The 105,967-nt window shown below is 43.9% G+C and overlaps 1 protein-coding gene across 2 annotated transcripts; it reads left to right on the top strand.

The window, feature by feature from the left end:
* Positions 1-9,595: 9,595 nt before the first annotated feature.
* TBC1D9 (TBC1 domain family member 9) lies at positions 9,596-103,267 on the top strand. Of its 2 annotated transcripts, XM_080676933.1 has the most exons (21): positions 9,596-9,989; positions 51,057-51,167; positions 62,235-62,353; positions 67,590-67,818; positions 68,254-68,515; positions 70,203-70,410; positions 75,839-76,045; positions 76,950-77,120; positions 78,014-78,164; positions 80,872-81,086; positions 83,160-83,277; positions 83,540-83,825; positions 84,124-84,253; positions 85,834-85,932; positions 86,103-86,171; positions 92,950-93,190; positions 95,599-95,664; positions 96,203-96,289; positions 100,049-100,123; positions 100,215-100,318; positions 101,185-103,267. In XM_080676933.1, exons 1-21 carry the CDS (start codon positions 9,860-9,862, stop codon positions 101,893-101,895), a joined length of 3,789 nt encoding a protein of 1,262 aa, XP_080533059.1. In that variant the 5' UTR covers positions 9,596-9,859; the 3' UTR covers positions 101,896-103,267. The 2 variants fall into 2 exon arrangements, with proteins under 2 accessions (XP_080533059.1, XP_080533060.1); XM_080676934.1 differs by lacking the exon at positions 76,950-77,120.
* The last annotated feature ends 2,700 nt before the right edge of the window (positions 103,268-105,967 follow it).

The following is a 105,967-nucleotide window of genomic DNA, read 5'->3' as shown; positions in this document are numbered from 1 at the left end:
AAGTCAAACTAGGGAAACGCTTCTTCACAATGTGAGAAGTCAGAGAGCAGTTGCAAAGCCAAGTGCTCTTTACCCTGGAAGATGGGTAAACACTGGCACATTCATTCATTTATTGCAGCCTTATTTCAAGGCAGGCCCAGTACTACAGCCTCCCTCTGCTCTCCTGGAATTCACAATCTTGTTTGGATAACAGATGTGTAAACAGACCAACATATCCTTCTTCTCAAGCTTTTAAAATGTACTGTTTTGACCTGAAGGCACATGGTAAATGGTGATTTGTCTTTCTGCTGAGATCACAGTGTCAGAGAAAACTCTTAGCTAGTGAGCAAGCAGAACCAACATCCCAACACCTAAGTCTAAATTGGCTGTACTCTTATCATTCTCTCCTCAAAACTGAGATTGCCGTAGCTTGATATGTTCCTGAGGGGGGTAAATTAAAATGGTCATTATGTTGCATTTTATAAGGAAAATAAGTTCCATCACACTTTTTGAGCATTTGGGCGTGCAGAGCAAATTTGGAACATCTCCTGTAATTACTATGCACTGTGAAAAGTACATGTTTAGTATCTTACGGCTGTTTCCCTAGGAAAGGGATAGACCAATAGTAGAGGTTTTTGTGAGAAAAATAAAGCAAAGATCCCATTTTCAGCATGAAAAGCATATCCTCTGTTTTCTCCCGAAGCCCAGACTCTGAACAAGACCCAGTAATGCAAATATTAGTTCTAGAGAGGAGCTAATTTCCTCCTGGGAGGACGCAGCTGCTGCCAGTAAGTTTCTTCTGTGAATATATCTGAGGTTTGATTTGCAATCAAGATGGCCAGAGGCACCTCCTCGTGAGAAAATCAGAGGACAAAGTCAGGTGATTGTCTTCCATAATGTGTAGACTATGAGATTTCTAAAGGAGAAAAAACCCAGAAGTGCACCATTTAATTATTAAACACAGATCAGGTGACTGCCAACTTCCTTCAGAATTGAAACTTGAATGCTCATGCTTAAGGCAGACGCTGTCCTTGCACAATTCAATGATGAAAGTGCCCAGCACAGAACTGTGAGTGTGTGAGTAACCCAGGCATCCTCTTTAGCATGGGTCGCATGACATAGCATGACGAAGGAGGGATGCATCCCATCCTGCTGGTCTTCATACAGTGGGGCCAGATGATAGTGGGGAAGGAAGAGGATGCCAAATCCACGATATGTTTTTAAAAATTGTGTCTTCTGTTTCACAGCTTACCAGGGGTCCTCAAACTACGGCCCACGGGCCACATGCGGCCCGCCAAGGACATTTATCCGGCCCGCCGGGTGCCACTGCCTGTCCTGCTTAGCAGCTGACTCATCCCGGGCCCGCAGTGCGCATAGGAATTTGTTCATAGTTTTTTTTGTTTGTTTTTTTTAAAATATATTTTTATTGATTTTTTACAGAGAGGAAGAGAGAGGGATAGAGAGCCAGAAACATCGATCAGCCGCCTCCTGCACACCCCCCACCAGGGATGTGCCCACAACCAAGGTACGTGCCCTTGACCGGAATCGAACCTGGGACCCTTCAGTCCGCAGGCCGACGCTCTATCCACTGAGCCAAACCGGTTTCGGCCATAGTTTTTTTTTTAAACTATAGTCCGGCCCTCCAACGGTCTGAGGGACAGTGAACTGGCCCCCTGTTTAAAAAGTTTGAGGACCCCTGGCTTAGACAATCAAGCCTTCTCCCCCAGACACTTTATAAATTGGCACATGGGACAAGATCACTCCTAGTGCATTATGGTTCACAGGCTAGAATGCTTTGATAAAACCAAGGACAATCACATGGAAAATGCGCATCCAAACTTAGTGCTTAACAATGGATTTAATCCCACTAAGACCCAAGGTGGATAAGATGTTCATTCAAAACGTAACTATCATGTACAGCCATCCCCATGAAAGTACCATAGTTGAGGGGAAAAACTGTTAACACGTGGTTTTAAAAATTAAATATCTATCTCATGAACTTAAAAAAAAAAGTTCCATGAGACATCAGTTTTCAAAACATGTTAGATTCATGAAAACTCTGAAGCAGCTGTGCCTGTAGGGGACCCTCTGCTTCGTGAACCTGGGCCTGCCCTGTTTAGGAAACATTGTCTCGGCCTTGGCAGGAGCCCAGGGAAGTTTACCACGAGCTTTACATAGGAACCCTGCATGTCTCTTAAAGGGGAAATTAGCCCTCACTGGTTTGGCTCAGTGGATAGAGCGTCGGCCTTCGGACTGAGAGGTCCCGGGTTCGATTCCGGTCAAAGGCATGTACCTTGGTTGCAGGCATATCCCCAGTAGGGGGTGTGCAGGAGGCAGCTGGTCGATGTTTCTCTCTCATCAATGTTTCTAACTCTCTATCCCTCTCCCTTCCTTTCTGTAAAAAATCAATAAAATATATTTAAAAATAAAAATAAAAAAATAAAGGGGAAATTAGAGTCCTTGGCATTGCCCCATTTGTTTCCCTTTCACCTGTGAGCAAGATGCTGGGTAATCACTGACCTGTTTAAACACAGTGGTGATTCTTTTCAGTGCCTAGTCTACACATCTGGAAGAAAGGGGAACATAATCAGATTTCCCTGCACCCGGACCCGCCCTTGTACCCGGTGAGAGGAGGAGGCCAGAGCTGCAGCCTGCTCTGCAGGGTAACTCCACGTGGGGAGGAAGCATCAAAGAAATCTTGGATCCAGAGGCAGAGTCACATTATCTCAAAATAGCACTTAGCCACAGGAATAAAGGAGGGGTCTTTGTCCACATATGTTTATATGCACAGGCCGATATTTGCAAAGATGTTCACCAAAAAGCCAGTCGTAATCTGTAAATGGTGAGAACTCCAATAATCTTGCTAACAATCTCTAATGGGCCCTAGCCCGTTTGGCTCAATGGATAGAGGTTGGCCTGGGGACTGTAAGGTCCTGGGTTCCATTCCAGTCAAGGGCACATGCTTGGGTTGTGGGCTCGATCCCCAGTGGGGAGCATGCAGGAGGCAGCTGATCAGTGATTCTCATCATTGATATTTCAATCTCTCTCTCCCTCTTCCTTCCTCTCTGAAATCAATAAAAAGATATTTTAAAAATATTAAAAAAAAAATCTCTAATGGTTACCTCTAAATGGCATTTTGGGGAAATTTTACTTTCTCTCTTATACTTTTCTATCAGGATCACTTTTATAATAAACATCTATTCTTTTTATAACCTGAAAAAGGGAACTATTTTCATATTGGAAAGAAAAGCATTATTGTGTCGGTTGAAAGCCCTAAAATGTAATGGAAATTGCAGTAAAATGCAGTCACATAACTATGTTCCACCCCAAATAAAAACCAGTGCAAGACACTTTCCTACAAACATGTTAGATGAGGTTGTGGAGAAATAGGCATTGCTCCATGCAGCTGCTGGAAAGGACCGGAAGGATTTCTAAAGAGTCATGGAAGCACTTCCTTGTTGGGCATGCTCAGAGGCCCTGTGCTAAGCCTGTAGATTTAACACCATCCTCTCACAGTCTTGTCTTCTGGGAATTCACAGTAGAGAACTTTGAAATAGGCAAGTGTCTCACAACCTTCCCGTGTGTTCTAAGCTCTTTACCTTATCACTCCTTCCTACCCATTAATACTTGCCATGATAAAGAGTTAAGCAGCAAACGAATACCTGCTAATACCTTACTACATTTTTTTTTTTCCTTCTGAAGAGGTTGCTGTCTTCTTTCCTTTCTTCATTCTAGGAACTCAGATGCATTTGACACAGGTCACCTGGCCATAGTATCTCCAACATTCTCCAACATGGATAGAAATAAAGTTTCATTTCTTTTCAGTTTCCAGAGCATCTCAGGATTCAAAAGGTAGAGCGATCCACTGAATGAAGGCAAGGTAATACTATTACAGATCACTGCTATGTTGAAGGATCCTTTCCCTCCAATCACACTGTATGTGAGGATGGTCCTGCCTGCAGACCGGTGCAGCCACTTAAAATTGAAAGAACCAAACTATGGCTTCTGTATCATCAATTAGCTCTATTACTTGCAGAGCAGACATTTTAATGACTGGTTGACCTAGTTTTTCCTGCTGGATTAGCAAGCAATCCAGGTGCACAGTATAGGTCACTATATCAGATATCAAAGCTACTGCAAAGTCTTGGATCTTGGAAACAATATTACTCTTGCCTGCCTGGACAGGCCACTCTTCTCCTTCTACCTCACTGGACACTAGACATTCCAAATGCCCTACTGGAGCTACTGCCCTTCCAGGCTAGTCAGGGAAGATCTGGGCTTTTGCTTTTTTTTTTTTTTTTTTTTTTAATGGTCCATGTTAACATGTTACCTTTAGCTAGAAGGCAAGGGGAGGTGTTGCCTTCTCCCAGGGAAGCATTAGCGTTTTATTATTCTGCTGGGTGAATTCTCACTGTGGGAACTCTAACTGAATTTTCTACTGGCCTGACCACACCTGGGAGTACTGGGCAATGGAATGCTTGGTACGACTAAAATTTTGCAGCTTTTAGCCCTACTTCTGGGCCATGAAGGAGGGCACAGCAGTGGGAGGTAAGGGTGTGGGCAGAAATCAAGTACCCTGAACTCCATGGTATTTCCAGGGGTGGGCAAGTCCCTAGGGGGCAAAGTAGAGGACTTACTGGGAGAAGAGTGAAGATAGAGAGGAAAATACATCACTGTGAAGGTGAAAAAGCAGAAAAGGTGGAAAAATGATACACATGCGGGTGAAAAGTGTCAAAGGCAAATTTACTACCGACATAGTATTGCTTTAGGTCAGTGGAAGGCAAACTCTGTGCTTTGCCGCTCTGTTGACTAATGAGTTTGCCAACCACTGACCTAGACTCTCGATTCCAATAATTACAGGCTGTTGTTGTTCCTTGTGATTAAGCCCTAAAGTTTAGGTAGATCTTGCCTATTAGGTAGAAAACCTATTGATTGCTACAGGGTGGGGCCATCAGACCTCTATCAATGTTGACACTGGGGTAGGGGAGAAGAAGAGATCTCAGCAAGACACAAAGACTATATCATTCACCCCTATCTTATCAAGGCATCTGTTCAGTGCTTTTCCTCTTGAATGGTTTGAGATAATTCGTGGACTTAATAACAATAAGAATAAATTGGAAGCTAAAAATACTCATTTCACTGAGAAACTGGTTGGATTAGTTAAGTTCTCTTTGCATTATTTCTAGTTCAGATATATTTGATGAAAAAAAACCACAAAGCCACATTTTAATAAAGGAGCAGTTAGCAGTATGGATCAGCAAGCTGCCATAACCTTTGTAATTTCTTTTTTTTTTTAAATATTTTTTTATTGATTTCAGAAAGGAAGGAAGAGGAAGAGAGAGAAACATCAATGAGGAGAATCATTGACCAGTTGCCTCCTGCATGACCCATATTGGAGATTGAGCCCGAAACCCTGGCATGTGTCCTGACTGAGAATCGAACCGTGACCTCCTGATTTATAGGTTGACGCTCAACCACTGAGCCATGCCATCTGGACACCTCCTTGTAATTTCTATGATTCTTTGCAACATCCTTCTACTACAGGTTATCACAATTCATTATTACAATGGAAGCCCTGATTTTCTGGAGAAAATGCTCTCTAATTCTTTCAAGAAAGTAGAAAGCAGCTAACAATTAAAAAAATTTTTTTTTCTCTTTCCTCTTTTTTTTTTTTTAAAATGTATTTTATTGATATTTTACAGAGAGGAAGGGAGAGGGACAGAGAGTTAGAAACATCGATGAGAGAGAAACATCGATCAGCTGCCTCCTGCACACCTCCCACTGGGGATGTGCCCGCAACCAAGGTACATGCCCTTGACCGGAATCGAACCCGGGACCCTTCAGTCCGTAGGCTGACGCTCTACCCACTGAGCCAAACCGGTTTCGGCTCTCTTTCCTCTTGGTGTCCAATCTTGTTTTCAAAGCAGGTCTTTGTAAAATTGATTTGGATTTGATTATTAATTTTACATATAAATCTTCATGAAGGCAGAGATTTTGTAGGTTTTGTTCACTTGTTATTCCCAGGATCTAGTGTATAGCAGACATTCAACAATTACATGTTGAATGAATGCATCAAAGCATTATATAACTAAGCAACATTTTGGCACCAATAGATAAAAATGTTAATCTAGCCCTGACCGGTTTGGCTCAGTGGATAGAGCGCCTATGGACTGAAGGGTCCCAGGTTTGATTCTGGTCAAGGGCATGTAACTTGGTTGTGGGCACATCCCCAGTAGGAGGTGTGCAGGAGGCAGCTGATCAATGTTTCTCTTTCATCGATGTTTCTAACTCTCTATCCTTCTCCCTTTCTCTCTGTAAAAAAATCAATAAAATATATTTTAAAAAAATGTTAATCTAATTTCACACTTTAGGGCTAGAGTAGAAATGTCAAGTCACAACACTGAGCAGAATAATAAGGACACTCCAAAAGATAGTAGGGAGGCACTCAGTAGAGTTTATAAAAACATCAGTTACGCCCTAACCAGTTTGGCTCAATGGATAGAGCATCGGCCTGTGGACTGAAGAGTCCCAGGTTCGATTCTGGTCAAGGGCATGTACCTTGGTTGCAGGCATATCCCCAGTAGGGGGTGTGCAGGAGGCAGCTGATCGATGTTTCTCTCTCATCGATGTTTCTAACTCTCTATCCCTCTCCCTTCCTCTCTGTAAAAAAATCAATAAAATATATATATTTTTAAAAAGCTAAAAACATTAGTTACATAAAATGAAAGAACATCTATGGAAGCACTTCAAAAATATTAAAAGTTATAAATCCTATCTAATAAAAGAGTAATATGCAAATTGACCATCAATCCAAGTCACAAGATGGCTGCCCCCATGTGGTCAAAGATGGCTGCCACAAGATGGCCTGCAGGGGAGGGTAGTTGTGGGCAGTTAGGGGTGACCAGGCCAGCAGAGGAGGGCAGTTGGGGCAGACCAGGCCAGCAAGGGAGGGCAGTTGGGGGTGACCGGGCCAGCAGAGGAGGGCAGTTGGGGGAGACCAGGCCAGCAGGGAGAGCAGTTGAGAGGACCAGGCCTGCAGAGGAGAGCAGTTGAGAGGACCAGGCCTGCAGGCGAGGACAGTTGCGGGGGACCAGGACAGCAGGGGAGGACAGTTGGGGGGACCCAGGCCTGCAGGGGAGGACAATTGAGGGAGACCTAGGCCTACAGGGAAGGGTAGTTGGGGGGGGACCAGGCCAGCAGGGGAGGGCAGTTGGGGGGGGACCAGGCCAGCAGGGGAGGGCAGTTGGGGGGGACCAGGCCTGCAGGTTAGGGCAGTTGGGGGGGACCAGTTGGGCAGTTGGAGAGGGTGCAGGCTGGGCTGAGAAACAAGCCCGCCCTTGTGCACGGATTTTGTGCACCGGGTCTCTAGTATATTATTAATATAGTGCGAGTATCCCATGTCTCTCATGGTTCAGGGTTCAGGTTCCGGCTCTGGAGGAGGCCACACACAAATGAAAGAGACAAGGCAAGAAATAATAATTTGGAAATTGGGGGCCAGATGGAAGCCCAAGGAAGGACTCTGCTTTGCTCTGGCCTTGCCATCCTTTTTATTCAGGTTTGGGATACATCCATAGCCCTTAGGCAGGCAATTTCAGTAACAGGCAGACTATCTTATCAGTAAGGATTTACATGACTGTTTGGTAGGGAAGTTGCTTCAGCTACCATTGTCTCGACTAAACAGTGGGTGCAGCCCTAACTGGTTTTGCTCAGTGGATAGAGCATACGCCTGCAGACTCAAGGGTCCCAGGTTTGATTCCAGTCAAGGGCATGTACCTTGGTTGCGGGCACATCCCCAGTAGGGGGATGTGCAGGAGGCAGCTGATCGATGTTTCTCTCTCATGGATGTTTCTAACTCTCCCTCTCCCTTCCTCTCTGTAAAAAATCAATAAAATATATTTAAAAAAAATAAAAGTAAACAGTGGTGCATAGCTCTGACCTTTGCTAGAGCTCAAGGTCTCCAGCCTTCCGGGTTCCTTGTCCACACCTCTCTGCTAGTGAAGACAATGGACAGTTTCCAAAATACAGTTTTTACATATGTGTGTTTTGCAATTGTATTGTGTATTGTTTTTTATGTGACTGTGTGACAGAAGCACTGTACTGTGAATGAAGGTGCCAAATGGCATTTTTGAGTCTGTGTTATGTATGTGAAATTCCCATAAATGTCTGGAGGTCTGAAATGTTTTGTAAAGAGGCAGAAGAACTGTCAATGTGGTAATGAAAAGGGAAACTTTCATTCCTTGAGAGCCCACTGGGTAGGACCCCCACAGATGCAGAGGCAGTCTCATGGAAATGGCTGGGTGCGCTCACCGGCCATTTGAAGGAGTTCAGCAATCCAACTGTGACAGCTGCCTAAATAAAAAATGTAAGTCCACCCAAGAAAGTGTCATTGAATGCTCTGCTCATTGGGAAAGGGAGAAGCTCTCATTCCTTGAGAGCCCCTAGGAAGAAGGTGTCCAACTTCCATGCCAAAGCAGAGCTTGGTGAATTCTCATCACCTGGGAAGAGGCGCCCCTTTGTGCTGAGCTATCTGCGGCTCTCCTGGGTGTAAAAAGAGCTGAAAGGGTCATCAGATACTTAGGCAGATGAGCTGTGATCACAAGAGAATGGAAGTATAGGGGAGAAAGCAAAACCGTCTAGGGATCAAGCTGGCCTGGTTTGTGTGTCTCTTATTTCAATTATTTAGAAAAAATTTAATTCACTTATTAAATGTGGATAAATCCCAGAATTCTGCCATGCCTAGCCCCCAAAGCTCCAAATGCCTGAGATAGGAAGCTGTGGTGTGAGTTAGTTGGTCTAAGCTTTTGGGCTGCTTCCAACTTCGCTAATGCTCGTGCCCTGCAGGTCAAGGAAAGAAGTGATGTAATGCACTTAGCTGGGCCACTTTACAATGGAATGGAGAGGAGGAGGGCTTACAGGCGGTGACAAGTTTAGCGCATGACTTGCCCCAGGGATGCAGGAAACAAAAACATCGACAGCCATTGGCTGCGTCCCCTTCCGACCGGGTATCCAGCTCCCAGTCTGGAACCTTGAAACACTGATTTCCTGGGAAGAGGGGTGGCGCTAGCTTACGGAGCGTCAACCATAAACACACACCACCCTACGGAGACTGGCAGCGTCCTCTCCGCTGGGATGGGCGTGGGGCCGAGGGTTTGCCACACGGTCCCCAGAAGGTTCCTCCAAAGCCAGCCGCAGAGGCAAGTCGCGGCGCCCAGAGCCCACGGAGGACCCGCGCGCGAGGAAACTGGGGCCACCTGGGCTCGCTCCGAGTGAACCGCGCTGCCGTCATTCATTCGCTGCGTCCGGAGCGTCCTTCCCGCGGGGAGCTGGGCTTGGCCGCGGGTGCGAGTGGTTCCGACGCGGAGTGTTAGCGCGCGGTGGCCTCCAGGGCTCTGAGCTGCTCGAGACCGAGGCGGCCCGGAGTTTTGGACGGCGCCGCGGGAGCAGCCGCACCCCACTCCAGCTCGGCCCACACCGCGGGGCCGAAGCAGCTTGTGTAGCTCGCAGCCTTGCCCACCGCCGAGCCGGATCCCGAGACTTAGCGACACCACTTCCTCCTCCTCCCGCTCCTCCCGCCGCCCTGGGCCGCGGCCGGGCTGCGGGCGGCAGGCCTGGGCGTCTGCGGCCGCGGGCTCGCGGGAGGCGGCGGCGGCGGCGCGCGGGGAGGATGCTGCTCACTGTGCCCGCGTCCTCGCCGTCCTCCCCGGCCGCCCGCGGGGGCTTTGTTGTGGCCGGGGCGCCGCGGGCCGCCGGCTGCTGAAGTCGTTCCGCCTGGGTGCGGACGGGCGGGCGAGCGTGTCCGGGAGTGCGCGCCCGTGCGCGCCGGTGTGTGCAGCAGCCGCCCCGCCGCCCCATTGTGCGTGCGCCCGCGGCGCCCGGGAATATGTGGGTGAACCCAGAGGAGGTGCTGCTGGCCAACGCGCTGTGGATCACCGAGAGGGCCAACCCCTACTTCATCCTGCAGCGGAGGAAGGGGCATGCGGGTGATGGAGGCGGCGGCGGCGGGCTGGCTGGTAAGAATCCGCGGCCGGTCCTTGCGGGAGGGTGGGGGGCCCCTAGCGCTGCGGCGCGGGCTGCGGCCCTGGGCTGCGGGCACCCGAAACACCGCCCGGTGCCCTGGGGCTGAGCCACCGTCCCATTCTGATGGTGGGAACGCCTCGGGAGTCGTGATTTTCAAACTGTTGAAAGAGATGCTTCTTTTCTGATCCTGTCAGGCTTTGGGCGCTTCGTGTACTGGGCGCCCCATAAGTGGGTGATGGTGATGGGAATGGAGACCAGCTAGTCTGGAGTGGGGGTAGTATCAGCTGTTAGGAACTGATTGCGGTACTGCTTTCCTCCCCCCACCCTTTAAAAAAGCAATCGCTTTTCATGGGGGCACGAGAGGTGGAGGACGATTCATCTCTACTTCATCCTCTTTCGTGGTAATGGCAGGATCAGGTATAAAATGCTCTTTTGTTTGCAGGGAAGCAATCAGTAAGGAGCTGGTGCGGTCATTTCCTATAGTAGTTACGACCGAAGGGAATGAATAAGGAAAAAGGAATTTTTTGTTGTTGCACCGAATTAGACATAGCAAAACAAGTTATGTGGTTGTAAAAGGAATTAGCAGTCTAACTGCATTGTAACTGTTTTAACTCAATCACTTCTCCCCGAGCCCTCTCACAAGGTATTATTAATATATAACTATTACAAAAACCATGCCATATCACTCAGGATTATAAAATCAGATCCATATCCCAAGTCGTGCCATATCAGAAAGGTCTTCCTTTATCAGCTAGCAAGCTTGCTTGGTGGCAGGTTTTAAGTTAATCTTGAATTGCATACTAGAGAAAGTGGACCTTTGCTCTCCATGTTCGGTTAGAATGAACAGAATTGAATACTTTTTACAATGAAAATGTCACCAGAAGAAACAGGCAAGGTTCAACCAGGAGAGAGACTGCAGCAAAGAGAGGACCCTTGACCAACCACTTGAGAAGGTTACCCTCCAGGAGCTTGCGTGCTAGGTAAATTTTTGCTTTTTAAAAGCCCTTAGAAGAAAACATTCTTGATAAAATATATATTCAGTTGTGATTGTAATTTATAAGCTAATTTTCTCAAGATTAAAATTCTAGAGTCATATTGTATGGCATTTACTGGTTTGAAAGATCTTGGCTAGGTGCATCAGATTGCCCCTAAGTAATCTGATTTTTCTGCACTTTTCTACCACAGAAGAGAAGGGAATCTGCAGAACCCCACTCTGTAAACTCTGACCAGTGTACTAGAATCAGAATTTTCCAGTTCATTTTGTAGAAGTTGTTTAACTACATACATGAATATGTAACTTGCATGTCTAATATTGGGATCATCCCAGATTGTCCTTTAAGTCTAAGACAACAATGTGGAGTTGATAGTTTATTGTATTAACAAAGAACATTTCCTGCCTGCGGTTAACCCTCCAACACCATGTTAACTACTAAGTATTTATTTTCTAGAGTCATTTGCAATAGGTTATGAAATCTTCAGAGATGCAGACCTTCTTTTTCTAGTTAACGTTTTTATTGTATGCCTACTGACTCTTAGAGCTATAACTGACTGCAGCCCACTTGGAATCTCATCATTGATGGCATTTCAGATAAAGTTGAATCTTTTTAATTGAGAAATCATAGCTTTTACACATATTGCTGGAATAATTGAAATTATTGTCATTCCTGCCAACAAAGACTATTTTCAGCCCACAGAAAAAACTGTTTGCTCTGCTAGGTTGGCGCCACATCAAACATGGCAGGAACATTTAAAAAGTCCTCATTATGTACAGTATATTCTTTTTTTTAATATATATTTTTATTGATTTCAGAGAGGAAGGGGGAGAGAGAGATAGAAACATCAGTGATGAGAAAGAATCACTGATCGGCTGCCTCCTGCATGCCCCTTAATGGGGACCAAGCCCGCAACCCGGGCATGTGCCCTTGACCAGAATCGAACCTGGGACCCTTCAGTCCCCAGGCTGATGCTCTATCCACTGAGCCAAACCAGCCAAGGCAGTACAGTATATTCTGATTCTAATGTGAATTCATTCATGCATTCATTAACTCACTAAATCACCTAACAGATATTTGTTGGCAACTTCTGAAGGGCCAGTGTCAGGAAGCTCACAGCCTAGTAGGAGTAAAGAAACGTTGATAAAATAGTCATACAGATAAATTGATATGAAATTGCCACGCCACAGGGTCACAGCCTTGTTCAGAAACCAGAATCTAGCCTAGTTGAAGTGAAGGGATTTCTGTGGAAGAACAGCTCAGATAGGGTTACCAGAGCCAGTGAACAGCACAGCCGTGGGGCACGGTCACCACCCTAGGTGGCAGGAATGATGATGCTGGAGAGTGTGAGCTGGAGCCAAGCAGGAGCGGCTTGGACCTCTGAAAAGCAGCCACCCCTAGAAACTCAGACCACAGCAAAAAGGGAATGGGGAAAACATACCACTGCCTCTCATCAGTGGAACCCAAAAGACCAGCTGGGCAGGGTGTCCTGGCGATCTAGTCCCTAAGGATCAGCCTCCAAGGAGAGATGTGGGGGTGGGGCCTCATTGAGAATGACCAGCACTAAATCAGGAGAAGAACATGACGTTGCTCACCCCAGTCAGGAGTCAGGGTAGGAGTGGGGGCAAGGAAAGATTCCCTGAAGAAGTGACACTTGAGTTGACAGTTGAAGAAAGAAGAGATTAACCTGTGAGGAGTAAAGGGAAGAGCAAGTTTTGGGTATCAGTTGTTGGAGATTTTCTGGAAGAGCTCAGGAGCTTTCTATAATGTGCATGCATCTGGACCAGTACACATGGTCTACTCATCAAATGAATGACACATGGGTAGGAAACCTGCTCGGGGTGAATTGGCCAGGAGTGCTCAGTGGTCCGTGATACTTGGTAACGTGAGTGCAAAAGGTGTAAAAAATAGTGGGCCACAGTTTTAATTCAGTTATTCTCTTCGTGATTCCAGGCAATATATGAATATATGTAGGTATTGACACAATGATGTGTTTAAAAAAAACAAACAAAAATTAAAACCTCTGCTCATCTTGACCAGCAGGCCTGCACCTTATCCACTGAGCCAAAACAGCTAGGGCCTTTAAGAGTTTCCTGGCATTCTTTGTCTTTTACATTTACACAACATTTTCAAGTCCATTTATTAAATTCCACCAAAACAAAACAACAGCAGCAATAAAGACTTTCGCACTGTTGGGATTTTGATTGAGAGTAAAGTCTAGTACAAATAAATTTGGGCAAAATTGATATCTTTATAATATTGAGACTAATGGTCCATGAACATGGTATGTTCCTCGATTTATATAGATCTTTTAAATTTTCTCTCAGTGATGTTTCGTAGTTTGCTGTTCTAGGGACACTGCATATACTTTCTGCTTTGCTGTCCTCGAGCACAGAGGGGACCCACTTTATGAAGAGATCAGGTTCGAATGGAGGGTTGGTTCCTAGGCCTGCACACAAAAGCCTGTTGTGTGGTTGTGTACAAATCAAGAATTTGTCATTGAGACTAGGCAGTTTGTAATACTAACAGCTGTGGCAGATACCACCTTGAGGTCTGGGGCCCCCATGTGTGCTTCATGGCCGGTGGATACAGGCAGTGCCACAGGGGAATTAGAAAGCCACCAGGGCTGCTCTTCACAGAGCTGTGTTCCCTACTCCTCAAGGGCTCTGGTCTTTTCCGTCCTTCCCTTAGTAAGCAGACAGCTGGAGTCAAGCCCCAGCCCGCCTGTTAACAAGAGATGTGATTTGGGAAGTTTCTTCCTTTCTGAGCTTGATTTTTTTATATATGTATAAGATGATTTAATAACCTCTCAGCAATCGATGTGAGGATTATGGGAGATACGTGATGTCAAATACAGGAACTATAAAGAGCCATTCATAGTTGACATCCCATCATTTTTCTCCCCTTGCTGATGATCTCATGTAGGTGTTAGGAGGCAGCTGCTCTAAGCAATTCACACCCAAGTGTGAGCAATTCAAGAGTTCTGCAGTTTACAGAGACATGGCATTTTTAAAAGGGTGCTGTTAAAACAAATAGTATCTATCTGATATTTAGGTAACTTAAAAAGTTAAGTCAAATATTCAGGCTTTTTGTAAAGGGTAATTTTTCATCAGCAACTTTAAATTGTGTCTACATACCTTCTTTCCTCCCCGCCTCCCCTCCTTCCCTACCTGGACATGCGCATTTTGAAAGCTCTGCCAGTAAACACAGTACAGATGCTCCTTGACTTACCGTGGGTTACACCCTGATAAAACCATCATAGTTGAAAATACCCTACCTTGAAAATGCATTTAATACACTTAATCTACTGAACATTGTAGTGTAGCCAACATTAAATGAGCACTTACCATTAACCTGCAGTTGAGTAAAATCATCTCACACAAAGCCTTTTTAATTAAAGTGTTGAATATCTCATGTAATATCTTATGCATATCACTTTCTCAGCATTGTATAGTTAAAAAATCATAAGTTGAACCATCATAAGTCAGGGATCCTCTGTACTCTCTCTCCTTCCCTCCCTTCCTCTATTCTTTCTCCTCTCTCTTCTCCCTCGCTCTCCTTGCACAAATGGCTCTCTAATAGTGGCAGATGGGACTACCAGAGAGAGGACTGGGGTAGAAGACAGGGAGGGGCCACCTTCTCTCTGTATATATAGATACAGATGTAGATTTTGATAGAGATATGCAGCTATAGATAGGTTATGCAGCTATAATTAGTTAATTGGGAATTTGTAACTTAGAAATATTGGTTCTAGTACAGTAGTCACCCCTTATTTGCAGTTTTGCTTTCCACGGTTTTAGTTACCCCTTGTCAATCGCAGTAAAAAGTATTAAAGGACAATTTCAGAAATAAACAGTTCATAAGTTTTAAATTGTGCACCATTCTGAGTAGGGTGATGAAATCTTGAGTTATCTCCTGCTTGGGGTGTGAATCATCCCTTTGTCCAGCAAATCCACGCTGTATATGCTACCCTTTTGAAAGTCACTTAGTAGCTGTCTGTCTGATATCACAGTGTTTGTGTTCAGGTAGCCCTTGTTTTACTTAATGGCCCTAAAGACAGTCATGTAACTTTTATCACAGTATATTGTTGTAATTGTTCTTTTTTAATTGTTCTGTTTTTTATTGTTAGTTATGGTTGTTAATCTACTGTGCCTAATATATAAATTTAACTTTATCAGAGGTATGTGTGTATAGGAAAAACCAGATATAGGGTTTGGTACTACCCATCATTTTAGGTATTCCCTGGGTGGGAGTGTCTTGAACTATTCCCCATGGATAAGGGGGGACCACTGTAGTTAAACCAGAGAGCCATGAAGAAGTCATTACCCATTTCCCCCATTTCTTTGTGTGTTGTTGTTGCTTTCCTATTAGATGTGTGTTCTAGAAAGCTCAAAGGATAGGCCAGTTATTTTTTAAGGTGCTCTGAAATTGTCAAATGGCTTCTGGTTTGCTTCAAAGGGCATCTCACAGTTTTGATTTCCACATCCTAGGGAGCTAGGTTTCCTATCGGTGGGATCTATTAAGGTTCTAACTCTCCAGTTGGTCCAAGTTGTACAAAGCTTGGTGAATAAATATCCAGTTCATGAGATGAGGTCTGTGATATGCACCCCTAACCTTTCAGCTCAGGTATTCTAAGACTTGCTGGGCAAGTATTTGCTGGAGGGAAGGTCAAGTAGAACATTGAGAACTTGAGCTCTGTTTACACTCTAAACAAAAAAAAGTGAACCCTGTTTATCCATTTAGTTTTTTTTTTAGATTGTGTTTAATACTTCCTAATAAGGAAAATTATTTACATTTCAGTAGTACAAATGAATTTTTAGAATCTTCTTAGCCTAGGAACCAAGGTAGTCTAATAAAAATAAGCAGGACTTAAGAAATTTACATTTGGACTCTTAAATTCATTTACTCTTTTTCACTCCATTGGCATTTTATATTATTTACATATCTATTACTCTAATGAATAATCTAAAATAAATTATTTCTAAAAGCATCTTCATAATAAATTTTCAAATCTATGGGGTCTAAAGCTAAATTTCAAAAAGTCATTGTTAGTATGACCATATTTTATTAATGCTTGATTATATCTTTTTCATTAACTTTACAATTAGCATAGACAGCATATGCTGGCAAAGGAGCTAACATTTGCTGAAATCTTTCTGTGATTTAGGCATGTGCTGAGAACTTTGCAACATCAGTAACTTGATTTTTTTTTAAAATATATTTTATTGATTTTTTACAGAGAGGAAGGAAGAGGGATAGATAGTCAGAAACATCGATGAGAGAGAAACATCGATCAGTTGCCTCTTGCACACCTCCTACTGGGGATGTGCCCGCAACCAAGTTACATGCCCTTGACCGGAATCGAACCTGGGACCCTTCAGTCCGCAGGCTGACGCTCTATCCACTGAGCCAAACCGGTTTTGGCAGTAACTTGATTTTTATAACAACCATAGGTTAGACACCTCTGTTATACATGAGAAAACTGAGTGCTGGAGAAGTTGAGTCTTAACTTGAGACCATGCTGGTGTTAACAGGCAGAGCTTGGATTTGTACTTAATTTTGTCTGAATATAGAAAGATAAAAAGATAAAAAGAAGAGAGGAAGATTAAATTGGCATGCATCCTTTGGGAAGCTAAAGGAAATTGACCCCAGTCTTAGAAATACAGCCTTGAGTGTGGAAATGAAGGGAACAAGCCTGGTGGCTCAGTGGTTGAGTGTCTACCTATGAACCAGGAGGTCACGGTTCGATTCCTGGGTTGGGGCACATGCCTGGTGGTGGGCGTGCAAGAGGTAGCCAATCGGTGATTTTCTCTTATCATTGATGTTTCTATCTCCCTCTCTCTCTGAAGTCAATGTAAATATATTAAAAAAAAAAAAAAAAAAAAGGAAATGAAGGGAACAGGCAGAGCAAGGCTGCACCTTCTCCCGTGTTGTGATGTCATGGTCTAGTGCTTTATGGGTTCAGTAACATGACTCTGCATACCAGAGAGGAAGTCTGGAAACTAACTCTAGATTTTTCTTAAAAAGATTCCCAAACTTTCCCCATTTGCAGCCTTCTAGTTGAACTGTCGTTGGGACCAAATATGGAGCCATTCCAAGTTATACAATTAAGAGGCACTGAACCTTTGGATTTAGGACCAGACAAGGGAAAGGCTTGTTTGTATGGGCTTTCCACAAAGAAAACAAATATCTATGTTTATAGTGAGGGAGGTCACTCTCAAAAAGTTATGGCTACCAAAGGAGGAAAATGCAAATTTGACATACAGTATTGATTTTTATTAATGTAATTTGTGTCAAATGCCATAAGGATTTTCTTTATTTAGTATCTGCTTTTTTTCTCTTTGTGGATATAAAAATATTATTGTGCTTTTCCTAGGATCATTGCAATAGTTTGGCTCCCCCAAACTACTTTTTCTTTTAAAGATATTAAATGGGTGAGAATTTCAGGAGGTCCTTGGATGACATGAAATCCTATACAAGACTTATGGAATTAATTAGGAATGTAAATTTTTTGGAACTGAGGCCCCACCACTTTTCATCGGTTCCTTTACGTAGATTGTGAATCAAACTCAGAATTTTCCACCAAAGTGATTTTTAGGAATTTCTAGGTGCTTGCAGCAGGATTACTATAAATTATAAGAAGTCTTGGACTATTTCCAGGTAATTTGATTATCCTTCCAACTAGTAAAAAATGTTGTTTGCGCTATAGTATTTAAACAATAGGAATATATCACTGTCTTTTAATAAAATTATAAAGTGTTAGTGCTTCTTTTCTACTTTTATCCTGATACCCAGATGTGGGCCTTTAACTACAGTTCCTGTAAGATCCTAGAGGTGTGAGTGCATATGCACAGCGCATGTGTGTGCTGCGAGGTACATGCGTTGAGTATATATGTGTGTGTTGGGAAATGCAGCAGAGTGAGGGAACAGAGGGCATGGAGTGAACCGGTGGGGGGGTCTGTCCTCAGTCTCAGGCCCGATGTTGTCCTGGCTGCTCCCTTCTGGGCAAATGCCCCTCTCAGGGAGCCCTGGGGACCCCAATGCTCTGTAGAGTACCCAGCTCTGACAGGCAACGGAGAGAAAATTGGGTTCTGAATACAGAACAGTGAGTTGGCATTTCCCTTTTGCAGTCTAACATCCAGCTCTCAGCCTGGTCACTGTGCAGTTCTGATTGGATGGCTTTGACTAAGCAGTATAGATGTGCCCTGTGTTTCACCTAAGCTCCTCCCAGGATGCTAATCCTGAGGATATGAACCGCAACCCCCCCCCCCCCCCCGTCTTCCTGTTCTCTGTTTCACAATTGGATCACTTCTTCTTTTTTTTTTTTTTTTTAAATATATATATTTTATTGATTTTTTACAGAGAGGAAGGGAGAGGGATAGAGAGTTAGAAACATCGATGAGAGAGAAACATTGATCAGCTGCCTCCTGCACACTCCCTACTAGGGATGTGCCCGCAACCAAGGTACATGCCCTTGACCGGAATCGAACCTGGGACCCTTGAGTCCGCAGGCTGACGCTCTATCCACTGAGCCAAACCGGTTAGGGCTGGATCACTTCTAATCTCTCAAATATGGCCCTGCCTGAGTGTAACCTGTGATCTTTAGGAAGAGGGTGCCATATGCCCTCTGACTAACCATTTATCTGCTGTCACCTGTTTACCTGAGCCCACTGTCCCTGTCCCCTCCACCCCACTCCCCACCCCCATCCGCACCCCTGTCTTTCCTCATAAAAACTCGTTTCCCCTCTTCTGAAACCCCCCATCTTCATGGCAAATCCCATGGAGTCTTCATAAAGGCATCACGTAGTTTTGTTTTTTAAAAAGATTCATAAATTTATGGGCTTTTTTTCAGGGCTCTGTTCACCATGGCTTTATACTAGAAATGAGGGTGTGTTTGACCAAGCAAGCTCTCTATGACTTTTTCACAACTTAAATAACTTAAGTTGTACCCTTGATAGAAATATCTATGAGGATACTAATAACTTCAGCTAGCAGAGGACACATCCTCCTCTTTTTTCGTGTGTGTGTATGTGTGTGTGTGTGTGTATGTGTGTGTGTGGCCATTTCAGTTTGTCTCAGGAACTGCCTATAATGGGATGGTATAGTTGTACTAAACTCTAGCATGTGTACTTTTAAAGGCCACTTAACAGATTTTTGCTGTGCCTATAACCCACTTTTTTAAGGTTTAGATGAGCACAAAGATTTTATAAAGTCCTCAATACCTTTTCCCCCCTTGTTGTAATTCATCAGCTAGGTCTTTGTCTTAAAGGATCCATATGCTTACCAGTACACAGAATAGGAGAGAGCATTTTTAAAAAGCTTAGTAAAAAGGGATAATCATTTTTGAAAGGGCCTTGGAAATGTCCTTCCAATAAAGTGTAAATGTCAAAGAGAATATCTGTGTGTTTTAAGATTGTTTATGGCAAGTATGTTTATCTTTAATTGTAAATTGTATTTGCTGTGAAGGAGTTTAAACCTCTTTGGCGGTTGCTAGCTAAAGGACTTTCTGGAATGGAAGGAGACGCAGCAATATCCTCTTCTAAATGTGTGACCATGGTGCTTAACTTCTTTGAGAGTGTTTTTCATCTGAAAATGAGGATGGTTCTCCCTCCCCATCTCACATGTTTTCTGTGGGGGTCTAGTGAGATACTGAAAGTCCTTTGACAGCCAAAAGCATGTCAGGTATATTATAGTATGAGGATGCCGTGTTTCCAAATGAAGTCCTCTCTTAACAAAGTCTCATCCATCTACTCAGCAAAATCTGGTTGACTGCAACGGCAGTATCAAAAATCTACTGAGCAGCCCTCAGTCCGGTGATCTGAGAGAACTAAGTCAAAATAATCTGTAATAATAAAAGCGTAATATGCTAATTAGACCGGACGTCCTTCTGGATGTCCTTCCGAACAACCTTCCTGACGAAACTGCGGCTGTGGGGTCCGTGGGGGCTGAGCCCCTTGTACTTTCACGCATCGGGCCTCTGGTGTGTACATAAAACAGCCTCGCCCAGAAGGAGCTGATAATCATTAAAAAGAAGGAAGGACAGAGGGGTGGGGGAAGGAAGGAGGAGGAAAAGGGAAAAGAAGAGAAGAGAAAGGAAAAGAAAGGAAAGATGTTTGATATAATAACTGGGATGGTAAATTGTCAGGCTACTTGTTTCTTAAATCCAGGTGAAATTATTGCTTATTTCTTTAAAAGTGGAATAATGCATTATTTTAATATCACACACACAGTTAAACAGTCTCATGTACCGTGAGACCTTATGCACCTTTAGATTCTGTGTACTTTGTTTCTGGCACAAAGTAGGAAGCAGAGAGAAAGCCTGCTTAATTGTTATGGAATGGGGGCTGGGAGTGGGGGCAGGGCAGCAGCTTTTGTCCAGGTTGCCTAGGTATAATCCGGAAGAATCTGGGTTTATAGAACTGAGTGTGTAAATGCATGTAATAAGCATTTAAATGTTGTTTAGTGTAAAGGTGCAGGATGGTTTGCTGGAATTAATAGGGAGAATGAAGATCCAGGCATTAAGAAGTATCAAACTTAGTCCCCCCAAAACCCTGAAGGATCTAGAAAAACATCTCTCAGAAAGAGAAATTTCTCTGGAAGGACTCTTGTGTTCCTGGACAAGTCTGGTCCTGATACCAACTAAATAAAGGAGGCATTAGTACTTAGATATTTAATAACCCCTGGCATTTTAAACCCAAATAATTATTTTTTAAAACTTATCTTTATTGTGGAAAGTATTGCAGATGTCCCCCTTTTTCCCATACACCCCCTCCACCATGGACCTGTTCTCCCCTCACCCCTCAGGCCTTCACCACACCGTTGTCTGTGTCCATGGGTTATGCATATATGCATAAAATAAAGTTTTTTGGCTAATCTCTCCCCACCCACCCCCACCTTCCCTCAGATTTGTCAGTCTGTTCCATGTTTCTAGGTCTCTTGATCTGTTTTTTTAAAAAAATATTTTTTTATTGATTTCAGAGAAAAAGGGAGAGGGAGGGAGAGATAGAAACATCAGCGATGAGAGAGAATCACTGATTAGCCAACCTCCTGCACGCCCCCTACTGGGTATTGAGCCCGCAACCTGGGCTTGTGCCCTGACTGGGAATTGAACTGTGACCTCCTGGTTCATAGGTCTACGCTCAACCACTGAGCTACACTGGCCAGGTTGGATCTATTTTGTTCATGAGTTTATTTTGTTCGTTAGATTACACATATGAGTGAGATCATGTGATACTTGTCTTTCTCTGACTGGCTTATTTCGCTTAACATGATACTCTCCAAATCCCTCCATGCTGTGTCAAAGGGTAAGAGATCCTTCTTTTTTACTGCTGCATAGTATTCCATGGTGTAAATGTACCACAGCTTTTTTACCCACACATCTACTGATGGGCACTTGGGCTGTTTCCAGATCTTTGCTATTGTAAATTACGCTGCTATGAACATAGGGGTGCATACATTCTTTCTTATTGGTGGTTCATTTTTCTGCCTGTTCTTTGAAAGTAGAGTCTTCACCTCCCTACGTGCCTCCATTGGGTTCTTTGCTGTTGTGATGGACAAGTTGAACTTAGGGAATGTGGTTGAATGCAATTCCATTTTCACATCACAGAATCTCCTAGCATTAGTAGAGTTCATTAAAACTATGGGGATTTGTTCAAATTATGCATATCTCGAACATCTTAAAAGAAACAAAATAACTGATGTACACCTTGACCGTCATGACTTTTATGAGAGCTTCACATTCTCAAACCCGATGAGGTGTTTTCAGTGTGTTGGCCTGTGATACCTGAAATGGGGAGTGGTGGTGGTGGGGGTGGGGGGGACGAGCGCGGGGGAGAGAGAGCAACCAGAAACCAGTTAATGTCAATTCCATAGTTGGTGAATGAGGACTGTGTGATATAGGAAAAATCCAAAAAGGAGAAAGAGTAAGAATTAAGGATACTAAAAGGAACAAACAATACCAGCAGGATCTGGCATGGACCTCAGAATGGCACTAAATGCTTCCATTTATTTGCATTGCATATGCGTTCATTTCATCAAAGGAAATAGATTTTCACCTTCTCTAAAATGGCTAACAAATTAAAAGCTCTGACAGAACTGTGACTTTCCTACCATTTAAAGTATACGTATATATACACCCTCGTGTAACTCAGAAGCTGCTTGAACTTGAGAAAATTGTTTCCTTTCCCCTTATATTGGAGAGAGGCCAACATTCCTGACTGTTATTGAACATGGTATCAAAAGAATGTGCCTGAAGTCTGTAGCCAGTGACCTTTATAATCACTGTACACTTTTTTTTTTAAACTGCTTTTTTTTTTTTATATTTTATTGATATTTTACAGAGAGGAAGGGAGAGCGATAGAGAGCTAGAAACATCGATGAGAGAGAAACATCGATCAGCTGCCTCCTGCACACCTCCCGCTGGGGATGTGCCCGCAACCAAGGTACATGCCCTTGACCGGAATCGAACCCGGGACCCCTCAGTCCGCAGGCCGACGCTCTATCCACTGAGCCAAACCAGTCTCGGCATCACTGTACACTTTTGAGGGGGAAGTATTTACCACAATACTTTCTTTAACGTAAGTGCAGTAGAATCTGCTTGTTTTTAGCTTTAGCCTTGGCGACAGGCCAAATAGCACAATGACGTCCTGTACTGCCCCTACAAATATTTTAAGAATAAATACACATGAGAATCCCCGTGTGTGTGTGTGTGTGTGTGTGTGTGTGTGTACGTGCATACACACACTAGAGTCCCAATGCATGAAATTCGTGCACTGGGGTGTGGTGGTGGGGGAGGGGTCCCCCAGCCCGGCCTATGCCCTCTCATAGTCTGGGAGCCCTCGGTGTTTGTCTGACTGACAGCTTAGGGAACGGGCCTAAGTGGCAGTCGGACATCCTTAGCACTGCCATGGAGGCAGGAGAGGCTCCCACCACCACCGCTGCACTTGCCAGCCTTGAGCCCCGCTCCCCCTGTGGGAGCGCAATGACCACCAGGGGGCAGCTCCTGCGCTGAGCGTCTGCCCCCTGGTGGTCAGTGTGCGTCATACCGTTCCTCCGTTCAATCGATTTGCATATTACCCTTTTATTATATAGGATTTGATAGACTCTGGTTTTTTAAAGAACATTATATGTGGAGAAAGAGTTTCATTAGAAAAGGGTAATACTGCTTCTGCAGGGCCATTGGGTAATGGAAGAGAGGTGTTGGAGGTGTAAAGAGAGGCCAGCTGATGTCTCAGGTGGAGTCTACAGCATGCAGTGGTTGGATGAGCTCTTTTTTATTTTACCTTATCTCTATTTTTATTCTCTGGCTAATTCATCACTCACTAATTCATTTATTTATTCATCCATTCACTCATTCATCCATGAAACAGATATTAGGTGTTTGCTACATTTTTTTTAAACTAAAAATGCAGAAATATATGACATCATCCCTATGTTTGAGAAACTGGATTCAGGAAGAATCTGCACAGATGTTTAAGACTGAAATTAGTTTCTTGGTTTTTGTTGGGACTTAATGAGAGAGGCTGTGAAATGCAGATGGGATTGTGTGTGCCCTCTATGGAGAATTGTTACTTGTGCGGTATGGGGATATGTCGTCATGGATTGTCCACCCTCTCATCCTAGGTCATAGGTGGTTTGAGACTCTGCCCCAGGCTGGGGTTTGAGAGCCTGGCAGTGAGCACAGGAATGGGGCCAGGCTGCTCACAGGGGGAGACCAAGGTGAAGCAAGACTCAGGGGTCAAAGAGTCTGACCCCCTCAGAGATTGGAAAATCAGGGTCAAGGCAGTCTTCATCTGGGGCAGTGAATAGAGGCAGCTCCTCTCAAAGATATTAACTAGTTCCAGCTGCGTTCTGTGTACTAGGGTGTCTACCTGCTGGGGGTCTGTGTACATCCTCAGGCTGAGTTCTTCATAATTTTTAAATTTGATATTTCATTTTTATGTTAATAATAATATGAAAATAAAATACTCTTTTAAAAATGTTTTTTATTGATTTCAGAGAGGGAGAGAGAGTGAGAAGATAGAAACATCAATGATGAGAGAGAATCATTGATCAGCTGCTTCCTACACAACCCCTACTGGGGATTGAACCTGAAATCTGGGCATGTGACCTGACTGGGAATTGAACCATGACCTCCTGGCTCATAGGTCAGCACTCAACCACTGAGCCACAACGGCCAGACATAAAGTAATCTTAATACAAGTTATTTTGGGTTATTGGAATGACTACTGTAGGGCTAACACCTCGTGCTAGTGCTCAGGTTAGCACTTGCATTTATGACTGAGAGCAGCTTGAATACAAAAAGGATGCATTTGGCCAAAGGAAGGGCCGTTAATTGCACAACACACTACACAATGTTTTCTGAATTTGAATAGAGGAAAAGGAGAGTCACCGCATTGCATAGCAAAAGGTAATGCATAAGCTGAATTCCAGGAACCTGTGCAGTGTTCCCTACGCAAGTGACAGTTTACCGTCAACAAAACAACCTCATTGTTCACTATAATTAATGAGGTCTTTTCAGACTTTTGTTAGTTTTATAATTTTGCTGCATTTAATTTGAAAATATATTTTGGTTTTCTAATTATAAATGAGCTTTGTGCGTAAGAAGTTTTTACTTGGATTTATGTTTGTATGTATTTAAATAACACCATTTGAAGGGGAAAAAAAAGGTAGTATGAGGTGAGGTTGTGAGACTGTTTCTATCTTTAAGGTTTGTAGTTCACATTTGGGAAACTGAAAGAGAGAAGAGACTGGGAAAGATGATTCTTAGCTCCCCTGAAGCCTCCCTAAATTCTTGAAGTTGATGCTTTCCAGCAAACAATGTCTTTGACACAGTCACGAAGACACTTTGGAAAATGCAAATGTTTTTAATAACAATACATTTATTTATATGGTTCAAAGATCCAATGATATTAAAGGGTAGACCGTGGAAAACTTCTCAGTCCTGTTACCCACTCACAGTGACCACGGTATTCACACTTTGTGTATCTTCCCCAGATCCTTTTTGCACGTACAAGCGAATACCAGGTGTGGCTTTATCCCAGCCTTCCCCCAGCCTCTTGTACAGAAAGGTTTTTCTGCACTTTTCCGTGAGCAGTATGTCTTCTTATATCAGGACATAGATGTCGTCATTCTTTTCTTTTTTTTTATAGCTGCTATTATCCCGTTATATGGCAATGCCATATATTTAACCACTTCCCTATTAATAGACACTTAGGTTATGTTCGTACATTTACTATAAAATTGATGCTACAATAAATAACCTTGTGCATGTCCTTCAGTCAAGTGACACATGGCTAAAGGATAAACACCAAGAAGTGGAATTGCAGGGCCATTGGGTACATGCATTTGGAATTTTGATAGATTTTATTGCCAAAACACCATCCCTCGGGGTTTTAGCAAGTTACAGTCTCACAGCGGTGTGTGCAGAGGGCCAGTTTCCCCAGTGCTGTTAAAGAGAATGCGTTATCAAACTTGGGGTTCTTGTCATTCTGATACGAGAAAAGGGCATCTTAGTTTATTTTTAATGTACATTTCTTTTATAAGTGATGTTGGACATTTTTCATATGTTTACGTCATTTCTGCTTCTTCTGTAGACTGTCTGATATTGTTCTTTGCCCACTTTTTAATGGGTGGCTGCTCTTTTTCTTTCCAACATTTAGGAACTATTTATATATTAGGGACATGAGCCCTTGCCTGGGATTTGAACTGCGTCTTTTTTTCCTATTTTGTCTTTTTTGTTGTTGTTGTTAATCCTCAACCGAGAATATTTTTCCGTTGATTTTTAGAGAGAGTGGAAGGGAAGGGGAGAGACACAGAGAGAGAGAGAAACATTGATGTGAGAGAGATACATTGACTGGTTGCCTCCCACATGCACCTCGACCAGGACCGGGGATCAAGCCTGCAACCAAGGTACATGCCCTTGACCGGAATCAAACTTGGGATCCTTCAGTCCACAGACTGATGCTCTATCCCCTGAGCCAAACTGATGCTCTATCCATTGAGCCAAACCAGCTAGGGCCTTTGTTTGTCTATAGCGTTTTTGTCCTGTAGAAATATGGGGGTTTTGTGTAGAAGAATATACCCTTTTCTTGATTGTGAATCATAGTTACAAAGCCTTTCCACTCTCAGATTCAAAGGGAATTTTGAAAAAGCCTTGCAAAAACAAGGCTGAATAGGTTGCTGTCCTGGGCTGTATCACAGCCACGTGGCATTGAACTTGCTGTGGCTCATCCTACATCATTCTTGTCTAGCATAGCTTCAGGGAGCTGGACGAGGATATTTTCAGTTGCCTATTGAGCCAATAACAGACCCGCTCTGTTCTTAATCTGCATCTTGTTTCCTTTTCTCGGCATATCTTGAGAGGGTGGAAAGAGAAAGGTAGAGCAGAAGTGACCAGCTGACCTTGGAAACTGTGCAGTGAATTTACATTAATCAGGCCATTCATTACACAGTATCTTACCACTTGTGATTTTTATCACTTTTATTATCTTAAACTTATTCAAAAAGGAGTGCTACCTGTATAGTTGAAAGGTACCACTTTGATCATCAAACTTGATGCTGTTATGGAGCCTATATTTTTTTGTTTGTTTTATTTTATTGTTTAAAGTATTACAAATAATAGTACATATGTCTCCTTTTTTTCCCCATTGACCTTCCCCCGGCCTCTCCTAGCCTCCTGCACATGCCCTCATTCCACCCCCCGAGTGTCTTGCATCCATTGGTTATGCTTATATGCATACATACAAGTCCTTTGGTTGATCTCTTACCTCCCCCTTCCAACCCTCCCCAGCCTTCCCGCTGTAATTTGACAGTCTGTTCGATGCTTCTTTGCCTCTGTATCTATCTTTTTTATTTTATTTTATTATTTTTATACATATGTGTCCTTATTCCCCCATTACCCCCCACCCCCAACTCATGCCGCACCCATCTGTTGTCTGTGTCCATTGATTAGGCTCATATGCATGCACACAAGTCCCTTGGTTGATCTCTCCCCCTTACTCCCACCGACCCCCTCCTTCCCTGAGGTTTGATATTCTGATTGACGTTTCTCAGTCTCTGGTTCTGTTCTTGTTCATCAGTCTATGCCAGGGGTGGGCAAACTTTTTGACTCGAGGGCCACATGGGTTCTAAAACTGGACCGGAGGGCCGGAACAAAAGCATGGATGGAGTGTTTGTGTGAACTAATATAAATTCAAAGTAAAGGAGCGGAGGGGAGAGCAAGAGAACCCTCCGCTCTTTTGGCTCCGCGGGCCGGATAGAACAGCCGAACGGGCCGGATCCGGCCCGCGGGCGTAGTTTGCCCACGGCTGGTCTATGCCATTCATTATATTCCACAAATGAGTGAGATCATGTGATATTTATCTTTCTCTGCCTGGCTTATTTCACTTAACATAATACTCTCCATCTCCATCCATGTTGTTGCAAATGGTAGGAACTCCTTTTTTACCTCAGCGTAGTATTCCATTGTGTAGATATACCACAGTTTTTTGTATCTATCTTTTTGTTCATCAGGTTATAATGTTCTTTATTATCCATAAATGAGTGATATCGTGTGGTATTTTTCGTTCACTGACTGGCTTATTTCACTTAGCATAATGCTCTCCAGTTTCATCCATGCTGCTGCAAATATAAGAATTTCTTCTTTTTTATAGCAGTGTAGTATTCCACTGTGTAGATGTACCATAGTTTTCTAATCCACTCATCTGCTGATGGGCACTTAGGCTGTTTCCAAATCTTAGCTATTGTAAATTGTGCTGCTGTGAACAGAGGGGTGCATATATCCTTTCTGATTGTTGTTTCTGTTTTCTTGGGATATATTCCTAGAAGTAGAATTACTGGGTCAAATGGCAGTTACATTTTTAAATTTTTGAGGAAACTCCATACTGTTCTCCACAGTGGCTGCACCAGTCTGCATTCCCACCAGCAGTGCATGAGGGTTCCTTTTTCTCCGCATCCTCGCCAGCACTTGTCATTTGTTGATTTGTTGATGATAGCCATTCTGACAGGTGTGAGGTGGTACCTCATTGTCGTTTTGATTTGCATCTCTTGGATGATTAGTGACTTTGAGCATGTTTTCATATGTCTCTTGGTTTCTGAATGGCCTCTTTTGAAAAGTGTCTATTTAGGTCCTTTGCTCATTTCTTGATTGAATTGTTTATCTTCCTTTTGTTAAGTTGTAAGAGTTCCCTGTAAATGTTGGAGATTAAACCCTTATCGGAGATAACATTGGTAAATATGGTCTCCCATGCAGTGGGCTTTCTTGTTGTTTTGTTGATGGTTTCTTTTGCTGTGCAGAAGCTTTTTATTTTGATACAGTCCTATTTGTTTATTTTCTCTTTAGTCTCTCTTGCCCTAGGATCTGTGTCTGTAAAGATATTGCTATGACATATGTCTGCAATTTTGCTGCCTATGGAGTCTTGTAGGATTTTTATGGTTCCCCATCTTACATTCAAGTCCCATAGCCATTTTGAGTTTGTTTTTGTGCATGGTGTAAGTTGGTGATCTAGTTTCATTTTTTTGCATGTATATGACCAAATTTCCCAGCACCATTTATTAAAGAGACTGTTTTACTCCATTGTATGCTCTTGCCTTCTTTGTCAAATATTAATTGAGTATAATGGCTTGGGTCAATTTCTGGGTTCTCTATTCTGTTCCATTGGTCTATAGGTCTGTTCTTGTGCCAGTACCAGGCAGTTTTGAGAATCTTGGCATGGTAATATAGCTTGATGTCTGGTATTGTGATCCCTCCAACTTTGCTCTTCTTTCTCAAGATAGCTGTGGCTATGTGGGGTCTTTTTTTATTCCAGATGAATTTTTGGAGAGTTCTTTCTAGGTCTGTGAAATATGCCGTTGGTATTTTAATGGGGAGTGCATTGAATTGATAGATTGCTTTAGGTAGTATGTACATTTTAATGATGTTGATTCTACCAATCCATGAACATGGTATGTTCTTCCATTTGTTTATGTCTTCCTCTATCTCTTTTTTTCAACATCCTATAGTTTTCCGAGTACAGGTCTTTTACGTCCTTAGTTAAGTTTATCCCTAGGTATCTTAATTTTTTTGGTGCAATGGTAAATGAGATTGTTTTTTTCATTTCTCTTTCTGTGAGTTCATTATTGGTGTGTAAAAAGGCCATAGATTTCTAGGCGTTAATTTTGTATCCTGCTACATTGCAAAATTCATTTATTAGATCTATTAGTTTTTCGATGGAGTCTTTCAGGTTTTCTATGTATAGTATCATGTCATCTGCAAATAAGGACAGTTTTACTTCTTCTTTTCCAATTTGGATGCAAATAAGGACAGTTTTACTTCTTTTCCAATTTTATTTCTTCTTCTTGTCTGATTGCTATGGCTAGTACTTCTAGTACTGTGTCGAACAGGAGTGGTGAAAGTGGGCATCCTTGTCTTGTTCCTGTTCTTAGGCGAAATGGGTTTAGTTTTTGCCCATTGAGTATGATGTTGGCTGTAGGTTTGTCACATAGGGCTTTTATTATGTTGAGGTATGATCCCTCTATTCCCACTTCGCTGAGAGTTTTTATCAAGAAAAGGGTGTTGGGTTTTTTCAAATGCTTTTTCTGCATCAGTTGATATGATTATGTGATTTTTGTCTCTCAGTTTGTTTATGTGATGTATCACATTTATTGATTTGTGGATATTGTACCATCCTTGCAAACCCGGAATAAATTCCACTTGGTCATGATGTATGATCTTTCTAATGTGTTGCTGAATATGATTTGCTAGAATTTTGTTGAGGATTTTAGCATCTATATTCATCAAGGATTTGGCCTGTAGTTCTCTTTTTTTTGTGGTGTCTTTATCTGGTTTTGGGATTAGGGTAATGCTGGCTTCATAGAAAGAACTTGGAAGTGTGCCTTCCTCTTGAATTTTTTTGGAATAGTCTAAGGAGGATAGGTTTTAATTCTTTGAATGCTTGGTAGAACTCCCCTGTAAAGCTGTCCGGACCAGGGCTTTTGTTTGCTGGAAGATTTTTTTATTGCTGTTTCAATTTCTTCAGTAGTTATCAGCCTATTCAGGCTTTTTGATTCTTCTTGGTTGAGTTTTAGGAGCTTATATTTTTCTAAGAATATGTCCATTTTATCTAGGTTGTCCATTTTGTTAGATTAGAGTTGTTCATAGTATTTTTTCATAATTGTTTGTAGGATCGGTTGTTACTTCACCTCTTTCATTTCTGATTTTGTTTATTTGGGTCCTCTCTCTTTGCTTCTTGGTGAGCCTGGCTAAAGGCTCATCAATCTTGTTTATCCTTTCAAAGAACCAGCTCTTGGTTTTGTTGATCTTTTGTATTGTTTTTTTTTGGTCTCTATGTCGTTTATCTCTGCTCTGATCTTTATTATTTCCTTCCTTCTACTTAAGCTGGGCTTTTCTTGTTGCTCTCTTTCTAAGTCTTTGAGTTGTAGGGTTAGGTAATTTATTACCATTGCTTCTTGTTTTTTGAAGTAGCCTGTAGAGCTATGAATTTCCCTCTCAAGACTGCTTTCACTGTGTTCCATAGATTTTGGATTGTTGAATTTTCATTGTCGTTTGTTGCCATGATGCTTTTTATTTCTTCTTTGATCCCTCTGGTAACCCAGTCATTGTTTAATAGCATACTATTTAGCCTCCAGGTGTTTGATTTTTTTTATTGTTTTTTATTGTAGTTGATTTCTAGTTTTATGCTATTGTGATGTGAGAAGATGCTTGATATGATTTCTGTTTTCTTGAATTTGAAGAGACGTTGCCTGTGTCCTGATATATGGTCTGTCTTTGAAAATGACCCATGTGCACTTGAGAAGAATGTATATTCTGTGGCTTTGGGGTGAAATGTTCTGAAGATGTCAATTAATTCCATCTGATCTAGTGAGTCGTTTAGGATTGATGTTTCTTTGCTGATTTTTTGTTTATAGGATTTGTCCAGTGGTGTTAGTGGGGTATTAAAGTCCCCTACTATGACTGTATTGCTGTCAATCTATCCCTTGATATCTTCTAGAAGTATTTTTATGTATTTGGGTGCTCCTATATTGGGTGCGTATATGTTTACCAGCGTTATATCTTCTTGTTGGGTTGCTTATGGAGCCTATATTAATATTTTCTCACTTCAGTAATTCTAAGAGCTTGTCCAGATTGGAAGGAAGCTGTCCTAGACTGGGAAGTAATGATGTAAATCAGTTCGTTTGAAGCCAGGTCTGTTAGTGATGCCTCTCACATTAAACCCTTCAAGGAAGGCCTTAATGATGAAGTTGTGGTCTATGGACATCCTTCTTATTTAGTTACTCAGGGTCTTGAGAAGAGAAGCTACGAGTGTATAGCATATGAGGGGTAATTACTAGGAGTTATTAGAGTTTGTAACTCAAGATGCCATAATCACTCAGACACAGTACGGCCTTTCTCATTTGAAAGGACTCTAATGAGTAGGTACTATGATTTCCATCATACAGTGTAATTTGATAGTCTAAGAAAAAATGAAAGCTCACCCACCTCTGAAAGGAGGTTGAAAGAAATTAAGAAGAGGGAGGAAAAGGGGGCAAAGGGTAAGAGAGGGAATGAGAGATGCTGAGAGAGAGCCCTCAAGCGTAATTAGCCATAATTCAGTGACCAGGGAGGAGAGTTACAGGCAGAATCCAATGTTCTGAGAAGGAAGGAAGAGAGGAGGATGGGAGGCACACCCAGGAAGGGGCAAGTGACATTTCAGACAAGTGGTGCTGAGAGTCTTTTCAAACTAAAATGTAAATGAATAGCAGCAGGGAGCAGAAAATAATGGTTTGTTTTAATAATAGTTAAAGAATGAAAGGTTTAGAATGATATCATATTTTAAGAATTGTCATTAGGCCTGAATCATACTGTTATCTCTCATATGTTATTTCCCAGACTAGTGATTCCCCACGAAACCAAAGGTTTCTTAAGATCAACATAACATTTCACTGCTGGACACCAGATATATGGGAAGTCACTGTGCAAATGTTTGCTGGATGGATGGGTGAATGAATGATCTGTTTGGGGCATATTTAGACCTCTGGCATAAGTTCAAACTGAATAAAGATACTTAGGGTCTTGGCTGTATTATAATAGTGACTCACCTATCTGTTTGTAGAACCAGATGGAAAGGATAATGAAGAGGATTTCAACAACCACTCTTGGGCTCAGTATACACTGCCACTGTTCCTTCCATATTTCTGAGCCTTCTTTTTTCTGTTGATGGGGAATGAATGAATGAATTGAAAAATGATCAGTGGTCCATGGAACTTCTCAAATGACCAAACACTTTTTAGTCATGGCATCTATGGTAGTCACTCTAATAGAACAATAACTGGTTCATATGCCCAGATGATTCTGTTCCTCTCCTTGCCTTCTGGCTACTGGAACTATGCTGATTGTTGAAGGCTGGCCTGAGTAAATCTCTCATCCACCACAGGTCCCCTGCTGCAATGGATTGGACATCAGTTATTACTTCCATTGATTGAAAAGCAGGCGTCAGGCCTGTGGGAATCCAGGATAGGAGAGGGTGTCAGTGCTGGGTTGATGATGGACAGGCCAGACCTGGGAGAGTGGAGTTAGAAACTTGGACCCACTGAGGTTAGGCATGGTGTCTGAGGAAGTGTAGGCAGAAGACAGTCAGGTAAGGCCTAGGCAGAGATGAGCGAGCAGGTGTTAGCCAGAAGGGAGATTGTGTGCTAAGGGAATTGGGATGTTGGGGAACATACCAAGACAGTCAGCCAGCCACTGGAGAATGTTTCCAGACATGGGGTCAAAATGATCCATTATTAACAAGACCAACAAGCAAGTTGGAGGTTCCTCAGATACTCTTTGACACAAAACAGAGCCTGTAGCCATGTGCCAGTATTTCGTGTTCCCCCCACTCTGGGACTTAGGAAGGTGAAGAAAGAGAGAGGATGAAGGAGTTCATCGGGACCACCACTGCAGGCTCACAGGCTGGGCGGCTGCATCAGGCTCAGGAGCAGGCGAACCGGACTTCCAAGGCAATGCCTGTTGTGCGTAATTCATTTTAAGGGGGAAGCATCTTTGTTTATGAGAATTCCTTAGCAGTTACACAAGTAAGGGTTAAAGAGAATATTGCCATCTTTATAGGTTGTTGGTGAAATACAAGAAAGGAAATGGAAGGAGGCTGTATGCTCTGGGATCTCAAGTAGATCAGGACGGAAATAAGGTTGTATTTTCTAGAAGCTAAAGAAAGTCTTGATTGTTACTCTTTTTATCTGTACTATTTCGCTCTGAGCATCCTCAACACCCTGAAAGACGTTATTCTAGCCTGGCTGGCCTGGCTCAGTGGTTGAGCGTCAATCTATGAGCCAGGAGGTCAGGGTTCGATTCCCAGTCAGGGCAGATGCCTGCGTTGTGGGCTTGATCCCCAGTATGGGGCATGCAGGAGGCAGCTGATCAGTGATTCTCCCTCATTATTGATGTTTCTATCTCTCCCTCTTCCTTCCTCTCTGAAATCAATAAAAAATACATATCTTTTAAAAAGGCATTGTTCTGGAAGCCATTGTAATCCAAGTACCACAGCATCGGTGTCCTGCTGCCCTAGTCCAATGCTGATACTTACGTAACCATGTGCCCGCTGGGCCAGTTACTTCTCTTCTCTGAGCCCCAGTGTCCTCATCCATGCAACAGGGGGAATAGTGAGATTGGTGGTGGTTTTAAGTGTCAATTGGAATAGTTATATGTATGGCTGGCATATATGGTGCATTTCTTTTCATTTCTGTAACCCCAATGTGAACAAGGCTTCCAGTGGAACAAGTGGAAATGTGAGTTCTGTACCTGAGTTGGGTGTCTAAAGTCACACAGTTTCTAAGTGAGGAAGTGGGGACTTGAACCAACCGCCTCCGACGACTTTGCACAACCCTGAGTGGGCCCTGCCATGTCAGAAACGTTCCTATTTTCCTCCAGACGTTCCTAGACCAGTGCAAACATCTAAATGGTTGCCTTGCCTTGCTGGGTACTCGCCCTAATTTAAGTTAAAGGTTAGTTTTTCTAGGGGTTTCCCTGATGACTTTTTTGGGAAATGATTTGAAATATGCATGTTGTTAATCCCCTAATCATTGGGCTTGCTCATTGTGAAAGTGTTTGGCCTTTGTGGTTGTTTATTCTGGGGAGCGTCAGTGGGCCTGAGGCCCTGAGCATAGTTTATGTGGGGCGGCCCCGACCCACTTTTCCTTGGGGTCCTTTCAGGGGAGTGAGGAATAAGCATCAGAGACCCTCAAACTTTTACAAAGAGGGGTTTTGCGATCCTAATGAAAATTTTCTGAGAACTAGCACAGACAAGCAAAGATCGGGCACATGTCACACGCGTCACCTCCCGATGCACATATTCAGTTGTATTGTTTTCCTATAAGAAAAAGAAAAAATATCTATATTTCATGTACATAAAGTAAAACATTTATATGTCACCTGGGAAAACAACATACTATCAACTGAATGATGTGAGTCTGCATTGAAGTGAAATGTATAAGAACTTTGTAATGTGCTACTTTTTGAAAAGCTTCTGTGCTTAGTTTTGTCTAATGCAGAGCTTTCCACCCATTTTCACATCAGCACACTTTGAAAATGGTAGCAATTGCAGGGCCCACGGGGTAAGGCCCCACTCAGCTGCCCCCAGGGCTGAGGAATCTGTATGCAGCCACACTTGGGGGCCTCCCCTGGGAAGTGGTGGCCTAATAGAGGCAGAGAAGAAGGGGTGGGCCCCTGGGAACCTCTGGAGCCCCGCTTTCTTTTCTCTCTCCTGGACTGCAACGTGTGGCACCCAGTGGAAACCCTGAGTGTCTGCAGCACGCACCTCTCAGTCGCCTACCCTTCACGCCCTGCTGAGCTGGGGGAAGGATCTGTTTCCTGATCCACGTTCTAGATTTCCCAGTTCCCTGGCTCTGGAGCCAGCAGGTGCTAGGTGAGGTGCCTGGCGCTGCCCAAGCCTGTTGGGAAGGGAGTGGCTGCCTCCGCCTCTGTGCCCAGCATCGTCCTTGCCAGCTGTGGTGACAGCTGACATGCTGTCGGGAAATTGATTTGATAGCCGTTAATGAGACATTGTCACGACGGGAAAAGGGGGGTCCTGTGTAAGACGATAAGGAGGGTGAATTAGCCCTGAAGGAAAAACCATTGTCTCTCTTGTAGCTGTAGAACAGGATGGCCTGTGAGGTTTGAAGAGGCATCTTAAATATTGTTCATTTGTAACTGGAAAATTCAAAACAACTTGGGCTTTTTTCTTCACCCCTCCCCCCATCCTTAATACGATTTACAGAAAGGAAAGTTGGGGCAACTGTCTGTTTTCTGGAGCCAGAGGACATACATTGTTTGGGTGGCCTGGCAGAATCTGAGGGAGAGAGCGAAACTTCGATGTTCATTCAAAGGGAATATTGGTTGAGAAACATTGGCAGAAAGGTGTAAGGTCTGGGGCTGGGAAAGCAGGAACTTTACAAACTTTGCTTTCTAGCCTGCTTTAGCCTGCTTGAATAATGAGGAAGACAAACTTAAGCTGTCTGACCTTGTAGGCCAGAGACTAGATATGCCCATAATTTCAATGCCATGCCAGGTGCATTTTTTAATTGGATAGAACTGTGTTGTTTTCAAGGCCAGCAGCGAGATAACCACTAAGTGCACATAGGGCTGGCTCTTTAATAAAAAAGGAAGTTCTGCTTGTAGCCTTGCTTAGAATTTGAATTCATTTTCTCTAAGCCCATTGGTGAAGCCCACCGGTGAATAAAGTGTGACTCCCCCGGCCTGTGCTCTTGGACCGCGGGACCTCACCTGAGAGCTTTCAATAAACGCGATTTTTCGCTTTTATCCTGCTTGTCTTGGTCAACTTATTGGTTTCGGTCGGGTTAAGTCTTACATCTCTGATTAAACCTTACAAAAGGGAATTCTTGCATGTGATTATCTTTTTTAAAAGTTTAAAGATTTTATTTTGGTGTAATTTATTTATTGTTGTTGTTTCAGTGTTGTGTTTCATTGGTTTCAAAGAAAGAAACCAAAATATGAGGTGTTTTTTTTAGAGCCCCCACTACTGTACCCTCAGTGGAAATGAGCATGGTGTGTTGTTATATGGATCTATGCCTATGTGTGTATATACATGTACGTGTACATGTTATTCTCCTTAGAGATTAAGGAATGAGGTATAGAAGATGTAATTCAAGGTGCAAGAATAAGACCTTCATTATTTTAATGGCTTCCATTTGATAATGAAACAATAACATAAGAATAATTTGCCCCATATTTCATCTTTGTTCATGAGTCTCTAATTGAGGGTCTGAATTGGTGACATTGCTGTTGTCAGAATTGGTAGTCACCCTGCTCTGTGTCTGTGGTGCACAGCATCGTTCTTAGTATGAAAAAAAGAACAGTTTCTTGGAAATGATTTTGAAGTCACTTTGCAAAGAAATGGCCCCTAGCCCAGTATACTGCTTTTGTTATTGCCAGTGACCCCTTTTTTCCCACCCATCATTGATATTTTTCAGAATAGTTTACAAGCTATTTCTAGGCCATCCCTGAACTATTTCTTTTTTTAAACAAATATATTTTATTGATTTCAGAGAGGAAGGGAGAGAGAGAAACATCAGTGATGAGAGAGAATCATTGATTGGCTGCCTCCTGCATGCCTCCTACTGAGGATCGAGCCCACAACTCGGGCATGTGCCCTGACCTAGAATCGAACTGTGATCTCCTGGTTCATAGGTCAGTGCTCAACCACTGAGCCACACCAGCCGAGCTGAACTATTTCTTAGGAAATCTCAGTTGGATCTAATGTATTCCATAAGGGACACATCTACATTTGCAGGTTATTTACATATATTGAGAACCAAAATGGTATCATAGACTTGACAAAATAAGGGCATAAGGCCCTTACCTGCCACTGTGCACCTCATTTTGCAGTCAAACCATCTTTGGCTTCTTGTTTGGTGTCCCCCATTGGTTCCTGCCTTGAGTTTTCTTTATTTTCAGGTCCTCCCAGCTCAGTTTTCTCTTCAAAGGCTTCATCTGGACCTTTGGTGATCTATTGCAAACTGAAATGTCTCTGTGAAATACCCCTTCATCTGATCCGGGTGACTTAGGGCTGAGCTAGAACTGTAATTCTTCTGAAGAGAGAACGCAAGGGGAGTTTCAAGCTGTCAAAGTGGTATAAGGTCAGACAAGAGTCCCAGTAAGCCAGCCTGGCTGCCACTGTATCTCTCCCCTGTAAATAGCATGATTGTTTTAATTACAGTTCTGTAGTCACTATGTCTATTCTGGAATATTCAGATGCAATAGAAAGCATATTATTAAATTGTTGTTAATGCCTTGATACTTTGCTATATAACACTTCACCATGTCCTACAGAAGAGGGTGTTGACTCAGAGTCCCTCTTAGATGCAGTGAAGGGGGTTAGTTAGGATGCTAACTGGGTGCTTTTGGTTGCAAGGAATGGAGACTCAAGTTACCTCAAGTACCTGGTACTGTGTCCAAGATCCATAGGAATCAGAACTAGACCTGCAAATCAGAACTAGACACAGCCCAGGGAAGTGTCTCCTCTCCTCCCCTCTCAGGTCCTGAGGATCATGTGGTCACTTGTCCACCCTCCAGATTTCTGCCCCCTTCTCTTCTTGCTCATGACTGGCTTTCTCACCCTCCACTTTATTCTTTACCTTGGTGTTGCTGCTTCTGCATTATCTGGCTTGCTTGCTACATCCTTTTTCGTGGAATCCTTTCAGCGTCTGCTTCTCTAGCTTCTTGGCTTTTTTCTTAGCATTTCTCAGCTCCAGTTCCCTTGAGAGGGTGCGGGACCTGCCTCATCCTTCACTGGCCACATGTGAGCCCTGTGTGTTTGCTCTGACTATAGCCCCTGGTGAAAGGCAGCCTTGTTTTGCACAGTATGACTTTCCTCCTCGCCACCCCCAAACACAGCATGCTAAAGGTGACCAGTTCTTAGGGTATAGGGTGCAGTGCCCATTACAGAATAATGAGAACTAATTTGTTCTGTAGTTTCATCTTCTATAAAATCTTTTAAAAAATATATTTTATTGATTTTTTACAGAGAAGAAGGGAGAGAGATAGAGAGTTAGAAACATCGATGAGAGAGAAACATCACTCAGCTGCCTCCTGCACACCCGCTACTGGGGATGTGCCCACAACCAAGGTACATGCCCTTGACCGGAATCGAACCTGGGACCCTTCAGTCTGCAGGCCGACGCTCTATCCACTGAGCCAAACCGGTTAGGGGTCTTCTATAAAATCTTATATCAGGATTTTCATTGTGATATTTTGTTATTCCTTTATTAGTTTTTTATTCTTACTTTATAATACATGCCTGTTATAAATAATTATGAGCACAAATTTTATAAAATACAGTTCCAACAGCATAACAATTACTTTTAAAAATACAGTTCTAATAGTCAAAAGAGTCTCTGATCTCTTCCCTAGGGGTATCTCCCATGTAGATGTCCTTCCCCAGAGCTAACCATTAAGAACAACTGAATGCATGTCCTTGCAGACATTTCTTACATAGATGTAAGCACATAGAGCCTTGCATATACTAGTACAGCGGTCCTCAAACTTTTTAAACAGGGGGCCAGTTCACTGTCCCTCAGACCGTTGGAGGGCAGGACTATAGTTTAAAAAAAACAACTATGAACAAATTCCTATGTGCACTGCGGGCCCCGGGACGAGTCGGCTGCTAAGCAGGACAGGCAGCGGCACCCGGCGGGCCGGATAAATGTCCTCGGCGGGCCCGCGGGCCGTAGTTTGAGGACCCCTGTTAGTATATCCAACAGCAACACCTGGGGTGAAAGTAGTGAATATTCATGATGAAAGTAGCAAACCTCGGCGATGGATGTAGTGAAACTAATTTCATTCATTTCAGATTTGTCGTGTTTATTTGGGGGCTATAAACTTCCTGACTCAAGATAAGCTAGCTGTTTAGCACCCTGTTCCTATACCTGGGTTAGACAATATAGGACTGAGTATATGAATATGTATCAATTTGTGGCATTGATGCACTTCATATACCAGAGGGGAAAAATGAACTTAAAAAAAAAATGTCTAAAAGGCAAAGGCCGGTCCCTCTCCATTGAGATGTGTTTTTGAGGATAACAATTCTTTAGATACTGCCTCCTAGCAGGCATGTTGTGTCATAGCAGAAGATTACTAACCTGTGGTCATCTGAAATGAAGTAGCAGCTTTATTGTAAACACAGTAGCCGTCTGTTTACCGGATGGCATGATCTCTTTCTGAGTAAAGAAAGCCAAAAATAGAGGATTGGAAGTAATTGAGAAAACAAGGAAAAAATATTTGTTTACATCATAAAGGTATTGAATGTTCATTTGAAAAAATTTTGAAAACACAGAAGAAAGTAAAATTAATATTTTGGATTTTGGGATACACCAGTTGTGGTTATGTTCATTTTTTTAATCTTTAAAAATAATACATAGGTTATAATATAGATATATTACACTTATATTTTGACAGATTGGGATCACATAAAACAAAAATTATAGTTTTTTTTTGCTTTTTCCCCCACATAACCTACTAGATGCATTTTGCCATGTCATTAAACAATTATTTGGGGACATTATTTTAAATGTCTAAGTATCATTATAGAGATGTCCTATAATTTACTTAAACTTTCCAGGTCTTTTCTAAATATAATTTGGAGTTCTTAATTATTCTATTTCACAATATTATTTCATTGTGGAGAAGGTTCTGTGAGTTAGAAGGGCTGGCAGTCAGCTGTGGGCAGGGAGTGGCTCCTATAAATTCTATCTGACAGAAGGGGCCCGAGGGCGTCCAGGTTTCCCTGCGGCAATGTGGTGGGCTTCACTGCCCCCACCAGCACCGGAAGGGCTCCTCCATCCTTGCTGTCAAGGCTGACCTTGGCCCGCCCTGGCTGTCAGTTTCTGGCTATACAGACAAGATCTGAGCCATACACCTTCCTGTTGCATAAACAGCAGCAGCAGTGAATGTAACAAAAACGCATTTCTCTTCTTGAGGAGGACTTGTTGGAGGAGTTGGATCACACAGGTGCTTGGAGTGTTTTTTTAATAAATGCATTCCATTGTCCTCATTGTTCTGTTTCAGAGCAGACTTGAATCCCCTGACAAAGGTCTGAGAACAACTAGCTTGTCTGTGGGGATGAAGTCCCCGTGGCACCACTGCGGTCAAGGTCAGCCTGCTGGGTATGCGGCCTGTCCTGTTACACAGGGACCTGCACCTAGAAGGCCTCAGGCTTAGTTTAATGTTCTGTGGCTCTCTTGAAATGCTTAAGAATTTTTGAGCAGGAAGACCTGAGTTTTCATTTTGCACAGGGCCTTGCAAATGATGGAGCTGGTCCAAACTGGGCTCTAAAGTAAGGTGGAAAGAAAATATTTTAATGACTCCTTCTCAGACACTGCCCCAAAGGAAGGAAGAATCAATTCCAGCTGCCCTCCCTTTTTGCAGGAGGAGGTGCCTGTGACTTTAAGAGGCTGGCTGAGGGGTGAAATGGAGCAGCTCCTGGCCTGGCCTTCTCGGGTGCGCATGCGTGGTCAGCAAACTGCGGCTCGCCAGCCACATGTGGCTCTTTGGCCCCTTGAGTGTGGCTCTTCCACAAAATACCACGGCCTGGGCGAGTCTATTTTGAAGAAGTGGCGTTAGAAGAAGTTTTAAGTTTAAAAAATTAGGTTCTCAAAAGAAATTTCAATCGTTGTGCTGTTGATATTTGGCTCTGTTGACTAATGAGTTTGCCTACCACTGGTAGGAGATTTGAGCAGCACATACTAACTAATCGGCTGCATGACAAAGGCCTGGCAGAAAGCATGCTCTTCAGATTTCAGTCTTCTGTTTGCTTAGTGATAACCCAGCCCATGCTTTATCTTTTGGGATAGAAAATAGGAATGCTGTGGCTTCTTTCTCTCCTTTTGAGCCCTGACTTTCTGGATTTTATAGAAGAAGCATGAATGTCAAAGACCCTGTGATCAAGTAGTTTGTAATGCCATAGAAGGAGAGCTCCGCCTCCCTGAGCTGTCATTCTGCCCCCCACCCCCTCCAGTGCCCTTGAACCTGCCCCCCTCTTGGTAACCCACTGCTCTCGTCCACATTCTCCACAATTTAAACCAGTGCCCCTTGGGATAGACAATGAAAACCTCATGCCTCCCCTGTTCATGTCTTCTTGCTTTCAAGTGAGAATTGATTTTGTTGAGTTTTATTTTGTACTATGAAAATAATTTTTTTCACTTCCCAAATAAGTCATATTATGGAATTGAGTGTTCTCTTTAAAACTATACACGCGACCCTAATAAACACTGTCTCTAGGAAATAAATATATATTTTTAAATTCTCACCCAAGCATATGTTTTATTGATTTTTAGAGAGGGAGAAAGGAAGAGAGAAACACTAATCGGTTGCCTCGTGTATGCACCCTGACTGGAGATCCAACCCACAACCTTTTGATATGTGGGACAACGCTCCAACCAACTGAGCCACCTGGCTAGGGCCTATAAATATTTTTGTGTGTGTTTCATATGCACCTTATTTTACAAAAATATGTCTGCCACAGATTGGAAACTAAAAAACAAACAAACATAAACTGATTCTAGCCAGCAATGTATTTTCTTTGCGATTAGACTTCTCATTCATTCAACTTTCCACAGAGAGATAAGTCCCTCTGTGTGTGTGTGAGAGAGAGAGAGAGAGAGAGGAGAGAGAGAGAGGACAGAGAGAGAGAGAGAGAGAGAGAGAGAGAGAGAGAGAGAGAGACTTGTCCTATTTTAAGGCAGCCATGATCTACTTCTCCCTGGAGTGGTGTCATGAAAGCATTCGAGTGGAGAGGAAGTGTTATGGATGATCTGTTCAAACCAACAACAGTGGTTTGAATAACAGTTGAGATTTTTACAGAAATATGTTAGAGGGGATGGAGACTATGCAATCCTTAGGAAAATAAAGAAACTCCCAGTCTATTCTGCACTGAAGGTGGAACCCCACTGTGGAATTGGTCTCACTGTAACCAGTAGTGCCCATACTGGAAAATGCCTGATACACTCTGATTGAGAAACTGAGAAAAGCACATTGCCCCCCATCTCCAGTCCCAGCACCTTTCGCTACAAACCTCCCATGTGCTCACCTCCTTACTCCTTACACAGAGAGCAGCCAGCACCTACAGTAGCCCGTGTGTACCTTCACATTGTTCATCACCATTATTCATCACTAGAACTCGGGTGCATTCATAGGGACGGAGCTGACCCTCACCTGGCAATGCCCACGTGCCCCTTCCGGCTGTGCACACAGGACAGTTTCCCTCATCTCTCACCTGGGCCCTGGCCTGTATAGTGTGCAAACTAGTGTTTACCGATCTGTGTGTGGGATGAAAGAATTTAAATTGGTTCATTACATCTTTTGGATTTTCTTGTTTATTGACAACTGCTAATTGCTGGACTGCTTCCAAAAAGGAGAATAGAAAGACTTGGGCTTTCCCTAAATATCTCTGCGTTTGATCCAACTTAATGTAAATCTCAATATTCATTAAAAAGTGACTAGAGAAGTCACATTCAGAAACTAGAGAAGTTGATTTCCCACCGTGCGAAGTTTGAGATGTTAGTTTGGTCAGAGTCTCTAAGATGGGGTTTTCCAGCCTTCTTCTCATATCTTGGTCGCTATTCATTGTAAGTTTGTAGACGATTTTAATTATTTAAGGCCAATTACCTAGAACTTAATATATTGGGTAATGTGGTATAAAGATGAATAAGTAAGCTCTGTGTAATAATTCTTGGTTTCTCCCAATGTCAATCAAGTTGAAAGCTTTGTGGCTTATGTTGTAAATATTCAGCATAATGTGCTGGACCTGAGAGTAGGCTTCGGGAATTTCAAGATAAAAAAAAGCTCTGTCTGCCCTCTAGGAGCTCATAGGTGATCTTGACCTGGATATTGAGGGAAATAGATATTTGCCAGAGAGAAAAAAGAAAGGACATTTCCTCAAGACAATAGGAAGACAACTCACAGAATAGGACACTGGATCTGTTAGTAAACAGGAAATAGATACTCAAATGCATGGATAATCAGAGAAATGCAAATCTAAACAACAAATAGATAACATTTCCCACCCTTAAGATTGGCAAAAATAAAGAAATTTGGTACTACTAAGTGTTGGAGACTCCGAGAAACAGCTGTTCCCTCACTCGCCTGGCAACAATGTAAACTGGCAGTCACTTTGAAGAGCAGTTATGTCATATCTAATAAGGTTTAAAAATGCACCTACCCTCTGACCCACCCATTCCACTCTAAAGAAATGTGTTCACTTGCTTAAGGATCAGGTACAAAGAAAATAATTGGAGATAAACCAAGAAGTCCTTTATTAGAAAAATGGATGTTATGGTACAGTGAAATATTATACAATATTTAAAATGAATAAATCAGATTTACAAGTACAGCCTGGGTAAATTTTTGTTAAATTTAATAAATCTTTATTGTTCAGATTATTACAATTGTTCCTCTTTTTTTCCCCCATAGGTCCCCTCCACCCGGTTCCCACCCCACCCTCTGCCCTTATTCCCACCCCCTGCCACTGTCTTCATCCACAGGTGTACGATTTTTGTCCAGTCTTTTCCCGCACCCCCACACCCTTTTCCCCCCGAGAATTGTCAGTCCACTCCCTTTCTATGCCCCTGATTCTATTATATTCACCAGTTTATTCTCTTCATCAGATTTTTTTATTCACTTGGTTTTTAGATTCACTTGTTGATAGATATGTATTTGTTGTTCATAATTTTTATCTTTACCTTTTTCTTCTTCTTCCTCTTCTTAAAGAATACCTTTCAGCATTTAATATAATACTGGTTTGGTGGTGATGAACTCCTTTAGCTTTTTCTTGTCTGTGAAGCTCTTTATCTGCCCTTCAATTCTGAATGATAGCTTTGCTGGGTAGAGTAATCTTGGTTGTAGGTTCTTGCTATTCATCACTTTGAATATTTCTTGCCACTCCCGTCTGACCTGCATAGTTTCTGTTGAGAAATCAGCTGACAGTCATATGGGTGCTTCCTTGTAGGTAACTGTTTTTCTCTTGCTGCTTTTAATATTCTCTCTTTGTCTTTTGCTCTTGGCATTTTAATTATGATGTGTCTTGGTGTGGTCCTCTTTGGATTCCTTTTGTTTGGGGTTCTCTGCACTTCCTGGACTTGTAAGTCTATTTCTCTCACCAGGTGGGGGAAGTTTTCGGTCATTATTTCTTCAAATAGCTTTTCAGTATCTTGCTCTCTCTCTTCTTCTGGCACCCCCATAATTCGGATGTTGGTACGCTTGAAGTTGTCCCAGAGGCTCCTTACACTTTCTTCATATTTTTGGATTATTTTTTCTTTTTGCTTTTCCAGTTGAGTGTTTTGCTTCTTTGTATTTCAAATCTTTGACTTGATTCTTGCAAGTCTGATCTGCTGTTAGATCTCTGTATAATATTTTTTATTTCAGTCAGTGTATGCTTAATTTCTAGTTGGTCCTTTTTCGTATCCTCAAGGGTCTTGCTAAATTTATCGGCCTTTTCTAGAAAATTCTTGAAAAACCTTATAACTGTGGTTTTGAACTCTATATCCAGTCATTTGCTTTCCTCCATTTCTTTCATTTGTGACCTGTTTCTTTGTCTCCGCATTTTAGCTGCTTCCCTGAGTTGATAGAGTGGCTTTGTGTGCTAGGTGTCCTATAGGGCCTAGTGCAGCCGTGGGCAAACTACGGCCTGCGGGCCGGATCCGGCCCGTTCGGCTGTTCTATCTGGCCCGCGGAGCTGAAAGAGCGGAGGGTTCTCTTGCTCTCCCCTCCACTCCTTTACTTTGAATTTATATTAGTTCTCACAAACACTCCATCCATGCTTTTGTTCCGGCCCTCCGGTCCAGTTTAAGAACCCATTGTAGCCCTCGAGTTAAAAAGTTTGCCCACCCCTGGTCTAGTGGCTCAGCCTCCCCAGTTACCTGAGGTGGACACTCTTGGTGCACCCCTTTGTGGGCTGTGTGCACAGTCTTGTTATAGTTAAGCCTTGATTGTTGTTGGTATCGCTGAGAGGAATTGACCTCCAGGCCAATTGGCTGTGAGGATCAGCTGTGTCTATGCTGGGAGAACTTCTGTGCTGGAGACACCCTTATGAGACAAGATTTGCAAAAGCCTCTGTGCTCAGCTTGGATGGGGCGGAGTATCAGGGCAGAGCAGACAGCCTTGGTTTCCCGTCAGCCCTGCCCTAATAGGCCCCTGTGTCTCAGTGTCCCGTGGTAATCGCTGCAAGCACCTCTAAGAGAAAGCCGCCCTCGAGTTCCGCCTGCTGCCAGACAGTCCAGTTTTTCCCCTAATGAGTCTGGGTCCCCAGAGTCTCGCCCGGAACTGGAGTTCAGCACAGTCAGGAGCTTTTGTCTCCCTCCTGCTTGAGAAAGCCAGCCACGTAATCAGTTGCCAGTCCTCTCCGCGTGCATGCCTCGGTACCTCTGCCTTCCACAGTTCCTCTGAGTCTCAGTGTGCTTTTCTTTTTCCTGACAGTCCAGTTTCACCCCATATGAGTCTGGGTCCCCAGCGTCTCGCATGGAACTGGAGTTTAGCGCAGTCAGGAGCTTTTGTCTCCCTCCCGCTTGAGAAAGCCAGCCATGCGCTCAGTTGCCCATCCTCTCCGTGTGCGCGCATCTCAGTACCTCTGCCTCCTGTAGCTCCTCTGAGTCTCAGTGTGCTTTTCTCTTTCCTTCTAGTTGTAGAATTTCCCCTCAGCCAGCCTTCCTGTGGTTCTGGATGATATCCGTTTTGTCTTTTAGCTGTAGTTTTGAAATTGTTGTGCGAGGCAGCAGTTTAGGTGTTTACCTATGCCGCCATCTTGGTTTCTCCCCAGCCTGGGTAAATTTTGCAAACTTGTTACTGGGTAATAAAAATAGGTTGCAGAGCCATATCTACTCTTTATCATTAATGTAAATTTTAAAATGCATATCATTATAACCTATATTTATGAACATACACACAAGCCAATAGAAGGACAAGGACCCAGATGGGAAGGATACAAAACAACTTGAGAATGGTGAATAGAGAGAGGGAAATGGGATTAAGGAGGCACAAGGGGACCTTTGCTATGTGTTGTTTTTCCTCTTAAAAAGAAAAACAACAACCCAAAAAACAGATCTGAAGGGCATAAGGCCAAGTGTTAAAGTCACAGTGGTGGTAAATGTATTTTGTAATTTCTTATTCTTTTCTCTGGTTTTGTTTATTTCATTAAACAATAGTGCTTAACATACACCTGGCAGTCTCTAAGTGGGTACTATTATTGTTTCCAGGCCAAGCCCACTCCCCAGATCACCCTGGCTTGGTCTTTGTAGATCTGGACTCATCTCCCACTGGTTACAAGGCTGAGGGAACAAGAGGCCTTTAGGATTCTGTCCACTTTAAGTTAAATTATTCCAGGATCATCAGTACATGAATTGGTCTTTGCCCTGGCACATTCCTATGTGTCCAGCACTCTCCTGACATATCCCTGCCTCCCCAGGGAAGTGCTGCCCAGGAGTGGAGACATGACTACAGCTGGACTGTTCCACTTTTGCAAAGTGTTTTCTGAATCTTGAAAACAGCACTTTTATGTTGCAAAATGCCGTTGAACTAATGTATTAGGTAGATGCAGAGAAGAGTTCTTTTGGGGGCCATAAATTGAGTTAGTCTATCTCTGACGATCAAAGACTGTTTAACACCTGAAATAGCTGACTAGAACAGCTGCTGAAACAACACTTTGTGTGGGAAATGACAAACGGTTCAGTATTTTGACCGTTTCAGAGGTATGAGTAATACACTTCTAAGAAAATCCTGATTGCTGCTTTTTTTGGATTCTCTCAACCAGATTACCCATAGTCTGGTGTTGTGTACATACAGAGGACTTGGGGGAGTATTTTCTCTTTCCCAAAGTCTTGACTGCTTGTATGCATAAAGGTTAGCTAGCATGGAGATAACTTACTATTTTGGTTTTAAAAAAAAACACAAAAAAAACCTAACTTTGCCCTAGCTGGTTTGGCTAAGTAGATAGAGCGTTGGCCTGCGGACTGTAGGGTCCCAGGTTCGATTCCGGTCAGGGGCACATGCTTGGGTTGTGGGCTTGATCCCCTGTAGGGGGCAGGAGGCAGCCGGTCAATGATTTGCTCTCATCATTGATGTTTCTATCTCTCTATCTCCCTCTCCCCTCTTCTCTGAAATATATTTAAAAAAAAAACACCTAACTTCCACAAATTGGTAGTTACAGAATATTCCCAGGGATGTTAAGTACAGCATAGGGAATAGTGTCAATAATATTGTAATAATGACATACAGTGCCAGGTGAGTACTGGACTTATCAGGGGGACTTTGTAAATTATATGTCTAACCATCTAAACTAATAAAATAAATACTGACTTTCAACTATAATTGAAAAAAATAGCTAACTTCTCCATTCATCAAACATATGTTCAGAACTTACTGTGCTCCAAGCGAAGTGCAGGGCTTGGGATTCTGAAAGAATTAATTCAACTCTGCCATCAAGGAGCTCGTAGTCTGGAGAAAGGAGAAGAAATGGAAAAAGGCAAAATGTGCAAGTGATTTTAAAGAAATGCAATGGCTGCTACAAAAGCAGGACTTGGAGGGAGATCAGGTTAGAAAGAGGTGGCATTAGGTAATTAGGAGTTTGTCATCCAGGCCGAGGGAAGTGAGAGCTGATGGGCATGCACAACATTCCAAATGGAGGGGAAGACTGGTCAGTGTCAAAGTGAAAGGGAACATCTGGGTTAATGTGGAAGAGTGTGTTTATTGATTTGACTGGCCAGCTGCTACCTCAGTTCGCAGTATTACTTTTGGATATCCAGTTTTCAAATGATTTTCCCAAAAATGTCCTACTTGTATGTGCATCTAATGCAAGTAGCTGTCTAACTTCTTTTTTTTAAATGTTAAATTTAAAAAAATATATTTTTATTGATTTCAGAGAGGAAGGGAAAGAGGGAGAGAGAGAGATAGAGAGAGATAGAGAGAGAGAGAGAGAGAGAGAGAGAGAGAGAGAGAGAGAAACATAAGTGATGAGAGAGAACCATTGATCAGCTACCTCCTGCACGCCCCCTACTAGGGATCAAGCCCACAACCTGAGCATGTGCCCTGACCAGGAATTGAACGGTGACCTCCTGGTTCATAGGTTGACACTCAACTGCTGAGCTACGCTGGCCAGGCCCCTGCAATGTATTCTTCACTTCAGTTATTATATTCTTTATTTCAGACTGTTTTTTTTTTATGTTTTCTATTTCTATTTTTGTTTCCTATCTCTTTGTTGAAGTTCTCACTAAGTTCATCTACTCTTCCCCTGAGTTCATTGAGCATTCTTTTAATCAGTGTTTTGAACTCTGCCTCAGGTAGATGGCTTGTCTCCATTTTGTTTAGTTCTTTTTCTGGAGTTTTGTTTTATTCTTTCAGTTGGGATATGTTTCTTTGTCTCCTCATTTTGGCTGCCTCCCTGTGTTTGTTTCTATGTATTAGGTAAAGTTGCTACATCTCCCAGGCTTGGTAGAGTGGCCTTATGTAGTAGGTGTCCTGTAGAGCCCAGTGGTGCAGCCTTCCTGGTCACACGAGCTGCTCCCCCTACCCCGTGGGCAGTGTATACCCTCCTGTTGTAGTTGAGCCTTGATGGCTGTTGGCAGTCAGTGGGAGGTATTTACCCCCAGGCTAATGTGAGGACTGGCCATCACCACCACCATGGAGGATCTGCTGTGCAGGGATTGACCGCACAGAGTAGGCCTTGCTTCAGCAGAGCTCTGGTGCCTGCTGAGTCCACCCCTTGAGTGGGTCACTTGTGGAGGAGGTTGGGTGGTGCTTTGAAATGGCCTGAAGCTGTCCCCTGGGTGCTCTGGCTCTGGGGCCTCCTGGGAGGGGCAGGCTAAGGTCAGTTACCTCTGTTCTGCCTGGGGCTACCTAGCATGAGCTATAAAGCGATCTGTAGATGGCTGCTACTTGTGCTGGGCTTAGAGGTGCCCAGTAGAGGCCAAGCTGTGAACCAAGGCCAGGCCTGGGGTCTCTTAGTGAAAGGTAAGGGGTGGATACACCTAGGCTAGATGCCACTTGTTTGAGAGATTTTAGAAAAATCTGAAGGGTGAGCCAAGACAGGCTGTTTGTGAGGAAAAGCCACTGGAAACAGCTTGGGTGGGCTGGCAAGTTGGGTGTGGCAGGGTCTCAGGCAATCACCATGGCAGTTAGCCAGGTTAATGGAGACTCAGAAATGGCGGCCACCTGCCAGCTGTGTGAGGGGAGGGCTCAGCAAAGGAACAGTGGCCTCTGCCAATACTTCTGTCTGGGAAAAAGCTGCCCCTCCAGGCCTCACCTTATGCCAGACAATTCAGTTCTTCCTCATATGTCCCTTCTGACCCAGTGCTGGAGCTCAGAGTGAGTGGGTCTGATTAAGACCATGCACAGGCCCTTTAAGAGGAATGCTTGGGACTCTAGCAGCTCTCCATCTCACTCAACCACAGTCCTTGCTGGTTTTTACAGTTAGAATTTATGGGGACTTCTCTTCCTGGCATGGAACTCTGGGCTGGTGGGCCTGATGTGGGGCTACAACCCCTTACTTCCCAGGGGTAATCTTCCACAGCCGATATATCCCTCCAGATTTTTATCCACCACATGTGGGTGTGGGACCAGTCTGTTCTGCATCTCTGCCCCTCCTACCAGTCTTGATGTGGCTTCTTCTTTATATCCTTAGTTCATTATATCCTTAGTTATAGGACTTCTTTTCAGCTACATTTTAGGCAATTCTCAGTGATGGTTGTTCTGCAGTTTGTTGTGGTTGTGGGAGGATGTGAGTACCTGTTTATCTACACCACCATCTTGGCTGGAAGCCTCTGGAGATGGATTTTAATTGGGGACATTTATTGTGATCAAAGATGTATAGGTTGTTGGGACTTTTTCAGAGGTCTTCCTTCCTTCTATTTCTTTTTCTTAATATATTTTTATTGATTTTAGAGAGGAAGGGAGAGGGAGAGAGAGATAGAAACATCAATGATGAGAGAGAATCATTGATTGGGTGCCTCCTGCATGCCCCATACTGGGGATCGAGCCCACAACCCGGGCATGTGCCCTTGGCCAGAATCGAACCCAGGACCCTTCAGTCTGCAGGCTGACCCTCTACTCACTGAGCCAAACCAGCTAGGGCTATTTCTAATTGACATAGTAGGGAGTTCAGTTTAGCTGGCACTCATCTGCTTTTCCTATTAATATACTTTTCCACCTGCAGATAATTGAAAAGCAATTAGAGGTCTTTGCAGCAAATATGAGTCACCGTAGAGAAACAGACATGCACATATGTGTGGCATTATGTGGAAATCTTGGAAACTTCTGCAGGCTCCAAGGATTTTATTTTTAATGTACTTCATACAGTCCAGAGCAAACCAATGAATTAGCTTCCACTTCAGGCGAAGTTTGTTTTTCCTGGTATGTTCAGGTCAGCTACTGTTCACTGTGGTTTGGAGTAAACCTAAATGGATTCCTGTCCTTGGACAAAGACCAAGGACAACTGTAGGTCTTCCCCATGCTAACCTTCGTTAGGCTTCTTGATTAATAACCCTGGCTCAGGAAGGCAAGTGCTATTGCGGTCACTTTACAACTGAGGCAGTCAAAGCAGCGAGAAGCTAAATGGCCCGTCCACACCACAGAACTGGTTGTGATGGAGTCAGAGCCGGAACTGAGCTCTTCTGAACACTGACTCGTCCAAGGCTCTTCCCATGGCCCCAGACTGCCAGGCAGAAGGAGTGAATTGCAGTGGTATTATTGTCAGGGCGTTAATTCTATGGTCAGAACCAATCCTCAAGAGGACACTGGTGGTGACAATTTCAGAAAAACGTGTGGTTCAGATTCAGCAGAACTTTATGAAAAGCCTTCCGGAGGCAGGTCCTGAGCTGAGTGCTCTCCACTGTGCTGTTTATTTCCCATGGTGGCCAACCAAGGGAGGTGGGGCCTTCAGCCTTGCCCTGCCAACCTCAAGCACCATCAGTTTCATCCCAAAGGCATCCTTAGTAATCATGCAACCTACGTTAACAGTCAAATTAAAATTGCCACACTGCCCTGGAATTGGAATGCACTGAGGACACCCTTACACATTTCTCCCTCTTTCCTGCCCTTAGGCCTCCTGGTGGGTACCCTTGATGTCGTGTTGGACTCCAGTGCCCGGGTGGCTCCCTACCGAATCCTGTACCAGACCCCAGACTCTTTGGTCTATTGGACCATCGCCTGTGGTAAGTAGCAGATTTGGAAATAGGGAGAAACGTTATGATTAACAATGTTTTGTCAGAAGGGAAGGAACTTTAATTTGTGGAATGCAACCACTTGGTGTTTTAGGGTAGGTCACTGTAGCCATTTCAGCAGATGAGTCCCCAAATCTCAATGGCTTAACACCAGAAAGGTTTCCTTCTGACTCTGGTGAAGTCTTGTTTGGATCCTGTGGCTTCCACCACCTGTAGTGACACCCTCTGGGGCACAAAGCCTCCAAGGTCAACCTACAAGGGGCAAGTAGGAGGTGGAGACACACCTGCGTTTAACTTCCTTGGTCCAGAAGTGTCATTGCTTTGTCACTCCGTTGCCTAGAACCAGTCACATGGCACCAGTCTAACTTCAGGAGAAGCTGGGAAATGAAAGAATATTTGGGGGGGATGTAGTAATCCTATATAATAAAAGCCTAATATGCAAATCGACCAAACGGCAGAACAACTGGTTGCTATGATGCGCACTGACCACCAGGAGGCAGCACTGAATGCAGGAGCTGCCCCCTGGTGGTCAGTGCGCTCCCACAGGGGGAGTGCATCTCAGCCAGAAACGGGCTCACGGCTGGTGAGCACAGTGATGGCGGTAGCCTCTCCTGCCTCCGCGGCAGTGCTAAGGAGCAGTGAACCGAGTAGTAAGCAGAGAGGGCTCCCAGACTGCGAGAGGGTGCAGGCCAGGCTGAGGGACCCCCTCCCTACCCCTCCAGTGCACAAATGTTGTGCACCAGGAGTCTAGTGCTTATATATCCTAGCACAGGACTTCCTACTGAGTAGGGATTCTTTATTTCTCCTGATGATAATTTGCAATAATGTGCTGTGCCTAAAATGTCAATAAACAATTATGCTATTATTGGATCTCTCACAAGAACATCCAATCCAAAGTGGCCAAGCTTGTTTTAGTTATTTGTTTGCATGTGGCTTTTCACATAGCCATGGGAAAAGAAGGGTACTGAACACTCCTTTTCTTTTTTCTGTCTTCACTTCATTTTTAAAAATTATTAATAGATTTTATTGTTTTAGAACAGTTTTAGATTTTAGAAAAGCCCAACAGATAGTTTGGAGAACCCCCATATACCTTCCACATACATAGTTTCCCCTATTATTAACATCTGACTATGGAACATCTGACTATGGAACATTTGTTCCAATTAATGAACCGATATCAATACACTATAACAAATAAAGTCTATAGTTCATTTAGATTTCCTTAGTTTTTACCTAATATCCTTTTTTTGTTCCAGGCGCCCATCAAGTATACTATTTTATATTTAGTTGTCATATCTCTTTAGGCTCCCCTTGGCTGTGGAAGTTTTTTAGATTTTCCTTGTTTTTTATAATCCTGCCAGTTTTGAAGGATACTGTATATTGTAGAATGTTATTTCAATGGAATTTGATGTTTTTCTACGCTTATGCTGGCGGGATGGATTTTTGTGAGAACCATCACAGAGAAACAGTGATATTTTCATCACATCATGCCAAGCAAGGGTACATACTAGACCTGATTTATGACTGAAGTAGTGTTTTTTTAGGTTTGCCCACTTTCAGGTTAGTTTTTCTTCCATTCTACCCTCTTTAGAAGGAAGTCACTGTGCACAGCCCACACTTAAAGAGTAAGGAGTATTAATTTATTCAATTATCTTTATCAATATGCAATCATGGATATTCTATTCTTTGGGGGATGCTAATACTTCTTTATTTTGTTGCTCCAATCATTTCTGCTTTGGCCATTGGGAGCTCTTTTAGTTGACTTTATTCAGTTTTTAAATAGATCTCTGCTTATGGGCACAGACAATAGGGTGGTGAAGGCCTGGGGTGGGGGTGGGGGTGGGAGTGGGCTAGAAGGGGTCAATGGGGGAAAAGGAGGGGCATATGTAATACTTTCAACAATAAAAATTTAATTATAAATAAATAAAAATGAATAAATTGATCTCTGCTTGATAGGAAGTGCTATGCTGGGATAGCTATAATAATAAAAGCGTAATATGCTAATTAGACCAGATGTCCTTCCAGACGTCCTTCCTGACAACCTCCCAGATGAAGCCAGGGCTGCAAGGGAAGCCTGGTTCCCAGGTGCCTGCTGGCGACCAGAGGGAAGCCTGGGTCCTGGGTGCCAGAGGGAAGCTGGTGCTGGCAGCCGGGGAAGAAAGGCCTACTCTTGTACGAATTCCGTGCATCGGGCCTCCAGTAAAGTTACAAAGATAATTAGATCCAGTCTCTGCTCTTGAGAACAAGAGTTAAGTACTCAATTACAGCCAAGTGGGAACAAGTACCATTTGGGGCTCCCAGCTAAATCCAGGAATCTTGGCTGGCCTTCTCCATAGGTAGGGGGAGATTTCTGGGTGTGGTGTCAGGCTGCTGGAGGGCTCCAGTGCCCTAGTAATGCTCCCTCAAGGATTTCACAGTACCTGAAATTACATTTGTATCCCTTTAAAGTCACTCTGGTTAAGATGCAAACAACCCCCTGAGAACAATGGAATGTCAGTCATTGTGCATTCTGGTGAATGAAGGGATGGTATCAGAGTTCAGGGCATAGAGAAAACCATCTAGGAGTGAGAGATGGGGATTGGAGCGAGAGGGAGAGAATAAAGGGTACAGGCAGAGGGAAGCTGGGACCCCAAAGAAGACAGACCCTGTAGCCCAGGCAGAGGTGGTTCATTCAGTACAAAGTGAAACCCTCAGTAGCTACTGTAGAAGGGGAAGTGCCCTGCGCTAGTTGGTTGGGAAAGTATCACATTTACTTGGCAAACCATCTAGAATAGTGTTAACATGGACAGTGTAGCCAGCAGGTGAAGAAGTAAAAATAAAGGAAATTGAAAACCAGGCAGAGCCACGAAACCACTCAACTCATGGAGGGTGTGGAAAGGACACTTGGACACATTCTCAATCGCCTTCCACTTGTGCCCAGAGGCTTTGAGTTCCTCTGGAGCCTGGGTCTCCTCTGATATCTCCTGAGTACTCTCAGCTCCTGGCCTTCCTAGATCCATAGACATGGACTGCGACTCCTCCTCTCCTCTCCCCTCAGCCCTAACCATTTTCCCTCTGACACCTGCCGTGACTACTCCTCAGTCTGTTTCTTTGACTTTGCCATTCTACGAAGCCCACCCTCTGAATTCCCATGTCGGGGAAGAGCCAGAGTTACACAGCTGAGTTATTCCTGAATGATTTGCCAAGCCGAGGCTAAGGAGCACTACCGGGCAGTAAATGCTGATGGCATAATTTATGCCACAAAGAGATGAACTTTCGTTTTTCCCAGTGAGTACTGTCTGTCACAACTGCATGAGCTCATAATAGAACAGGTTTAGCTTCTGTGTCTATTGATTGCCCATAGACACAGCTCCAGAATTGCCTGGGGCAGACTCCACGGAAGTGACAACCATTGTGAAAGTCCCCTTCACCCATTAGTTGTTCTTTCTTATCGATTTCTGTTTCCGTCCAAATTGCTGGCTCCCTTTCATGAGAAGATTTTAAGAGCAGAAGCTGTACTTTAAAGATTTTTTTTATATGCTGACCTTTCGGTTGTAATCTTAATGTTGGTGCGACAGTCTCTTGGGAGCTTTATTTTCTGGAATTTCATGAATCGTTGTTGTAAGAGAAGCTTCAGCAAAGAAGCGGGTGAGTCTAATTCACTGCCCTGTAGATGCAGAATACAGAGGATTCCAAAACCTTGTTCTATGCCACATCTTGTGAACCTTCCAGAGGTGTCAGCTGAGTTAAAGGAGCATCATTGTCTTCACCTAGAGCACTTTCTTTTATTTTAACTTTAATAAATCTTTATTGTTCAGATTATTACAATTGTTCCTCTTTTTTCCCCCATAGCTCCCCTCCACCCGGTTCCCACCCCACTCTCTCTGCCCTTACTCCCACCCAGTCCCCCGCACTGTCCTCATCCATAGGTGTACGATTTTTGTCCAGTCTCTTCCCGCACCCCCCACACCCCTTTTCCCCCTGAGCATTGTCAGTCCACTCCCTTTCTATGTCCCTGATTCTATTATATTCACCAGTTTATTCTGTTCATCAGACTTTTTATTCACTTGATTTTTAGATTCACTTGTTGATAGATATGTATTTGTTGTTCATAATTTTTATCTTTACCTTTTTCTTCTTCTTCCTCTTCTTAAAGAATACCTTTCAGCATTTCATATAATACTGGTTTGGTGGTGATGAACTCCTTTAGCTTTTTCTTGTCTGTGAAGCTCTTTATCTGCCCTTCAATTCTGAATGATAGCTTTGCTGGGTAGAGTAATCTTGGTTGTAGGTTCTTGCTATTCATCACTTTGAATATTTCTTGCCACTCCCGTCTGACCTGCATAGTTTCTGTTGAGAAATCAGCTGACAGTCATATGGGTGCTCCCTTGTAGGTAACTAACTTTTTTCTCTTGCTGCTTTTAATATTCTCTCTTTGTCTTTTGCTCTTGGCATTTTAATTATGATGTGTCTTGGTGCGGTCCTCTTTGGATTCCTTTTGTTTGGGGTTCTGTGCGCTTTCTGGACTTGTAAGTCTATTTCTTTCACCAGGTGGGGGAAGTTTTTGGTCATTATTTCTTCAAATAGGTTTTCAGTATCTTGTTCTCTCTCTTCTTCTGGCACCCACATAATTCGGATGTTGGTACGCTTAAAGTTGTCCCAGAGGCTTCTTACACTTTCTTCATATTTTTGGATTCTTTTTTGTTTTTGCTTTTCTGGTTGGGTGTTTATTTTGCTTCTTTGTATTTCAAATCTTTGACTTGATTCTTGCATTCCTCTAGTCTGCTGTTGGATCGCTGTATATTATTTTTTATTTCAGTCAGTGTATGCTTAATTTCTAGTTGGTCCTTTTTCATATCCTTAAGGGTCTCGCTAAATTTATCGGCCTTTTCTAGAAAATTCTTGAAAAACGTTATAACTGTGGTTTTGAACTCTATATCCAGTCATTTGCTTTCCTCCATTTCTTTCATTTGTGACCTGTTTCTTTGTCTCCACATTTTGGTTGCTTCCCTGTGTTGATAGAGTGGCTTTGTGTGCTAGGTGTCCTATAGGGCCCAGTGGCTCAGCCTCCCCAGTTACCTGAGGTGGACACTCTTGGTGCACCCCTTTGTGGGCTGTGTGCACAGTCTTGTTATAGTTAAGCCAAGTTGTTGGTATCACTGGGAGGAATTGACCTCCAGGCCAATTGGCTGTGAGGATCAGCTGTGTCTACGCTGGGAGAACTTCTGTGCTGGAGACACCCTTATGAGACAAGATTTGCAAAAGCCTCTGTGCTCAGCTTGGATGGGGCGGAGTCTCAGGGCAGAGCAGATAGCACCAGTTTCCTGTCAGCCCTGCCCTAATAGGCCCCTGTGTCTCAGTGACCCACAGTAATCGCTGCAAGCAACTCTGAGAGAAAGCTGCCTTTGAGTTCCGCCTGCCGCCAGACAGTCCAGTTTCTCCCCCAGTGAGTCTGGGTCCCCAGAGTCTTGCCCCGAACTGGAGTTCAGTGCAGTCGGGAGCTTTTGTCTCCCTCCTGCTTGAGGAAGCCAGCCGCGCACTCGGTTGCCCGTTCTCTCCACATGCGCACCTTGGTACCTCTGCCTTCCACAGTTCCTTTGAGTCTCAGTGTGCTTTTCTCTTTCCCGACAGTCCAGCTTCTCCCCTAATGAGTCTGGGTCCCCAGAGTCTCACCTGGAACTGAAGTTCAGCGCAGTCTGGAGCTTTTTTCTCCCTCCTGCTTGAGAAAGCCAGCTGTGCATTCAGTTGCCCGTCCTCTCCGCGCGCATGCCTCAGTAGCTCTGCCTCCTGTAGCTCCTCTAAGTCTCAGTGTGCTTTTCTCTTTCCTTCTAGTTGTAGAATTTCCACTCAGCCAGCCTTCCTGTGGTTCTGGATGATGTCTGTTTTGTCTTTTAGTTGTAGTTTTGAAATTGTTGTGCGAGGCAGCAGTTTAGGTGTTTACCTATGCCGCCATCTTGGTTTCTCCTCTAGAGCACTTTCTATGCGAGAGCAGTAGTCTAGTGGTAAATCCTAGTCATGTGATTCTCCTTAGACCTGAACCCATGGGTCCGGGCAGGAGGATTACCTAGTCTAACTTACTGCCAATAAAATAAGGACTTGGCCCTTGGCAATGTGAACCACAGAGAAAGGGGGTGGTAGTGAGGGGCGCGTGCGCAAGTTATTTGGTGAGACATTATCCTGTGCTTCTTTTTATTATCTTCTAACAGTCTATATCTAGATCGGTTTGAAGAAATTGATTTTTTTTTTTTAACATTTCCTTGGCATTGAGACCTTTAATTGGGAAGGAGAGCCCAAATCCTTCCTGTGTAATGACTCTTTCTTTTCACTACTACCCCAAATGGAGCCACATTATCTTTGGTTGATAAGACAATGAGCATCAACTCTCGCCTACTGAATTGCTCAGTGGTTTGTACAGTAAATGGTACTTTTCACCATAAAGAATGTAAAAGGAGCTGTACCATAGGAATTTTTTCAGCTTGCTTTGTTGAGCTGGTTATAGTCTGACAATTCTGCCTCTCACTCAAGAGTCAGTGGACTGATGGTTTTGCACCTGGGGTACTAGGTTCACCAGGGAGCCACACAGCTGCAGGTCTTGTCCCAGTAGCTGGTGTTTTGGAATTGATGCCTCAGAAGCAGGAGAGAGCCCAGTCCTTTGCCCTCCTTGGCCTTCAGTGGACCTAAGTAAAAGGCAACCCATTGGGCTGTCCCCATTAGAAGGTTCTAACAGTAAGATGTATTATACAGTCTCAGCGAAAATGTGGACTTGTAGAAATGCAGGTCATTCCAAGGACATTGTCTAAAGTGGTGCTCTGGGAAAGGTGGGGAAGAAAGTACTAAACCGAAGGACAGAAGGCGCTGTTGACAATTCCCTCTGGATACATCTGACCTTCCGCCAGGCCTGATAAGGAAATGGGATGAGGTTTGATGGACACCTCACTGATAACACAGCCCTGAACAGTGCCTTAACTTTGCTGCCCATTAATTTAGTTTCCCTCTTCTTTACCATCCCAGGACCTCCTCTGGGCCTAGATGGCCATTCGTTTCAGAACTGTAAGACATTAGCCACCACCTTGTTCAACACTCATAATTTAATAGGATACAGAGCAAAGTGAATCGCCCAAGTTCATATTGCTAGTCATAGCCAGGTAGTGCAGAGCTAAGACTGAGTCCTCAGATTACCCCACTTCCAGCCAGTGCTTTTTAGGCAGCACCATGCTGGTTTTTAGGATTAAACATTCTTTTTTACTCAGCAGCTGGTCAGGCCCAGAGTTTAATTAAAGATTGCTAATTGGTTCTGCTTCTGCTATTCCTCTACAGTAGCTAGAGAAAATGTCAGGTAATTTAGGTGCCTTCCACATGAGTCACATTCCATGTCGGTCAGTATTGGATAATCCTTTCTTGGTCAGTGGAACTCAAGAACTAGTCTTGGATCCTTTAAAGAGCAGCTTAAAAAAAGGTTTTAGAAAATATAGATAAGCAAAAAGAATAAAAAATTAAGAAACAATAATACCACATCACAAATCACATTTCAGACTTTATCCTATATAATAAAAGCCTAATATGCTAAGTGTCCGGTCATCCATTCAACCAATCAAAGCATAATATGCTAATGATATGCTAAGGACGCTCAACCGCTCGTTATGATGTGCACTGACCACGAGGGGACAGACGCTCTGACTGGTAGGTTAGCTTGTTGCTGGGGTTGGGAGGATCGGGACTGAGCGAGACGGGCTGGACATGCCCTGGAGCCCCCCCGCGGTCCCTCCCCAGCTGGCCAACCTCCCGTGTCCCTCTCTGGCCTTGATCTGCACCATTGGGGTCCCTCGGCTTGGCCTGTGCCCTCTCGCAATCTGGGACCCCTTGGGGGATGTCGGAGAGCTGGTTTCAGCCTGATCCCACAGGCCAGGCTGAGGGACCCCACTGGTTCATGAATTCGTGCACCGGGCCTTTAGTATTATATAAAACTAGAGGCCCAGTGCATGAAATTTGTGCACGGGGGGTGTGTGTCCCTCAGCCCAACCTGCACCCTCTCCAATCTGGGACCCCTCGAGGTAGGATCAGGCCTAAACGGGCAGTTGGACATCCCTTTCACAATCCAGGACTGCTGGCTCCCAACTGCTAGCCTGCCTGCCTTCCTGATTGCCCCTAACTGCTTCTGCCTACCAGCCTGGTCACCCTCTAACCACTCCCCTGCCAGTCTGATTGATGCCTAACTGCTCCCCTGCCAGCCTGTTTGCCCCTAACTGCCCTCCCCTGCAGGCCTGGTCACCCCTAACTTCCCTCCCCTGCAGGCCTGGTCACCACTAACTGCTCTCCCCTGCAGGCCTGGGTCCCCCCCCCCCCAACTGCCCTTCCCTGCAGGCCCAGTCGCCCCCAACTTCCTCCTCTGCCGGCCTGGTCACCCCTAATTGCCCTCCCCTGCAGGCTTGATCACCCCCAACTGTCCTCCCTTGCAGGCCTGGTCCCTCCCAACTGCCCTCCCCTGCTGGCCATCTTGTGGTGGCCATCTTGTGTCCACATGGGGGCAGTCATCTTTGACCACATGGGGGCAGCCATCTTGTGTGTTGGAGTGACAGTCAATTTGCATATTATTCTTTTATTAAATAGGAAGATTAGATAGAATAGAGGCCTGGTGCACGGGTGGGGGCCGGCTGGTTTGGCCTGAAGGGTGTCCCGGATCAGGGTGGGGGTTCCCTTGGGGCGTGGGGTGGCCTGGGTGAGGGGCCTGTGGTGGTTTGCAGGCTGGCCATGCCCCCAGGCGACCCAAGCGAAGGCCCTGGTATCTGGGATTTATTTATCTTCTATAATTGAAACTATGTAGCCTTGAGCAGAGCCAAGCCTCCTGCTCGCTCCGTGGCTGCAGCCATTTTTGTTGGGATTTATTTATCGTCTATAATTGAAACTTTGTAACCTTAAGTGGAGGCCAAGGCAGGCCAGGGCTGGGGAAACTTGGCTTCCTCCATCACCAGGGGCAACTCAAACCTCCTGCTCTCTCCAGCTCTGTGGCTGCTGCCATTTTTTTGTTGGGATTTATTTATCTTCTATAATTGAAACTTTGTAGCCTTAAGCAGAGGCCAGGGCAGGCGGAAAGCTTGGCTTCCTCCATTTCCGGGGAAACCCAAGCCCCCTGCTCGCTCCGTGGCTGCAGCCATTTTGATTGGGTTAATTTGCATACTCGCTCCTGATTGGCTGGTGGGCATGGCTTATGGGTGTAGCGGAGGTATGGTAAATTTGCATATTACTCTTTTATTAGATAGGATGTGTCTATACATACAGGGTGGGGCAGAGGTAGGTTTACAGTTGTGAGTACACTTTATTCTTGTATTATTACTTACCAATTATTCTATTATTTTCCATATAAACCACTGTAAGTCTACTTTTGCACCACTCTGAACATATGTATGGATATAGGTGGATCCATATGTGTGTATAGACTCTCCATGCCAATAATATATTTCTATAATGTCAATTTCAATAGGTATGTATGCTAATGATATGCTAATTGTGAGTCTAACATAATTTAACTAAATGATATGCTATTGTTGGAAATGTAGGGGTTTTCCACTAATGTTAACTGCATTTTGAACAACTTTAATGAACATCCTCTGAATAAAATCTTTCCCATTTCCTTAATTATCACCTTAGGATCCATTTATAGAAGAAGGTATGCTGAGTCAAAGCATATGCATGCATATATATATATATATATATATATATATATATATATATGTAAGGCTTTTAGTGTTTCTAGTCCGATTGCCGAGCAGAAAGAGAGCCATTTACATTCTCTCCTTTGGGGTAGGGAAGGATATTGGCACTTAAGTAAAATAAGGACACCACCCACTGATTCTTACTGCCACAGTTGGATGAGTTACCTGGGCCTTTCCTTTCTCAACGTGGCTGTAAAGCCACTTTGGTCTGGTCCTGCCAAGGCCGTAGGGGTGAGTTAATAACAGTATTATAAGCATATTGTTATGACCCATCAGAGATTACAAGCAGAGTTATGTAAGAAGGTTGTAATAGTTACACAAGGAGTTGTTGTAGGCATGCCTTCCTCAGTTACATGCACACTTGCAATCCAGACACAGTGGTGCCGGGACCAGGGAGATTCCTGCTGAATGTGTGTTAGTCGGGCAACGGTTAAACAGCTAGGACTTCTTTGTGTCCTGACATTTCAAGATGAGATCTTTGTGCTCTGTTACTTATGATGATGCCAGCAGTTGTGAGCAGAGAGCAGTGCTGCTGGCAAATGCTACAAGGCTAGGGTTGTTTCAGTCTTGGGGTTGCCAGGCAAGTTGACTTAATGTTTCTTATTGCTGGCCCAAGTGCAGTGACTTGGTCGGCAGCTGTGAGGATGACCTCATCCCATTACATTACAAGGCAACGGTGCACGTGAGCTCATGAGAGCCCCAGGCTGCTATTCCCTAGTGATAGTCCATTTTTCATCTCATTCAATATTGAAGTGAGTGAGGATCATTTTTTGCCCATTGTAGGAGGTGGTTACATCAGATCTTCCCTGGCATACCAAAGCCCTCATACTGCTGCAACTTAACTATTATAACCTAGTCTCCTAACAAGATCAGTGTTACCCTGTGAGGTGCAGGTTCTAGGAGGGAGAACAGCGGAGGGAAGGGCTAAACTCCCCATCCATAAAAGTGAACGTGGGGTGTGTTGCTGCCTTTCGATCTGAAGGTGACCTGAAAGTTTCTGGACTCACCCCGTCAGACTTGACCAGAACACAATACAGCCGCTCCTTGAATAATGTCGTTATAACACTGATGGGAATTTGTAGGAACTCAATTGTTTATATCAATTAGCCTGTGATAAAACTGGCTTCATTGTATGTCATTTCACAAGTCGCAGAACCTATGGCCAGCATTAAGTAAAGACTTACGGTCCTTACTCGTGGGTTTCCACCTGCTTCTGTGTTTCTCTGGAGGAGAGAGATCATTTCAAGACAGAGTTGTTGGCACAATAGTCTCCTTCAGTGGCATCAAATATTGAAGACAAGAGCCTGGCTTTTTAGGTATCTTTGAAATTCTGACGTTTATTATTGTTACCATTTTTACATTCATACAGGTGGTTCTAGGAAGGAAATCACTGAACACTGGGAATGGCTAGAGCAGAATCTGCTGCAGACACTGTCCATCTTTGAAAATGAGAATGACATCACCACTTTTGTGAGAGGAAAAATACAGGTAGGGGGTGTTTTGTTTTGTTGTTCAACTTTTAAATTGGAAATTATGTAAAACAGAAAAGTTGTAAAAATAGGCAGGAATATGTATTTTTCCTCTTTCTCTTTAATTCTCACACATGAGGCTCCATGGACATGCTCCTTTGCATTTCCCTTTTCCACTTCACTCCTGCGTAACATAGCAGTTGTCACATGTTGTTGTTTTTAATTTTAATAGTTCTCTTTTGTATTTTGAATTTTTTTTAATGTTTTTATTGATTTCAGAGAGAGGAAGGGAGAGGGAGCAAGAGATAGACACATCAATGATGAGAGAGAATCGTTGATTGGCTGCCTCCTGCACGCCCTGTACTGGGGATTGAGCCCGAAACCCAGGCATGTGTCCTCGCTGGGAATCAAACTATGGCCGGGTTCATGGGTTGACACTCAACCACTAAGCCACATCGGCCAGGCTGAAATTATTTTTAAACTTACAGAAGAGCTGCAAAGATAGAGCAGAGAATTCCCATAGACCCCTATGCTCAGCTTCTCTGAGCGTTAACATTGTCTATAATCACGTACATTTACCAATACTAAAATTAACATCAAGATGATGTTGTTAACTAAACTACAGATTTTATTTGGATTTTACAGTTTTTCCATTTATGTCCTTTTTTATCTTACAGCCCAATCCAGGATCCCATGTTGCATTTAGTTCTTTGTTTTTTTTTAGTTTTTTTTTATGTATTTTATTGATTTTTTACAGAGAGGAAGGGAGAAGTATAGAGAGTTAGAAACATCAATCAGCTGCCTCCTGCACACCCCCCACTGGGGATGTGCCCGCAACCAAGGTACATGCCCTTGACCAGAATCGAACCTGGGACCCTTGAGTCCACAGGCCGATGCTCTATCCACTGAGCCAAACTGGTCAGGGCAGTTCTTTGTTTTTTTGAAGCTGCATATTATGTGTGTGCGCACCATGGACAATTCTGCCAGTCTCCTATGCTTGGACATTTAAGCATTTTCTAATATTTTGCAATTATAAACAATGCTACACACCTATGTACATATATGTATTTTCATATTGTTGTGGATGTATCTTTAAGATAAACTGGTAGAAGTGGGATTGCCAGGTCACATGGTGAATGTATCTGTCTTTTTGCCGAATGTTGCTACATCCCCCTCCATCTTTCATTCCCACTGGTAACAATGGGAGTGTCTGTTTCCCTGCAGCTTCACCAATAGGGTGGACTCTCAAGCTGTTCAGTGTTTGCCCATCTGATGGGAGAGAGATATTTTAGTGTTGTTTTAATTTGAACTTATCTCATTTATGAGTGAAATTGAATATCTCCGTATGTTTAAGGGCCATTTTTATATCACTGTTTGTAGACTGTCTGCTTCTTCTGTCTTTTGACCTGTTTCTCCATGGGACTTTTGGTCTTATTTTTCTTTCATTTTTAAAAGTCCTTTTTACATAAAGGATATTAGCCTTTTATCAATGTTTTATGTTGTACATATTTTCTCTCAGTTTGTCATTTATCGTTTGACTTTGCTCATGATAGTTTTTGCCATGCAAAGTTTAACTTTTATTTAGTCAAAATTAGCAGTTTTTTTCTGTTGCAACATCTGGAGTTTTAATCACAATGAAAACTGCTTTCTTTGCATCCAGGTTAAGGAGGAATTCTAGGAAGTGATCTGACAGTGTGCTTCTCATTAAATTTCCACAGAATGGTCTATTTTTATTTTATGTCTTCTTCTTTACACGAACACATAGTGATTTTATACTCAGAAAAAGAAGGATAAACATACAAATGGAATCTCTTTGTTCTTTAGAATCTAATGTTTTTGAAGAGAGAAGTAAATTTGAACTGCACCACAAAAAAATTAGTGAGGACTGAGGAGAACAAAAGCATATATAACAATATCAACCTCTTCCTTGCTCCCTCCCCCACACCTCAAAGTGAGGATTTAATCACTGCTCAAGACTGATAATGTGTTTCTTCTCCATCCTTATTAAAGAGATTGGAAGAGTAGGGAAGAAAATAAAAGTGAGAGAAGGGGAGACATTGCAGATGGTCCATGTGAAGCTAGGAGGAGATGGCAGACTCCAGACTAGAAAAAAGAAGTTATTCTAGATTAATTGAGAGTTGTTTTATTGATTAAAAAACAATCAGATTTTATTTTTTAAAAATAAATTTTTATTGATTTCAGAGAGGAAAGGAGGGGGAGAGAGAGATAGAAACATCAATGATGAGAGAGAATCATCAATCGGCTGCCTTCTGCATGCCTCCTACTGGGGATTGAGCCCGCAACCCAGGAATGTGTCCTTGACCAGAACTGAACTCTGAACCCTTCAGTCCGCAGGCCGACGCCCTATCCACTGAGCCAAACCTCCTAGGCCAACAACCAGATTTTATAACATCTTCATTTTGTTTCTAAGTCATGTATCTGAACTTCTGGGAAGTAATGGAAGTGGAGAGAGTCTGAGGATCCCTAATTTGAGCATGCAGGAGGGGCAGCCTACTGATGTGGGAAACCCAGAGACAGGAGGCATCTTCTCTCCAGGAGCCACTGAGGTGCTCGGTTACCTTGTCATGTTATTGTCGTTGGGAAGCAGGTACAGACAAAGAGCTGTAGCAAGACACAGAAGCTTAGAAGTGACAGTAGCCAGGAGAAACAAAACAAAAACAAAAACAAAATAAAGACTAATTATGTCCAATAGCTATTCTTGTCACAATTTTTGTTACATCAAAAATGTAAGATTTAATGTCCCTGAAACCAATTACAAGGAAGGAATTGCTATTAATGCAATTTTGTGTGAAAGAATGTCATTCATGTGTAAATGAATGTTTAAGCTTTCACAGATTAATAAGAGAACCAACAAATTTATTTGTTTGAGATTTAATTAACTTTTATAAATTCTGAATGTAATAATTAACTATAGAGCCAAACGTAAGTCAAATACCATAGAGAATATTTTGTGTATTTCTTCCTAGATTTATAGTATGCATTTTATCATAATAGTAGTCTTATTATACATTTAATTTTGTATCATGTCTTTTTTCTTTGACTAGTACTATAAACCACATATTATATAAATTTTAGTTGTTATTTTAATAACTAATATTATCCCTTAATTAACTTTATCATCTCTCTCTCTTTAGATTCTCCTTGGCTTCTAGACTAGTGGGGGGCTGGCACAAGCAATAATACCCTGAACACTTTTGTTCAGATAATTTTTCCGATAGTTTTTGCTTTTTTCCTTTGGGATAGATTACAAAATGTTGGTTAATGGGGTAAGCAGTTTAACATTTTTAATGGACCTTAGTAGATATTGTCAGTATATTAGAATCCCTATATGATTACACCACTGCTTACTTTCAGCATTATAATAGTTGTTTAAATGGTTTTTCAAACTGAACAGGTCAAAGTTGGTGTTTTGCTGTTTTAATTTTCTGTCTTTGATTGATTATGAGGTTGAGCACTTTTTCATGTTTGCTTAGTTCATTTTTTTGTGTGTGTGAATTACCCATCAATGTCCCTTGTTCATTTGGATTGTAGTAATTTTCCAAAGTTATAGGGAGCTGTTGCCTAGAACCAGGTGACCTATTTTCGTATTATGTAGAAACTGTAGAACATACAGGAAGGAAATATTCTATCCTTTTGTTCCATCGTCTGGTCAACCTGGCTGAAAAACTACAGCAAACCAAGAAGAGGTTCTGGATTCTAGATCCTCTCTTGTCCTAAAGGTGAGAAATTTGAGAATGTAGCTTCATGGGGACTATTATCCTCACTAGTTGAAACTAGTTGGCAAGGCATGGTGTTTTTGTATGAGTGTATTAGACCCCAGAACGTTTCAGAGTGATGTTTCTCAGTGCTATAGCCGCATAAATCTTCTCATTTGAAAACATTTTCTTTTTTAAACTTTAAATGTGTATTCTAAATGTGGTATTTAGTAGATCTGTGGATAGCAGGGTCTGAACTTAATGTTTTCCACTCAAAACATATGGGTATCATTTGGTTTGTTATACCTCACTCCCTTCCTTATTCTCCTTATTCTCACTTTAGGTAAGAGCCCAACAGTGGATCGAAAATGTGAATGGTCTAGAATTTTGGATTTCAGACTGGTAGCAGTTGGGAACCACTCAGGATTTTTATACTAAGAATTCCGTAGTCAAAATAAGTGTTAGGAAGATAAATTTGTAGGGAGCATCCAGGCTGTACTGGAAGCATAAGAGCCCAAAGGCAGGAATTCCATGTATGAGTCAGTTGCAATTTTTTGTTCTTGGAATATGGAGGGTTCAGTCGCATCAAGGAGAACCCAAGAGGTTGCCCAACTTCACACAGCTAGGTGGTGATATTGTTGGGATCTGAACCCAGAACTTTCATGCCTGAAAGCTCATGCTATCCAGTGGTACCTTGAGATCAGAGAAGATGAAGATGATGTTAGAGGGATTTGATGTTACAAAGTGGAATTCGAGGGAGCATTATTATTATTTTTATTTTTTACCAACAGATATATGTAGAAGCCAGTTTACAGGGAATTATGGAGGAATGATAACAATAAAATGGCCTCTCAAGCTACTCAAATGATTAGACAGTAGAGTTAGCCAGTCACTTGCTGTGCAAAATTTCATTTTCTGTCCAGCTGACCTAATTTTTGCTCTTACATTCACCCCTTTTCTGTTTAAATGGTTGCTTGTTCCTTTTCTCTAAGTTCCCTAATACTATTCATGGCCCTGAGACAGCAGGTTTGTGGCCAAGTGTCAGTTAGTGACATGCCTTCTGGTCTATCTTTCCTTCCTTGTCCAGTCATGATGAATTTTTGTTGATTTTTGAGAAAGGCAGAAATTGACCTTTGGCATAACTATCATGATAAGCTTGGAAAATCAGTAGAACTATCAAAATCTTTACATTTCCTCTTTTATAAAATAAAATTTTGGGTTTTATTCTAAGTAAATTTATTAACAAAATGATTAGCACCAAAAATAAATACACCTAAAAGAAATTAAGAAAAAGGTGATTAGCAAAAATAAACAGATAATACAATCTATATTGTTATTTTGAAAATATTTTCCCACACAAATACTACTTGTTAATTGGCTTAGAATTTTGGGGTTGGCTTTGAAAAAAATTTATCAGTTTAAAAAAAGTGTAGTCTTAGAAATTGTTGTGTTTTTCCTTTCCAGTATGTACAGCGTACAGAAAACAGCAGCTCTATTCATGGTAATACTGCTGTGTGCTTTTGTTTCATCCCTACTTAGGGCATCATTGCAGAGTATAACAAAATCAATGATGTGAAGGAAGACGATGACACAGAGAAGTTTAAAGAGGCCATTGTGAAATTCCACAGGCTGTTTGGGATGCCCGAGGAAGAGAAACTCGTCAACTATTACTCTTGCAGCTACTGGAAGGGGAAAGTCCCCCGTCAGGGTTGGATGTACCTCAGTATTAACCACCTTTGCTTTTATTCTTTTCTTATGGGAAGGGAAGGTAAGTTGTCTAGGATTTCAGAGGGAAGCTTAGGAAATTCTACTGAGGTTTGCACTGAACTCATAAACCACATACCAAAATAAATACCAAAAATAAATCTATAGTTATGACTGGGTCAGCATTGCCTTTTAACTATTTAACAAGTGAATCATTTTCAGTTCAATATTTGTTAAAAAAAAAATGTATCTATTAAGTAATAAAGATTCACCAAAGGCATAATTAATTTAGTAGACATGGACTTAAATTGACAATAATTATGAACTCGGAATTTATGTGGTTTGCATTTGTCTCTTATAACTAACAAACCAAACAATAGATGTGGACACACAGATGCAAAGGAATTCAGGGCACCTGGGAGTTGGGGTGTGCGGTTGCAGTATCTCAGAGGGGTTTTCAGGAGCCGGGAGCTGACTGAGCCTTGCTCCCTGTGCTCAGCCAAGCTGGTGATCCGGTGGGTGGACATCACTCAACTGGAGAAGCGCGCCACACTGTTTCTGCCCGACGTGATCAAAGTGAGCACACGGTCCAGTGAGCATTTCTTCTCCGTGTTTCTCAACATCAACGAGACCTTCAAGTTAATGGTGCAGCTCGCCAACATAGCCATGAGGCAGCTCTTAGACAATGAGGGATTTGAACAAGATCAATCCCTGCCCAAGCTGAAAAAGAAATCTCCTAAAAAAGTGTCTGCTCTAAAACGGTAGGTGCCAGAGACGGAGTCTTACAGACGTTGGAAAAAAGAAACCCATCCGTTTGTTCACGAAATGTGACATTTTCTGAACAACTCAAGGGTTCCGGACGCTTTCTGGGTAGAGGTACCAAAGTGGAAAAGGCTGCCTGCGGCACCCCCAGCGCAGGAAGTGAGGCAGAGGTGGCCAGCTCCAGCACAACCGGGCGGGAGCTCCTCTGGCCCTGTGGGCACACACGTGGGAAGATGGGCAGAGGGTAGGAAAGGCCTCTCAGTGGAGACTGCGAGGAGCTGGGGGTCTCAGTGGTAGTGGGAGCTGCCCCTGCAGATTCAGTCGGGTGGCTGTTCCCAGCAGAGGGAAAAGCACAGAGAGAAGGCAGTCCATCCCATGTCTGGAAGGTGGCAGGACACAGGGGAGGAGAGGCTGCTGAGAAGCCTGAAAGTCTGGATATGGGAGCAGAGCTAGAGAGAGAGTGAGGGAAACGTTGGCGCTCGATAGTGTGACTGTACGCATGGAACTGCCCTACACTGAGTTGGGAATGAGAGAGGGATGAGCATGTCCAGGGATGTGAGAGCTCAGTTCCGATCCTGTCCAGCAAGTTGCCTGCAGGACATTTAGTGGGGGATTGGACCAGTAACACATGGAATTGGAAGTCACTGGCTTACAGCTGGTAGTTGGAACGGGACAGATGTCACCACAGTGAGTGTCTTTGGTGATTTGAGCCATGTTTCAACAGAGTGGTGGAGGATGAATGGGGTTATTGCAGTGGTGTAAATAGCAAATGAAAGGAAGGAAAGGGAATTAGGCAAGAATAGACTGCTTTTTAAAAAATTCTTTTGTAAAGGAGGGGCATTGCTCTCCTTAGAATGTAGAAGATTTGAATACAGGTTAAGAAGGGAAGAGTGTTTGGATGAAGGTAGGTGCAGGCAGGGGTGTAGGAGGGTAGGTGCAGGGACAGGAGGAACAGAGATAAAAGTATAAGAAAACAGTAACTTTAATATGTGTGCTGAGACCTCTCCTTTTGTGACAGGGAAAGGAAGGAAGACTAGTGGGGATGGAGGTAATTTTGGAGATGGAGGGAGGGAACTCCTACCTAGCTTCAAGAGGCTAAGGTTGGTTAGAGCTTGAGGGGAGAGGTTTTAACAACCTACATGAAGAAGAGGAAGAAAGTCAGGGGAAAAGATTGTAGTCAGAGGACCCAGCTGAGGCTGTGGAAGTGAGTTGTCCATGAGGTGGGTTATTCTTGTATTTCAGGCCATTTTGTTGTCTATGGAGGGTGGCAGTGAGATTAGTAGACTTAAGAGGCTCGTTTGCATCCTCACTAGGTCTTTCTTAAAAGATACCCTCCCCGCAAGTGGCGCTGGATACATTTCAATGTAACAGTCTCTTTAGAAATTCTTGTATTCCTTTAGAAAAAGAATGAATTTCCTGTGCAGGCCTAGTTTCCTAAGACTCTTGAACATTTTCAGATATTGATTATAAAATGACTACAGAAGGGATCTAACTATTTTAAGATAATTTTATTATGCTTTTGGGTCATAGGTTGGCATTAGTGCCAATAGTAAGCCAAGAAGGTAGGGATAAATCCAGCAAGATTGAGGTGGGGAAAGGTGGGCTGGGACCCTCTATGGCTGCATCATTTAGAAGGTATTGAAACATTCCTGTTGCATGATGTGAGTTATTATTATTGCTTTCCAGCGATCTTGATGCCAGGGCCAAGAGTGAGAGGTACCGTGCACTTTTCCGGCTGCCCAAAGATGAGAAATTAGATGGCCACACAGACTGCACCCTCTGGACCCCATTTAACAAAATGCACATTTTGGGGCAAATGTTTGTGTCCACAAATTACATCTGCTTTACCAGCAAGGAGGAAAACTTGTGTAGCCTCATTATCCCACTGCGGGAGGTAAGCCTCAGGTGAAATGGACTTTTAAGTTTCATTTGTGATACTTTCCTGTGTGAGCCAGGAATACATTTACCAGAAGTTGGCTGTCTTTTAACCGTAAGGGAATGTTCGTAATTCTTTGGTGGCACCTGCCACCCTTCCATGTGTTGCCATTGATCTGAGTGGCGGTGGGACCTGAGAGAGTTCTTCCAATGGCAGCCTCGTGTTTTACATGGAAATCTCATTCTTATTCAGGTTTGGTGAGGCCCGCGGATCGGGAGACGACTGCCATTGAAAGATAGGTTGTATCTTTGGAGTGGTGAACACACACTGCAATACGCAGATGATGTATTATAGAAATGTATACCTGAAACCTATATGATTTTATTAACCAGTGTTACCCCAATATATTCAATAAAAATGAATAAGTAAATAAATGAAAATGCAAAAAAAAATTTAAAAAAAAAAGAAAGATAGGTAGATTGTTAGCCTCACAGATCCCACTGGGAGGGACCATAGGGGCCACTTGGCTAAGCACCAGGCAGGCAAAGGGAGCAGGGTGCGTAAGAGTCCTTATTGTGGTCTCCAAGGGAAGGAACAAAAGAGGCAGGGGTAAGCAGGCTGGTGTGCATAATTTCAATGGATTCTGGGGTGGAGGCGCTGTTCCTAGTTACCTGGTATCTGGCCCCGGGGCAATTAGGGCCCGTGAACAGTGAGCCTGCCTGGGAGCTGCATAGAGGAGGTGGTTGGGCTGTGGGCTCTGGATGGGTTGGCTTGCAGAGGAAAGGCCTGTTCCAGGTGAGTCTCTGGGAGTTGTCTAACTCTGGAAGGGTGGTCCTACCAGGGTCTGCAAGGCCTCAAGATATCAAAGCATCCAATACAGAAACTGGAAAATGTAGTTATTCCACCTGGCTCACAGCCTGAGGGCAGCTTCGTCTGAAGGACAGGCCTGGGTTGTGAATCCGAAAGCCAAGTGTTAAGATCTGGCCCTCCGATTCCCTGCACTGGAAGCACCAGGGCTGAGCCCAGCCCAGATCTGCCCAGTCTGAATCTGCACGTTCTAGAATCTGCATTGTAATCAAGTCCCCGGCTGGTTCTCATGTACAGTCAAGACGAAGAAGCAGTCTTGTATGTGGTGGAAGCGGGTTCTGTCGTGTCTGCACAGGGTGCTCCTGTGGAAGCCTGGCTTGAGGTTTGGGCTTGAGAAGGAGCTCCAGGTTAGGGCGTCAAGGGCTGGCAGACCTGCAGTTTCTAACCTGGAAGCTTGCAACCTCCCCTAGCCCTTTTCTAGAAGTGAAGGTGGTTTGAAGCATTGGTTATTAAAATGGGCCCTTTGTTAAGATTCTCTGTAGGCAAGAATTCAAGTTTCCCTCTGCCTTCGTTTCTTTTTAAAAAATAATTTATGGTGGGAATGGTGGAGGCGGGGGGGAGTCAAGTGGGGAAAAAGGAGACATATGTAAAACTTTAGACAATAAATTTAAAATCATAATGAAACAGAAAACAATAAAAATAATTTATGTAAGCATTTTTCTTCTTGTAACAATAATGCACTACCATTACAAAAATATGTAGAATTATAGACAAATAGGATAAAAACAAAATTCACCCCTCATCCCACCATTCAAAGACAACCGCTGTGAACATTCTGCTGTACTGTTCTCCAGGTTTCTTCTCTACTTTGTTGTGTATATATCATTGATGCCATTCAGTTATAAAACAAAGAAAATTTTTATTTTTTGCTTATTTCCTTTAACGAGTGTATTTCTTAAACTTTTCCCTGTATTACTAAATATTATTTTGTGATATAATTTTTAATGACTGCATATTATTTTGTTCAATGGATATATAGTTTATATATTCAGTTACCTATGATTGGACCTTTGCATTATTTTTAGTTTTCTCCCAATCATATATATAATTTTCCCTAAATTATAAAGTCCTGGAAGCTTAATTGGTGGACTTAAAAGAATGGAAAATGTCAGGCAATTGGCACATCTAGTTCTTTTTTTGTTGGTTTGTTTTGTGTGTTTGTTGGTTTTTTTTGTTTTGTTTTGGCACATCTAGTACTTATAGGATGAGCTAACTGGTATTATGGCACCTTCTGAGGCCAAGATACTTTGTTGGTGGTGAGTTCTGAGATGGATAATTCAACAGTATTTACATTTGATTCTGAAATGGATTTTAAAGCTTTTCCAGCCAATTTACTTTCTTTGCCAGTCAACTGTTCCTAACTTAATTTTCTTCATCAAGTACGACCTGAGTGTAGGAAAGCAGAGCTACCTGAAATGGCCGGGGAAGCCCATCTTGGGATTAAGAATGTACCATGGCGGTGCTGTTTATGAATCTGAGCGAGGCACCATTCTCTGAACCAGAGGGAAGTGAGCAGAGAAGGGCTGAAGGCGCTGCCGGGACATCTGCTCTCCTGTTCAGAATCTGCCAAGGTTTTGGGTCCTTGTTTACATGTTAGTGCGATTACAATACAATAATGAAAGCCAGGGGAGCTGGGAGAATGGAGACCGATATTCTCAGCCCGTCTTCCCCTCGCTAGTTTCCTAACAGGCAGTAGGGCAGAGATAGCTCAGTCGCATTTCAGGGCGAATTGGAGCAGGGACAGCAGTGGAGGCAGCATTTAGAAATAAAGCATGTTTGGGTTGGAGGAATGCAGCTCAGTGAAATGGCAGTGCCCTTCCCTTAACCTGGTGAAACTTGGAGAGATAGTAACAGTGGAGCCCTAACCCTCACTAATGGGAGAAGCAAAGGACTTAATGTAATTTTTATTACCTTTTGGTAACGATAATGACAAAGCTGAGGGGTGGGGCCCCCACCTCCCCACCCTCTTTCCGGAATCTGTCTGAGTAGAGAGTGGTCTCTCTGTGGACTGCGTACCTTTAGGAACTGAGTTAAGCTGACGGATTAGCAAGGGCCTCCAGGGGAATGTTCAATCCTGTTTGGAATGGACATTATTAGCATTAGCTAGACTAGGAATTGACTGGAGATTATTAACATATATTTCACATCTAGACTTAAGGTACACCTGGTCAACAGATGGTCAGTGATTACACAGAATCAGGTTGCTGTAGATTTTTTGTTGTTAATCCTCACCCAAGGATATTTTTTCCATTGAATTTCAGAATGAAAGGGAGGGAGAGACAGAGAGAGAAAAACATCAATGTGAGAGACACATTGATTGGTTGCCTACTGCATGCATGGGGCCAGGGATGGAGCCTGCAGCAAAGGTACGTGCCCTTGACCAGAATCGAACCCATGACACTTCAGTCCATAGGCTGATGCTGTAACCACTGAGCAAAACTGGTCAGGGCACATTGCTGTAGATTTTGAAGAAACTTCTGAGGCAGCAAAGCCAGAGGATAAAGTGAGCTGATCAGATTCCTCATTAGATAGAGATTCCAGATGAAGCACCGCCCCCCCCCCCCCCGCCTTTTTTAGTCATAAATTTCCTTGTGAATGTTCCATATTAAACTCGGAGATTTTATTAAGTTCCAGTCTACTTTATAACCCAAGGTAATGAAAATGTGTTTCATTAAATTATAGAATACTCGAAGGTAGCCAGTACCTTTTCCTGGAGGCACCAAGCTCACGGGATACAAACCTATTAGAATTCATTTGATGACAATATTTTGTAACCCGAGTTGAGTGAGCCTTCATAGGTTTTTAGGTGGGGGTTGCTGGTGGTTTCTGTATTCAGGATCCAGCCAGATAAAGGACTTTCCACTTGATCAAGATCCGCATGGCTCTTGAGCTTAAACCTTTAATTCCCTTGGCGTCTGTCACTTAATTCTGACACCTGGTGCCCAGAAATAAATTTGTTGTGAGCTTTTACAGGTCTTTTAAAAACAGGCATTGTTTAACGTTTTTCCTAAGTGCCCTGGGAGAATCCTGTTCATGAAAACGAGGGTTTTTCCTGTTTCTCTAGCCTCTTTTTTTGCTTTCAGGAAAAAAAAAGAACGTTTTTATGTGCAGCTCCAGGAATCGCAGAGGAGTCCTTTAAAATATATATATCTAACCATGTGTGTTTATAAAACCTGCGCGCAGAGGTCAGATCCTGCAGTTTGTCCCTTTATGGATCCCAGTCTCGTTATGTCCACTTTGCACTTGGGCTGTGAACTTCTCCAGTGGTCGGCAAACTGTGGCTCGCGAGCCACATGCGGCTCTTTGGCCCCTTGAGTGTGGCTCTTCCACAAAATACCACGGCCTGGGCGAGTCTATTTTGAAGAAGTGGCCTTAGAAGAAGTTTAAGTTTAAAAAATTAGGCTCTCAAAAGAAATTTCAATCGTTGTACTGTTGATATTTGGCTCTGTTGACTAATGAGTTTGCCGACCACTGTGACTTAGGCAACGCCAGTAGGTTTTTTAGCCTTGAAAGGAAAAGTTTTTCAAGTTCTGCTTTGAAGGAAATTGTATTTCACATGAAAATGCTGATGAAGAGGTTAAAGTTGGACCTGTCTAAACTGCTTGCAAGTAGAATGAAGAGGAGGAGGGGAGCTTTAATTATATAGTCAGAATCACTGCAATTAAGCCATTTATCTAGGGCTTGCTTTGAGGTTTTTTTTCCTAACCGTGCTAAAGAAAAAAAGTTCTAATGCGCTTATTCTAGTTTCCAGTTGATGAAAATCCTATTATAAACCACCAAATGTATGTCTTCAGCTCAGAGCTAAAACAGATGTCTCCCTTCTGTACTTCTCTCCACACCCCCCACACACCACACCGTCCCCTAGTGCAGATGGGGTTGCAGTTAAGCCGCTTACATCATGTCTGTTCAGAATTGAGTGAAGCCTGCAAAGCCCTGGAGTCCGAGGGAGACGGTTGAAGGATTGCCTGTGTTCTGAAAACCACCCCAACATTGAGCTTGGTGAAAGGAACCAGCATCGGGACTGTTTTCTGTCTCATATGCATAATGCAGCAGCTAGGAGTTCTCTCCTTGATGGCTCCATGAAATTTTAATGAAAATCAGAGAATTCCTTCACAGGGTTTCTCAGCCTTGGCACTGTGAGCGCCCTGGTCTGGACTGTGTTGGGGGGCAGGCCGTCCTGGGCACTATAGCATGTCTGGCAGCATATATGTTTGCATATATGCTAATCCGAGAGAAAAATGGCCTCTACCTACCAGATGCCAGCCGGACCCTCCACTGTGACAACCAAAAATGCCTCCAGAGGTTGCCCAGTGTCTCCTGGGGCATAAAATCGCTCTCAGCTTAAGAAGAAATGGTTTAGAAAAAACAGCAAGATGATTCCAACTTCTGGTATGAACTCCAGCTTGATTTGCTGTTTGATTTGGTTGGAACAGAGTTGACAAATCTGAATTTGCCTCAGTAAAACAAGCATGGTTCGTATAGGACATCAGAGTGCTGTGACCCTTCTTTAGTGCTGACCAGGGGCTGCTGTTGGGGACTCCCTGAGAAGTAATGCTCTTTGTCTCCTGTTTCTTTTCAGGTGACAATTGTGGAAAAGGCGGACAGCTCCAGCGTCCTCCCCAGTCCTCTATCCATCAGCACCAGGAACAGGATGACCTTCCTGTTTGCCAACTTGAAAGACAGAGACTTTCTGGTGCAGAGGATCTCTGACTTCCTGCAACAGACGACCTCCAGAATATACTCGGACAAGGAGTTTGCAGGGAGCTACAACAGTTCGGACGATGAGGTCTGTGGAAGACACCTGGGGTGTTTTGGTTTGTCCTGTTTGTCTGGGGTGTTCACCTGCTTGCCTGTTTTGATTGACCTTTGAGCTTGGCAGCTGTGCTAAGACACAACACCTATCCTGATGCCCAGAGCAATATCTCATTTAAATCTCATGGCGTTTGTATTTGGGACCATAATGCTGGTCAGAACCTTACAGATATTTGACCTCATCCTCTTATTTTACGGTTGATGAATGATGAAGTCATTTGTCCTGGTTACACAGCAAGTGACTCTGGTCCATATAGTAACATTGTTGGGAATGGTACAGAGGTCACTAAATGAAGTCTCAAACCTGAAATACAGCATCATTATGATGATTTTACTTTATTATGATTTGATACATATTGTGTCCCTCTTGAATTACACCTGGACCAATATCCAGGGAATCTGGAGCCCATAAAAACATGTCACGCGCTCAAGTAACAGTGCGAGTTACTGGCAGTTAAAACATATTGTAAAGGTGATGAGCTCACAGGTAACATCTCTGGCCCTGTCACCTGCCCCAAGCTTTTGTGGGAATTTTGGAGGCACCAGAAACTGGAGAGGAGGGGAGGGAGGCCATTCCATAAGCAGATGATTCAATCACAGCATGCTTTGCACATATGCTAATCCGAGAGATAAGTGGCCAATCAGTTTGTTGCAAAAATACAACCGAAATACAGAGAAAACCTATTTTGAGGATTGAAGTTCTAAAGCCTATAGCCCATGCACCTGTCTAATTCCCACCAAAATGCTGGCTTGCTCCCTTCTGTTTCTTCACAAAGCAAGAAACTTCTTGAACCATGGCATGGCTTTTGTTATCTGTAGAGGACGCTGAAGGGTTGCTGCCCAAACCTTAAGTGTCTCGTTCCTCTCTGCGACTGCAGGTGTACTCTCGGCCCAGCAGCCTCGTTTCCTCCAGCCCCCAGAAAAACTCGAGCTCGGACTCTGAGGGAGAGCGCCAGTTTAACCTAAATGGCAACAGTGTCCCCACGGCCACACAGACCCTGATGACCATGTATCGGCGGCGGTCTCCCGAGGAATTCAATCCGAAATTGGTGGGTCCCTCCTGCTCTTCCCCGAAACTTTCTATAATAGATAATTACCATTTAAAAAGATCTATAATAATAAAAGCGTAACATGCTAATTAGACCGGATGACCTTCCGGACGAAGCCGGGGCTGCGAGGGCCGAGGCAGAGGCAGCCGTTGTGGTGGCGGGGGCCAAGCCCTTTGCATGAATTTTGTGCATCGGGCCTCTAGTCTTTATATATATAAAAGTCTAATATGCAAAGTGTCCCCTTGGGAGTTCAACTGTCTGGGAGTTCCATCGCTTGCTATGATGTGCACTGACCACTAGGGGGAGGCATGGAATGAAGGGAGGCCCGGCCGGCAGCTGGCAGCTGCTATGGACCCTACCCATGCATGAATTTCGTGCACTGGCCTCTAGTTTTTTAAATAAAAGTGAACTCATATCTATGTAAATAGATATTTTCTTGTACGTAAAGCAGATCTTGTCTAAACGTGTCATTAGGTTTCAGAGTGGTTTTTCATGGATGGCGACGAGTTCTAGAGGGTATAGGTGACATTTTTTTGGTCTTGATTTCACTACTGTTTAAGTCAACCATCATATAAGTTCTTAGTGCACATTTAAAAAACGTACTTGAACTTGGAGGCATGGACATAAAGCCATTACTATCATCTGCATTCTGCTGACCCGTCTCAGGGAAGAGGAATTCTGACTCGGGGCCAGAAGGCATCATGACAGGACCGCAGGACATGATAGATGGGCCCAATTAGGGAAGGAGGCCAGAACGTCTGAGTCCTTCCTTCTCATGAGTTCTGTCCAGAGCTTTGCTCCATTCGCAAGGGGCACTGTGCACACTTTCCATGGGACCTCTCACCATCCCCAAAGTCCTTTGGGATGTCATCATGCGTCATTATCTCTTTCAGGCCAAGGAGTTTTTGAAAGAGCAAGCCTGGAAGATTCACTTTGCCGAGTATGGGCAAGGGATCTGCATGTACCGCACAGAAAAAACTCGGGAGCTGGTGCTGAAGGGCATCCCGGAGAGCATGCGGGGCGAGCTCTGGCTGCTGCTCTCAGGTACGAGGGCTGGGCGGGGCCCCGGGCCTCCCCGTCGCCCTCTGTCATGCATCAGAGTTCTTTCAAAGATGCAAACCCCAATGCAGAGCTAAATCTTTCCTGGCCAGAGCATTGAAGTCCCTTAATAAAAATACAGGACACGTATTCAGCGACCCAGCTGTCAAAGCCACCCCTTTGAGTCCTGATAAACTCATCTATTATTTACTGACATTATTTAGGGGGAAAAAAAGAATTCAAAGGACTGGAGTATCATTCTCTGTGGTTTTGGGAGTCCTTTTCCTTCCCCGGCTGTGTCACTGATTATGTTGAAGTGTGACAGTGTGTGGGCAGAGCAGTCATTGGTGTGGAGAGGGAGGGGATGGGAGGAGTAAGGAAGCCTTATCCTTGATTTTGCCACTGACTGAATTGACTGGTTATCCCTGGAGACAGAGGAGAGACCAGAGTCTGCACAGATCACACTTCTCTTCCAAGCTGGAGATGTCAGGAAGGTCAGGGGACAGGTCATGCACATGTAGGACCGACGTGTCCACCTTTCCTGATCCAAGCCATGCTCATGCCCAAACATAACCCGGCCAGGTCAAACCTGGGAGCCCTGAGCCCAGAGGTCCTCCCAGCCTCATCCCTCACAAACATCAGGGCCTTCCCTTGGGGGGTCACCAGTCTTGACTATATAGGTCAGGTGCTTTGCTTGGGTGGAGGCCTGAAATGTGCTCATTCTAAATAGGTGGGTGTGAATATTTTTATTTGAACCCAGGATGGTCCTATTCTAGTGCTATTATGAAAACCTTTCATTTAAAAAATAACAAAATTAAAAGAGTTTCCAGACTTACAGAAAAGTCTTAAAAAACAACAGCCTCATAGCTCTTTCTAAAAGCAGATGTAAATGGTGATTGCCCATAATGAGACGTAGTATTAGCATCTCAGAAGTAGGACAGATAGGATCTTGGAAAATAATTGGCTTTTCTGTTTTATATAAAAGTTGCTTGTCCTATCCTCATTTACAGGTCTTGTTTTTCTCGGCCTTAAGTAGACCAGCCATAGCTCCTCATTTAGAAACTCAAATTTGAATCAACTTCTCTCTAATCACAAACCCAGCCCACAACGACCCTGACTGTCCAGTCTTCCGCCTTCTGGGGTTTGGCAAACCAGTCTCCCTGACAACCTGATTCAAATCGCTGGCAGAGTAATCAGAAAATTCCATTTCCATCTTCCTTATTCAGATTGGGAGTTATTTATAGCACGGTTCAGATGAAAATGAAACTTGAGAGGAGCACCAGGAAACAGTGTATGCAGCACTCCGTTGCGGAGACACTTAGGCACAGTATTTTCTCTAACTGGGATGAGCTCCCGGAGGCCAGAGGGTGAGTGGCCTAAAGGCCACCTCCATTGGGTATAAAACAGCCCCCATTTTCAGCCTGTCCACGGGGGGTGGGATTCATGTGGAAGCCACCTCGCCCATTGGGAGAGAGCCCATCTCCTAGCGGGGGAGCCCCACCTGCTTCCCATGACCCTTAGGGACTCTGACAAGGACCTGGCTCAGTGTCCCCACTGTGAAGGGAAGTGCAGGCCAAATGGCAAGTCAGCCTTGCAGATCACCCTTGAGAACAGAACTAAAGCCAATGTTAAGTAGCTGTCTGACAGACTTTTCCAGGGCAAGTGTGAGGGTAAGGCTGGGCTCTCTGGGGGACCTTCAGGGACAAGGACTGGGTCAGCACAGGGCTCTAATTTGTAAATAGTAAAATACAAATGAATATATGTATATGTGTGTGTATATATATATATATATATATACACACACACACACACAGATATATATGTCTGTATTCATATATACACACATACACACATATATACACATTATATAATGTGTATGTGTGTAGATAGTTTGCATATATTTATATCATATATATATTTTATACTTATATATAAATTGTATTTATGTAACATATAGGAAAGTATAGTTTATACTTACATAAATTACATGTAATTATGTTTAGGTTTAGATATTTGTATACAGGGTTTCTCTGTCTTCAAAAATTTTTAAATGGAAGTCTCTCAGCCCACCTCTGCACCCCCTGCCCAGCCTCTGAGGGCTCCCATCCATAGCCGCCGTTCCCCACTGCTGGGAATGCCCTCACCACCCCAGCAATTTTTAAAAAATCCCTCCACATATTTTATTACCTCCTCTCCAAATGGCTTCTTCCTCTTCAGTATGGCTATTTAAGCCCCTCAGAGCTGCCATTTCAGTAAAGTTTTCAACTTGTTTTGAGAGGCAAAAACCTGTTTTTTCAAGTGCAATCTTCAGGAAAACCCCCATCAAGTAAAGGCAGAGCTGCTGTGTTTGAAGGGAGGGCCGAGGCCCCAGCCTGGCTGACTCTGATTCCTCCCTCCTCTGCTCGTCAGCGACCCCACAGGGTGGTCTGAGGAAGCTGCTCAGAGCACAGTTTTTAGGCTTGAAGACCCCCCTCCACGTGATGGGGCTTGTCCGTAGCGTAGCGAGCTTACTGTGGAGCTTAGACAGGAGACCCCTCTCACTGTCCTCGGCTAGCCATGATGGAAGCACACCACACTGCCTCAGGGACTTACTGTTATTTCACAGGTGCCCTTTGAATGGCTGGGGGAGTGAAGAGGTTCGGTGTGTGAGTTGAGGCTGCAGACCAAGGGCAGGGCTTCCACTTTTGACGTGGTGTCTGTTGGTATTTCCCAGGTGCCATCAATGAGAAGGCCACGCACCCTGGGTACTACGAAGACCTCGTGGAGAAGTCCATGGGGAAGTACAATCTCGCCACGGAGGAGATCGAGAGAGATCTGCACCGCTCCCTCCCAGAGCACCCAGCCTTCCAGAATGAGATGGGCATTGCGGCTCTGAGGAGAGTCTTAACAGCTTATGCTTTTCGAAACCCTAACATAGGGTACTGCCAGGTAAATGTCACAGATGGTTTGTACTAATTGTGTCACTAGCGAGTAAGTAAGAAGAAAAAAGGCTTTATGGTCATCAGCGCTATCGCTTCACTGCACCAGGGTTTCTTGACCTTGGCACTGTTGGCATGGTGGACTGGACACTTCTTTTTGTGGGGCTGTCCTGTGCTTTGTAGGATGTTCCATAACACTCCTGTTTAATGACACGTTTGACAGCATCTAGCTACTAAATGCCAGTAGAACCTTCCAGTCACAGCAATCGAAATGTCTCTAGACTTTTGCCAAATTTCCCCTGCAGAGCAAAATCTCCCTGGTTGAGGACCACTGCACTGAGCAGAGGAGCCAGGAGACAAGAATGCCCTGACTAGTCACCACCGTCTAGCAGGTGACCTCAGGAAGTGCCTGGGGCCACTCTGATCCACCCTCATCCTGGGGTAGCAGAGAGCACACCTGAGCACCAGGCCTCTCCTCCTGCATTCTGGGTCCCACAGTGCTCCTACTTTTGCATCCTCCTAGGCAATCATGACCTTGAGAATATAACTTCTATATGCTATGGTTATAATTACAGTATATATTACAATAAATGCTGAATTTGATTGAAAAAGTGTTGCTCCACATACCAACTAAAATGATCTCTTGTACTAGTACACAAACCACAATCGAGAAAGGTCCAAGATAAGGTGACCTTTAAGTTTTAAAGGCCACATATTTAGAGTGGCCTTCTCTGGCCAATCACCTAAAAGCTAAAGGCTTAATTCCTACACACACACACACACACACATGCACGCACTCACTCACTCTCTCTCTCAATACAGGTCTCCTTGTACCTCATTTTATTTATTTGATAGCACAATTTAAATATACCCCCAAAATTGATTAATTAACGTTCATATCTTTATTCTGTCTCTCTGACACCAACACTTAAGTCCTGTGTAACTTGTTACCACTGTGTCCTCCCCGTCACCTCTCACCCTTCACCCCCCAATACCTAGTCCAGAGCCGGCTATGAAGTAGACCCTTAAAAAAAACTTACCTTGACTGGTAACTGGCTAGGCCAGTCATGTCATGACCTAGAATCGTCTGGTTAAATTCTCAAGTGGAATTTTAGTAATGATTTCACTTGGGAAAACATTGAGTAAAACTTACTACAATAAAGAGCCTATTAGACCGGAATTCCTTTTTTGGCATTTATATTATAGACATTTGATGAACAATTACTGGTTTCTAGAAGATCAAAGAAGTACAGGAATTAGTTGGCTTCTGATAGAATGGAGTTCATATCTGTCTTTTGATCGTTCTCTTTTTAATTAAGAGGACTATTAAAGTAGTTGAGATTGTCTCCTTAAGAGCTATCTGATAATATCTTTTAATAAAGCAAGTAGAATGTAAGTCACTGGTACTCAGGACCTTCCTTATCCAGATGGAAATAATAGGCCAGGACTCTTAAGTTTAAATGGTTTCATTGTTCTCAGAGGAGAGCCTTAAGCCATGTGTACCTGGTTATGGAAACCATTAGGATAGAATAAAAAGCTTTGTCAAATAGCCTCTGGGCAAAGTTTTTGAATGAGGGTTTGCCTGTCTCAGTGAATATTGGTGTTTCTGAAGACCCTTAATAATTACAGGCCAAGGACTTAAGTGGTTTTACATATTTTAAAAAGTGTAAATTTTTATTGATTTCAGAGAGGAAGAGAGAGTGTGTGTGTGTGAGAGAGAGGGGGAAAGAGAGAAACATCAGTGATAAGAGAGAATAATTGATCAGCTGCACGCCCTACACTGGTAATAGAGCAAGCAATCCGGGGCATGTGTCCTGACTGGGAATCCAGCTGTGACCTCCTGGTTCATAGGTCGACACTCAATGACTGAGCTACTCTGGCTGGGTGGTTTTACATTTTTAAAGGATTGTAGACAACATAAAACTCAAAGAATATGTGTGTGTAGCTTGCAAAGCCTTTAAATATTTCATCTGGCTTTTTACAGAAGTTTGCTGGCCCCTGTGAGACTAATTCAGTCATTGTTTAGGTTAACAAATGGCTTACTTGTGAAAATGTGTTTGATGACATCTTTCTGTGCTTGTAGGCCATGAATATCGTCACCTCAGTGCTGCTGCTTTATGCCAAAGAGGAGGAGGCTTTCTGGCTCCTGGTGGCTCTGTGTGAGCGCATGCTTCCCGACTACTACAACACCAGAGTTGTTGGTAGGTGGGGACGTACTTACATTTTCCTGCACATCTCATCAAGAAGGTGTTTGCTCCTGCAGCCTTGATACCGGCTAGAACACAATTTTCAGCCACCAATTAGGCAAGAAAGTTTCAGCTACCCCAGTTTTCCACAATGGGAACGGGAGGGCTTAATTTGGTATAGATTGTAGACAGTTAGACAGAGTCTGTCTCAGCACCAATTGTGAGCCATTTGCTTGGGTGCATTAGTGAGAAGGTGCCTTTGTGTCCTCTGCTGCAGGTGCACTGGTGGACCAGGGCGTCTTCGAGGAACTGGCGCGAGACTATGTCCCCCAGCTCTATGACTGCATGCAGGACCTGGGCGTGATTTCCACCATCTCCCTGTCTTGGTTCCTCACCCTGTTTCTCAGCGTGATGCCCTTTGAGAGTGCAGTGGTGGTTGTTGACTGTTTCTTCTACGAAGGAATCAAGGTGATATTCCAGCTGGCCCTGGCTGTGTTGGATGCAAATGTGGACAAACTGTTGAACTGTAAGGACGACGGGGAGGCCATGACCGTTTTGGGAAGGTAGTGTACTAAGGCTCCTTGAAAACCACGTCTGGATCTTCCCTGTACTTTTGTTTCCTCCTGGGTTTCATGAGTCTTAATTGGCTGGGTGGTAATCGTCATGCCCACTTCTCTTGGTCGGCTGAGTATTCATTTTCATATGCTTTGTTTTTAGAAGTTAAGGGAATTTCACTTAATTAAGGAAATTGCAGTCTTTTGTTTCCAAGTGCAGAGTTTGCAGAAAATGTGTGAACTGTAATGGGAGAATTCCAGCTTAGCCTCCTAGTGACTTAGCCTCCTGATTCGTTTCTTCTTCCAGGTACTTGGACAGTGTGACCAACAAAGACAGCACACTGCCTCCCATTCCTCACCTCCACTCCCTGCTTAGTGATGACGTAGAGCCTTACCCCGAGGTGGACATCTTCAGACTCATCCGAACCTCCTATGAGGTAAGACTTGCTTCCTGGCTCAGCGTCACAGCACTCTGAGAGTGTCACTTCCATTGCTAACCCCTGGGTGTACCTGCTCCCTTTTACCTGCTGAGAACTAGTTGCTGGAGCAAGTAGCTACCTTCCAGCTAACAGCTTTGAGCTGCAGAGATGGACACTGAATGGGGTCCATGACTTCTCCTGGCTGTAATACCATGGAGCAGATGACATGACAGGTTCTCATCCTCCAGTTCTTATGCCCACCCTGACACCTGGTTGAGTGGCAGCTCAGATTCAACTCTGGGTGGACTGAGATGGGGCTGTTGAGAGCAGGCCTGGGGAGGTTGACCTGCACACACCAGTTAGCTTCCTATTCTCATGCCAAGTACTAGGTCTTCTCTGAAGTAGCTAAGCCAGTCCTCTTCAGTCCAGGGCACATAGAATACCCTGCACCATCCTAGAGAAGAACCACCCCTGTGAATCCTCTAGAATTGCTGGGCCTAGTTGGGAAGCTGCCTTCTGGCCCACCATGACCCTCGATCTGGTCTTGAATCACAAAATGGAGCTGCTCAGGGTGAAGGAACCAGAGTGTCATGTGTCTCTTAGCATCTGGTGGTTTATGAAGCTCCTAGAACTCAGTGCCCATAACTCTTCACGGTTGATCTTTTTTTCCCCTACTTAACCTTTGACTTGGTGGCTTTCAATCCTTTCAAATCACTTAAAAAAATTTTTAAGCCAATTTTTAAGAAATATAAATTCACAGGCTCCATTGCAGACCAATTCCATCTGAATCTCTGGCAATAAGACCAAGAATAAGCATTTTTTTAAAAGTTCCCCAGCTGATTCCAGTGCCCGGGGAGGGCTGAGAGTCACTGCCCTAGTTGCAGAATGGGGCCACTCATCACAGAGACGATGATAACCTGGTTTGGATGGACGCATGACACCAGAGTCTCACCACACATTTATTTCTGTGCTTTGGGATAATCAGCCTGGAGAATAGAAAAGTAGGGGAGATACTGGAGCACATTCAGCTCTGAGACCTAGTCAAAACCACCCCCCCCCTTGTCGGGAGGTTGCTGATATGTTGATCTAATTTCTCATCAATTTCTGGTGAGGAGAGATGATAGCTTTATTCATAAATGCCTCGAGGGGGAGAATCTCACTCATGGTGTACCCTCCCCAGCCCCCACTGGGAGAGATTGTAGTGACAGTTGGACAAACAGTTTCCCTTTGGGTGGGAGCTATGAGTGATGCTCTGCAGTTCTGTAGAGTTATCCAGAAGGAAAAGACGAAGTCCCAGCCTCAGGTGGACTCAGACACCGAGGTGACCTTTCTGGAGGGCTCAGGACACAGTAAATTACTCCACAACAACGAAAATGAACCATTTGGATAAATCTCGCAATCATAATACTGAGTGAAATAAACCAGAACCAAAAGAGAACATTCTGTACAATTTCATTTATATGACGTTGAAAAAAACAGAGCTTCCTAATGTTCCAGACGGCTCATATGTATCAGGATTGTGTCCCCATCAGTCCTGCAGACATCATACTGGGTGCTTCAGCAGGTTTCTCAGAGATGCCAATCTTGCTCTCTTCCAGAAATTTGGAACGATCCGGGCAGACTTGATTGAGCAGATGAGATTCAAACAGAGACTGAAAGTGATCCAGACGCTGGAGGACACCACCAAACGGAATGTGGTGAGTCCTTGGAGAACCAGCCTGTGGCCTCTTTCCCACACCTTCCTCGCACTCCTGCCGGCTCAGAAATCCCCGCTGACACACTGGCGATGGCTTAGAAGAAAGTCAGGAACTTGCCCATCGTGACATTTTGGAGTTTATGAAACTTGTTGTGTTTGTTCTTTTTATAGGTGCGAACCATTGTGACAGAAACGTCCTTTACCATCGATGAACTAGAAGAACTTTATGCTCTTTTCAAGGTGAGTTTCAAAGTAAATTTGTGTGCATTCAGGGGATAAAAACATTCACTTTAATAATTAAATTCTAGATTTTTCTGTTACATATTTAAGGGAAAGTGTGAGTTACATTGTGGATAAATAGGAAGATAGAGCTGAGAACATAAAAATGGAATACTAATATGAAAAATAAACATATTCATCTAACACATTTAAATTGATGTGTTAGCTTTCTTCTACTCCATATAACATTTTTTAAATAAATCTTTATTGTTCAGATCATTAGAATTGTTCCTCTTTTTTTCCCCCATAGCTCTCCTCCACCCGGTTCCCGCCCCACCCTCTGCCCTTACCGCCCCCCCTCCACCGCCCAACTGTCCTCATCCATAGGTGTACGATTCTTGTCCAGTCTCTTCCCGCACACCCCAGGCCCCATTCCCCCCAAGAATTGTCAGTCCACTCCCTTTCTATGCCCTTGATTCTATTATATTCACCAGTTTATTCTGTTATCATATTTTTTATTCACTTGATTTTTAGATTCACTTGTTGATAGATATGTATTTGTTGTTCATAATTTTTATCTTTACCTTTTTCTTCTTCTTCCTCTTAAAGAATACCTTTCAGCATTTCATATAATACTGGTTCGCCACACATTTATTTCTGTGCTTCGGGATAATCAACCTGGAGAATAGAAAAGTAGGGGAGATACTGGAGCACATTCAGCTCTGAGACCTAGTCAAAACCACACCCCCTTGTCGGGAGGTTGCTCTGATACGTTGATCTAATTTCTCTCAATTTCTGGTGAGGAGAGATGATAGCTTTATTCATAAATGCCTCGAGGGGTGTACCCTGATAAAGACACCCTTATGAGACACCTTATGGCGGTGATGAACTCCTTTAGCTTTTTCTTCTCTGTGAAGCTCTTTATCTGCCCTTCAATTCTGAATGATAGCTTTGCTGGGTAGAGTAATCTTGGTTGTAGGTTCTTGCTATTCATCACTTTGAAAATTTCTTGCCACTCCCATCTGGCCTGCATAGTTTCTGTTGAGAAATCAGCTGATAATCGTATGGGTGCTCCCTTGTAGGTAACTAACTGTTTTTCTCTTGCTGCTTTTAATATTCTCTCTTTGTCTTTTGCTCTTGGCATTTTAATTATGATGTGTCTTGGTGCGGTCCTCTTTGGATTCCTTTTGTTTGGGGTTCTGTGCACTTCCTGGACTTGTAAGTCTATTTCTTTCACCAGCTGGGGGAAGTTTTCGGTCATTATTTCTTCAAATAGGTTTTCAGTATCTTGCTCTCTCTCTTCTTCTGGCACCCCCATAATTCGGATGCTGGTACGCTTGAAGTGGTCCCAGAGGCTCCTTACACTATCTTCATATTTTTGGATTCTTTTTTCTTTTTGCTTTTCCAGTTGGGTGTTTTTTGCTTCTTTGTATTTCAAATTTTTGACTTGATTCTTGTGATCCTCTAGTCTGCTGTTGGATCGCTGTATATTATTTTTTATTTCAGTCAGTGTATGCTTAATTTCTAATTGGTCCTTTTTCATATCCTTGAGGGTCTTGCTAAATTTATCGGCCTTTTCTAGAAAATTCTTGAAAAACATTATAACTGTGGTTTTGAAGTCTATATCCAGTCGTTTGCTTTCCTCCATTTCTTTCATTTGTGACCTGTTTCTTTGTCTCCGCATTTTGGCTGCTTCCCTGAGTTGATAGAGTGGCTTTGTGTACTGGGTGTCCTATAGGGCCCAGTGGCTCAGCCTCCCCAGTTACCTGAGGGGGACACTCTTGGTGCACCCCTTTGTGGGCTGTGTGCACAGTCTTGTTGTAGTTAAGCCTTGACTGTTGTTGGTATCACTGGGAGGAGTTGACCTCCAGGCCAATTAGCTGTGAGGATCAGCTGTGACTACTATGGGAGAACTTCTGTGCTGGAGACACCCTTATGAGACAAGACTTGCTTCAGTGGGGCTTTGGTGCTCACTGAGTCTGCCCCCTGAGTGTGTCCCTTATGGATCTGAGCAGTTGTAATCTGGATGGTCCCACTCTGACCCCTGGGTACATTGGCTCTTGAATCTCCAAGGAGGTGCTAATTTAGCCTCTGCCTTAGGCCACCCAGCAGGAGCTACAGAGAGATATGCAGATTCCTCTTCTTTGTTTGGGTTTTGGAGGTGCCCAGATGAGGCCCAGCTGTGAAGCAGTGCAAGCTGCTTCAGGGCCTTGGGTCTTCTTTTGGATGTTCTGGGTCTCACTGACTCAGCTGCAGTTTGTTAGGTAAGTTAAGAATTCAAAAGAACAAGGCCATTCATATGCAAAAGCCTCTGCTGCGCTCAGCTTGGATTGGGCAGTCTCAGGGCGGAGCAATCAGCAATGGCTTCGTGGGGCAGGATCTCGGGGGCAGAACAAACAGCTATGGCTTCCCATCAGCCCTGCCCTAAGAGGTCCCTGGGTCTCAGTGTCCTGCGGTAATTGCTGCAAGCACCTCTGAGAGAAAGCCGCCCTCGAGTTTCGCCCACTGCCAGACAGTCTAGTTTCTCCCCGTATGAGTCTGGGCCCCAGAGTCTCGCCTGGAACTGGAGTTCAGAGTAGTCGGGAGCTTTTGTCTCCCACCCACTTGAAAAAGATTGCTGCGTACTCAGTTGACAGCCTTCTCCACGCGTGCGCCTCCATACCTCTGCCTTCTGCAGCTCCTGTGAGTCTCTTTCCTTCTAGTTGTAGAATTTCCACTCAGCCAGCCTTCCTGTGGTTCTGGATGATGTCTGTTTTGTCTTTTAGTTGTAGTTTTGAAATTGTTGTGCGAGGCAACAGTTTAGGTGTTTACCTATGCCACCATCTTGGTTTCTCCTCTCCATATAACATTTTATCAATTTCCTTGGACTTACTACTTTATAGGGGTGCACTAAAGTATGTTTACAGCTGTGAGTACACAAAACAGTTTATTCTTGTATTATTCTGATCATACCCTGCATGTCTTTTTCCATTCGAACCTACATTTTTGTGATTTCCATTTCATAATTCAGCCCAGACCAGAAAATATTATGTTATTGAAGTAAAGTAATTCAGATTTTTTCTTTAGAAAAAAATAGTTTAGTCATAGCTATCATTATTAACATCTTAGGTGAAAATGTGCAATTGACAGGGGAAAAAAATTTAAAAGATGCCTTTTATGCAGGTACCAATTTTATCACGACCTCTAACTGGGTAGCTTGTATACGGTGTCTTTTACTGTCAGAAATAAACTTGGCTGTATTGAGGACTGTAAAGTTAGTACAGGAACAGCCCTGGACAGTGTGATTCAGTGGTTGGAATGTCGGCCCGCCCACCAAGGGGTTTCAGGTTCAATTCCCAGTCAAGGGCATGTACCTGCGTTGCAGGTTTGATTCCCGGCCCAAAGATAGTATGAGAACAAACCATAAAGGCACAAACATAAAGGTCTGAGTTGAACATGAATAATTTAGAATCAGAATGTGATAGCTGTATTGGGATGTTCTATTTATTTTAGTTTCACTGATGTCTGACCCCGGTAGGTGCTCCAAACATGTCTGTTGAGTACAGAAGTAAAATGTGATTAGTTATCAATCTGGTACACACTCTACATGCTTTGGATGTGGGCACAGAGATATTGAGGTTTCATAGTTGGTTAGTGATGTGTTCTGTCCACCCAGCCCTATGACCCACAGAGTGGACAACAGCGCCCCCACCAGCCTCCATTCAGCACTTGAGAGTGAAGTCTCCATAGTGTGCCATTTACCCATATCGCTAAAGCCCTACAGCTAATCGCTTGGTGTAAGTGGTTATCCGTAAGACAAGGGTCCCTCTTTGGTCTTAAGGAAAAAGATAATGATCCAAGTTGAAGCAAGACAAAAAAAATATAATGATCCAATTGAGATCCGATTTTAAAGGGATTCTGAGGACTGGGAAAAGATCTGCCTCACAGGGGAGTGTGGAGAGAGGGCCAGGATTTGGGGTAACTAAACAGAATTGGGAGTAGCAGCTGGAGGCAGCAAGACCATGGACAGATAAGGGAAAGGGATATGAATTAGAAAGAGGAGGCCGACATGGGGTGACACCCGGAAAAGGAGGGACGGGGCTGGTGGTGAGAAGTCCCAGCTCCCGAGATTGGTGGAGCCACGTCTTCTTACCTGAGCACCCTTCACTCTTGTCTGTGGGCCTGCAGGTACAAGGTGTGTCATCTGTGCCCTTAGGTTGTGCCTGAGGAAAGCCAGCTTTTCTTATGCTCAGTAACCCTGCCCTCAGGGTGTGTTGACAAACACGAGTTCCCCACCCCAAGAAAGAATCCGAGACCATCATTGGTGGCAGGGATGGGAAGGAGTCTCTGGTACTGTGGAACCAAGATAAAAACTTCAGTTATGGACTCAATCTTGAGTCTTTGAACTCTAACTGGCTTTAATTTATTAAACACTTATGGAGATATGGCTATGTGTCAGACACCCACACTCCCAGACCTTTCAGCTCTTCTGGGAAGGGGGCGGGTCCCTACAGCTGCAAAGGTAAGATGCCGTCCTCTCCAAGGCACGTACTGTTGGGCTTTAGGCTAAAACTTGGTAGAAAAGGTGAAAGGCTGCCACCCTGACACAGATTTGGTGGAAAATGTGGTCCAGAACCCCTTTGCCCTAGTTTCTTTTGAATGCTTTCCAAATTCATCACTTCAGTTCTTTTTCAATCTCTGCGCCCCATCCCCAGATGATGGGCTGTGGGATCTCAGCCCAGAGCAGGGTGATGATCTTCACGGCTTGTCTTTCCTGAGGGTTATGAGCACCGTGAAAGTGTCTCTACCACATTCAGGCTGGTTCCAAAGTCCCTTGGGTGCCTTAGTTAGGAGGAAACCAGAGGCCCGGTGCGTGAATTTGCGCACGGTGGGGTCCGGCCGGCCTGCCCCCATTGGGGCCTATCGGGGGCAAGGGGGGTGGGTATGGGAGGTTGGCCGGCTGACCCCACCCCCTGGTCAAACTCCCGGTGGAGGGGACAATTTGCATATTAGCCTTTTATTATATAGGATGCCCTGGGTAACCTTTATCCACTGACATCATTCAGGTAAAGGGGACCCCTCCTAGGGATGTGTCACCAACACGTGCCACCCAGAGACGGGCATCACTAGTGATAGATCAGAGTACAGTGCAGCCCCTGGGACTTGAGCCTCCACCTCCTTTCCTCTGACGTCATCCCTGCCTCTGCCCGTAGCCAGGAACGCGTCCCCACGCCCCGGTGAACTACCACAGCCTCCCAGTATTCTCCCAGGACTACATTGCAGAAAACCTGGTTTTACCTCTTTTCTCCACTTCTTCTTCCTCCTCTCATCCCTACTCCTACTGCCCTCTTTTCTAAGTGTTAGCTGCAATTCCCAGTGCACCACTGCGATAAAGACATTGCTCTTCTTTGCTCCTTTGTAAGTGAGAGCAAAATGGAATTGCTACACACTCACAACAGACTCCCTCCCCACCTTTTCAGAACCTCTGGGCGAGGGGGAAAGAACTGTTCTGAAAGTGCTTTGTTCTGTGGTAATATTTATACATGCTTATAGTGAAATAGTAAAACAGGGAATTAAATAAAAATGAAGCCCCAGCCGAAACCGGTTTGGCTCAGTGGATGGAGCGTCGGCCTGCGGACTCAAGGGTCCCGGGTTCGATTCCTGTCAAGGGCATGTACCTTGGTTGCGGGCACATCCCCAGTGGGAGGTGTGCAGGAGGCAGCTGATCGATGTTTCTCTCTCATCGATATTTCTAGCTCTCTATCCCTCTCCCTTCCTCTCTGTAAAAAATCAATAAAATATATTTAAAAAAAAATTAAAAAAAAAAAAATGAAGCCCCATTTTCATGGCCATCTCCTCCCCCACCTACCACCTACCACCTACCACCCAACACTTACGTGTGTGTGTGTGTGTGTGTGTGTGTGTGTGTGTGTGTGTGTGTGTGTGGTGGAGGTGGTGAGGAGGGCGGATTCTTCTGGTCCTTTCTATATGTTTTATCTTTTCGGTCTTCCTAGAACAGGCATCTATTTCTTCCACAATCAATATGACCTCAGGAGGAGAGAGGCTGCCTCTCTTCCAAGGACGGAAACAGGACGCTCTCTCCTCTCCTTCCCACAGTGGCTCCTCCCCATACCTGTTCTAAGCTATTTCAGATGAGTGAGAGAGGAGGGCCACCCATTCGCACGCAGCTTGAATGCTGCATGGCTAGGATGATATTTGTGTGATTTTGGTGACCAGGAGGCAGAGGATTTATGGGACAGTACATTATGAACTGGGACACAAAATGTCATTATGGTCGGCTTTGGCTAACGGGTGGGATGACCTGTGTGGGCCACTTGAGCCCTGGACTTTGTCATTCTCACCCAGAAAACAAAGTGGTCACGTGGCCTAAATGACGGATGCTTTTCAGGTTAACATTCTCTTTATTTCTTTTAAATAAAAATAGTGTTCATCTTCATGGGGGTTATTTCTTAAAAAGCTTGGAGGGTATGTATAAGAGGAAGAAGATTGGGGTGGGGATTGGGTTCCCTTTCTTTCTTCACCTACTCCAATAACTGAACCGGATCTTTCGTGCCCGATATTAACTGCAGAGATGGTTGCCATGGAGCTGGGGCGGTTGTTTGGGGGAGGGGGGGGGCGGTGTTCAGGTGGAGATAGAACAGAAGGAGAAGACAGAGGTACCCTGAGACCAGAGCAGTGCCCCAGGAGGTGCACACGGATTGGCCAGAACCCAGTTTCTAAACGTGAGGGCCGGCCTTTTCTTCCTGGAACCTGCTCTGAGATGCAGTCCTCCGAACCGTCCTGTCCTTTGTGTTTTCAGGCAGAACATCTCACCAGCTGCTACTGGGGCGGGAGCAGCAACGCGCTGGACCGGCATGACCCCAGCCTGCCTTACCTTGAACAGTACCGCATTGACTTCGAGCAGTTCAAGGGGATGTTTGCTCTTCTCTTTCCCTGGGCCTGTGGTGCTCACTCCGACGTGCTGGCCTCCCGCTTGTTCCAGTTACTAGACGAAAACGGAGACTCTCTGATTAACTTCCGAGAGTTTGTCTCTGGGCTAAGTAAGGATGTGAAGTGGCTGCATGATCTGGGAGGGCATGATGGGTAGTAACACCTGTGGTGCGCAGTGCTGGCTGGCCCCACTATATTATTAAATCATTGCCTTCGACATTAGGTAGCCCCCACCACTAGTTAAAAAAAATCAGAGAATTTGCAAGACAATAAAATGCCAACCTAAACACTGAAACCACAAACCATGATAACTTTACGGGAGAAAAAGAAATGTTTGGGCAGATTGCTTTTCTTTGACCAAAAAAATTATATTTTGATTATATGTACAGTGTTTCATTAAATTTCATAGAAGCATTTCATGATGTTTTTAATACCACACAGCTCCGCAGTCCACAGGGCAGCCTTTTCTCTCGGTAGTGGGGAGTTAGCGGGGAGGAAGGACCATGGCTCAAGAGAACGCACACCCACCCCTCACCAGCAGCGTGTGGTTTCCGCCTGGCAGCCTCGCTGTCTGACCTGCTCACTGCCCTCTATCCTAGTGGACTGTCCTTCACTTGGCATTGAGGGGAAAGGCCACCGCGTCGTTGAGCTTGGCCGACGGATGTGAGTTGTGGGTGTAGCAGGCATTGTCAGGCTGCCAGAATGAGATAAGAAGGAAAATTTTTTTTTCTAATTGTGCCACTCAGTGACCTTGGGCCATGTGCTTTAAAAGGACATGCCTGAGGAGGATGAAGGTGGCAGGCACAGAGCCAATGATGGTTCCAAAAGTGCCCTGAACCTTTCAGAATAGTGACTGGAAGGCTGAAAGGCCAGAGAAAGCTGATGGTCTCCAAACAGGCGAAGAGGTGTAGATGAAATTACTTAGGTAAGAAAAAATTACTTGTGTAAAGTACTCATAAATCGGGGGACATGGAGGAACTAGCCTTGGTTAACGGCAGGTACCGTTCGGATGCTGTGGACTTTGTCCTTAATCACTGCATCCAGACAACAGCCCTTTGAGGTCATAGCAGTAACGGAGTCCAACATGTACACAGCACTGACTCTGAGCCAGACATTGCCCTCATGCTTCATGTGCATTTCATGTGCCTAAAGGACACGGCAAAGCTGTAGTTCAAACCCAGGCCTCCTGGAGGCACAGTGTGTGCTGTTACTGTTACTACCTACGTGCTTATTATTAGATTTCTCGTTTTCAGTTAAAGAAATGGAAGCTCAGAAAAGTTAAGTAACTTGCTGGGACATTTATCTGTTATTGAACTGAACTGGATGCACAGTTAGCACACGCTGGGCCCAGAGTTCGCATGAGTGCTGTCTCAAAAGCTCATGTTTTCCTAATTACTCTATGCCAAAGACAGCAAACACAATGTTTTGTTTTGAGGGAAGAGGAGGTATTAATTTTTAAGTACACATTGAATACCTAAGTGCATTCGGCTTTTTCAAAAAGTGAGACAATCTAGAAAGGGCTAAGGACCCCTTTGACCCTACCCTAACTTACTATTACATTGGTGTCTATGAAAAAGGGTTGTTCTTTTTGAAATTATCTTTGAACAAGAACAAGGAAGAGGGAAAAGAGAGGTTCTGCATATAGAACGTGATAGAAATAAATATAAATACTTCATTTACTTAGTGCAGGCAACTCCAATAAGAAAAATACTTTCCAAAACCTTCAAGCAAGGAAAGAGAGCCCAAAAGAGAGAAAACACGGAAAAAGAATACACACACTTCTTAAAATGCAGGGAGTTCTTGAGCAGAGCAAGCCGCCACCCAGATGACTGGGAGAATTCTGAGCTGCTGTTGGGTAATGGGTCAGGTACAGTGATGGAGACAGACAAGTTGGCCATGAAAGCGAAATTCTGTTCAAGTTTTTGAAAATTAAAACATGAATTCTGGTGAAGATGGATCTGTAACTTTAATAAGAATCCCCAGAAAGATTCCTCTAGAAATCTGAATAATAAATGGTGTATAATGGAATTAGAAATAAGGGATTGCTATCATCAGCCATGAATTAGCTATATCTCCTTCTCCGATTGTGTTGCCGAAAGGTAAGAGTCTCTAAACACATCACAGATGCCATGATGCAGCTGGTCATTGGACAGATAACTCATTGTGAATGGAGAAGGTGGAAGCATCTGAAGTCGGTGATTGTGTGACTATCTGAACACTGGCCCCAAAGTGCAATGTTTAATGAGTCAGTTTCAACTGAGCGTCCTCTAGTACCGTGGGCTTGGTATGAACCTCTGTGATTGTTTCCTAACCGACTCTCCCAGGGTCACAGAGTAAGTACAAAGGATTTGAAACCAGGAATCCTGGTTCCAGAGCTCTTAACCCAAACATGCCCTGGCCAGACCTCTGTCACCTAGAGTCTTGGTTTCAACTTGTAAAAAGTAGACTTTCCCAGGTAATGCTAAGCCTGGAGGAGTTTCTAACGGTGCATTTCATGTTGGTGTTTTTGGAATTCTAGGTGCCGCCTGCCATGGGGACCTCACAGAGAAACTCAAACTCCTGTACAAAATGCATGTCTTGCCTGGTAAGTGAGCCATACACAGCAGCACACGCACGTAACCATGACCTGTTTGCCAATTTTTGATATACAAAGTCACTCACTGGTCACTAAGAATGAACTGAATAATGACGCTCTACCTAACTTCCTGAGTCAGCTCCTTGAGTCTACAGTCATTTACCTGTCAGAGTAGGAGCCGTGTTGACAGCAAAGAGTAGTCTCTGCAAGAGAAAGAATAACTAGCATTTGGTACCAGGTGGAATTCCAGGAACTCTGAGATGTTGAATCTAGGGGCAGTAGTTCTAGCCTTGACAGAAACAAGTAGGAAAGATGGATGAGAATGTAAGTTTTAAACAAGGTTGGCCTCCAGCTGGGATCTAGCTAACAAAATAGAGCACAAGTTGGCATTAGGATAGAGATAGGGTAAAACTCTAGATTGTGACCCTCCCCCACCTGTGTACCTTCAGCACCTCATCCTGCCCTGGGTCACTTCCTTAACGAGTACAGCACAGGGTCAGCAGCGTGGCCCTGCCTGTGTGAGAATGACCTTTCCTGCCCTCTCCAGAGCCGTCCTCTGATCAAGACGAGCCAGATTCTGCTTTTGAAGCAACTCAGTACTTCTTTGAAGATATCACCCCAGAATGCACACATGGTAAGTGGCTTTTCTCACTTATTTCTCTTCCACAGAGCCCTCTGCCACTGGAAAAAGTTACCTCCAAAGCTAGTCAGTCAAAGTATACGGATATGCTTGCTTGACATGTTACTTTAAAATTATTTTTTAATTACAGTTTATATTAAATATTTCTTTGTATTAGTTCCGGGTATACAGCATAGTGGTTAGACAATCATATACTTTACAAAGTGTTCCCCCTGATATTTCCAGTATGGTACAGAGCTATTACAATAGTACTGTCTTCCCCATGCTGTACCTTACACCGCATGACCATTCTGTAACTGCCAATCTGTACTTCTCAGTCCTTCACCCTTCTCACCCAGTCCTCCAACCCCTACCTCCCATCTGGCAACCTTCAGTCTGTTCTATGTGTCTATGAGTCTGTTTCTGTTTTGTTTGTTCGTTTACATTTTCTTTCGATTCCAGGGAAATCATGTGGTATTTGTCTTTCTATGATATGTTACTTTTCAAATTTTTGAATTTGGGCAACTATCGGGGGCAGGTACTTCAGCCTACTGAAGGGACCATGAGCCTCATGTCCACTAGCTTAGAGAAGACACGTCCACCGAGCTGTGCACTCTGCTCCCCTCTCCCTGTCGGTCAGGCTCAGTAAGAACGCCATGCTGTGACTATGCTGCTATCCCCAATGTGGACAAGCATTTGTATCAGAAAGTGTTCTCTCAGATCTGCCTTTGCTGTGTGACAGGTGTCTGCAAACTCCAGCCCGTGGGGCCAAATCTCACTCAGAATGGTTCTGACGTTTTTAAATGGTTTCTTAAAAAATCACAAGTAATCTTTCATGACATGGGAAAGTTATATCAAATTTAAACTTCAGTGCCTATAATAAAGTTTTATTGGAACACTGCCAAGCTATTACTCATTTGTATGTTGTCCATGGCTGCTTTCATGCTACAGGGGTGGACTTGGGAGCTGGGGTGGAGACACCCCGCCTGCAGGGCCTAAGATAGAGGGTGGGCAAAAGTAGGTTTATACTTTTGAGTACACGAAACACAGAGTTTATCTTTGTATTATTAGTTGTTAATTATTGTACTATTTTTCACACGAACAACTACCTCACCCTGCATTTACTGTCTGGCCCTTTACAGAAAAAGTTTGCTGAGTGCTGCCTATGTGGTTATTAGGTCTACAGAGACATGATCCATCTCGTTGTGTATATCCCCAACTTATTATATTAAGTCCTGTACTGCTTTGTCTTGCAGAATTAAGCAGCATCTCTCAGCTTGCCACGGCGGTGGGTTATCTGCCTTCTAATTCATCTTGAGGGCAGCTTCATGGCTTGTCCAAGTTTGACAGTAAACATGGGTTGCTCCTGAGTCCTTTTGCCTCTTAAATCTTGCCATCCCAGAATAAGCACAGCTTAGACCCGCTTTTAACTGTGAGCCCTAAGTCATTGAGCAGAGGAGTGAGCCAGACCCAGACTCCCTATTATTGGCACTAGGAACTGAGGGTCAGCACTTTGGACAGAATCTGTACTATTACCTAGGTGACCTCAGGCATCCAACTCCAAAGGTACCATTGCTTTGTGTTGAAAATTTTAAAAATGGATATAACATATAAAATACGCTAAAGACATCTTTAAATCTTATAATGCAAAAGGTAACTAAAAATATCTTGAAATATTTCTTTTCAGTCCTTTTTATTCGTATATGTAACTAGAGGCCCGGTGCACGAAATTCATGCATGGGGGGGTGGTGTGGTCCCTCAGCCCAGCCTGCACCCTCTCCAATCTGGGACCCCTCAAGATGTCCGATTGCCCATTTAGGCCCAATCCTACCGGGATCTGGCCTATACGGGCAGTCGGACATCCCTCTCACAAACCAGGACTGCTGGCTCCCAACTGCTCGCCTGCCTGCCTTCCTGATTGCCCCAACTGCTTCTGCCTGCCAGCCTGATCACTTCCTAACTACTCCCCTGCCAGCCTGATTGATGCCTAACTGCTCCCCCTAAATGCCCTCCTCTGCCAGCCTGGTCACCCCTAACTGCCCTCCCTTGCAGGCTTGGTCCCTCCCAACTGCCCTCCCCTGCTAGCCATCTTGTGGTGGCCATCTTGTGTCCACATGGGGGCAGGATCTTTGACCACATAGGGGCAGCCATCTTGTGTGTTGGAATTATGGTCAATTTGCATATTACTCTTTTATTAGATAGGATAGAGGCCTGGTGCACGGGTTGGGGCTGGCTGGTTTGGCCTGAAGGGTGTCCTGGATCAGGGTGGGGCTTCCCTTGGGGCGTGGGGCGGCCTGGGCGAGGGGCCTGTGGTGGTTTGCAGGCTGGCCGTGACCCAAGGGGAGGCCCTGGTATCTGGGATTTATTTATCTTCTATAATTGAAACTTTGTAGCCTTGAGTGAAGCCAAACCTGCTCGCTCTGTGGCCACAGCCATTTTTGTTGGATTTATTTATCTTCTATAATTGAAACTTTGTAGCCTTGAGTGGAGGCCTGGGCCTGCCAGGGTGTACGGAAAGCTTGGCTTCCTCCATTGCCAGAGAAACTCAAGCCTTCTGCTCGCCCTGTGGCCGAAGCCATCTTGGTTGGGTTAATTTGCATACTTGCTCCTGATTGGCTGGTGGGCATAGCTTGTGGGTGTAGTGGAGGTACGGTCAATTTGCATATTATTCTTTTATTAGATAGGATTATAGTCACATTTGGGATCAAACTGCCTATGCAGTTTTATATCCTGTTTTTTTCACTTCAAATCCAGTAAGCATGTTACCACATCATTAAACATTCTCTAAAAACATGGTTTTAAATGGTTATATACTATCCATTGCATGGGCTTACCATACAGTAGTTTTGAATATCTATACTTGTTTGCTAAATTATTTCAACTGGAAGCGGAGAGGACTTTCTCAATGACATATAGTACGTTGTCCTCACTCTGTCTTCAAAGCAACTGGGATTACTTTGACACTAAATGCAGTCAAGGTCATTTGTCGGGCAGACAGGCACCTTGTGGATGGTTGAAGAAGCGCTGCAGGCCCTCCCACCGCTGACACTGATGGGAAGCTGGGTGCTGTCCACCTCTCTCTTTCAAAGTGCTCGTGTGCTTTGTAATATCCTGCTCTAAGAAGGAAAATAAAAGTTAAAAGTGGTTTTCCTGAAAGTCGTTTTTTCAAAATGCCAGATTATAAATTAGAAGGAATTTTGGAACATACAACATTTGTTTTCTTTTATCAACCTGGGTTTTAGTTTCTTCTTAGAAAGTGAGTTTTTGGTCTTTTGTGGGGCCTGACAGAAAATCCATCTCCTGTATGCACAGTTAGGATGGCAGTGTAACAGAGCGGGAGGGAAATAAAGATTCGCCGGGGAAAGCACCACCCCTTTTTCTGTACTGAAGATGATGAGATGTCATCCCTTTATTTCCTGGTTGTACGTTAAATCCCAGTTGTGATAAAGAATCCTGAGGCGGGTATTTCTTCACCTAGAAATAGGGTTGCCAGATAAATTACAGGACAGCCTGTAAAATTTGATTTCAGGTAAGCAGTCAGCCGTTTGTTTAGCATGTGTGTCCCAGGTGCTATTTGGGACACACTCTGCTAAAAAATGATTTGTTGTTGATCTTAAATTCAAATTTAACTCAGTGCACTGGGCTTTTATTTTGATTTGTTTTTTGCTAAGCCAGGCAACCCTACCTAGTGGTTTCTCTGTTTCCTATTACAAATGCTAAATGTATGGGTTTATTACATACAGTCTACTTTTTCTTCTGTCTGTTCTTTGGCAGTGGTTGGCTTGGATAGCAGAAGCAAGCACAGCGCAGACGATGGCTTCGTTACTGTGAGTCTGAAGCCAGACAGAGGTACAGGCTCTCTTCCATACATTTACCTTGTTGCGGGTTGGACACTGTTTCTTGGCATTTGAACACTTATTTCTCAATATCTGGGTTTTAGGGAAGAGGGCAAATTCTCAAGAAAATCGTATTTATCTGAGGCTCTGGACTACAGAAAACAAGTCAAAATCAAAGAATGCAAAGGATTTACCCAAATTGAATCAGGTAAGCTCTCAACAGTTCAGTCCATTCATATTAAACCTGACAACTCTGTTTCCTGATCGTAGGTAAATATGGAATAAATACTCCTCAAAGGCAATGGTAGCTTGGGCACTTAGGTAGTATCTGTTTACACCTACTTTATGCATCAAAAATATGCTCAGTTGTGAGAAAATGACCTCTCAGAGAAAATGTGAATCACAAAATATCCAATTTTGAGAGTCCACACCACATCCCAGTCATTAGAAATACCCTTAGATACTCAAAAGACCAGGCTGAGCTGTTTTCAGATCTCTGCTCAGCTATGAAGATGTCTGACATTTTTTTCTTCAAAAGCTGATGTGTAATGAGGGAGATGAAACAACACAGGTAATTGAACACAGTATGGACGGGCTGACTTTCCTAACAGAAAACAGATAAGCCATCTGGGTGAGGCAGGAAGGCATTTCTCTGTCCAGGGCCCCAGCAGAGGTGTCGGGGGAGAGGGGACCTGAGCTAACCTTGGAAAAACTGACAGGCCTACCCAAGGGTGTAGGGGTTAGATGAGATGAGATCTGGGATTTCCCTAAGATACTTCAACAAAGGATGAAACGTTAACGAAGCAACTGTGTAACACAGTCTTAACTAAGGGATGGGTATGTGAAGGTTCATCATTTCATTCTTCCCGCTGTCACCGATGTTGCAAGTTTTCCAAATTATAAAAGATGGTACCCTCCGTAAGAGACTTTGGAGAGCGCACCAACCCCCCTGCACAGGATTTTTGGGGATCTTTCAGGAGTCCTAATGCCAGGTGGCTTTGCAGGCCACTTCCGTCCTGTCCGTGCTCCCCGGGAGATGCTGACATTCTCTGTGCTTTCCCAAATCCCTCCCAGGGGCAGTTCATCGAGCTGTGTAAGACCATGTACAACATGTTCAGCGAGGACCCCAACGAGCAGGAGCTGTACCACGCTACGGCGGCGGTGACCAGCCTCCTGCTGGAGATCGGGGAGGTGGGCAAGCTCTTCATCACCCAGCCGGCGAAGGAGGTCGGCAGCGGGGCCAGTGCCCAGGGCATCCTGGGCGTACCCTTCTCCAGGAAAGGGCCGGGCCAGCCTTACGGGGTGGAGTCCGCAGAGCCCCACCCGGCCAGCTTGGCGGGCGACAGCGAGGAGCACTCCCTGGGAGGGCAGATGGAGGACATAAAGCTGGAGGACTCCTCGCCCCGGGACAACGGGGCCTCCTCCTCCATGCTCATCTCCGACGATGACACCAAGGACGACAGCTCCATGTCCTCGTACTCGGTGCTGAGTGCCGGCTCCCACGAGGAGGACAAGCTGCACTGCGAGGACATCGGGGAGGACACGGTGCTGGTGCGCAGCGGCCAGGGCACCACGGCGCTGCCCGGCAGCACCTGCCTGGACCGCGACTGGGCCATCACCTTCGAGCAGTTCCTGGCCTCCCTCCTCACAGAGCCCGCCCTGGTGAAGTACTTTGACAAGCCTGTGTGCATGATGGCCAGAATCACCAGTGCGAAGAACATCAGGATGATGGGCAAAGCGCTCCCCTCGGCCAGTGACTACGAGATCTCGGCCTTGTCTGGCTGACCCGCCTTCCCTGGGAGGGGGTGGGGGAGGAGGGGCCAGGAAAGGGTCTTTTTTATGTTCTTCTGTCTTGAGGTTTCTTTCTTTCTTTTAAATTAAATATTTATTAGTACCCGGCTCGAAACCTCGTGTTTTCATAATATAATACAATGCAAACTGTGGGGAAAATATTTAACACCTTGCTGTAGGTATAGGACTCTCTCTTGGTGGGGGAAGGGGGATTTACCAGAATACAGTATATTCAGTGAATTCCAAAAAAAAGATGAATCTGTCTGTGATATGTGTGTATTATAACTTCTTAGTCTTGCTGTTGAGCTGTATACATGGTTAAAAAAAAAAAATAGTGCTGCTAATGCTAAATAAGGCAGCAACTTTGTGTAGTTGGGCTTTTTAAATAAAATCAGAGCTGTAAGGAAAAGGAAATGTTCTTAAATGGAATGGGCATTGTCAGCTGGGGTAAATCCTAGACCACTTTGGGGAGCATTAAAACTATTTTTTAAGATTTGAAATATATTTCATAAAAAGTCCTCTATTCAAAAATTATATTCCGCAGATATTCCCCTCAAGGGGAAAACATTTGAGGTTCTAAACAGAGATGAAAGTGTGATTTTTTATATAGTGCCAGATTAACGGTTCTATTTGGTCAATTCGGACAAATTTTGCATTTAAGAAACCAGCTATTATTTGTGTCAGCTGCCAGAATTCAGAGAAAAGGAACAGCCTTTTGTTACAGAGAATCAAAGTGGCGACAAAGATGACTGAGGGCTCAGGATTTTTTTTGCAACGGGAGGGGAAATAGAATAAAAGTACTGATGCTTCTGATCCTGGATTTTCAGCTTCTTGTTACTCATTACAAATAAAGCAAAAAAATAAATAAACTTTACCATTTCCATACTCTCCGTAGATTCCAGAAATTTATGCCATGTATCACATATGATCATCTTTCCAATTAAATCAATGTAGAGATCACGTAAACGGGGAAAAAACCCTGCAAGATAACGTAACAATGTTTTAAAGCAGAATTTGTCACTTTATATAAAGCATAGTATGCGCTGTCTATTTCCTGAATGGATGTGGAAATGAAACTAGCACATCTGCACTTTGGAGTCATGCTTTTTTGTTACTGTTCTCACTTCAGATGTTGGAGGTTCTTCCCTTCTTGTGGACTTCATCACCATGGTCACATTTCCTTTGCTTCTTCAGGATATTCCTTTCAACGCATTCCTTTATGTTACTGTACATTGTGTCCTTATTTTAGCGGTCGCCGTTTTTTTTTCTTCAATTTTGTTTACAGAATGATTTTTAAACTGTCAAATGAAGTAGTGTTAACCTCAAATAAGATAAATGTGAACAAATAAAATACATCAGATACTCAGATGTGACTTCTATGGGTGTTTGAGTTCCTGCTTAAGGCAATAACAGTCTTCTTTTAACAACATTGCAGGGGAAATTATATTAGGCAACCATTTTGACTAAGTAAACATTTTTATAGGCAAGTGTTTTGAGATAAGAAATACAGTGTGTAGTGATGTGCATATGAAGGCATGCATTTAAAATAAGGAAAGGAATTTTATTAGTTATCTGGTTACTTAAACTGCAGAAGTGAGTAAAGGGTGAAAATTCATGTTCCATTCTTTTTTTTTCAGTGTTTTAAATCTTTATTGTTGAAAGTATTTCATATGTCCCCTTCCCCCCCATTGACCCCTTGTAGCCCTCCCCGCCTCCCACCCCAGGCCTTCACTGACCTTGTGTCATTATTAGTACACTGTCATGCCACCCTTGTTTCATTATTACTAGTACACTGTAATACCATTTGTTACGTATTTAAGCGAGTGACTAGCCATTTGTTTGACTTGATTCTAAGGTTGTTACACATTCTTGCATCATGTGTTTCTATCTTTAAAGTCACTTGAAAGATACCTCAGGAAATAACTTTAAAATCCAATACTTTCAGGTTGAGGGTGGGGATAAGCATGTGTTTAAATGTGTAGCCCTGTCCTGGCTGGTGTTGCTGAGTGGTCAGAGCCTCAGCCCACCCATGGAAGGGTTCAGGTTCTACCCAGTCAAGGGCACGTACCTGGATTGCAGGTTTGATCCCCGGCCCCGTTGGGGCACGAGCGGGAGGCATCCAATCCATGTGTCTCTTCACATCATTTCTCTCTTCTCCCTCCCTTCCTCCCTCCCTTCCACTCTCTGAAAAGCAATGGAAAAAGATATCCTCGGGTGAGGATTAACAGGAAACTAAATAAATGATAAATGGGTAGCCCTAGATCAGTGGTCGGCAAACCGCGGCTTGCAAGCCACTTGCGGCTCTTTGGCCCCTTGATAGTGACTCTTCAACAAAATACCACATGGGGGCGCGCACGTACAGTGCGATTGAAGGAGTACCCTAATTAAGTTAACAATGTACCTACCTATATAGTTTAAGTTTAAAAAATTTGGCTCTCAAAAGAAATTTCTATCGTACTGTTGATATTTGGCTCTGTTGACTCATGAGTTTGCCGACCACTGGCCTAGATGAATGAGAGGAGCCGGGACTTCCCGTTGTCACGGAGAAAGGCGCTCTAACCTGAAAGCGTGTCTCCTGAGGCTGCGGTAACTGTCAGTTGTGCCAGCACATCACATCACATCACGGTGCTTCCGGTGTGGCACAGCTTACGCTCTCAGGGCCCGTGTCAGTCTGTTTGCTTCTATAGTATGCGAATGGAGGAGCCCTGAGCTTCAGACGTGACAGTCCAGCTTGGTCTCTGAGACAAGTAGGTTTGTCAGCTCATCCCTAAGGCAGGCAGTGCGTTTCAAAAAAAAAAAAAAAAAAAGATTAAAGTTCCTGTCTAGCTTTTAATGGTTGGGTTATGTCTCTTTAGCATCTCCGTGGGTTATGCTCTTAGATTTCAGTGTCTTGTGATTTACCTTCTGTGAGTGGTCACTTTCCATCTAGCTCTTATGATTTGTTTCCCGTGCTCGTGATCGCTCCACCCCCGCGGCTGGTGGGCTCAATGTCTCTGTCCTGAGAGACTGGACCTGGCGTCCCAGTCAGTCCCGCTACAGAGCGCTGGGCCCCACCTCCATGGAACAGCTCTCCGAGAGGAAACCATGAAACAGAACACGGCAGGTAAGGGGGGTGGGGGGGATGAAAACCTGGAGCCAGAGTGCTGGGCAAGTGAGTGTGCAGGAACAATGAGTGCAGCAAGAACAGTGAGTGTGCAGGAACAGTGAGTGTGCAGGAACAGTGAGTATGTAGGAACAGTGAGTGTGCAGGAACAGTGAGTATGTAGGAACAGTGAGTGCACCAGGAACAGTGAGTATGTAGGAACAGTGAGTGCGGCAGGAACAGTGAGTGTGCCAGGAACAGTGAGTGTGTAGGAACAGTGAGTGCACCAGGAACAGTGAGTATGTAGGAACAGTGAGTGTGCAGGAACAGTGAGTATGTAGGAACAGTGAGTGTGCAGGAACAGTGAGTATGTAGGAACAGTGAGTGTGCAGGAACAGTGAGTGCGGCAGGAACAGTGAGTGCGGCAGGAACAGTGAGTGCGGCAGGAACAGTGAGTATGCAGGAACAGTGAGTGTGCAGGAACAGTGAGTGCGCCAGGAACAGTGAGTGCAGCAGGAACAGTGAGTATGTAGGAACAGTGAGTGTGCAGGAACAGTGAGTGCGCCAGGAACAGTGAGTGTGTAGGAACAGTGAGTGCGCCAGGAACAGTGAGTGCGGCAGGAACAGTGAGTGCAGCAGGAACAGTGAGTGCAGCAGGAACAGTGAGTATGTAGGAACAGTGAGTGTGCAGGAACAGTGAGTGTGCAGGAACAGTGAGTGCGCCAGGAACAGTGAGTGCAGCAGGAACAGTGAGTATGTAGGAACAGTGAGTGTGCAGGAACAGTGAGTGCGGCAGGAACAGTGAGTGCGGCAGGAACAGTGAGTGCGGCAGGAACAGTGAGTATGTAGGAACAGTGAGTGTGCAGGAACAGTGAGTGCGGCAGGAACAGTGAGTGCGGCAGGAACAGTGAGTGCGGCAGGAACAGTGAGTATGTAGGAACAGTGAGTGTGCAGGAACAGTGAGTGCGCCAGGAACAGTGAGTG

This window comes from Plecotus auritus (assembly GCF_963455305.1).
Source record: "Plecotus auritus genome assembly, chromosome: 6".
Classification (NCBI taxonomy): domain Eukaryota; kingdom Metazoa; phylum Chordata; class Mammalia; order Chiroptera; family Vespertilionidae; genus Plecotus; species Plecotus auritus.
The sequence above is the reverse complement of the archived record's forward strand: the minus strand, read 5'-3'. Positions and strand labels throughout refer to the sequence as shown.

Bases quoted from the DNA above. Each gene is read 5' to 3' on its own strand.
- TBC1D9 (XM_080676933.1), top strand. From the start codon at position 9,860: ATGTGGGTGAACCCAGAGGAGGTGCTGCTGGCCAACGCGCTGTGGATC. The intron at 78,165-80,871 runs GTACGAGGGCTG...GGTATTTCCCAG, and splicing joins GCTCTGGCTGCTGCTCTCAG to GTGCCATCAATGAGAAGGCC. The intron at 96,290-100,048 runs GTAAGTGGCTTT...GTTCTTTGGCAG, and splicing joins CACCCCAGAATGCACACATG to TGGTTGGCTTGGATAGCAGA.